The sequence below is a fragment of the Cololabis saira genome, chromosome 12 (assembly GCF_033807715.1).
Source record: "Cololabis saira isolate AMF1-May2022 chromosome 12, fColSai1.1, whole genome shotgun sequence".
Taxonomy (NCBI): Eukaryota; Metazoa; Chordata; class Actinopteri; order Beloniformes; family Belonidae; genus Cololabis; species Cololabis saira.
In genome coordinates, this window is record NC_084598.1 from 26,086,010 (window position 1) to 26,202,821 (window position 116,812).

At 40.1% G+C, this 116,812-nt stretch overlaps 6 protein-coding genes and 1 long non-coding RNA gene across 9 annotated transcripts; 3 read left to right on the top strand and 4 right to left on the bottom strand.

Annotated features, from left to right (window-relative positions):
• Nucleotides 1-3,857: 3,857 nt before the first annotated feature.
• Nucleotides 3,858-9,768, bottom strand: LOC133456493 (probable E3 ubiquitin-protein ligase DTX3). 2 transcript variants are annotated; one of them, XM_061734974.1, is made up of 3 exons: nt 9,410-9,768; nt 5,799-6,016; nt 3,858-5,219 (listed from the first exon to the last, which is right to left on the bottom strand). In XM_061734974.1, exons 1-3 carry the CDS (start codon nt 9,707-9,709, stop codon nt 5,141-5,143), a joined length of 597 nt encoding a protein of 198 aa, XP_061590958.1. In that variant the 5' UTR covers nt 9,710-9,768; the 3' UTR covers nt 3,858-5,140. The 2 variants fall into 2 exon arrangements, with proteins under 2 accessions (XP_061590958.1, XP_061590957.1); XM_061734973.1 differs by having other exon boundaries at nt 3,858-5,268.
• A 5,663-nt stretch (nt 9,769-15,431) lies between these two features.
• dtx3 (deltex E3 ubiquitin ligase 3) lies at nt 15,432-20,617 on the bottom strand. The gene is made up of 5 exons (XM_061736225.1): nt 20,391-20,617; nt 20,147-20,186; nt 18,871-19,673; nt 17,588-17,805; nt 15,432-17,353 (listed from the first exon to the last, which is right to left on the bottom strand). The coding sequence occupies exons 2-5, from the start codon at nt 20,157-20,159 to the stop codon at nt 17,278-17,280; spliced, it is 1,110 nt and encodes a 369-aa protein (XP_061592209.1). The 5' UTR covers nt 20,160-20,186; nt 20,391-20,617; the 3' UTR covers nt 15,432-17,277.
• A 9,109-nt stretch (nt 20,618-29,726) lies between these two features.
• ptges3a (prostaglandin E synthase 3a (cytosolic)) lies at nt 29,727-33,688 on the top strand. Its single transcript, XM_061734975.1, has 8 exons — nt 29,727-29,884; nt 30,662-30,775; nt 30,930-30,999; nt 31,105-31,203; nt 31,618-31,707; nt 31,791-31,847; nt 32,032-32,059; nt 32,721-33,688. Coding segments are annotated over exons 1-8 (480 nt in total). The 5' UTR covers nt 29,727-29,882; the 3' UTR covers nt 32,741-33,688.
• A 4,676-nt stretch (nt 33,689-38,364) lies between these two features.
• Nucleotides 38,365-43,334, top strand: mipa (major intrinsic protein of lens fiber a). Its single transcript, XM_061736227.1, has 4 exons — nt 38,365-39,121; nt 39,424-39,588; nt 39,686-39,766; nt 39,869-43,334. The coding sequence occupies exons 1-4, from the start codon at nt 38,762-38,764 to the stop codon at nt 40,052-40,054; spliced, it is 792 nt and encodes a 263-aa protein (XP_061592211.1). The 5' UTR covers nt 38,365-38,761; the 3' UTR covers nt 40,055-43,334.
• On the bottom strand, nt 42,890-80,814 carry stat6 (signal transducer and activator of transcription 6, interleukin-4 induced). Its single transcript, XM_061736226.1, has 21 exons — nt 80,473-80,814; nt 68,368-68,513; nt 65,791-65,935; nt 61,895-61,975; nt 61,056-61,218; nt 57,372-57,472; nt 57,042-57,190; nt 55,395-55,511; nt 54,947-55,114; nt 52,389-52,476; nt 52,181-52,303; nt 51,889-51,981; nt 50,544-50,747; nt 50,373-50,467; nt 50,104-50,237; nt 48,350-48,499; nt 48,182-48,242; nt 48,005-48,070; nt 44,698-44,763; nt 44,262-44,351; nt 42,890-44,146 (listed from the first exon to the last, which is right to left on the bottom strand). Exons 2-21 carry the CDS (start codon nt 68,499-68,501, stop codon nt 44,089-44,091), a joined length of 2,286 nt encoding a protein of 761 aa, XP_061592210.1. The 5' UTR covers nt 68,502-68,513; nt 80,473-80,814; the 3' UTR covers nt 42,890-44,088.
• A 7,198-nt stretch (nt 80,815-88,012) lies between these two features.
• On the bottom strand, nt 88,013-104,490 carry fignl2 (fidgetin like 2). Of its 2 annotated transcripts, XM_061736228.1 has the most exons (3): nt 104,398-104,490; nt 102,841-102,981; nt 88,013-92,544 (listed from the first exon to the last, which is right to left on the bottom strand). In XM_061736228.1, exons 2-3 carry the CDS (start codon nt 102,863-102,865, stop codon nt 90,497-90,499), a joined length of 2,073 nt encoding a protein of 690 aa, XP_061592212.1. In that variant the 5' UTR covers nt 102,866-102,981; nt 104,398-104,490; the 3' UTR covers nt 88,013-90,496. The 2 variants fall into 2 exon arrangements, with proteins under 2 accessions (XP_061592212.1, XP_061592213.1); XM_061736229.1 differs by lacking the exon at nt 102,841-102,981 and having other exon boundaries at nt 104,398-104,454.
• On the top strand, nt 101,574-115,600 carry LOC133457224 (uncharacterized). Its single transcript, XR_009783848.1, has 3 exons — nt 101,574-101,709; nt 112,711-112,767; nt 115,462-115,600. It is a non-coding gene; the product is annotated as an uncharacterized LOC133457224 (long non-coding RNA).
• The last annotated feature ends 1,212 nt before the right edge of the window (nt 115,601-116,812 follow it).

A 116,812-nucleotide genomic window follows, 5' to 3' on the forward strand; every position in this document is an offset into this window, starting at 1 on the left:
TCATCAAAGAAAAAATAAAAATAAACTTGAGATCAACAATAAAACAATTATAAAAGAGTGTGTTACATCACTTATTGTTAGATAAAATCTTTGTGTGGTCAACAAACTTCTACCTTAAAGTGAACCTACAGTAGATGCAGCAGCCCACACTTTGGCAGAGCAACTCCAAACATGCAGTTATGTAAACACAAAGCTTTCATTGAGCAAGTCTATATATATGGTGTATATTCAATTTGTGGAGCCCAAGCAACCTGTGCACAGGATCGTGCCTTAGCCCACATGCTTCAAATAATCACGATGCTGCAATCTGGCTGTTCAGTGGAGAATAACAGGCTGCCCCTCACGCTTTCTACTGTGGTATGCAAATGTGATGAAATCCATATCCTTTTTTCATTTTCATTCCAAACAGTAGGTTCATATGATGACGATGATACCCATCAATTTGGAATGGTTATGACGCCTTTTTCCAATTTTGGAGTCACAAGCTAAAAACATTCAAGCCAGTCACCAGTCCGGAAGTGACATCTCTGACCGTAGAGACTTCAGCTAACATGTCAATTGCTGGAGGACACAAGAATACAATTAGAAAACAACTGAACAAATATGGCGTGTCCATGAGGGTTGATAACCGTCAAGCTCGTGGCAGGGAGGTGATGATTTATGCTTTTTGCAGCAACAGGACCTGGGCACCTTGCTGTCTTTGAGTCGACCGTGAACTTCCTCTGTATACAACATCTGTCTGGCGGCTAAAGCTTTGCCTTAATTGAGTTAAAGAATCAAAGGTGCTGTCAAAGTCCAGACCTCAGCATCATTCAAATGCTGTGGACCTTAAGAGAGCTGTGCATGAACAAATCCCAGAAATCTCCTGATTGAAAAAGGCTGTACTTTTATTTTCATGATGATCAGATACCTGTCTGACCGAAATGGAAAGGGATTCAAATTTAAGGGATTTAACTAACAAAAGTAACAATGCAAGTGATTCAATAACGGATGCCTCCAAAATCTGTATTCCATGAAGTCCACAGCATCAATAAACCAGCAGAAGCTTTTAGTACCCTTGGAAATATGTTATGCTAAGTGTCTACAAAGGCGCATGGGGGCTGCCTCTGCCAGCTTTGTCATCAACACTGTCTTCTTTTCCATTAATATTCTGTTTATGCTGTTATAGCTGTTATAGTCATTCAAAAGAAAGAAAGAGAGGCCTTCATAAGTTCAATGGAAATAAAAGGACAGAAACATCATACTAGTTGTCATAGCAGCCCGAGGTAATTGTTTTTACATGAGGTAAACTGTGAATAGATGGTCAAGGCTGACTCTGCAGATAGGAATGAATACAAATGAGTTTGGTAGTCTTTCATCCACCACAAAATAATCCAGCTCGTTTTTTCAGTTTTCTGTTTATGTTCAGTTGTGTTTCATTGTTTGCTGTACCCCCAGTTAATGCAGTTTTACATGAACATCAGTATGAGGTTGGTTATTATGCTACAAACACTGCTCCTGATTTCAGAGAAAATGACTAAAGACTAAAAATCTTTGTCATAGAGAACAGTAATCAGAGTTGTTATTCTCACATCGTGGATAAACTCAAATTTTGTTAATGAAGAACAGCTTGAGCACAGCTTTCATTCTGTGATGGTGACAACCCAGCCAAAGACCCCAGTACATGCCAGCTCTGACAGTGAAGTCAGTCAGTAAAGCTGTCAGCGTTACTTCCAAGAGGCAGAAGGACCATTCTGGTAAAATCAAGCAGACAAAGAGCAATAAAACCCCAGCTATGAATTTGTGAGATTTTGCCTTAGCAGCCAGACACACACACACACACTCATGTATTCGTTTGTGTATCCATACATACTGTATGCACAGATGTAGGCAAGGGCAAACAGACACAAGCTGCAGAAGCACAAGCACCCACACAACCACCTTCACTCTGTTCTTCAGCAAACATCCTCAGGCACAGCGAATGAGCATGTCAGAGGTGTGGGATGACATTCTGTCACACAAAGAGAGTGTGTGGAGTCAGATGCCTCTTCAGCGTCCTCCTGTACATTTTCCTAACACACAAACAAAGCCTCACATGTCATTGTTTGTCCTTAACATTTCAGGCAGAAATTTCAATTCGGAGAAGCCAGATTTTTGTTTTTATTTTCTGTTCATCTTTGTCAACTTTGACATTCAAAGGACAAACTGTAGATATAAAAACATGCATTCAAAGGTATGCAAAAGTAGGTTAACATCTGTAGGAGTTGATCCTCATTACAGTGACAGGAAAAGATGAGTGGCGTACCGTAGACAGGCGCCGAATCTGTTGTTGGGCGGCGTAAGCACCAGAGAATGAGAGGATGAGTAGGCAGGCAGGCAGTGTGCCAGGGTTCTCCCCACAGCCAGAGACGCTCTAATTAAGGAGCACAGTGGGGAGAGAGGGCAAGAACAACAGCTCCGCATTGCCACATAATGATTTTCCTATCATCTCTTGTACAGGAAACACTGTGCATCTTTTGTCTGATGGGTATACACATCTGTGTTTCTTGAGCAGCTAGTCTAGTCACACCCAGTCACCCACAGTCTAAACGATTTTTTCAGTGCGTTGCAGTGGCAGAATATTGAACCCATCCAGCTTTAACAGAATAAAGCTTTGCTTTAACAGAATAAAGCAAAACACATGATGGAATAAAAGCAGCAGCGGAAGTATATACCTCATTTTGACTGGGTATTAATGGATTTTATAAGGCGGCTTGTCGCTAAAAACTACATCACGGACATTTAAGCCGCTCACAATTCTGTTCTCTATAATCATTTATACATATTTATAGCTCTGGTTCCATGTCCTAATTTTTTTTTTATAGCCATATTTCCAAATAGACTGACAGAGAAGAAAATTGGTAAACAGTGCCCATTTTCATCCTTCCTTCTACCGTTTTACTATGCACCCCCTCTTTTTTTTCTTCAGTCACACACTGATTAGCATGCTGTGAACAATGTGGGGTTCAGTGTTACTCAAAGACTGTTCAACACATGGAGGGGCTGTTGATCGTTGAAACCGATCATTTTATCCTTTGAGCCAAAGTCTAGAGGAAAAATACCTGCAGTGAGAGGGCAAAACGTTGCTCATTTCTAAAATAAAATGTGAACTATAAACATGACGAATGTGAAAGCGCAAGCAAAAATCATGTTAGCCCATGTCATTTTGAGATTAATCAAGAATATAATTTGCATTTAAATAATTACGCCCCAGGAATTACAGTCAGGATGATGTCCTCTGGAAACATTCCACAAACGTTCACACAGAATATTTCATGTTCAAATGTAGGTTAAATCCACTGAAGTGAAAGCTAATTTTGTCAAAAACATGTTTCATTTCTGCTAAACATTACTGCAGATTCTGTTACTTTGCATCATTATCTCTGTCTGTTTAGCGGTCCCCGTTCACTTTTTGGGGTTTCTTATTTTGATCATAATGATAAATGCAAAGCAAATATGCCTTATATGAAGAAATTGATAATAACTGTAAAGTGGATATATTTTATAGATAAAGTATGTCAGAAAAGGGGGTTGGCAGTGGTGGAGCAGATGGGTCCTGGTCTGATTTCTGAGGGCAGCAGATGTTCCGAGCTCCTACAGGCCACAGAAGTGCCCAAAGACTCAAACACCAGAGTGATAAAGAGGCCAAGTCCAATAATTCAGCATTGTATGTGCAATCCTTTTGATAGGAGTTAAAGGTATTTTCTAAACCAATATCTCTGCTGTTTTACTGTCTTTAGAGGGATAATTCCATATCTAAGTTGTAAGTTAATGTGCCGGTTGAAGAGACCAAGGAAAAGCAAAAACATCTGCATGAAAATAATATTTCAATATCTTCAGGTTTATTTGTGCTTAATGATGGCTGAAAACACCTGTTACACATTCAATATATTCAGTCAAAGAATAATCACAGCATTACACTGAGCCTTGAATATTTGTATCTTCTCAGCATCTGTCACAACTCAGCTTTGGCAGCAGTCACACTGCCATCACAAATCCGAACATAAACTAATCAGCGCAGTTGAGCACAAGGTATCATCCTCTGTCACTCACACAGTGCAAGCTGCTGCTGCGAGAATGGACCCAAACACAGTAAAAATATCAAACTCGTCATCTATAGCAGACGCTACGCTCTTCTCACCGCCCTTAGACTATGAGCGTTTGGAGATGCTGTGGGACTGTGGGCCTGGGAGGATGATGGAGCTGCATACCAAGAAGACGTCATCAAACAGCCCTCTCTGGGGAGAGCATCACCCTCTAGTGGACCAGAATGTGAAAAGCCAGGACTGAAATGTAATACGTTTGGACGGTAGTGCTTGATTGATAACTAAAGAAAAAGTTTGAGCTTTCATGACCCTCGTTTTGTTTGATTAAGGCACTAAGTTTACTGATATCACATGAAGTCACAAACACAAAGTTATGTGCATCATGCTTAAGATTTTGATGTATCAGCTATATTTCTAAGCTGCAAGATCCAAGATCTGGAGATGTTAGCTAGCAGCCATGAAATTATGTAATAACATGTTTTGGGACTCCTTTAAAATGTGTATTTGTAACCGAAGGTGGCAAACTCTGTTCCTGCTCAAGGACACAATTAACATGCTTTAATATGTTTGTGGAGAGTGAGCTCTAAGGCACCGATAAATCTGCCACTTATTGCAGAAACATTGGTCACACGTGCAACACTTGCAATCTCTTCTCCAATATTGTCTGGAGAGTAACATTGATGCATGATATTATCAGAATTATCTTCTCATAATACACCACCTTAGACACCTCATTGCAGAACTCCAACCATTCATTCAGCTAAATGATGGGACACAATAACCTCATAACAGTCCTGACATCTGATTATCAGTATCAAAGCTCCTCCCACTTCCGGAGGCTTTGACAAGGAGCGTGTTCAAAGTATTTATCTTTACAGAGCCAGATTACAACTGAAAAGTCTTTGGGAGATTTTCAATGCCTCATTTCATTCAGTCATCTTGCTGACAAAAAAAAAAAATCCTTTAGTGCAGCGGTTTCAGATCCCTTCATTAGGACTGCAAAAAGTGCAAACTTGCAATAAGGAACTTTGTTACAGTACGTAGTATTAAATAGATCTAAAGGCTGTTTCAGTCTTTCAGTCATCCTCTGTCACTCCTTTGAGACGAAGCTCCTCTTGAACCCTGAACAGGTATTCTGGATCTGGATATCCAAAACTGTGTTGGAGAGAGAGAGGAGCAGAACCGCACAAGATGTGACGACTGACTCTCGGGGAATAACAAAAACACATATATTTGTTAGCTCAATGCACACTTGTCTTAAAAACGTTTAAATTCAATTCAATTCAATTTTTACATAGCGTCTATTACAATAGAAGTTGTCTCTAGGTGCTTTCCCAGAACAGGACCACGACCAATTATTACATAAACATAACAAACACTGGCAGGTAAAAACTCCCCTCGTGGGATAAAAACCCTAAATCCCTTAATAATAGCATCCATACTTCCAATGATGGTTACAATCATCCAGTCAAACATTTTGGTTCAATTGTGAACATCTTATCAATCATGGCATTTTATTAAAATATCAAAATAGTGTTCATTCTTGGTTTTCCTCTATATTTGTATTATGACCGTGTACTAAACTAAAATGTTTAACGAGAACAGCCATACAAAGCTGCAAGTATTATTCCAGGCTGATTATTGACATCTATTATCGCTTTTCTTGTTTATATCTACTATCGAAAGGTTTTAATAAACATAAGCATTTTTGAGGCCAAAATAACCCGTGCTTACCACTGTGGACCACCTCCAATGTTGGTCTTATGGTGAATGTCGTTCCAGGTGATGACGTTGTTGAGGCCTGTGGTGGCCGAGCGTCCGACAGTAAATACGAGCCTCCTGTCGAACGCTTTCTGAAGCAGCCTCAAGACTTTCTCTCCCTCTTCGCAGGCAGGCAGGAAAGCAGTACGAGAGGTGCTGCTGTACCTCACTCCAGGGTTCGGATGTTCAGGCTGAAATACAACAAACAAACAAAAAAATTATAATAATATTTGTACATACATACATACATATATATATATATATATATATATATATATATATATATATATATATATATATATATATATATATATATATATATATATATATATATATAATTACTAAAAAAAACTAAATGCTTGGATTATTTGCAACATTTATCAAAAGATAAAGTTAAGTATGTCAGCTGAAATAAGTATGAATTAAAGGGGACATATTATGAAAAACACGTTTTTTCTTGTTTTAACATATATAAAGTGGTCTCCCCTCACCCTGCCAGTAGAGGGGAGACGAAATCCCATACATTTCTGCAAGGTCTCTGACCCCCGCCCGACAGAATCCCCCAGTGTCACGTGATTTTTTTTGAGCCGATCAGAATCTGTGCCTAGGGTGACGTCACCCGAGGCACAGAGGTTCGGCCTCCGCTGCTGAAACCACGCCCACAACCAGCTCTCTCCGCCGGCTAGAGTTTCAGCCATTGTTTAGAAGCGGTGGCTGTTTGAACAGCGAGGGAGAGTAGAAATGAGATTTTGCATCGACATTTACCCTCATAAAAGGATCAGTTCCCACAGCACGGACCGGGCAACTGCACACGAGTCAGCGGTAAGTTCCTTTTTTTTTATGATATTTATATTTGTATGATCTTTGCATGGGCTAAGTATTTAGCTTAGCTCCGGAGCACCGGCGCCGCATACGAAGCTGCAGGAGCTGCTCACGGACCGGCCCGGCTCCAGTGTTCCCTAACGGAGCCACTCACTCGTTAGGTAAATTAGTAATACATTTTTTCTGTCTGGTTTCAGATCTTCCAAGCACCTGAAGCGACACCTTCAGAAAACGCACGGTCCTTCCTTGAGCCAGCAATAGTGCATAAATGTTATTTATATACAACTCATATTTTATTTTTTTAACAATAACGTTGCCATTTGTGAAAATTCAGTGTTGTGATTTATTTACAGTTAACATGATTCATCTGTCTTGTAACATAAATGATGAGAAATCTTCCTCTGTGAAGACGAGGTGACTAAAGGCTGATTTATGGTTCCGCGTTACACCAACGCAGAGCCTACGGCGTAGGGTACGCGTCGATTTAATGCAGAACCGTAAATCAGGCTTTAAGATCCGTTTAGAGCGTGTAACAGAATGAGAGCGTCCGACTATCAGGTAGAGCTGCGTGACATCGGACGCTCTCTGTCCACACTGAAACTGTTAAACTCGCGGCCAGTTAGGACAGTCTAATACAAAAAAAATAAAGCCATGGAATTGATTTCGTCGCAGAAGCTTCTCGCATGGGACACGTTTTGTGTACGCCGCAGCCGGCTGCTCTGGCCGGAGCGAGGCTTATTCTCCTCCCCTCCTACACGTCATTCAAGCAGCCAATCAGTGCAGAGCCTCATTATAATAGCCCCCCCCCGCCCTGAAAATGAAGCACAGAAAAAGGCTTTAGAAGCGAAAAAAATAAAAACATGGCCCAGAGACTGAATTTCTGATTTAGATTTAGATTTAGATTGTTTTTAAGACATTTAAGGCCTGTTTAAAATATACATTAAATGCCATAATATGTCCCCTTTAAAGCTGAATAATTTTTCTTTATGTCCTTCATCATAGTTTTGCTTGATTTCAGTTAGATGCAGCTGAAGGAGGTCAGTTTACACATTTTAATAATGGAACATGTAATTATGTATTACATGCAGAATCTGACTTGAAGTGGTCCCACTAAAATAAGCAATAGATTCTCTGAAAAAGATGGATGGATGGCAGTTGATGCTACTCCAGATTTGAGACCAAGACCATATGAACAACTCCACACTGTTACCATCTCAGATCCTTGTTTTTGAACTGTGCACAGATAACAATCCTGACTGCCCTTCACTTAAGTGGAGACAACAAAGCATCCCTTATTTCTAAAAGTGCCATTTTAATTTTCAGGACAATTTTCATGGCATCTTTTTTCCTGTATAAATGACGTGGTAGAGACATGGTGAATTGTATCTCTGTATTAAGCAACCAACTATGTCTAGTGATTTTTTCCTTATCAACAGAAGTTTCTTAAAATTCTTTGAATCTTTGCTGGAGTGGCAAAGGGGTAAAAAAAGCCCTTTCTGGAACAGTCTACCTGAAAAGACGGAGCAGACCGTCCTGCTGCAGGAATCTTAGGTCCTTCTTTTTGTGCTGTGAGATGTTGCATATATACTACAAAACTGTGCAATTTTCCCTTCAGTTGTCTGTTGGAAAGCAGAATCAGAACTAGTGACTTTTGTACCTCAGATGTTAAATAAATATTAAATAACTTGAAATTATTGCTCCGTTTGTTCAAAGTCACAACCATCTTACTTCAAAAGTCTCTCTTAGATGCCTTTTTTATGATTATGTTAATTATCTTTTGCAAATTATCTGTGAAATATTTATTTTTATTTTATTTTTTCGTTTTGCATTTCAAAATGTTCTAATATTGTATTGCCCTTAATCAAACCTTTTTGAAAGACATTGCCAGTATCAAAGACAAAATTGACATACATGTATGCATAATAGATTAAACAAAACATTCTCTCAGCTTCAGTATTTCATGTTATATTTGTACTTAGGAAGAGTTTAAATAATGTTTATGATTGTACATAATAGGCAGTGATCAAGAATTGTGCTCTGAACATTTCAGAGCCTAATTCTTTGTGTTCTTTTTAAACTTTTTCTGAGCTTTGCCTGATTTAATAATAATTAAATTTAATATTGAATATAGTCGCTGATTTTACCATTAGCCAAGACTTTGGCAGTGTTATTTATTCCTACTTCATAAGATGTATTATTATCAGTATATAGGCCAAAAGTTATGGATCGCTTAGCTACAACAAACAAGAATATGAGAGTACATTTATGCTGCTTAATTGTGTGTGTAAATACTAAAGCAAATAAGCTTTCACCAACTTACAAAAGTCAATATTACATAAAGGAAATAATTATGTATTTTTCTTGCAAGGAGCCACATTAGTCTTCCCCCCAGCTCTACCATGTTTCTATGGCAACAGAGGGATGGGGCCCATCAAAATAACCACCTGATTCCACACAACATTATAGGATTGGAGGCCAGAAACTAGTGTTTGGGTCACTTTTCTTCTTTTTTTTCTTAATATAAATTGTGATTCGGCAAGCAACGCTGTCCCCTGGTGGACGTATGTGCAGCACACAGACATGAACTGTGATGTGTACTAAAGGCTGATTTATGGTTCCGCGTTACATCAACGCAGAGCCTACGTCGTAGGGTACGCGGCGACGCGCACCGTACGGAGCGCGTCGCCGCGTACCCTACGGCGTAGGCTCTGCGTCGATTTAACGCGGGACCATAATTCAGGCTTAAAACAACCAGGTCTCACCCCTTGTATCCCAGCTGGGAAACTATAGGTAATGACGATGGAGCCGCAGTGCTCGTAGCCGGGCAGGCTCTGCCAGCCGCGGCTCACCGCCATCGTCCCTGTCGGCTGCGTCCCTGTGTAAACTCCGTGGAAGGTGTTGCATATCGGACAGGCAGGCTTCCGGCTGAAAACAGTGTCTATGCACTCTGTGCAGAAGGAATGGAGGCACCTCAGCGTTTTCTTCCCCTCAATTTTGTCCAAGCATATGGCGCAGTCCTCCTTGCTTTCAGCACAAAAGTGACCATCCGCTGCCTTTTCCATTATTTCCCGGTTTGTGACGAAAAGTATGAGGCCTTTCTGTGAATGGGTGTTCGTGGGCCGTGCTGTTACGCCTTATCTGTGACGTCAGAATAAAGGAAAAGGCGTGCAGTGTTTCTGCTGGTGATGCTCGTGCAGGTCTGACAACTCTCCCAACTTAAAACCATGTCCAAACATTAACCAGTTTCAAAACAAATGTAAAAAGCAATGTTATCCTGCAGATAACACTATTGGGTGAAGGGGTAGATTTGTTTATATTTATGTTCAGAAATGGGCAGCTAATTATTTGTATGCATGTGTATATATAGGTGTATATATATGTGTGTGTGTGTGTGTATATATACACACACACACACATATACAGTATATATATATATATATATATATATATATATGTGTGTGTGTGTGTGTGTGTGTGTGTGTGTGTGTGTGTGTGTGTGTGTGTGTGTAAGTAGATATATACATAGATATAGCGCAGGTGCAGTTAATAGAGACAGTAAAGTGTAAATAAGTATATCTATATAAATATTTATATGGGCATGTGTGTACAAATATATAGAAATATTCAACTATGTGTATGTATGTATAGGTATGTGTGTGAGTATAATTACAGTATATAATAATAATAATAATAATAATAATAATAATAATAATAATAATAATAATAATAATAATGTTATTTAGCAGTGTGAGTACAGTGTGTGAGTATTTATAAATACGGGTTAAATGATTAGTGAATGGGGGTAGGATTAAATAAGTTTACACTTCTTCCTACTCCTTTTTTGCACATGTAAATTAAGATATCAAGTGTTAAAGGATGAAATTCTTTGTTTTGTTGTTTTGTTTTCTTAAACTTCTCTTGAAGTGTTGTTTTTTACATGTACAAAAATAAAATAAATCAAATCAAATCAACTCCCTGAAAAATAAATAAGGGGCACCTCATCGGCAGGGCCGGCCAACCCGATTGCCTTCACCTCGCTCAGAGTAGAGCTGCACGACTGGCACTTCACTGTTCTATTAGGAATTATGTAAATACTATGCATGATAAACTCTCCTGGATGAAAGTAGAGAAGAGATTGGCATGCAGCCTTATTTTGTATTTGAATAATAGTTGTACTTTGCATAAACCCAGTAGCCTCTTTTCTCTATTAGTACCGATCAAGATCACGCATGATTATGATACCAGACAGGCCTTAAGCTGTCGTTTCAGACTACCTAGACCGAGGACAAATGCCCTGAAAAGAACTGTATTGTACAGAGCTATTGTATACTGGAATGGACTTCTGTACTGCCTCATACTCAAGTGTGAGAAATCAGGATTTAAAAGGGAATTGAAAAAAGCTGTTTTGAGTAAAGAAATCAGGGTTAAATTCAGTTGACTGATGTCTGTAAAGCTGCAGAGTGCCTTATTTTGTATTTTTAGTTTAAACTTGTACAGATATTATTATTATTATAGGAATAATTTAATTGCTTGTTTTTATTTTATTTTGTATTTTTTATGATTTTTATTTTGGGAACACTGTGTAGGAACTGTTATTTGTATTGCTTTTTAGGGACCTCAGGAAGAATAGTGACAACTAATGGGGATCCAATAAACAATAAACAATAAACCCTTCCTGGCGTGGGGAATTTTTTTAGCCCTTTTTTTGTGAGTGAAATTATTTTTTAACTGTTTGACTCGAACCTGAATTGAATTAGATGCATATTTTTGAATGCCATGAACACATGGAAAACAAATTATTATCCAGCAATTCACTTTAATGCAAAATAACAATATGAACTGAATAAAATAAGTATCTTTCTTAAATATAAACTTGTCCTGCTTAACTTAAAATTGTATAAATTAATATAAAACAATAGAAAGAAAGCAGAACATCAATTCTCCACACTCATACACCAGCCAGAGCACTGAGGTCGTCAAGTCAGTTGCTCTTAGACGTCCCAAAATCCAGGCTCAAAACAAAAGGTGGCCGAGCCTTTGCGGTGGCTGCCCCTAAGCTGTGGAATAGCTTGCCACTAAATATTAGATCTGCTCAGGTCCTAGAGGTTTTTAAGTCATCTTTGAAAACGTATTTCTTTTCATTGGCTTTTGGTGTACGGTAAATAGTGGCCTACATCTGTGGTTACTGTGAGAAGTGATTGTGCACTTTGTGTGTCTGTTGTTTGCTGTCTATTTTTTATTATTCAGATTTCATTGATCACCCTAGTACATTAGAACTTTATTCAAATGCAGGTCCCGAGAGCCAGAACTGAACTGGGTAAAAAGGCTTTCAAGTTTTCTGCCCCCTCAACCTGGAATGATGCGCAGAAGGACTTGAAATTGGTTGATCTAGTATCCTTGGGTGAATTCAAATCAATTTTAAAAGACAGAGAAATTAGCTTTCTCGGTTCTTGTGACTGCCCCGTTGTGTACATTTTACTATTGTTTTACTATTGTTTCCCCGGAATGTGTGACTGACTGTCTGTGTTTGTATGTATTGTTGTATTGTTTTTATGCTGCCATTTTGGCCAGGTCACTCTTGGAAAAGAGGTTTTAATCTCAATTAGTTTTTTTACCTGGTTAAATAAAGGATATATATTAGTGATTTCATTGTTTCTGCACTTTGTGCTGTATTTTCTTTTGGTATTGTTTCATTTTAATGTATACTGTATAGCACTTTGGTCGACCTCGGTTGTTTCTAAATGTGCTATATAAATAAAATTGACATTGACATTCTGTAATAGTGCACATTTTTAGTGCAATAACAAAAGTCCAAACAGAAAGTCTGTAGAAAACTTTTGAACGTATTTGTGCCTCAAAAAAGCCATGACTATACGCTACAGTTGTAGTAAAACAGAAAAAATAACGACTATCTTTATGACTATCTTTTAACTCTCACAGTAATATGGGATAAAGTGCGTCCCTTTTCAGCTCAATACAGGACTTTATATGTACTTAAGTTTCTAAATAAATGGGACGATTAAGTTTTTCAAGGGACGGTTGGCAACCCTATGCTCGTGCCATACCTGTCAAGTTTTGGATTGAAAAATACAGGAAATGTCCCGCCGCTGTCCCACCAGCCCAACCAGATCCAGTATTTTACATTTTAAAACAGATTTACAACAAATCTAAAATAACTACCTGTCAACAACTTACAAACTACAATTATGTGCTCAGAATCTGATAGTCCGACCTTTGTTGACATTAAAATGCTGTGGACATTCCTATGTATGTAATTCCTATGAGTCTAAATGAAAACACAAAGGGGAATTAAAGCACATTTATTTATTTTAAATATTTTTAGTTTATATACTCATTGGTTGTCTTCAAGTGAAACATTTACATTTTCTTTTAATTTGTCATTTTCACTCATGTGGCTCTCTGGCATTCACTGACGGATGACGTGTTTCTGAGCCTCTAGCTGAAATAACTTTCAGAACGCTTCAGTGAGCCCCATCCCGCTCCTCTTTAGGAAAGTAAATTCGGTTTCCCATTTTTAGAGGTATTTACATGAAGTCTAAGCTTCTTTGGCAGAAATCTCTCTGGTTACATCCATCCATCTCTGATTTGTTGTTCTAAGTTTGTTCCCGTTGTCACCACTAACCTCGCGAGAACTGCCACCCAGGCTACAGCAAGCAGCAGTTCTCGCGACATTAGTGACAATTCAGTTTGCAGTTTAAAAATTATTATATTATAATATGGGAAATTTAAAAGAAAATACTAATATGGGAGGACGGCAGGAAGGAGGGGTAAAATACGGTAGTTTCCCGACCAAAACGGGAGACTTGACAGGTATTGCTCTTGCTCGTGCATGTTTCAGGAAGTGGTGCACAAAGTATACATTTTCTGCATTTGGGTTCTACTACTCAGAATGTGGTATACTGTATTCAGTAATGGATCAATATTAATTAGTCTCTTATTCGTGTCCCAGGAACTAAACAACACTTTGTGAATTATAACCTCTTTTTTGACTTCAATTGATATTCTGAAGGGTTTTCCTTCATCAAGGAAATTATTCTTCAATCATCCACTTTTGCTGCCTTCTGTCTTCCAGGCCTTTTGATGCTGTAGAGCTAACTACTGATTTATTTTTAATGAAGTACCAGACTGTTGATTTGGCCACAGCTCTCTCATAGATTTGTTATTCATGTTTTAATCTAATGATGGCCTCCTTCACTTGCATTAAGATCTCTTTGGACTACATATTTGTTGCTCCAGTCAAACCTATTTCAGATGCCTTGGATCATTTCAGGTACTTTTGATCTGTTTCATTTATCTTGAAGTGACAATGATTGTACGGTACCACACCTGTCTGATTAACTTCTTTTCAGTCAGTTATCCAGACTCTGTAAGTCCCTGAAAAACGAGGTATTTTGCTTAAAATGTCTGTAATTCCTATATATGCCAATCTTTTGTGAATGCTCTTGAACTGAAGCGAAAAATGTCTCAGTCTTTTTTTGTCTCATTTTAAATCCAATGTGGTGATGAATAAATAGAGAATCACATCAACTCTGTTGTTCAAATACTTCTCTACCTAACTGTAAACTGTAAAACTAAAAACATATTAAGTATGCCCCACACCCATTGCAATGCTTTTAATTTATTTTCACAGAATCTTACAGTATTTTGGATTCGAGTGTTCGGAAGAAGAACAACAGTAGGTTTATGTGAAGCACGTTAACATGATACTGGTTCTGTATTCCCATATGACACTCATCAATTTAGGGAAATACAATTGCCAAGACTCAGTATGACAGCAGACTCAATCTTTGATCACTTTAACAGCATAGAACATGTTGTAAATGCAATAGTTGATGTGACAAGCGGGGCAGAGGTTGGATTAGAGGGGGACAGTGGTTGTGGTCTGTCAGAAGTTATTGGTTTTTCCATCATTTTGTGTTAATAAATTACATTTTCTGCCAATTGTTCACTGAAGGCACTAACAGTTACTTTTTATGCATAGATGTAAATTTAACGTTAATTTCAAATTATTATGAAAAACAGAATTCAAAATCTACAGTGATTTTACCCAAAAATCTTAAGTGATGGGATTTTTGAAAAATATCAAGTTCATGGAGGTTAAGTTGCTTTCACAAAACTGTAAGAGATTTAGCCTAATTTCCCTTGGTCATTTGTTTGTTTTTTCTTTTATGAGTCTCTAGGTCCCATCTGCCATGATCTCCATAGTTCTGTGAACTACAGCTGATGATATAAAATGAAAAAAAACTAATTTTTTTCTGCGTAAGAGCATCAGAGGACAGAATAATGCAGGTAACAACTCTATCCGTCACACTTAACTAATAGTGTCATTAATGATTATGTCCACATAATATATGTAATCATCATCAATCATCTGTATGAGAACAGCTGGGGAAAATACCATATTTACATATTGTTTTCTACAGTTTTCTAGAAATGATTAATAAAGATCCGAGCCTCTTAATGACAGCATTTTGTTTCTCCTGTCTTCCGTTGTGGATGTGGTTTACCTGCCGTGTGCAATTAATGAGTTTTATTTGATGAAAGAGTAAACTGAAACATTAAATTATTACTTAGCTTATTCTACAATTGCATGTAAAAAAAAACACAGATGATTTGTGAGACTGCTCATCAAAATGTCATTATCATGTCAAAGTACCAACCAGAACTAACTCGCCGTGAATCATCACTTGCTTTGACATTCTGCTGCATGTGATGCACCTTGTTTATTGAGGGCCCGTATGCAATATTCAACACAAACCCAAACATAACTCTTTATTCAAGTATTAAAATGTGAAGCACATTATTCTGAATATCAACAAAGTACGAATCAACACAATTAGAAAAGCAAAACTCGGTTTTCCTTCACAATCAATTAGTAATATGTGGAATCCCTCTGTCTGCCCTTCCTCCTGGCTCCTCCTCGGCCATGTAATGCATAGAAATGTTTGCACAGTAGCTTTAGTAAACTACAATCCTGTGTCCCAAAAAATATTTGAGTTGGTCCCTTAACTAAAATACAAAGACGTTGAAAATATAATAAAAGTATTTGATGCGTGGATATGACCATTCAAATCCATGGTGAATTTAGCCAAGCAGGTTTCTGGATTTTCAAAGCACTTTTTCCCCACGTACAGATTATCCGTTCTGAGGGTCTTTTTCAGCATTTGGAGAATAAGACTGTTTATGAGGGAGAGGGCAAATTCAATGACACATAAATACACATTTTTACAAACGGTGTGTTTCGTACTCCGTAGCAGACAGTACAGCTAAAACATAATAGTGTGTACCTATCAAATAACACTAAAATACACCCAAACAGCTTATCATTCATCAGAACCATCATGCTTGGTTTTTATTTTATCAAAAATGAATATAAGAAAGGCACAACAAAATTAGATCAGTATCCCACCCTAAATCAAATCAATTGTTCACGCAACATTTTTTTAATATTTCTTTTTTCCAAACTGCCTTTTAGTGGGTTTAAGCAAATTTCTAAACAGTTAGCTTATTTTAAATGAGAAGATTAAAAGGCAAATCTCCCAGTCTGACAGGGACTGAAGCATAGATAATTAAAGAGCCTTTGTGCCTTCGATTTGGTTTAAGTGGTTTATATGCCCTTCATAGTTGACATCGTCATAAATCTGGTAATCAAAGGAACACGTTACTAACTAGTGAGGAATTGGGTGTAACACCTCAGAGACATCTTGATATAACAGCAGTAACAAATGCAGAAAAACACAACAAGTGGGAATGCATGCCAAAAGGTGCTGCAATGAGACATCATTTAACATTCCACTCATCTAAGTAAAAACAGGGATGAAGGTCACACACAGATGAGTGTTTGAAGCAACTGACATCAACTTGTAGCCAGCTAATAGCTGATGGCTGCGCAAACCTGTTTGTCCCCAATTACCCTTTACATGGGAGGAAGCAAAAACCCTTCATACTACTACTACTGCGCCAAAAATCAAACTACCTTACCAAAGTGCCTGTGAGTGCTTTAGATTGCAATAACTTCAGAAAATGATTTCTGTTTATAGAAGCAGTGCTACTCTGTCGTATGAGCCAAGTACAATCCTTACAACAGGTAATTAATAACAATCAAACTTGTTCAACAAACATTGTTGAGGGATACAACCAAGGATGTGTGCTTTTAAGAATTAAAAGTAACCCCCAAAGTAAGAACTGAGGAAATAAACACTGTTGGAACATAAAGTCTAAAAAGATTAAACTTGGATTTCCTAAATAATATTAAAGTACCATGAACGCCATCACGCCACGATGCTCGTAGATGTGTGCATCAGTTGCCAGGCCCGTTGCCAGCAGAGGCAGTTTTGAGAATTTGTAATATAAGAATGCACTGCACTCAAAAGGGTTTTCTTCCAAATGTTGCACTGGGGGTAAGCTGAACCCTGCAGAAAATGAACAAACAGAAGAACAAGTAGTGGGGGGAGATATGGGCTCTGCTGCAGCATTAGATGCCTGTCTGGTGCGGTTTTCGTCTTCAGCCGTCGAGCATTCAGGGCACAACCTCTAGCTGAGTCATGCCCACAGCAAGGACGTTCACAAGGTCCTACAAAGTCCTGGAAGATCTGTCAATTTCAGGCTGTCAGTCCGCTGTGATGCCTTTTTCTCTGAGCTCCTCTGTCACTCGCACCAAGTAAGTGGGATCTGGGTACCCAAAGCTGAAAGGAGGAATAAAAAGCCATCAATACAATTGCGTGAGCTCAGACACCAACAGAACCACTGAGTAAAGGACATTGAGTGATTGCATTTCCATGAGAGTAACAACCACGACCTGTCAAGTCTTTATGGAGTTATTTTTTTCAGCTACCACATTTCAAAACGTTGATGAGAATATTACAAAATCAAATCAGTCAGCAAGAGGCATTCACCTCCAACTGACAGCTTACACATACCAGCGCGGACCACCCCATATTGAGGTTTTGTGATGAATGTCATTCCACGTGATGACGTTCTGCATGCCTGTAGTCATGGAGGTACCAATGGTGAAGATAAGGCGCTGTTCGAAGGCCCGGCGCAGCAGACCCAGCACACGGTTCCCCTCGGGGCTATCAGGGAGGTAGGCCACGCGGTCTGTTCCAGGGTATCGAACACCCGGGTTGGGGTGTTCTAACTGTTGGTTAAGAAAAACATTTTAGTTGCCTTATGTAGCTTTGTGTGCATTTTGGAGATGTCTGCAGAGATGCATGTTTTTGAGACTGCCCTGAAAAGGCAGCACATAATATAACAGGTTGACTTGCATTTCTGAAACCCTAAAGAGCAGGTTTTCCACTTCAGGGTTTGGCACAGAGCATTACAGGTAAGATACGTTTTGTTTTCCACCACAGGTGGTTCATCCTATAGAAGATATTTTACTGCTTGTAACAGTGCAGATGCAGCATAAACCAGAGAAGTGGAGGTTATGAAAGGAATGCCTTACTTGATGGTTGGTATGTGGTTGTAACAAGACACATGGATGAAGAAGCGAGCATGCCAGAGGAACTACGTTTGTGTTGCCACAGCCAGGTTTTGTAATTTTAATTTCACAAGTTTTATGTTTTAATCCTCTGCTGCTTACGTCAAAGGAATTACTTCAGTTAATGACAGGTTTCAGATGACTGTATATATGAGAAATCCACACCTGCTTGCTGTTGGTTTCCGGAGGGGAAACTTGACTCACTTCACTCAGACAGGTCCGTTTATTTGCACAGGGAGGTACAACACTGCATAACCTTTACCTAAGAGTTTTAGTGGCTTTGACTCAAATATAACAAAGAATGTCTGAAAACACTTCAGTAACTACTGTGTGGTTTGACTTCATCAAGCACACTTTACAGAAAAACATTTTTATTTTATTAAATAGGAAACTTCATTTTTGAGTAGTTTATCAAAGTTAGAAACAACAACATTACCAGATTAATTTTTCGAAATGCAGGTCATTTTTCATTTATTTCTATGAATTTTGATCAAAACACCCTTCCAAGGCAAACTTCACTTGGGGTTGATGGTTTGAGTTACTTTCTCGTGGCACATATTAGACAAACAAGGATTTTAAATCCTTGGGTTGAATTAACTCCACCACTCTTAAATGTATACATATTTGAGACTACTTAATAGATAATAGATGAGCCGAAATTAAATGTACCCATAGACAACTACTAAAAGTTACTGCAGTGTGCCATGCTCTTGTTGTACTCACCGTTTGTTGGCCTGGAGGGAAGCTGTAGATGATGCAGATACAGCCATAGCCTTCATGGCCAGGAAGCTCCAGATCGGGATCTCTCTCCACAATCATTGTACCGTTGGCAGGCTGGTTGCCGATTAGCTGGCCATACACTAGTCGACACACGGGACATGCTTTCTTCACCTTAAAGGCTTGATCCAGGCAAGAGCGACAGAAAGAATGGCCACATTTCTCCAGTGTTGTCTTCTCCACTATCTCCCCCATGCAGATAGAGCAAGTATTAGTGTCCTCCGCTTCACTGTGGGAAGCCATGCTAGAGACCAGGTCTTTCCTCTGGGCTGCCTCGTGCAGCATGGCACATGCCTCCTCATCAGCAGGCTTCCTGAACCTCTGCGGCTGTCTCTGGGAACGCCGAGGTTGTGGAGGCGGAGGCTGAAGCAGGCTCCCCTCTCCATTCTGCTCAAGGGCTCCCACACAAGGCAGAAGAGCCCTCTTCCTCTTGGGTCCCCCCTCCTGTTTGCTCATTTCTTTGCGGGCACAGCGGCATAAGTCAATGAAGGCTTTTCGTGTCTCACTGGAGACGGGTCCATCTATCACTCCAGCTCCAGGGCTCCTGGAGCCTTCCACCGGCTGCAGCCGAATGGCACAGCAGCCCCCCCTTTCTCCTCGCCTAATGATACCGGCGCTCATCCCCTGCCTGTGCTGGAAGTCAATGAGCCAGGGCCGCCCGGCTGCAACCAGGTAATCCCACACCGCCTGAGATACCAGCACCTCATCACTGCCCTGGCCAGCACGCACACTCATCTCATCAGAGGAAACTGCACAGACAGCCAAATAAAAGTCATCACAGTTCAACCAGGAGTATCCCAACAGTCATTTGCATGTACATAATTTTGCATGAATGTAAATCCACTTTAATAAGTTAGAGCCTATGATGCATCAGCCCATTTTTGTGTTGTTATATGCATTATAAAAGGATTCAGCTATATTTTACTGAGACACGGCTCAAATACAGTTATTTGTGATTTAGTGTCTTATGCAATAATGCAAATAAGAACATCATGAGATAGTTACTGTGTCTGCAGGACAAAATTAATTTGATATATTTACAGGGGCGGCTATTTGGTGTGACGAATCAAAGAAATATAGCCTACAACAGGCTGAGGACGAATCAGCTGTTTAGATGGACTGTAAACAAAGAAATCTAAACCCTCTCATAGGCGTTACAAATAAAAGCAATGACAAGCATGTACAAACACGAAAGTAGCACTTATTGAAGACGAAAGCCTACCTTGTGATCCCATAAATTCCTCAATTGCGATTAAAGCGTCCTGTTGACGAGAAAATGAGGATAAGACAAGCCGAGGCAATGGAGCAAACGCTGCCACAGTCGCGCGTTGATATTTACACAGAGCCATTCTCCGCCGCAGCGGAGGGGAAATTCAGGGAATTTGTAACATTAGTTTGGCATTTTTTTAAACACATTTCCCATTAAAATGGGCCCGATGCATGCACGTATTCCTTAAAAACCTCACCCTTCTCTGTAGCTCGTCGCAGCCTGTCAGGGAGGTCTCCAGCTGGATTAAAGAGCAGCGAGCTCCATCGGCGGAGGCCTTTATTTCTGACGTGCTGCTGCAGTTTATCGGCGGATAATGACTCTTTCGTGGTCAAGGCATGATATCCAAACGCATCCCCGACATTACGTCGTTGTATGTTTTCGTGAACGCTTTCCTGGCTCTTGCAAATGCCATTCAAGCCCTCTTCCTCCTCCTCCTCCTCCTCCCCCTCCTCCTCAGTCTCGTCCGTGTTCGCCTTCCGTCCTTGGGCTGGAGGCGTCACACAAAGTAAACAGCGTTAGTAGTTACTCTTCCTGCTCGCTGCGCAGTCAGATAAATCACACGTTTGCACTTTCAACCTCATGTTTTCGACTCCCTAATTTTTGCTAACTGTACGGGGGGCATTACACATGAATATATAGGGACTTTTTGGGACCCATGAGAATATCATCAGGAAGTTCGTCACTGAGTGACGTGATTGGCTCACATGGTGGTTCTGAGTTTCTTCATTGTCTGATGCCAATTGTGTATTTTGTAATGCTGAAGTGGAAACGATTAGGCACCTTTTCTTTGAATGTAATTTTTCCCAGATTTTTGGGAAAAAAATTGAAGCTTACATCACATCACATTCCAACATACCAATTAAATTGAATGCCAAAGATATACTGTTATATAATAAAGATAGGAAAATGCAACACTTAATTAATCTGATTATTCTAATTGCAAAATTCCACATACATAAAACCAAATTTTCCAAAGGTCGACCTTTCTTTCCTGTTTTTGAAATTGATTTCAATAACTACCTTGAATGTATTAAAAGAATTGATAATAAAAAATGTATACACACTGTTAACATAATTGAAGAAATATTTGGAGAAATATAATATATGTCCTGCCATTTTCTTTCTTTTTATTTAAATTCATTTATTTTATTATATTTATGTTACTTATGTAATGACTTATGCACTTCATCCACTTTATGTCTCATACTGTATTTGTTTATTTAATTCTTTGATGCCTGACTGTTTTGTATTGTCCACGGTCAATGTTCTGACTGTAATTGGAACTTTTAAATAAAGTTTTAAAAAAAAAAGAGTTTTTTCATTGTCCTTTTTTGTTAGTTTTTTTTAGTTACAATTGCGTTGTGAATCATGCTATTGTCACGATTATCCGCTTCAATGGCATAGTGCTAAAAGCCCCCCCCCCAAATAAATAAATACATATCCAGCCTACATCCTGGGAAAACCCACTCCAATATTGGAAAAGCCAGGATCAGTTTATGTGGGATTTTTTTCTCTTTTTGGGAGCTCCAGTGGAGGGTTTTATTTTAAAACCCAACACTAAAACACAAAGAAAATTAATTAAATAAATAAAGATGGAAAAATGGCATTAAAAACATAAGATAATTTAAAATCTGAATCAAATATCAGTCCAGCTTGCCTTTCATTTGGGGTAGCCACCTAGCCTGGAAAGCCATTATTTTCAACATCACCACAAAGAATAGGTCTGGTTATTCTGAATCCCTTTGATTTCCAGGAGTCGTGCCAATGGGCCAGTAGAAACTGCCTGTGGATGCCATTGGATAGGAAAACAACCAATCAACTTAACAAAACATGTGACAGCAGTCATTTGGGTTTTTTTGAGTGGTGGCCATTTGCTCCTGTTTAACCATGTTCCAATTCAGAGTCTGCATTCTTTCAAGGCTGCATTTGAAGGCCAGTTGCCTCACAGCATTTCTGCAAAGTCTGTCTGATTCAAAATGTTCCTTCAAATATGATCTACAAATGTGTCCCACCTGAAGGCTAGATCAAGTGGATCCTTTGCAGCATAACATTTCTCAAAATCCTTTGCATGGTTGGTGTTTGGTCAACAGATTGTAAATATGGTGGGCCAGAGCAATGATTATAGATTATAACCGGAATTAAATACCAGCAACAGGGATTGAGGTTTTCAATGTTTCCTAAATTCTATTAAACGGAACAACAAAATATGCAAATGAAAGTAGGATTTCTGGCTACATTTTTGGAGATGGATGAGAAATGGTTGATGACTGACAGGACCAGTGCTGGTGATTTAGACAAGAAATTATCCGAATGCTAGACACATTTCACATCATCAGTGGTTGGTTTGGCACTTTGTAGTCTACAAAGGATGTAGACCACCGCATTTTGTTGCGATTGGTTGGTATGTTCTGTACCAGTGGAGATGGTTGTGAATGGGTGGGGTTCATGAGAGAGAATTTCTGCGAATCGAACTGAACACATTTTACATTTAAAACTAATTTAATTTAATTAAACTCACAAAAACGTTTTCACATTAATTTAGACATCACTATGCAGCCAAGGGTTGTACAGTAAAATTAAAAAAGAAAAAGTTTCATGAAAATACAGTGTCAAGTTAGAAACAAAAAATTATTATTTTGATTTCAGTAATCCAGCCTGAGGGCTGAAACTGCTCCTAAATCTGCTAGTGTTGCTGTGGTTATTTGCTGCTACTTAAAGTTTTATATTATACTATTTATGTCCACTGTGTGGCGCTAGCAAGTTTAGTTGCCTTTTTAATTTGATAATATGTGAATTATTCTCTTGTATTTTGTGGTATCTCTTGTGTTCCATTGAATTTATAACGAATTTCCACGTGATTTGATCTGAGTTCAAGTAAATACCATCCTCACAGAGAGTTTAAACTATAAAAACTTATTTCCATCCTGCATGTCATCACTTTCTGTTACGACACCTCCTGTGGAGAAAGCTGGTCCATGTGTTACCTTTGGTCATCCAGCCATCCATCATCACCATCCATTCTCTCAAGTCATCCATCAAAGAAGATGTGAACCCCATCTTTAGCTCACAAGCAGGCTAAGTGGTATGTTTACTTTTGTTATGGCAAGTATTGTCATATGACTTTTTTTACATGTAACATTTGTATTGTCATTTATCTTTTAGTTCTACAGTGGTGTTGCCAGAATTTGATTTATTTTCACACTTGCAATAAACATCTGTAAAAGAGGACCTCGGACCTTTGTTTGACTAAGGGCAGCATAGTGGCTTTTTTTTACTAGATGGTAGCAAGATGAACTGTGTGTGGCTGTGGGGAGCAGATAAGTACAGAACATGATGATAAAACCATCTGCATCTCTACATTGTTGTTTACTTAAAGTATTCATTGCCAAAATGAAATATGTGATCAAAGCATAGCTTAACCCTGATAATCTTATTATAACACTTTTAGAATCATTTTGGTAGCCTGTTCATGTGTAATGAAATACAACCCAATGCTGCTATTTATTAATGAATCACTGAACTGTCTACAATAATCCAATAATACGTCAAAAGATGATTTATTTATCCAGAATGTTATTGATCAAAAAGTTTCAAACTCCTTTAAACTCTGAACCTTTAATTAAAACGTTGTAACTGCTACTGTTCTATGTCACATCTAAAAGTTTAAGATTTTAAGATATTTTAAGACAGAAATAAGGTAATTTAGTGTTTTTATCTTGAAAAATTAAATGAGTGAAGAATGTTTAAGCTTTACTACTCTGAAAAACTAACTACATGGGAGGTTATAGTTCCCTGAATAAACAGACAAACATGAACATGTGATCATAAGCCCTTTCAGACTATATGCATTCTACAAAGGCCAGTGCATTGTTGCAGTAATATTCCTTTTTGTTTGTATTTGAGCCATCTGTGTCACAGTCAGACTTTTGGTACACTTGTCATATTAGAAATAGCATAATTACAATCAGACCATTAGGTAACATTTTGTCACTTAGACCATGGTGAAAATGGAAATTGGGTGCCAGAATCACAATAATGCAATCAAATAATGGCTCATTATCGGGTAAAAATACTGACAGAAAAGACTCAGCTGCACAGCAAGCAATTGTTAATTTCCCATTCTAATTACAGAAGAGCTGCAGAAAGCTCATGAGGGCTATTAAGAATTCACTGATTCTTTCTTTTCTTTAACAATGAGTAATTAATTCTAAAACTACTAAGTGCAGTGTTTTTAAGGCACAAGTGGAATATTTTAAGGACAGGGCAGGGTTGGATGTGCTGTATTTATTTGAAAAAATATGATATTTTTATGTAGGTCATGTTGAATATCTTTTAAATACTGGATATCTGAAAAGGAGACTGCATCAGTCACTTACTTGCCCTTTGCATTTGTAGTTTTTTTCAACTTCTCCTTAAAACTAGAGTGAGTAGGTTTACATTAAAAATATGTGAATGAGCATAACTGGGAGTGAGCACTGATGGCCAGGCGTCAGTGCTGTCACTTGGAGTCTAACAATGTTGTCAGGTCAGCTCAGGTCACCAGTCCACCACAAGGCCACAAAGAATCAAATGAATCGCACACTCACACTATATTCTGTTTACAATTTAGGATTTGCCAGTCAATCTTATGCATATTTTTGAACAAAAAGGAGGAACTTGTTGCCTGTCAAGCGACCCTCATTCTCTTTGTGTTAAATCTGAATAACTGGCATGGTTCCTCTAGACTCCTCCTCAACTTTATTTCCTGGGGAAAGTACCAGTGGACAAGGGAGGAACTGTCTCTGGATAGACCTGTTTCAGGCACCAGACAGAAAGTATATCAGATAGTATTTGAAGCAAGAAGGTCGTGATGATGTTTTGGTAACTCAAATGTAGCATATTGAAAACCCAATATTCCAAAGAGTGAAAGCAACCTTAATGCCAACAGAGGTTCAAAATGTCCATAAAGAAATACAAAAGTACAAAATGAGCTTGGTAGCTATCACTGTTGCCTCAAAGCATTAAGGTTCCTGGTTAGAATCCTGACTGAGGCCTTCCTATGTGGAGTTTGCATGCACTTGTGTGAGTTTGCATGTGCTTGTGTGAGTTATCTCCAAGGGCCAACTATCCAACTTCTGTTGACGCCAACCCGGAAGGAACAAAAACTGCAGTTCCTCTACTTACCATTGGGGGGTGGCTCCAAAAGTAAGTCAATCTCCATTGGTCTCCATGTTAAAACGTCCAAATTTGCAGCAGAAATAAACATATACAGCCGGGTTCAAAAGCTACATTTCACATCCATAAAAACTGTGAGAGTCATGCTTTTTTTGTACCATGTCAAATAAATTTATATAAACCAATAAATATATTTATAATATGGGATATAGAGTTTTGATTGGCTCTTGACTTAGCCAACGGCTAGTCATCATTACTTCCTCATCAGCCATTGTCATACTACAATCCTTAGCGAAGCTAACCTGGGTAGCAACATCTGAAACACTGAAATAACAACTGAAAAAGGATATGCCGCTACAAATGTTTGCCAGGAGCCTTGTCTGCTGCTCCTCCAGAGTGGATTGGCTGAAGGAGCTCACCGCCACGATTAACTTTACCGCTGGATGATGAACGCGTGTTTAACGCATGTCAGGTGATATAAACACAAGGCTGGTTATTTGCCACCCTGTCCCTGAAGGTGAGTTGAGGGGACAAAAGGCAAGTCAGGAGATGTTATCCACATAACGTAAGATGTGTGGACGTGTAGAATTATGTATTGTCCCTATATCAGTAAGATTTATACGTCAGACAAGTTTAATTTTCAAAACGAGGATGGATGAACATCGGGATGAGCATTTTTTTGGCCAGGGTTTGCTTCTTGCAAAGCCCCAGTTTGTTATTTTTGTGGCTAGTTGTTCAAACAATGGACCATCCTTTATGGTTCCGGACATACGCCAGTTTCTAGCGTCTGAGGCTGAGTTGCTTGTGGATTTCCTTGTCTCCCCAGCTACTCATCTTGCAAATATAGGCCCTACCTGGTGATGTCCTGGTGATATTGTTATTCTCATCAGCTGTTTTCTTAATTTATTAAATAATAATAATACTTTTTTTTTACTCCCCTGGTGGGATGTACTCGAGTTACGTGATCCAAAAAATCCCGCCACCCCGCATTATTTCTGTTTACATTAGACCTGGTTAAGTGCGGGTGGACACGCCACCCCACGTCGTTCAAAGTAAAGAGGACAGGGACACGCTAGAGCCGCATTTTATCCGCCAGTGTAAAATGGGCTTTTGATTGACAAAAGGTGGACATGTTCCACTGGCTTTCTGGGCCTGTTTGTTCTGCCTGTTTGCAACATGGGACCATGCAGTATGAGGAAAAAGAGACTTTAAAACCACTCTTCAAAAAAAAACAAAAAACTATGAGTGTCAAGGATAGTCTGTTGAGTAATTCAGTCTATGGTTTTATAGCACTCCAGTTTCATCCCACAGTGCAAATGCATACATGTTAAGCTCACTGGTGATTAAAAATTAACATGGAGTGGATCTAAGTGGATGTGAGTGGTTGTCTATATATGGCCCTGTAATGGACTGGCAACCTGTCCAAGGTGTACCCCTGCCTTTAACCTGAAGAGAGCTCCAGCAGACTGTGACCTTGAATAGGAATAAATATGTATAGATGATGAATGGGTGGTTTTATGGTTGTTTTCAGTCATCTGGTCTCTGAGTATTATTAGGGGAGCAGTAGCATTGTGGCTGCTGAGGTGGGCTTGGATCTGGAGGGCACAAACTCAAGCCCCCAGATTGCAATTGGGCTGAAACACCTTGGGCCCCTGAGCAACCCTAACTGCTCCCTGGGTGCTGGAAAAAAGGCGGCCCACTGTTCATAGTTTAACTAGAACCACTATTTCTTTAATAAAAAAAAATAAATAAAAAAGTAGGGGAGCTTTTTACATGCGTAGGGCTGATTTATTTCACAATTAGGGTTGCCAACCGTCCCTTGAAAAACGGAATCATCCCGTATTTATGAACTAAAGTAGCCTATGCGTCCCGTATTAAGCTGAAAAGGGACGCACTTTGTCCCGTATTACTGTGAGAGTCAAAAAATAGTCATAAAATGCCAATGGAAAATGGCATTGAGCTGTTGAGTTCATAAGTTATTTTTTTTTCTGTTTTACTACAACTGTAGCCTACAGTCATGGCCTTTGAGGCACAAATATGTTTTACAAGTTTTCTACAGACTTTCTGTTTGCACTTTTGTTATTGCACTAATATGTGCACTATTACAGAATTGATTTTCTGCTTTCTTTCTATTGTTTGATATTAATTTACTGGTATACCATTTTAAGTTAAGTAGGACATGTTTCTGCTTAAGAAAGATACTTATTTTATTCAGTTAATTTTGTTATTTTCTATTAAAGTGAATTGCTTGAATTCTTTTCCATGTGTTCATGGCATTCACAAATATGCATCTAATTCAATTCAAGTTTGAGTCAAACAGTTAAAAAATCGTTTCACTCACAAAAAAAGGGGCTAAAAAAAATTCACCACGCCAGGAAAGGTGAAGGCAATCGGGTTGGCCGGCCCTGCAGATGAGGTGTCGCTTATTTATTTTTCAGGAAGAGTTGCCAACCCTATTCACAATCCAATTATGATTACTGTAATAAGATTTTGCATGCATAAATTAATCCAGTGATGCGCAAAGATATCCATTAATTGGTGATAAACTGCTGTCGTTTGGCATCAACTTGCCAAACGACACTGAACGACACTGGTGGTGTTTTATTTTATTCCTTTTTGTTTATTTTGTATATGTAGCACTTTGAGATTATTTTATGAAAAGTGCTTTACAAATAAAATTAATTATTATTATTTATTATTGGCGGTGGAAGGAGAACTGAAAAATGTGAAGGCATGGTTTGATATCAACAAGCTATCATTAAATCTAACTAAAACTAAGTTAATAATTTTTTGGCACTAGAAAAATAAATAATCAAATAACAATTAAAATTAGTGGTATGGAAATAGAAAGAGTATATACGAAAATAAGTTCCTGGGGGTAATAATTGATGATAAACTTAGCTGGAAATCACATATAAATAGTGTAAAATCAAAAATTTCTAAAACCCTAGCAATATTAAGTAAAACAAATGATATCTTCTGTCAAACAGCACAGTTTTTGATGTATAACTCACTCATAGTTCCATACATGACTTATTGTGTTGAGGTATGAGGTAACACCTATAAAACAAATGCAAACCCTATTTTCTTATTACAGAAAAGAGCTTTAAGGATAATTAGATCTGACTATTATGAACCAACAAATCTCTTTATTAAATATAATACTCTAAAATTATATGATATAGTAGAGCAGAAAAGTGTTTTATTTGCCTTTAAAGCCCAGCAGAAACTGATTCCAAACTGCATTCAGGATTTGTTCCAAATAAAAGAAACCCGCTATGACTTGAGGGGGAAAGGTCCGGGGATTAAAGTATAATCCGTTAATCAAACAGATTATACTTTAATCCCCGGACCAGGAAACTCATGTTTGAGATGACGACAGCAAGAACAAATATTAAAAAGAGATGTACATCAATTAAGGCAAGAGAAATATGGAATAGTTGTGACAACGACCTAAAAATGTGCAGTTCTATCTACAAGTTTAAGAAAATGTTTAAAGAAAATATTGTAAATAAATATAAAACACTATAACTATAAAGTATATTATCAAAAACATTCTAGAATGTGAAACGTCAATTTTATATATTGTCTTATTTATTTTTTTGTCTTCTGTATGCATTGTTTGTTTGTTTCCACATGCTAATGTTTCAGATGTAAACTGATCACAAGAGAAAAAGTGTAGGGCTTCAGCCTACACCTTTTTACGGAAGAGTATGCAGGAGAAAAATATTTGAGAGGGGAAGATTTTTTTTTATTGTGCACTTTGAGAAAAAAGTCGAAATGTCGAGAAAAAAGTCGAAATGTCGAGATTAATGTTGAAATACAATTTCGAAAAAAAAAGTCGAAGTGTCAAGAATAATGTTGAAATACAATTTCTAGAAAAAACTCGAAATGTTGAGATAAATGTTGAAATATAATTTCAAGAATAAAGTCGAAATTTCGTGAATAAAGTCAAAATTTCGTGAATAAAGTCGAAATTTCGAGAATAAAGTTGAAAGGTCGAGATTAATGTTGAAATAGAATTTCAACATTAACATTAACATTTCCCTAAAATGACTTTTTTCTCGAAATTGTACTTCAACATTATTCTCGACATTTCGACTTTTTTCTCGAAGTGCATAATGAAGAAAAAAACCTTCCTCCTCCAAAATATTATTTTTATTTTTCTCCTGTCTGGCCCTAATACTCTTCCGTACCTTTTCGGCAAAAGCAATGTTTATTTTACTTTTTTTCATTTAGTTTTTTTCGAAAATAACTTGTACAAGACCGAAATAAAGACAATTCATTCATGCATTCCTTCATTCATCAGACTGTAATAACTGTAAACAGCACTGTTCTAGAACGCTCTCACACGTGCTCTGAGCAGGCAGCCGTGACGTCACAGGAGAGCGTGGAAAACACGCGATGTTTGAAGAGACTTCTGTCGTAAACCCCATTTAACTGTTTAACTCTCACTCACCGGGCTTTATCGCTACATAACATTCATATTTATTTAGTGGGGCCGACGAAGATTTTTTTTACGTAAACGACGAAGATGTAAGTGTTGATCCTACTGTGCAGTCGCTAAGTCTTTATAAGTGATGGATAATGCGGATCAGAGCTAACACCAGCTAGCACACGAGTTAGCCTGAGCGCTGCAGCTTCACTATCGCTGCTGAAACACAAGGAGACGCGTGTCCTTATGAGACAAGCCTGCAATAACTTGTCATCAGCTTTATTTTGAAGTGTTATTCCATGTGCTTAGTCCCTGGGTTTGTCTGTGCGCAGCTCGGAGAGTTCAGATAGTTAGCCAGCTAATGACATGACTCGGGTAAAGTTAGCACTGGAAGTGCTAGGACTGGTGTCATGCTCTCAGGACTCCACATACATGACACCAAACCTCACGTTTGCTTTAAACGCAAGCCGTCCACATACTCTTATCAAGAAATGCTGGTTCATTTGTATATAATTGTATAGTTTGCCATTTTAGTAGCAGTACGTGACTCAGACGTGTGATCATAATACATGTTTGTACTGACAGCAGGTTGCACCAGGTGGATTAAAAGTCAAATTCTAACTGATTTCTTGAAGAAAGTAGTTTTGAGCAAAGATTTTAAGCATTTTTTTGTTAAGTTTCTATTTTAAATGAGCTACACACCCTGCAACACGACTCAAATGGACTCCACCCTGTCCACATGGGTGATCACTGCAGAGTGCTAATCTAATAATAACAAGTGGCATATTTTTAGAAGAACCCTCTGACAGAATAAAACATTAAATATGTTGCGCTGCCCTGGTGTTTATTAATTGAATCTTTCTGCTTCTGTCTATTAGGCAGCCTGCAACAGCTAAATGGTATGACAGACGAGACTCTGTTTTTGTAGAGTTCTGCGTGGAGGACAGTAAAGATGTGAAAATAAAATTCAACAAATCAAAATTTGATTTTAGGTAAGTTGTGGGAATCATATGAGGTAATACCCCTGAGGTTTGTTTTTCCTTAATCATTTGAAAGAAAAGAAAAATAACCTTAAGGTAACTTTTGTTGAATGATGCCACAGTTTGTGATTTGCAAAATTATGACTTCATTTTGTCTCATTTACAGCTGTGTCAGTGGAACAGATGATCTCAAACACCACAATGCAGTTGAGCTTTTTGGGGAAATTGACTCCAAAGTAAGTTTTTCAACTGAAGTCAGTTGGATTTTTTTTTAATTTTTCTTTGTTTTTCTGGATGTATTTGTTCCCTTAAAAGCCTTTATTAAATTCTTTCTGTAACAGGAATCCAAGCACAGGCGCACTGACAGGTCTGTGTTGTGCTGTTTACGAAAAGCCGAGGTTGGAAAGTCATGGCCAAGACTTACCAAAGACAAGGCAAAGGTAACTAACTTTGAAGCAAACTAATTGGTTCATACGTATATGGGGCTCAAGTTTTACAAGTACAAATATCGGAAAGCCTGTGCAACTATTTTAATCATCACCAGTCTAATGTAACATTTCAGTAACTTTTTGGATATATTATTTACCTTATATTGGACTGTTTGATTAAAACTATCACAATACCTTGTTGTGTCAATACTTATCTAATAAAAAATAAATAAATGAAGTGAGTTGCAATGTTGAATACATTTTTTAAATAATTTTGTTCATAAAGTTGGGAGAAGCAAAGCTTATTGAACCTACTTTAGTTTTAATAATGGTACAGTATTTATAAATGTATTTACTTAAATATTTACATATATATTGCACGCACACAATACCTCTTGTGAAACACTGGGCCCTTTTTTCTTTCAGTGCAAGTGGCTGAGTGTGGATTTCAATAATTGGAAAGACTGGGAAGACGATTCAGATGAAGACATGTCAAGTTTTGACAAATTTTCAGAGGCAAGTGTTGAACATTCTGAGCTTAAATTAAGGTTATGTTCAGAGAAATTGGCATGTTGATTGTTTGCTGCCCTCTCCTCCAGATGATGAACAGCATGGGCGGTGATGATCTACCCGATTTAGATGGAGCAGATGAAGAGGTAGAGTTTTACAATACAGCTCTTTGATTGCAATGTTTTTTTTGTAATCATATTTGATTATAAAACACAGGTTGTAGGATTCAGGATTCAGGGAAATTGGTGAAATTACCCAGGCAGTAAAAAGCAATTTATGATGAATTGTAATTGTTCACTGGGTTTGTTTTGTTTTTCTCCTCTTTTTCAGCATGATTCTGCAGACAGCGATGATGAAAGTAAGTCAGACTTTAAAATAAATGTGTGATTTGCAGTATGCAGTCACTTCCATGCTGTAGGTATACAGAAGAAAACAACTACTGCCATGAAGGGGCAAAGAAGGGGATGAAAAATACCCTTCTACCTTAGTTATTCCAGTTTTACCTCTGTCACCTCTTGTTTCTGTCTAAATAGAGGTGAAAAGGGCAACAATAACAAACTCTCCCAAACTGACAACTTGCCTTTAGGACATCATGTTTTTGCATTACAAGTTTCCGAAAGTGTTTGAATCAAATCTTGGTCACTTTTTTTGTAAACTATGACTAAAATGTAATGTTATTCAAGTATACGGGAACTATTTTGAATAGAAACATGGTGTTATTAGGCAGCCAAGAATACACCAATTTCTTAAAATTTATAGGAAAAACGATTCAAAATTCTACTATTATTCAAAACATTCCCAATATTTTGTTTTGTGAAAAAGCCATTCTAAATGTACAAACTGCACTGAAAATATTTGGAAGTGGTAACATTTTTCTCTGTACTAAAATGATACCTTATGTTGGTGTCTCACTCCTGTGTCTGCCATCAGTTATGACTCATTTTGACCCATAGGTCAATAATTTACCATTTAGATGTAACCACTTGCTCACATTAAGCGTTGAAATGTCTCTCTTTCAGAAATGCCGGACCTTGAGTAGACGCACATGGAGACATGTCAGTAGTTAAAGTGAATCTATCGAAGACGGAGACTAGACCTACGTTGGAGAAGAATTTTTCTACTCAGTTTCCAAAGCGACTCTCTTCAAGGGAGTGACAGAGAGTGACTATTTGATACAGAAATGCACAGACATCCATAGCAACATTCAGTGCTGTGCTTTGACGTTTTGTTCTGCATGGACAGTCATGTTCAAATGAAAATGTTATTGTTCCTTGACTTAATTGACTGTAATGGGATGTGCTGATGTCTTACACCTTATCTCTCCGTTTCCTTTGCAATGTTAGATTATGTATTAAACATTGTGATTTATCATAAGACAACAACAAAAAAGCTCAAAATGCATATTTTCCAACAAGGTAGTGTTTTTTTTAAATTGTTTTAAATTTATTTTATTTTTTAAATAACAGATTTCCACCTTTTAATGTTTGTATTGTAAATTACACTTATGTTAATTTAAAAGGCAAGAGTTCTGCTTTAAATGGTTTGTCCAGTGTAAACCAACATTTGCAAATATTTAACAATGATTTCTTTTTTTTTTTTTAAACAATGTTTCAGCATTTAAAATAAACACATGCTTGTGCAACTTGGTTTCTGTTGAGGTTGTGGTAGTGGAGTGATGATACATTATTTTCAGAGTACAGCTTTTGAGAAGGTGTATTCCCTCCCCCCTCTCTGTGGTACAATATGGAAAATCAAACAGTTGTAGGTTGATTTGGAAAAACCAAACAACTATTTCCATATCCCTACTGAAGTGATACATCCCACTTAGTCTGTGAATAATTACCCACACACCTTATAAATGTTTATGACATGCCACAAAGAATGCTTTGGGCGCTCTTGTTTTGACTTGTCAGACACCTCAGTGTTTGTCTAATGCAGCGAGACTATAAAAATACATTTCTAATAAACTTTAACCTTGGTTAAACTGCTCACTAGTTGTGTCCCTGCTTATACTGGCCACAGCTGTAATTAACTAAAGTAAGTTACGTAAGGGTGTAGAATCCTGCCACGTTAGTTTTCTCTGATAAGCTGCAATAATGATGTCAGAGGGAAATTTCACATTAAAAGCATGTAGCTTTTGAATACATTTAGTTATCTCAGGCTTTAGAATTTCAGTAACTTAAACCACACAAAAGAATTATTACACATTTGTGAAGACTAGACTTTGTTATCTCTACTACGCTGGAATCCTTACATGTGAATAGTTTTATGGGGAGTGGAGTAACAAGTTCAGTAGTGAGTAGCTATTTAGAGTGTACATGTGGCCAAATGAGTCATGTAGGAGCAGAGATAAAAGTGAGATGGCTCTAGATTAGAGGAAGTTTACATGAAAAAGTGGAGTGTCTCCATGTGGCCACTGTGTGGCGCTGCTGGCTTCACTGCGCTGTACTTCTGCCCAACTGTTGCTATGCTGTTTAACATGGGCTTCTCATCTCTGTACTTTCACACCAAGCCCAAAAAGGGAAACTGAAGCAAGAAATTCCCCTTTTGCTTTGTATACAAAGTGCAAATTAGCTGTCACGTTGCTGTGTGTGGTTTCTCAAACAGTGGCCAGTCCAGTTGAAACTTCTCACACAATAACAGAGGTAGTTGAAGTTAACTGATGCTGCCATGAAACTAATAATTAATAAATGGACTGCATTTATACAACTCCTACGTGCTACATCTACCCATTACTTTTCATACGGCTTAACAAAGACGCACATCTTCGATGACATACAAGAACAATTTAGAGTTAAATATCTTGCCCAAGAACAATTCTACATGTATGTGATGTTACCTGAATAAGATTACATTAAATTTAGGCTAGTTAAATACAGTACTGTGAGATTGTCTTAGGTAGGTTTGAATAAAAAAGCTTAATACAAAAAAAATGGTGCAACTACTCTGCCTTCAAAAAGCAGGATAAGTTCTTCAAGGCGCAGTTGAAGGAACTCAGGTAGGATGTTCCACACATCCTGTAGATCTAACCACAGATTTTCTGTGGATGGAGGCTACCTCACACTTTTCTGTCTCTTCATTTATTCTCAGACAGACTTGAAACTGAAATCGGCCTCCCCATCACATTCAGGACTCTATCCTTTTTTTTTTACGTTGAGATTTTTTTTAATTGACTTTAGCTGTATGTTGGGGTTGTTTTTCTGCTACAAAGTACATTTTGAGGCGGATGCCTGCCTGATGGTATTGCCTGATAGATATGACGTATTACCCACGATTGAAGACACCATGAATGACGAAATACTAGATTTCCAAATAAACCCCCAAATTTACAAAGAACCTGCACCATGCTTCATTATTGGCTGCAGACACTCATTATTGCACTGCTCTCCTTCCCAGAAAAATTATCTTCTGCTGAAGACAAATATTTCAAATTTAGATTCTGCTCCCACGTCAAACATTTTCATGAATTTAAAGCGGAGGTATGGCTTTTTTGCTGTAGTTCTTCTATCGAGACCACCCTGGCCAGACTTCTCCCAACAGCAGTTGAGTGTCCTGGGTTTTCTGCAAGTTTGGCCTTGCTGGACATGTTCTCATTTCAAAGGGAAGACAGCATAATGTATTTTTCATCTGCTGCAATTCATTGCCTGGTATAGATACAGGAACAGATAGAGGTTATAAACCAAATTATACAATGCAAAACAGTACAAAATGTGGTGCCTATGCATGGTCAGACTATGAAATGTATAAGCTAAATTACATATAAATAATGACTAAACTATCAACAGTGTAGGCGCTGGAAATGCACAGACTATCAAAAGTAAAGTTTTTTTTTTTGCTGCACACACTGAAGGACCTCATCTTCCTCAGGAAGTAGGGTTGATTCAGGCCCCTCATGAACACAGCACTGCCATAGTCTTCCAGTTCATGTCGATGTTTACACCCAGGTATCTGTCATTCTCAGCCCTCTCCACATCCTCACCTGAAATGAGGCTGCAACGCTGTCACTTTCTTCCAAAAGTCAGACACCATCTCTCTGGTCCAACAAAAAGTGATGACATCTGACCTACAAATGTGTCCACGAGTGCTCTGTGCTCCTTCCCCAGTCCCTCCCTTATCAACTCAAAATCTGCAGTCATATGAACATGTCTTAAGATTGTATGACGCTAAATTGTACTGGAAATCTGTGGTGTTTAAGTTGAACAGGAAAGGAGGCCGCACAAAAATCTGCGGTGCTCCTGTACCAATCACCACCACATCAGACAGAACACGGTTCAAACAAACCAATCCTGGCCTGCCCGTCTGACAGCCAGTGATCCAGGAGACAGGAGATACGCAGACTCCCATCAGCTGCAGCCTTCACCCAGTAACCCTGGCTGGATGATGTCTGGAGAAATCAAAGGATGGAATTTTCACAATACCTTCACCACTATCCACGGGTAAATGAGCTTGCTGCAGCTGACAGATGACAGCATCATCCATCCCCAGGAAGGCTGGTTGCAGAGTGTTTCAAGAATAGTCTCGACGAGTCTCACCAAGAGATCCCCATGACTAGGTAGAAGAGATGTGGTAGAAGAGATGGTGAATGGCTGTGTTAACAACCTGTTAAAGTAACGGTTCTCAGATAATTTGTTCTCTCCAGGCTGTCTGACGCCTGCCTGTTCCTCCATCTACACCCTTCAATCCAATCCACACCTCCCTGATGTTGTTGGAGTCTTCCTTTCAGTTTCCTCCTGTAGGAGTCCTTGCAATCCCTCCGCTGTATTATTTTTTATCATTGTGCTGATTTGCAAGGGGGGGGGGGGGGGGGGGGGGGGCACTGATGCTCATTGCTGCGTGTTTGGTTAATAACTGGTTAATGACACCCTGATCCTATAAATCCCATCACGTTACAAGTGTTTTTTACAGGAAGTGATTCTGTTTCTATTCCAAAAATTGGTGGCACCCAATATTAATTGGATTTGGTTTTTCCCTCTGTTCATGCACTTTGCATTTTTGTAAACTGATCAATAACCACGTAAATGTCATATTTTTGAAAGCATTCTTACTGTAGAGCGTTTCTTCACACCTCCTTAAAATGTTTGCATGCTACATATATGGTTGGAAAGAATTATCAAATGAATTTTGAAAAATTGCAATGGCTTATACTGAACCTCTACTCTTTTTCTCCTATATTTTGAATGTACATTTTCACCACCATATGGTCAGTGTAGGCAGCAGCATCTAATCCAGCGTGAGATGTTTAGGGGCTGCATGTTATGTTTGCGTCAGCAGTCTGGAGCTAGGGAGCAGCAAACCCCAATGCAAGCATCTTTTCAACACCCTCTTCTGTAAAACTAAACTGTGAGCTTATACCTACAATAGGTGGCTTATGGAGTCATGCAGAGGGCATAATATTCATTACAATAGAGATGCCCCAACTGGCAAGTAAATGAACTGCTAGAGTCACATCAAGGTTTATTTATTTCATTTTCAATGCTTTACTTTTTTATTCTGTTTTTTTTTTCTCTTTTTCTTTTCAAGCAACTGGTGCAACTTGTCCAGTTTTAGAAGTTTTACAAGTGACAATGAAAAAGTATGTTATTGGTATCTGTATGTTGCCTTGATTGCACGTACACAACTCTGGAACATCTTTAGTTTAACACAATAATAAAAAAAAATTGAAAAGGAAAAAGATTTAGCCTCTTTGACCAGTGCAAAAGTGAACACGCAGATTCAACAAGATAAACAGATCATAGAAACTAGCAGAAACGGTTACTGCCAGCGCTTTGTTTCCATGCATGAAAGGACCAAAACAGTAAGCTCAGCATAAACCTTTGAAAACATTGCGGCCATCCCTGTAGCTGCCCTGGTCAGCATGATGCTCCACTGCAGCTGCTCAATGCCAGGCCTGCTCTCCCCTCTTCCTCTGCAACCATGGATTTTCCACCGCTTTATTCAAGCTGAGCCTCAAAACCAATCCACCACGCACAATGTAAAACTGTGTCTAATCAGTTCTGCCGCTACAAACCCATTTTCTACCAATCCAAAGCACAAGAGGATGATTTGAGAAATTGCTCGAGCTGTGTGGCCCACAGATTTGAGTAAAATGTGAACTGTGCATTACAAGTACAAGGAACAAGACAAATTATGGCAAATAAATATGTTGACTATTGAAGCATATCAGCATATGTGCTTGTGAAAATATCAGTATGATTGATAACCAAGTTAAACATTTTACTGCACTTCAATCTTTTCATTGGTTGTGCCAAAAGGTTTTTTTTGTTTTTTTGTTTTTTTAATTTTCATAAATTTAAATCAGATTTGCTAAACCCCTTAAATGAGGGCTATCCTCAGAGGAAAAAGTTTAATATCAATATTTTGCAAAACAATAATGCTAAACTCTGTTTTCGTACGCAGGCCATACATTGAAGAGTGACCCTTGAAATTACTAAATGCAATATAAAAGGAACTTCCTTGCAGAACTGAGTTTACTTCGGGGTCACTTTTTTTCTAGATCTTTTACACTTTAAAAACTGTAAGTCTGGATTCTCAGAGGTTTTTAGAGGTCAAGGCAATAGAAGGGTTAAACGACTTTGTTTTTATTTGTAGTATTGTGCACTGACCCCTCCCCTGAGTGCGGTGGCACTGCAGCAGCCCCGAGCTGTTATAAAAAGGCCTCTGAGCTCCCCCTGCTCTGATAAAGAGGCTGAATGTCTGCAGGACATGCTTAACGTTTGTCCATCCATGTTCGTAGACTAGCAACCAGCAGGGTTGGCATATAGATGCACAGAGACTGGCGTACTGCTCCACTCAGGAGCTCTCTATGACAGAGGTCAGAATTAACAAGGAGGAGATTTACCTTACTCACAGTTACATGTTGAGCAGTTTATGTGTTGCAGCATTTAGCTTTAGAGAGGCAGTTTCTGTTTGAGGGTAGTTTTATTTCATTCACTTTCTCATTTTTCTATTTCAAAGACATTATTCTGGAGACACATCCTCTCCCTTTAGTTGATTAGTTAATTTTTCTGTTGATTTTTCATCCCTCCTCTATTTAGAAGTTGCTTTTTGAATTCGTGCCGCCATGTGGGAGTTCAGGTCAATGTCTTTCTGGCGAGCGGTGTTCGCTGAGTTCTATGGCACCATGTTCTTTGTATTCTTTGGGTTGGGGGCAGCCCTCCGCTGGACCACAGGGCCCCATAATGTTCTTCATGTTGCCTTCTGCTTTGGGCTGGCGGCTGCCACCTTAATCCAGTCCATCGGCCACATCAGCGGAGGACATATCAACCCTGCTGTTACATTTGCCTACCTGATCGGATCTCAGATGTCGCTGTTCCGGGCTTTCTTCTACATCGTGGCCCAGTGTCTCGGAGCACTGGCTGGCGCTGCTGTGCTTTACGGGGTCACACCCACCAACATGAGAGGAAACCTGGCTCTGAACACGGTAAGGGTACCTGAAACACTCACTAGTAGACATGCTGGCTTTTGCTGCGGTATTTCAAATGTTCCATTCTAACAAACTATGTTGACATTAGGATTATATGCTATGAATTATGCATTAAAGGGAAAATGTGTGTTAAATTTACCTTAAATTACTAAAGACAGGGGGGAAAAATAGGTATGCATCAATGAGACAAAAGCAATTATTTATTTTTAATTTGTGGGAAAAATTCAGGCCATGTGTGTGTGCGTGTTTTCAATTTTTGTGTGCATCATTGATTTCACTGCTCTTTCTTTCCTTCATAGCTGCAACCAGGCATCAGCCTGGGCATGGCCACAACGATGGAGATCTTCCTCACCCTCCAGCTTGTCATCTGCATCTTTGCTGTGACAGATGAGAGGCGCAACGGACGCTTGGGCTCTGCCGCTCTGGCCATTGGCTTCTCTGTCCTCATGGGCCATCTTCTCGGGGTAAGAGACGATCTAGGATGTAGATATTCGGATTTGTTCTTAAAAAATGTATTTGTTCATTTTAGAACTGAACTACTTGTTTGGTCTGATACTTTAGATGTACTACACTGGAGCAGGAATGAACCCTGCAAGGTCCTTTGCCCCAGCTGTCCTGGTCAGGAATTTTGTCAACCACTGGGTAAGATCTGTAATTATTTTTGCCCTCCGAATTAGAAAATAAAAATGTATGATTTGGCATCCTCATACTTAATAACACTCTACTCATCTTTGGCTCTTCCAGGTATACTGGGTTGGTCCCATGATTGGTGGTGCCCTGGGTGCCCTCCTGTACGACTTCATGCTGTTCCCACGTATGCGTGGTCTCTCTGAGAGGCTCGCCACACTGAAGGGAACCCGCCCCCCAGAGGCCGAGGGCCAACAGGAGACCAGGGGAGAGCCCATCGAGCTCAAAACACAGGCCCTATAAGCCTGGAGAAGAAGATTGGCTTTCTGACCCCCCATCCTGCACCTGTCATGCCTCACTCTGCACCCTCAGTTCCTGGTCCATCCTCAACCTACACACTGTTTTTGCACACATACCTCCTCCCCCGCCTCCACACATACTAGTGTAGATCCTGAACCCCCTTGTTATCATCATTCTGCATCCAGAACTGGACCAACTGGTTCACAGTGAAGGGGCACCCAAAGCCCTGAACATCTTTCCTCATCTCACCTCTACCCACCCTTCACTCTCCTCTTTCCCCTCGGAATACAGGACGAAGATGGAGGGTTAGAAGAAGACTTGCCACTGAAGGAAGCACCCAGTTTTGTGGTGTGGGGAGTCAGTCATTCCTGGCTGATCAGGTGGCTATAACTGCTCAGGACAGGGGCCGCTATTTCTCTCTTTACTTCCCTTTCTCTCTCTCTTTCTGTTTTTTTCTCCCTATTTTGTAGTCTGCTAGGAGTGAAGCTACATTAGAGCAGTGGACTTCTGCATGGTTTTCCATTTTGATCCAGTGTGATCTCGCCCTTTGTTTTGTTTCACGAGTCAGTACTGTATTTCACCAGTATTTATTTGGCTTTTTTTTTCTTTTTCTTTTTTTTTTTTCCAGTTGTACGTGTTGGTGCATGCTTGTGTGATAGAGTGAGCGCGAGAAAGACAGAGATCAGGTGTGCCTGCATGTATTTGTGCATGTGTATGCTTGTGTGCTTGTTTTAACAGATTGTTTTTTATTTACATATTTTCATTGCCACAATCCTTTGTCTGTGTTTTTGATTTTTTTTTTCTTTAGGGAAACATTTTCTTACCCTCACTGATACTGCAAAAGTTCAACACACAAGTTCAATAATTTCATGTTTAGAAAGATCCCCCTTTCATATAATAGGAAAATAACTTTGCATCAGAGTTATAGCTTAAAGTCAGATTTAAATGGTTTACATTTTGTGTTTTAACACATTATCATTCCTACCTCATCATATACAGGTGCTTGGTCAAGGGCCGCTCCAATGATGATAATTATCATTTATCCTTCTGCTGCCAGAAGGCAGGTCTTTCTAAGTAACTCCGTTATCAGCATCTAAACAGCCTTCTTTGTAGCATCATCCGCTAACACTCACCGCAGGATGGTCGAAGGGGCGAGGCGGTGGACGGTAGCCACATGACTCCCAAGCATGGGACTTTGTGTTGGAGACCGATTGTGGCTTATATTGTTTTCAATTCCTTCATTTTTGACTTCCCGGGCTATACTACTACTTTATCTACTTTGTTAAGTGTCAAAAGTAGCACTTGGTTATGGCTTTACTAGCCGTTTCCATGTTGCCACAGCAAAGCGTCCCAAAATGGCGCTTCGGGGTGGGCGGCCTTGCTGACTGAGAAACGACGCAGCTCCTGAGCAAACATCATCATGTGACGAGTTGGGATTGATATACAGTCGCTTTCACCTACTGTGAGGCCTACTCACATTAACAGTTATTTTAAAGTAAAACAAAACATCCAGCATTTTCTGAGCTCGGTCCTCATTCTGCAGAGTTTATAAAAGGAACATCTGTAGGCTTTCTTCACATTTCGATAACTTTGATAACATTATTTGTGTAGGGTTACATTTTAAGTGACGTTTTAATATAATCTTGTCCTCAAAGCTTTGGAACGGCGCTTATGGCAGATTCATGTACAGGTGTGTAGCTGATAGCTGGTTTGCTTTTACTTCTGCGTGCCTGACATGGGGGGAAAAAAACAAAGCAAGCAAATCTGATAAGCTGTCACAAAGAGCAAGCGTTTTCTAGTTGAATTGTGATGTTTGACATGGCTGAAGAGTCTCTGTACTTCAATTAAAAGTTCAAAATAAAAGCGTGCACGAGGTGTGGTGGCTTCTTGCTGGTGTTGGTGAACACCTGGTGCCTTCTTTGTTCCGCTCTGAGCTGGGTGGCTCTTTGGGAGTGAAACAGAAGTAGATGTACACCTTTATTTTCATGCAGCCGATAGAAGAGAGAATGACCTCTGAAGTTGAGATGGCCTTGTGTTCCCTCCCCTCTCCATCCCTCCTTCTTTCACCCTACCTCCTCCCTTTGTTTGCGAGGCAGCAACACTGTTCTGCTCTAAAGAGGGGACATCTGCAGCTGCTGGGATAGGGAGAAGGAGACAGCCTTTTACAAATTTCACCAGAGCAGTTTTTGAACCACATGTAAGCTGATTCTCTTTCTGCTTCCTTAAATAACTTTTTTTTTTCAGTGTGATTTCCCTGGCAGTGGTTGAGTAGAAATTACAATTTATTGACATGTTGAAATTAGAACTTGTTTTTTAATGGAAAAGCTTTGTGATGTACAGTGTAAAGTTTTCCTTTTTTTAATAAAATGTTGATTTTTGAAATTGGATGAAAAGTGGATGAATAGGAAGTGAAATATAAGATGTGAGCTACGCAACTACTCCTCTCTGGCTGAAGGATTAAGGAAGTGATGCCAATCATGCCAGTGTGCTTTCATGCAATGGACATCCTTTATTAACAGGCACACCTTCCAATCAAATTGTTAATTATTTATTATTTTATATGTAAAAAAAAGAAAAAAAAGAATTAATCTGTTTGCATTTTCTTTTTTTGGTCTGCATTCTTTCAGATTTGGACAGGACATTTGCCTATGCGCCACAGACAAATCCTGCATGCCATTTAACAAATACCACCTCTGACTCCTAAACTATTTACATAAACAAACCTTCAGCTTTCTTTTGTGGCGTGACAGATAGTTTAGTGTCCACATTTGGCAATCAGAGGTGGGATATCTGAAAAGACCAACAATTTTTTTAAAGAAATTCACACAAATACTTCAGCAATTTGAAAGAAACTGAAAGTTTATTTGTAACTAAAGTAACATTTTACATGGTTTGTAGTACTGTAGTTGCCTCTATGTGATCCGAAAATCCATCTGTAAAACATGAAAGATTATCCAAGTACGCATGCATGGAGCGTCCAACATGCTATATTATTCCATTCACACATTGAGGGTGGTGACAGGTGGTGCAAAGCTTACTTTAGAAACCTACTTTAGTTTAGGTGTTTAAATGAAAAATTTAAAAAACAAAAATAAAGAAATTCACAGTTAAATCAACATGGATCAATTTATTTATGAGTCACAATTTAGGATCAAGGTTTAAAAATGTACATTTGCCTGATTTCAGCACCAGTTTTATCATTTAAATCCCATACTTTTTTCTTTTTTTAAGATTTGTGTGAGTGTGAGTACATTAGAGCATTAAAATGAAAAAGAAAAACTTTCGTTTTATTACCGATTTAGATCAAGCTGCTAGAGCCCCAATATACATGTAATGGGATGAAAAACACACATGAGTTTGTCTTCAGTTGACAGTTAATATACATTTCCTTAAAACATTAATTAACTCTACAATCTGCTGCAATGTGAGCGGTATAATTATTAAGTTCACAGCAATGAATAAGATTGTTGTTTTATGCGTTATTAATCCTCATTATACCAAAGGATGCTTGCACCTTACTAATTTACCATGAATATTGAGTATTAATGAGGTTAAATACAGAACATGCTATAACTGAGGCCCCACCAAACTTTAAAGAAGATTATATAAAACAGGAAAATACAATAAAAAGAAACCCAACAAAAATATACAATAAGCACAGAAGACAATGCTTAGATATGGTATGACAGGTCACTGTACAGTAATTATCTTATTTACGTTGATATAAGCTAAGTAAACAAAAGAAGTTGACATGAATTAATCTGTCACCGCGTGAGACAGATCTGAAAGAAGTGCCCAATGACGTGGAGGGATTCTGTTGGGATTTAGCTTTACTTTGGCCTTTATTTTCTGTATTCAAGTAGCACCAGTTCCATGCACCAAGTCCAAGTTTTAAAAGGAGATTAAACTGTAGATGTTGCAAGTGCAAAGGAGAAACATCTGGACAAACAAAGCATTAGTCATATGTGATGAGCTGTGCTTCGTTCTCTACTCAAGGTCTGCTTTGTGCTACGAAAACACCATGTAGGAGAGTTTTTCTAAGCACTGAGAGCTTCAAAAAAGTCCAAGTCCATGTCCGTGGTGTTATTTGAAGGACTAGAAGGAAAACACATGCACAGTATGACCACAAAACAGTTTGAAAATATTTCAGGGAAAATTCCAAAGAACATGAATGATGAATTTCATGCAAAGGCATTAGGAAAAAACCTACTCGTGTTCAGGGAAGCCAGGAGAGTTAGCTGGATTATTCATCATTTGAGAGGGAATCTCCAATGAGCCGAACGGTCCCTGTATCTGAGACCTGAAAGACGTGACAGGGCTGTATCAGGACAATTACAGTCATTAAAACTGTTAAACCAGACTTAACACTATATCTTTGCAATCTGATGAGGCCTTTTATCAGAGTGGAGATATATACTTTGTCAATTGACTGCAGTTTGCACAGCATCAATAGAAGGGTCTATAAAGGGCTATAAAGTCTATAAGGTTTGTTCTGACGTAGCTCCATTGTCCCCTGTGCTAACATTGACTCCCATTTTGCTGCAAACACACATTCTCTCTTGCTAGAGAAAGTTAAGATTTTATGATCATTGCATGAAAGATAGAGTGAGTAGACGATATTGAAAAGTGGTGTCAGTAAGACGTACATGGAGAAATCACTTCCAGGGCTGTCGGGAAGAGGGGCCATGCCAGGAGTACGGCATGTGGCATCTCTGCATACAAGTGAAAAAAAGATCTCAGTTAGAAGAAAAAACCTGAGCTGTTGCAACATTGCCGTCACAGGCCATTGACAAACAGCAAAACACTGTAATACAGTATATAAAAGTGATTTTAACTAGAAGACCAGTAGTAATTCTTAAAGCCTGCTAAATATTATTACATATTTTATGAAGTATATACATACACAGTATGTGTTGTGATTATGTATACCAAAACGGGAAAGAGCAACCATGATTTTGGGTGTCGGGTGAGGGTTCAGTCCTCAGGTAAACTTTCAGTTTCTTGTGTTCACCTCAAAGCAGAGTACCTGTATCCACTGTAGTATTTATACACATGTAAAACTGCCTTTACACAAATACTCACATGTACTCAGTCTGCTGCTCTGGTGTGAAATCGTACTCTTTTTAGATATTCGATTAACTTTGCATTTAAATAGCTCTTTTTTGGAGTGAATTGATGGACATCTTTAATAGAAGAAAAAAGAGCCAGAATCTTTCGAAATTAGTTTGAGGCCATTCTGGATTTTTGGAAATTAAGAAAAAAATACTCACCAAGGCTAAAAAGTATGAATTCATCACATCTGATATTTGTTTTAATGGTCCTTAGCAAACTACAAATCAAAAAGAGGTTTCTGCCATGTTTCTGGGAGATTTCTGGTCGGGCTTAAACACTCTTCTGAGCTAAATTCATGGACTTCAACTAAGCTGTGGTTTTCTTAAAATGGACCCATCTTTCAATTATAGGCAAAATCTTTTTTTTTTTTATCGAAAAGGTCTGGGGGTGTTGTCTGGACTTGATTTTCACCTGCCTATTCAAAACCAGTTTTTTTATTTCTGTTCAGTCATTGTTCAGTGAGAAAAAAATTCAGCTATCAAAATCATAAATGAGGTTATGATGTAGAACTTCGACTCTGTCCTCCTTTCGGTAATGTTACACTACCAGCAAGACACCCCGAGAGTATGGTACTGCCACCACCATGTAAAGGGTGAAGTTGACTGCGCTTCAGATTACTGCGCAGTTAGCCAAGGTTATGCCTCTTACCAGCTAGATACCAGCCAAGATAATCCAGAAGAAGTAACTAAAAGACTTGATCAGTCATTGGTATCACAAAGCTGGCAAACATTGGATGAGATGGAAATTACCGTAATTTCGCGACCATTAGGCGCACATAAAATTATTTTTTTTTTTAAAGAATGTGCCTCGCGCCCAATGAAACCATGAGAACGGTAAAGGGAGAAGGGGGCGTGTGAAGCACCCGTGAGTTGCGGACGTGATAGAGACCATCCACAGACGTTAAAGGGGGGGGGGGTGAAGCACAGAGCGGGTGGAAGGAGCGTTTCAACGGCCACCATTCGACTGAAAGCAAAAAGAAATTAAAATTGAACATTTTCATGGAGGTCAGTCTTGGTGCTTTCGCTTCATGAAACGGTGCCAGTGCAGCAGCAGCGCCCGGCGGATTATATGGAAAAGATGGAGAGATTCCGCTCATTGTCCAGCCGATAACATCACCGACAAACGCATCCAACCCAGCCACATAACCAACATGGACGAGGTGCCGCTCACGTTCGACATCCCGGTGAATCACACGGTGGAGAGGACGGGGGTGCGCGTCGCTGCCGTACCCTACGCCGTAGGCTAGCGCGGTGGAGAGGACGGTAACAGCGCGGGGGGTATCCGCACAACGGGGTATGAAAAGTCGTCATTTACTGTTGTGCTTGCCTGCCATGCTGATGGACAGAAACTGCAGCCTATGGTCATTTTTAAAAGAAAAACTTTGCCTAAAGAGACTTTTCCAGCCGGAGTCATTATAAAGGCAAATGAAAAGGGCTGGCTGGATGAAGGGATGATGATCGAGTGGCTGAGGCAGGTCTATGTACGGCGACCCGGTGTTTTTTTCACACATCATGCGTGGGCTAACGTTTCTGCTGGGACTGTTGTTCGGGCTTTTGCAAAAGCCGGCATTTCCGGTCGGTGCGCCGTATGTATGTTTTAAATCCAAAAATGACACACAGAACTGAGGGTGCGCCTTTCCACACGGTGTGCCGAATGGTCGTGAAAATACCGTAATCAAATACTACTACTGCTACTACTAGTAATAATAACAGCAGGAAGTAGCATATAGCTGTCAGTATAGCATTATCCTTTAATTTAATGCAAATAACGGTGCAATTCTAAATTTTTTGTACATTTTATATTCAGTAAAAGGCAACTCAGCTAAATGTGTTCATAAATGGCAGTCCTTCATAGATTATTTTAACTTGTTGAAGACTCTACCCACAGACTGATCCCCCTTACCTTAATTTTCTTTTCATTTATTTTATTTATTATTATTATTATTATTATTATTAGTATTAGTATTTTTGTTGCATTTTATGCATTGCGTTTAATTCATTATTTCCATTTAATGGGATATCAGTGATAGGCATTTGCATTAACCACTGTTTTTGTTTTCTGTATGCCACTTTTGTTCATTCATTACTTTTCTCTATTGATCATTTGTTACTCATCTGTTTATTTATTATTTAACTGTACAGAGACTCTGTGCCTAAGTTAGGCCTCCCTCGTGAGGGGCCTGGTTAGGTTTTGTGTGTTGGCAAAAAGAAAAAAAATGGACAATGTATAATGTATAGTATGCATCTTTGATTATATGTATCCATATTATCATTATATGTTGTTTTTTCTAAAAAGATCAATAAAAAAAATTGCTACATTTTTTTAAGTAATTCCTAAACATTTGAGTATTTCAGATTCCCACTGAATGTTATATTAGTCTTGTAGATTTTATTTCGGGAAGTTGTTTAGAGCTTATGTATCTGATATGATAAGCTTGTGTCATGATGTCATCATTTACCCTGGTCTAAACCCAGTATAATCCTATTCGTGGCCACAGGGGTCTGCTGGAGTTTCCTCCAGCTGCTAGTGTGAAATATGCAGGGTTGATTACATTTATTAAACCTCACAACTTTATCTTACTACCTTCCCAAAATAATAAATAGAGCTTGCTGTATGGATTGGTATCACTAATCGTCATTAATGCTTTCCTTTCAAACACAGGCCTGTGGAATTAAAACCTTTTACATTCTGAATTCTGACATTTTCAACAAATGTAGTAATCTTTAAGGTTCCTGCGGAAATCCTCGATCGGCCAATCGCTGGTCTCTGGCTGATGCAGACCATTATAACACAATGATAGGAACACGGTCATTAGAGGACGGGGAATAGAATGACACTTACATTGTGAAGCCACCAAGACTATTGTCAGGAAGAGACGTCATATTGGCAGCTTGATTTGTAGCTTCTCTGCGAATACCAAAGCATGCACATATTTTTACGTTAGCAATTTTTTCAGTTCTTAAATTTACTTGAACTCCCACCAAAAATAAAGACAATTTGCCATAAATAGCTCCTTACGTGCCAACTTTCGCTGTGAGAGTCACAGGTATGTAGCCCCCAGCAGATGCATGTGGACACGCTTCAAACCAGAGGAAAGAAATAATTTAATTTCTTAACCAACAGTCACTTTAAACTTAAAGGCATGAACCTGACATTGTCTATGCTGGGAATTATGTAGAGCTTTACTTGAGTAATATTTTTTGAAAACATCTTGTTTGTGCAAGTTGGGATACAGATATGTTATCTCGTTGATATCCCTGATGCGGTCGCCGAGGGTACGAATCTCAAGGTCTCTCTTGGTGAAAGGCTGGATGTTCTGGATTCTTTGTCCCCCATCTAGGATAAAACAAAAAATATGTCTGAAATATCAGTGCAAAACTGTTTGGATGAGACAGAGAGCAAAGTAAATGGTTTTGAATTAGGGTACACACATATATATAAAAAAAAGGATAATTTATTAAACAAAGTTTTATTTTTATTACCATTTTAAAGTGTTATACTTGTTTCAGGAAGCATTTTGTTGGTTGAAAATTCCTACTATTTCATTAAATAAATAAGTGTTCTGAGATTAATCTGTGGGGGCAGGGGCATAGTGAAAAAAAAATAATTACAAAACACAGGAAGCAACTTGTCGCCCCTTCAACCGGACTTCTGCATGTTAACATACATTGTACTGTATGTCAATGCAGGCTACGGGGAGGTTGTGGTCCAGCTCCGACTGCTCCTTGCTCCCACTGTGCGTTCTGCTGAAGGCGAGACTCCGGAGGTTTGAAAAATTCACATCCTTCTTGCAAATTTTGCTCCACATTTAAAACCCTATTTATACCGCAATGTAATCAAGTCTTTAACACTCTGGGGTCCTGGATATAACTGGCCGTTTTTTGACTACTTTTGATTTTATCTCCATATTTCTCTTTAAAAGCTGTTGACCTTGCCGTGTTTGGTATTATGTTTTTTCAGCAAAACCCTCACACGTGTGAATTTACAGTTATCTTTTCATATTAACACATTGGACCGAAAATCACAAAAAAACATAAATCTGAGTAAAATTTTTTTTTTTACTGTGAATACAAACATGTTTAACTAACTATTTTTGTAAGTTACATTTTTATTCTAAAACACAGGCAAAGCTTATTACGTTTTTTTGGATTTCCCCCCAAAAAAGCAGGTATCAAAAGAACATGCCAGACAAATTGGTTGTTCCACTAGAAAAAATATTTCCAGTCCATAGCAAGACAGACATTCAGATGTGACGTCACAGTCCTCATCTGCAGGCTGTGTCTCGTCTGTCATCCACCTGGAGGCAGCGTTTAAAAACTCACTTGTCTTGTTTACTCCTGCAACTTTCTGCATTTGCTCAGCAACCAAATACTATGCGTTGCCTATTATGTTTTTGATTGGTTGATGTTATGCATTTTTTAGGAATAGGAAAGATGGTATCAGTTTTTTATTTTTTTCTTGCGTTTGCTGAGTATGGCCCAATTTACCATTTCTTGCTGCATCAAATACACATCTAAAGAGATGACAACGTCCAGTGAAGAGCATGGTGTACATAATTTGTAATAACTCTGGTTTTACTTAGCCTATTGACATGATTTAAAAACTGGTATATAGTTTAAAGACTACACGTTTGACACAATTTGAAAGAGATTAAGTGGGGCTGCGTCCCGCTCTTAGCTTATTGTAAATCAGTCATGTGATTTGGACACGCTGGTGCAGCCATCAACTCCAGGGAGTTAAAATATATATACAAGTATATTGTAGGTGTACTTCTTCACTGCAATACTTCATGTTAAAACATGTAAAAGGCATGAAGAAATTTCCTCTAGTTCATTCTAACACTGACTTTAACTTAATTGTACTTTTGTATCACCACAGACCAAGCAGGATAAGAATCTGAATAAAAAACATTGCAACCTCCCTGCTACACTAACACTTACTTCCAGCGGCAGTGACATAAGCGATGGTGATGCCTCCAATCTCAGAGTCACTGAAGCGGAGGAGGAATGTCCCATTGGGCCGGTCTTTAAGAATCAGGTGTAGATGTTGCTTTCCAATGAACCCAAATATCAGCCTTGTGAGACAAACATTGGAAACACTTGTCAGATTTCCGACATGTACATGAAAACTAAAGAAGAGTACCAACTTTATTAATGACTATTGGAGGCTGCTAACATTTCCTGTTGAAACAGTAGCGGGATCCTCTCACCCTTCACTCCAGTAGGTCTTCAGATGTTTTTTAGTCAGATCCATCACTCCTTCAAACCACTGCCAGAACGTGAATGTTCGACCGGGAAGAACCTCCTGTAAGGTTAAAGGCACCATTAGATTTGCATGACTGTCTGCTTGCCTGTTCAAGACAACACACGCTGTCACGTGCCTTATTAAACTGTGACCATGAAACCATCATGTTGCTGAAGTCCTCCGTAAAGTCAGGTTTGTCAAATATCTTCTGGGCCAAGAAGAGTTGGTTGTACTGGTCTAGATTATGCTGCGTCTGGACCTCAGAGGTGAATTTACAGTTGAGAGTGTTGCACATCAACCTCCAGGGCACGCGGTCTGGCACCACAAAGGGAACTCGATCCTGTTGACAATAACAAATATGCTTACGTACAAGGACAATGATATTCAATGAGTGGAAAAGTATGACAAAAAGAGAAAAAAGTACTTGCTTCTGCTGGCTGAAAATTTTTTAATTTTAATTGTTCAGGTTTTTCCAGTGAGTACATGGACTGGAAAAACATGTGCTTCTATCCACTTGGTTTCTTATCTTTTCTATTTCTTAATAGTTGTAATCAACCAAACAACACACCTCACTCTCTCTCTTTCACACAAACATTTTGCATCTACGCATCTACGCTAAGCATTTGTCCAAATGGTCATACAAGCGTCTTTTACAGCCCCATTTCTTATTGAACATGTTAATTTTTGTGATCTTCCTAGGTAAAAATTAAAAAAAAAAACCCTTTTGGACTTTTAACCTATGCCTGAGTGTCCTTCACTCCTCGGTCCATCACAGCAGTGATTGCTCCCCTATGCAAGGAAGTGATTTTCATTCCAAGAGTTATTAACACTTCTGTGTATTGAGTTGGTATTTTCTTCCTTTCCTTCCTATTTCCTAACAACAATGGAGGAAATACAGCAATTATTCATCAAAGGAATGTGATAGGACATAAAAACAAGCACAAGTGTTGCGGCTTCTCTTTCCATCTTTTGTGAGCCGCTACTGAGTGAGTCAACACAGTCAAAAACAAAAGACAGATGCGGATCCAGCGTCTCTTCCAAGTTGATGGAATTTAATAATAGCGTACCATTTCGGCAGATTATACTGTTACAAAAAGTATCCATCAAAAGACAAAAAGCATCTTAGTATAATTCTGCGATCTGCCCTTTGCGGTCAAAAAACTGTCCCGCTTCCCACTCTCACTCTCTTCCCTTCAGCTGCAGGTGTCATTAATCACTAATCAAATCACTGCAGAAGCTCTGACATAAGAAAGGAGGGACGCGAAGACAAGGCAACAAACAAACAAAAAATGATTCCTTCTGAACTTATCTGTCCATAATACATACAACACAAACAACACCATGCCCCCACAAACCAATTAATATACACCTTCTTTCAATTAAAGGATTAAGTAAATAAAGTATATTTAGACTAACCAAGATTAATTTTGGCCTCAACAATAAGTAAAGAATGAAATAGAGAAATATAAATTGACATTTACCGGTTCAGAAAATGCACAGTCCCATATGATGGTGGCCAAAGCGTTGTTGTCTTGACTGCCATGAACAATGACAACCACCGGCTGAGAGATCATCTGTAATCAGTGACAGAGGTTTGTGGTTGTGTCTGAAGTCACATGTTTGAAACTCACTCTCCACCGTGGGAAGCATTTATGATGCACACTGACAAATTATAGATCAAGGTATCAGTCACAGCTGTATTAAATGTGAATTGCAAGAGGAATGTAGGATGTAGGATGTAATGAGCATAAAGAACAATGTGTAAGGCCAAACCTGTATCCTGTAAGGAGTGTCACACCCTGTGATGCTTATCTCTGCGGAAAAGAGGAGAGCAAATTTCTCCTCTGTCACAGACTCCGACCCTTTTCTGTCTGCTCTCTTTATTTTCTTGATGGACTGTTGAATCAAAATATGACTTTTAATTTCTTAACAAGGTTCAAATGTATCAAATTGGAGATGCTCAGTGACGACTAACACATACCATGTTTCTGAAGGTGGCACATGTGCTCTTGGTGGCTGTGTTGTGCTCCAAGATGGCTGAGTTGTTTATCAGTTCCCCAACGTTTTCACTGCAAGAAAAGTTTTAATCTCAGCTATAGCTTTTTTTAAAAGAAGTTTTAAACTTCATTCAAGGTTCTCCAAACAAAGTTAAAAATGAATTAACTGCCACCCACACTTTTTTTTTTTGCAATCTTACTGCAGATCGGCTTCTTCTTTCTCTTCCTCATTTTTGTCAAGATGGTAAAAGTCCCAAATGTGTGTATATATTTATTAACACGATAAAATGATTTATCTATTTTCAGACTTCAACAATGGGATAACCCAATCCCAATCTTCACCTCAGTTCAGTCATATTTGTCCTTGAAACCAGAGGAAGCTAACCAGTTGGCCAGTCTTCAAGCATGTCTTAAAGACATGAAGACCTGGACGACTCAAAACCTTGTCTGGCTAAATTCAGATGAAACTGAAGTTGTTGTATTTGGACCTGAAAGACACAGGAACACACTGTCTAGCTATATAACTACTCGCTATGGCATTACCTTGGCCTCTAGTGCTAAAGTTAGAAACCTGGGAATTATTTTTGACATTTGTAATATTGCTGAAATTAGGAACTTCCTGTCTCAAACTGACGCAAAAAACTGATCCATGCATTTTCTTTTAAAATTGTGATTCATTATTATTGGGGTGTCATAAACATTCTCTACAAAACTGCCAGCTTATCCTAAATGCTGAAGCCAGGATTCTGACGAGAACTAGCAGGAGAGATCATATATCTCCAGTTTTAGCTTCTTGTTATTGGCATCCTGTAACATCTAGAATAGAATTTAAAATTCTTCTCCTAACATATAAAACTCTTAATGACCGGACTCTTTAATTTATTTAAGAGCTCAAAGTTCCATGTTTTCCAAGCAGAGCACTTCACTCTCAGACAGCAGGTTTACTTGTGGTTCCTAGAGTTCCTAAAAGCAGAATGGGAGGTAAAACCTTCAGCTATCAGGCCCCTCTCCTCTGGAACCAGCTGCCAGTTTGTGGTTGGGAAACAGACACCCTCTCTACCTTTGAGATTAAGCTTAAGATCTTCCTTTTTGATCAAGTTTATTAGGGATAGGTCAAGTATCCCAGAAACATCTTTTAGTTTTGCTGTTATAAGCCTAGACTGCTGGGAGACCTCTCCCCAGCTGTTCTCATTCATAGCATTCGTTTCGATGTCTCACTTTGGGAGACATCGTATTACATACATACTGTATGTATTCCTCAATATACGTGAGGGGCATTTATCTCATTACTCCAATCCTGATTGGCTGGTGATCCCGGTGACGTGACACCATCCTATAAGTAGCCTGTGCTACGATGCAACGTCATTCAAAATAAGCACCTCTTCTCGTTTCGCCCGAGGCCAGTGAGACATCTCACTCATGCTACTCTGAGTAACCTAAAGTTCTTTTCTACTCAAACTCTAAACAAATGCGCTTTGTTATTAACTTGTGTTCCTTCTTCCCAGGAATAATGTATTCCTAAACAGATAAAAGTTTATCCCATTTGCCATGACTTGGCTCTAAATTGAATTCCGACTCAGCCCATCGGGAATTGTCTTTTAAGTTCCAGCTGTTACTCATGTGTTCCCAGCAACCTAGCTACAACCTCATTCATTTAAGAGTGCCGGGCAGCCATTCTCACAACGACTCTACAGAGAGCCTGCCCTTGCTGCTGAAAAAATCCTTAGGGAAACATTTAGCAGTGAGATAAAACACCAAATTTTTTTTAGCAGTACATGTTTCACATAATTCTAGTATCAAAGTCAAAATGAAAAAATTTTCAGTTTCAAAACTTATTATACTCCCTTTTCAATTATTTACATGGATTTCAGGAATGTCTTGTGTTTTTTGAGTTCAGGTTTTGTAATATACTTGAACAGTTAGCGTTTTACCCATATCTTCACAGTGGGGTCACAGGGATCACAGTGCTCTTAGTTTGGAGAAGTACTGTATGGAGGAATTCTGATGTGGGTCTAGCCTAACAACTCCTATCACCAACTAAAACAGCTCAAAACTCGTACATTATAGTCTTTTGAGTGAATGTTGCATTAGATACATTTTTCTATTCTATGTTACAACATGGGTCATAGTACTGTAACTAGAAAATAACACAAATCTCTATGGGATTTCTGAAGCATGAGTTGTTTTGGATGGTGAACATTCACTCGTCTCTAGCCCTCATTCTGCCTGGCTCTTAGTTAACTCCCCATTCAGAACTCCTCTCTGATGCTCCAAACTGAGAGAGCTGTGACCACGCACTGTGTCCGGGTGAAGTACACCAAGGTCTTGATTTTTCACTACCATATGAGTCATTTGAATCGTCCTTAATCCGGCATGTCCCCTTCGACCAATTTGCCTTTAAGACCCTGCAGGGTTTTTTAAACTTTTTATTATTACTTATATAAAACACAACTGATCCTTAATGCTTGCATCCATTAAAGGCTCTTTATATAAAAAAGAATGGTGTATTGCATAAACCTCTTTTATACTATGTAAAACTTACCTTGTTAGAGTGCCCAGGTTCTTGGCCTGCAGTTCGTTAATAATTTGCGCCTTTAGCACCACAGGCTTCCCAGGTGCTACTTTCTCCCCCAGCAGATATCTCACCGTTGTGGAGAACTTTGACTGAGTCTTAATGACCTGAGGGGGCTGCTTGTCCACAACAAGGGAACTGAAAGAGAATTAAATTATTCTCATGAGAGGTAAGGCTTTTGCCTTTTACAAATTGTATTCAATATTGGCTATTGTGTTTGATTTAAATTTGTTTATCTTTGCCTATATTCCTTCTTATGTAAAAAGGTTAAATATAAAGTGAATTCCAAATAGAATAGAATAGAATAAAATAGAATATAATAGAATGTACTTTTATTGTCATTGTATAAATCATTGTTCAACAATATCACCATGAAAAATGAAATGTGGTTTAGCAGCTCTGGTAGTGTCTGTGTTACCTTTCAATCAGACCCTGCAGAAGTTTTCCCAGCCTTTCCTGGAGGTCTGAGATCCGTTCTCCTATTAGCATCAACTCCTGTCTTAGATTTCCATTTATCCCGAGTAGCTGTTCACACCTAATAAAATGTACATTTATAATAAAGTAAAACCACAAATATCCAAGCAATCCATCTGCGATAAACTTAATCCTGTAGAGCCTATTTCAAAATATACAGTATTATAGATCCCTATATCCATATGACCAATATGGATACAGTCTTGCGTCCCTCTCTTTAACCAATGACAATGAGTTGTTTTGTAGAAGAAAACTATGAATTTTGCTTGCTTTAACTAAGATTCAAGCATGAACAGGCATGCGCAACAGAAAATACAAGGCTTGCTTTAATCGAAACATCAATATGCCACTAAATTTTTATGTGACAAATACTTGTACTTGAAAATATTGTAATGAAACTATAGGGTTCCTTCATCATTGAGAAAGGGTCCTTTCAACGGGATATTCAAGTGTGGACGAAAATATTCAGCATGCGTTTGAGATCAGTATCTTGAGGGAAATACCTTGATACTACCCATGAGTAGTGTCCGACCTTTACAAGTTACAATGACCTGGATGACTCTCAGTCATCCAGGTCATTGTAGCTCTCAAACTGGACTTCATTTTCTTTTGCACCAGACACATTGTAAAAGAATTCAGAAGAAATTGAAAGGAATATGACGTTTATGTTTTTCCCAGTCATTATTCGGTTTTCTTAGAATCCACCAGGAAGTCCAGAAAATAATGTAGGTCTGACATATCTGGACAATTCTTGTGCAACATCTCAAAGCATTTATTCCAGCTTGAAACATACCTGGGTCCCATTGGACATCAAGCTGGGAAAATGTTACATAAAAGTTCAAGAGGATTCCTCGAACACCATACAAGGGTCAAGTAACACTGATGCGAAATACATTTCTTTCTGTTGGGTTTTAGGTTTGGCTAACTTCCTTTTTTATTTTGAAAATCTGTTTCCTTGCTAGTTAAGTTTTTCTTTTCGTTAAATTAAAGGACTTTTGGTTCGAATCACTTGCTGGCTCAGATTCCTGCATTTGAGTCCTACAAACAAATCCCTGACAGAAATGTTTTAGAGCAGAGATGGGACCAATTCCATCCATGTTGGTAGTGGGGGCTAACACATAATTCATATCCGAATTGATATCAGAAATGTCAGCAGTGATGAAAAAGAATTACATTTAAATCCAAACAGACATACTCTTGCAGTAACCCTAACGGATTTATCCTTTTCAGAGAAAGCATTGTTGTTTAACTTATTTTAAGTTTAAGTTTCTACAGTTTTTGCACCAAACACAACAACAATAACATCAACAACTCTCCTTTGATCGATTATCAGAAGGAATATATCTGATCAGGTCAGAACTTTCTTTAGTGGGTGGGCTGACATTGTTGCATATTTTAGTCATGTTGGCATGTGACAGTGTAGCAATACAGTATTTTGAGTAAAAAGCCTTGGAAAGGTCAAGAACTCTGAATAGAAGGAAATGAACTAACCTGAGGCTCATCACTTAAAAACATATTTACGTAAGTGTAATATTGAAAATATTATGTGTAATCATTCTTTTCACTTGGATCAGAGAGAGCTGCACCTCACCAGGTCTGAAGGGGGTTAAGGTTGTCGTCAAAAGGATGCCCTATGATTGCCTTGTGCTGCTCCCACCTCCACGCCTTCAGTCTGTTAATGTATCTGGTCTGACAGTTGTCCAGACAGTCCACACACTCCCTGAGCACCTGGAAACGCTTCTGCAACACCAGCATACATGTTTATTGAGCAAATACGTACACTATTTTTCCACAGTGCTTTTCATATTTATTGGTTTAATTTATTCAGAAATCTAATAAAAAAATAAGAATGATAATAATAATCTAACTTCCCCTTAAGGCACCAGGAATGCTGGCACTGTCACGTAAGTTACTGGCTCACCGTGGACAAAGCCTGCAAGTTGAACTCCAGATTTTGGATGTTCGTCTGGACTCTCTGGATGTCTGGCTTGGGTGAATCTAGTCCATTTGGTTGGAATGACCCTGTTGAACCAACAAATATTATGGTATATGATGAATCCACTCCACAGAGATGTAGATTACTGCATTTCCTCAAATTATATAAAAATGTCCTCCGTGGCAAGTACTTGTACAGAGGATAACTTTGTTAAGAAAGCAAGTACCGAGTCATTTTTGTCAGAATGAGGACTATTTGGCAACACAGTGTCTTCCACTATGTTGTGTTTTCTGGTCATTATGGCCGTTACTATGTTTCGTTTTTCTTAGATCACATCCGATCACGCGAGATTTCGAGCTCTGAGGACAAGATTCTTGACCGACTGCGGGACAGAATCCCTGTGTGTGTGATGTGCTGAGATTATTGGAGAACACAGTGCAATAAATGCACTTTTTTTTAAAATCTTGATATGTGTGGCCACTACAGAGAAAAAAATCTTTATTTGTGTACCCCGCTTTACTGGTGATTACTAATTGGTCCTAGGAGTGAATGTGGGAGGTTGTTTTCTCTGTGTGTCCCTGAGATTGACTGCTGCGCTGCCCCAGGTGTGACTTTCCTTTCAACTATTACAAGATCTCTGTGACTTTGAACAGAAGTGGAGTGGATATAGGAAATGAGTGGATGATCACTATTTTATATGAAGGAACAGTGCAAATCCTACAATGGCTTCAAAAAACAAATGTGCTCAGATTAAGGTGGACATTTTATGCTTCGCTGACAAATTTACAGTGCTTTGATGATGAATTATCGTCTTGTGGCCTCCGTTTAAATGGAACTACAATTATCTCAGGAGCTGTGATCATTTCTAAAAATTACTGGGAACACAGAGATGGATCATTTAATCCTGTGAGAAGGCACATCTCAGTAATGCAGGGATATGCGGTCTATTAAAAATATCCTCTTGTCGTCATTTATACCTCTTTACCAGCATAATTATGGTAGCTGCGGTAGATATGGTGATATTACATGATGATTTTTGTCTATATTCCCTGCACAAAGCCTAATGACATTATATGTGTGATAAAAATAAAAAGAAATTGTCAGTATTAAGAGTCACAAGGGAACCTATAAAAAACAAGAAGCATAGATCCAGCAGAGGAGTGACGGTGAGATAGATAATATATGTAATCACTCTCTGCAAGAAACTTTATTTAAGTTAAAGTTAATAAGTTCAAAGCCTAGTCTTACTGCAAGAAGCCTTCAGGCTACAGCAAAAGCTCCAGTTATATGTACTGTTCAGTTGACTGTTACCATAACAACTGAAACATAGGCCTTTGTGTCATTTTCACATTTAGTGATTTCCATTGTGAGGAAAAATTTGACTGAATATGACTCTGCCAACTCTGCATGTTTTCAGACATGATTTTGATCTTTGTTGCTCCTGAATTAACTACAAGCTTTTGGAGTTATGCTGGCTGCAAAGCTAATAGAGCTACCAGAGATTACAATTAGATTGTGGCAAATGAGCATTATACGGCCACACAAAAATAAGATTAGGATATGAGTAGTTACACACCCATCCATTCATTATCTGTATCCATTTTTTTGCTATTTAGGTTCACAGGGATCTGCTGGAGCCCATCTCAGCGCTTCTCAGGTGACAGGCAGGGGTACACCCTGGACAGGTAACCAGTAGTCCTTATACAGTACATTGAAACTCAATTTCAAGGTTCACAAAACTGCAGGTGAGACACTTACTACCCATGAGGACTCACCCAACCATACTTCAAAAAATTGAGATCTCCCTTTAAATTTATATAAGACTAAAACTAACTGGGGTCCCAGACATCACAGTGGGTCGCGCGGTCGCACCATATGCAGAGGCTATTGCCCTTGTGCAGGCGGCGCAAGTTCCATCGCCCTATACTGTATGTCTTCATCCCTCTCTCTACCTGTTTCCTGTCTAGCCACTTTTGAAATAAAGGCCCCTGAAGCCCAAAATAATCTTTTAAAAAGGCGAAAATTAATGTGATATTCTATTAAGGTTTTTTGAACACTTTAGTGAGTCGTTTTTCCATAAATACCGTCGAGTGATAACACAAGACAAAAAAAGTTAAGCTGTCCAAGTAAGCAGAAAATGCACAAAAGCCTGTGGTATTTGTTTGTGACACTAGTGATAACTCTTTTATGTGAAAGGAATCATCCTTTCAAAGAATCACATTAAAGAGATGAATAAAAATAGCACGAGATATTAACAGAAAAATACATTAAAGTTGATATTAATTTGTAACATTCATTCATATCATCGTTGAATATTTTTTAGTTCTGAATTTAGCTAATTTGTGCGTTTTCAAAGTTTTCTAAAATACATAATAAAAAGGAGTGAAAACAAATTAAAAATAAAATGTTGGGCTCATAAATGAAAAGCAAAAAAAAAAATGAAACTGAGTTAACCTTCAGAAAGATTAACTTAAATAAATGAATTCCTTTTCCATAGGGAGTGGTAGTCTATTGGCTACAGAGGAGGGCTTAGGTCTGCAGGTCCCAGGTTCAAGCCCCAGAATGGCAACCAAAGATGAACCACCTTGGGCCCCTGAGCAAGGCCCCTAACCCTAATTGCTCCCCGTATGTTTGTTCTCTCAGGTTAAGTTGCTTTGGATGAAAGCGTCTGCTAAATGACAGAAGTATTATTATTTCAAGTCTGGGGTAAGTTAGCTAAATAAGCTAAAGTTTCATCTAATTTGAAATGAATAACACAGTCTGGTTCTTCTTATTTAATTCATTTGTATGAATTAAATAATAATAATAATTTGAATGTTGCGTGTAGTGTAATAATGGTCAAAGCAAGTAATAATCTACTACCAAAAAATATCAGAGGAATGTTCACAGAGAGAGAAAGTGGCTAATCTAAGGGGCAAACTAAATTTTAGAAAACATAAAGTACGAACAACAATGAAAAGCATGTGCATATCGAACTGTGGAGTGACTCTGTGGAAGGGTTTGGAGCAGGAAATGAAAAAAAGTACTAACATAAATCTGTTTAAAAAGAGATACAAAAAATGATTTATAAACAGGAAGAGGAAATGGGTTAACGAGGAGTGTGAGAAACAAATAAAATAGGGAAAAATGGTATATTATACTTGCTTAAGATATGTTTAGATATTTATGTGGATATTTATGTGGTATATATTATATGTTGAGAGGGATAGTTATAATTATGTAATATATGTTATATATTTATTAGGTATGTAGCATATATATATTTATAGGGATATTTAGGTAGTTTATATAGTTTATAATTATATAGATTTATAGAATATTTGTATTTTCTATATATTGACATAATTATGTAATATTTATATTTTCTATATACTTATATGGATAATTATTTAGTAATAGGCATGTTTTTGTTGTATTTATATAGACTATCTTTATATGGATATTGTGTAGATATAATAATAACAATAATGTAAATTCATAGGGTTATAAAGGGGTAGGAACTAGGAAAAAGTGTATACTTCTTCCTACTTATTTTTTTTTCGAACATATGTGAATATGAAAATGTTACTGTTTATTTTTTTAATTTTATTTTTATTTATATCTTTTTATATACATGTTCGAAATAAAATTCAAAAATTCAAATTCAATTCAAAACTTTGGTGTATTTACCTGGTAAACTCTCATAGTTCTGCCTCTCCCAGTTGAGCTCTTCTTGCAGCTGGTGCATTTTTTTTCGGATCTCCTGGAGCTCAAGGACCTTCAGTACCAGATGGTCAACTTCCTGCATGTTGACGTCTCTATTTTGTTGTGGTTGGCAGGGCTGAACGTTGCTCTATAGACACAAACAAATTCATTTGAAAGTGAATTGATGGAAACTGTGTCAAAATAGTTGTAATAGTTGTCTATACCTGATAACAGTTACAAGTGTAAGTAGGATAGCTATACCCGGATTGGATTTTAGCAGTTTTTTGTTTGTAATGCACCACTGAATATACTGTAGAAATAAAGTAGCCTATATACCGTGACTAGCTTTAATACATCAAAATAATCATTTTTTTCTAATTTTCTAAGAGAGTGAGTTCTGAACGGGATAGATTGAGATTCCTTTGTAACCAGTGTATAAATATTGATCCAAGTCTATTTTGAATTTTCCCAGACGATAGATTTCATTCTGGTCCTGTTACCTGTTGACAGCAGATTTTCACTAAAAACACATCTACTTACAAGTTTGAAAATCAAATTACAAATAAAACTTATTATTTTCTTTTTTTTTTTTAAATATGTGCAAAGCCTGCCTTTTAAGTGCGGCAAAAACACACATCCCATCTAAAAAAAGCCATTTACCATCTGGTAAATGGCTTTTACTTGAAACGCAGGGATTTATTTTGAAATTGCCAAATGCATTTCTGATTACCCCTACTTGTAAATCTGATTAGGGATTAGAACTTGATCTTCACCTTTCAGAGGGCTTTAGCCAAGTTAAATAATTTGTTGAAAAAAAATCTTACCGCAGTGATCAGAGCTCTCTCCTGCCTGAGAATGTCCCTGACCATGACTGCAAACTGTAGAGGCTGCTGCTGAAACATAACCTGCAAGAGCAAGAGAGTGAACTATCAGTTCCTAATAATAGACAGATCCACATCTTAGTATTGTTCAATTATAGTAACGAAACCTATTCTTACAGCCAAGAAAATGCAGAACTCATGACAAAAACAACATTGTCCATAACACAATACATAACCCTATTTTTTGTGACTGGTTTTGTCAGCACTTGCTGTGCATGAAAGTCGTGTGTGGTCGCTCAGGACGCCGGCATCGCGCTGCTTGCCAGCGCCTGTCGACACCTGCAGTGGGCGGGGCTTTCAAGCTGCGCTGCAGAACTGGAGCGAACAAAGTGCATAGGTGTGGCAGGGTGCAGGATTGGGGCAGGGTCTGCAGGGGAGAGAGGGAGTGCGGGGGAGTAGCGCACAGGTGACGCGGCTGGAATAGCTGACGGTACACAGGTGTGTCTAATCACTCTCTGTGTATTTCAGTATTGTGCGGGACCTGGAGACGGGAGAGGACGGAAGCAGAGCGGAGCGGAGGTGCAGCTCTGCTGACGGTGCTGATGCACGGAGAACCTCTGAAAAGAGACAAACTTTTGCTGGTAGAAAGAAATAAAAGATTTCTACCCAGATCCCGGTATCTGCTGTCTTGTGTGACCCCGTAGCAACGAGACGTGCAACAATAGGCTATAGCCTACACATATCGATATATAGCGAGCACATCTTCAGTTTCCTATTTCACCATGGATCACACTTTGGGAAGCCTTCTTTATATTTTCGGGCGTTATTTCCGCATAGATAAGAGTGAGTTTGATGCTCTCCTTAACAAGGTTGGTCCCCGGATCAACAGCAACCATTGGCGAGCCGTTGCTCCCGGTGAAGCTGCAGTCTGTCTGCGGTGAACACCACTGACACACCGGGTCGTAGCGGTTTTGGTCATATTGTTTAAACTGTGTTTTGTTATTAATAATCACTTTTTTTTTTTATTATTTTGCGTTGTATCGATGTAGCAAATAAAATAGTTTAGTTCGGACCATACAGCCCTCAACCATCAGTTACATGTTTCACATGAGCAGAGTTCAGGTAAAAACGGCAGTCAAATTAGCAAAAATGTCAGTTTGCTAGATAAAATATATTAATTCCTGATTAAATAGTGGGTTAGTGCACAGCTATACTCATGTATGCATGTGAATGAGTGCACGTTTGTGTGTACATGAAAGTACAATCTGCATTGAGGCTTCTTGCTTTGGGAATCCCGGTCTGTGATTGGACGCTGCCTCGGCGTCGCCTCTCCTCATTTGCATAAAGTTGAGATTCTCTCAACTTCAAATTGACGCTCTGGAAGCCTCCAACGTGCTGCTCCCAACGCCTCCAACGCCTCTGTGGCCTCCGACGCCTCTTGCAGCGCGCTTTCTTTTTTTTTGTCACTTTGTTTTTATTAGATTTTCAGTTTTTTTTTTACAACTGCACATTTTCACCAGATCACAAAAATTATCTGTATATTCACCGTGCAACAAAAAAACAAATAAAAATAAAAAATAGAAAAACAAACATAGACTTGTGGGTTAGCACATTAATAATCTATCCAATAAAAAGAAAAGAGGAGGAAAAAAAAAAAAAAAAAAAGAGGCCCGCATCCTTGCTTTCTGTAGATAAAATGTCCACTTTTGCCATCTCTTCTCAAATAGCCCTTCCCTCAAACTCAGGATATGGGCCAGTCTTTCCATAGTCGATATTTCTTTAATAATATCCAGCCACTGTTTAAAAGTAGGCGATTCAGGTTTATACCAAGCTCTAGTGATGGTTTTCCTAGCAGCTGTAAGGAGTGTCTTAACCAACCAGTGATCCTCTGCCTGCACTACCGTTGCAATATGACACAAATATAAGACAGTACATGTTAATGGAATCTCATATCCAAGTACTTTTGTCAAAACTGAATGTACATAATTCCAGAAAAATTCCAATTTTTCACAATTCCAAAAAATATGTGCATGATGTGCATTTAAAGTACCACATTGTCTCCAACAAGGATAAGATGTTAATGTTTTTTTACTTTGGATCTTAGGCGTTATAAAATACCGAATTACAATTAAACACTCTCCATTGGTGTGAGCTTGTGGAAGTATGTTGGAATATACACATGTCATACCATTCTTCTGATGAAATTTCCACATTCAATTCTTCTTCCCATTTTGATTTCACATATAATGTTGAATTCCCTTTGCATTCCATAAGACTCTCATAAAACCTGGAGATCACTTTGGTACATTTGATGTTAGGTTTATATGCACTCAGCATTACACTTATCACTGAATTCATCTCTTGGGAAGGCTCCATCTTCACTTCCTTGTTATAGTAATCTCTGAATTGTATATATCTAAACAAATCCCTGTTTTGAAGCCCAAACTTGTCTTTTAAAGTTTGGAAACTCTGTAACTCCTTATTTTCAATTACTGTACCTATTGCTGTAATACCTTTTATTGTCCACTGCTTAAATGTGGCATCATTTTCTCCGGGATTGAATTGAGTATCAAATGTAATCCATCTGAGTGCCTTCTGATCTTTTCTTAATTTAAATTTCCTAACAAAATCAAACCAAAACTCTAGTGTTTCAGAGGTTATTGGGTCTATTTTATCTTTGATAGAAGGAGGAATCCCCTTTTCGCCCAATACTGATTGGATCCGATAACCTTCCAAATATGTCTCAATTTCCTTCCATCTTGCAAAATAATTATCATTACACAAACAGAACAGGATTCGAAATTGGGCTGCATAAAAATACTCCTTTAAACTAGGGAGCGCCATTCCTCCTTTATGCTTAGGTAGCTGTAATGTTGTATATCTTGCAGCGCGCTTTCATAGAAAATGAATGGCAGTCCGTGACGCTTTTGGTGTGAGTTGCAGCCATTCTAGTCAATAAGAACAGTCCCTTCAGCACTGCCACAGCATAGTTTAGAAGCATCCCAGAAGCGACTGTTTGCTTTGGTCGATTCACACACAACAGATTGAGCAGGCAGAAAGTCAGACACAAGAATATATATGATCAATTTTCAACACCATAAGTTGGCTCAGACTCAGAAATCTACATTACATTAATCCGTTAAGGCTGTGGGTAAACCTTTTAGAGGGTCCTCATACAAGGTCAAGAGGAGAGGTTAATTCAAGAAGTCCAGAAAAACACATCTGGAAATACATCTTTAAAGGGGATCTATTATGAAAAACAAGTTTTCTCTTGCTTTAACATATATAAAGTGGTCTCCCCTCAGCCTGCCAACTCAGAGAAGGAGGAAAGCAACCAAATTCTGCAGTGTCTGTACAGCCGCCCGGATGAGCCATCCAGTGTGATGTGGCTTCTACGAGCCGTTCAGATTCTGCTCCCGTTGTTACGTAACGACGGGTGCGATTTACAAAGGTTGGCCTTCGATGCGTGAAACCACCGCCACAACTAACTCTGGTCGGAACAAGAACAACAACTCCGCCGGCCGGAGCTTCCGCCATTTTTTCGTAGCGGTGTATCATTCAGGCAGCCAATCAGCACAGAGCCTCATTATTATAGCCCCGCCCACTCAGAATCCCTCATAGATAATGAAGTTAGAGAATGGGAAGATAAAGACATGGCTCAGAGGCTGAATTTCTAATTTATTTAGCAAAAACAATCAAAAGCTTGTTTTTAAGACATTCAAGGCCTGTTTAAAATAGGTATTAGATGCCATAATAGGTCCCTTTAAAAGAGCAGATTACACCAGTCTCTCAAATTCTTCTAGCTGAACAGGCAGCTCTCAGAAGCACTGTGCTTCTGAAATTCTCCTGGTGGGAATGACGGGTATGACGGGCTTACATTAGGAGCAGTGTTCACCTACCATGTTCCTGTAGATCTGCGTCAGTTTCATCCTGTCCACCACATTGCCATTCTGCTGAGCAGTTGTGTGCAGCCGGCTGGTGATCTCGTCCAACAGAGCCTGAGCCTGGCACTCTTTCTCCACATTTTCCGGGGTGAAGTCTTCCCTTTGAGCACACATACATATAAATGCACGTATTTATATATTTTCCATTTTCACTTTAATGGATCTAAAACTGCAAGGGCACACTTAAAAAGCAGGATAAATATGCATAAACTGCAATTCCAAAAAAGTTGGAAGGCTTGAAGGTTAAATGCTGTGTGTTAAAATCAAGTGTTCTTTATTTTTCTACAATGATTATGGATTCTTCTTTCCCGGCCTCCGAACACTACACACTAACTCTGTGCATCTGTCATAAGAATGCATGGGAATGTGGTGTGCTGTGGCATTGTTTTTTTTTTTTGTATTATTTAGTTTTATTTACAAATGCACATAATAAACAAAACAAAGAAGAACTACATTGATTATATACATGCACTATAATCTGAATGCAGACTAGACTGTTGTACTTTGTCTTTTAAGTTGTGATTTAAATTGTGAAAATGACATTAACAAATAATAACTATGCTAAGAATGAGGTCTGGCATTGTCCTTCTGAATACCCACAAATGTCAAAGGAAAAAAATGTTCCCCGAAGGTGGCATTAATGGATATAAAATTCCATACATGTATGTACATGTCACCAATAGCATTGACACTGATGCACCCTCATATAATCACAAACACTGAGTTTTGGACCTTTCGCTGATAACAGTCTTGCTGGCCTTTTTCATTTATAGCATAGAAAATCTGACCTCTGTTTTTCTTCATGTTTTTAATCAAACATGAACACATCTGACCACCAAACATACCAAACATGTCCCCTTTCCTTCTGTTGAGCTGATTGTGAGACCTCAGGGTCAATTCATGGTGACATGGTGGTTTCAGTCATGATGCCGCCTGAGGACTCAATGATTTTGTGCAGCCAACAGTGGTTTTCTGACCTTAGGTTTTATACAATAAAAATTCTCTAGTATTTCTCAATGTTTTAACAATATTATGCACCGAAGATGTTGAAAGATGTTGAGGTTATTTGCATTGCTGCACTTAGCAAAGATTAGAAGCATCACCGGAATGATGCAAATTCACGCGTCTGTAACTTCTAGACTAGATTACTGTAATGTATTATTAGTAGGATGTCAAAGAAATTCACTGAATAGGCTCCAGCTGATCTGAAATGCAGCAGTGCGAATGCCGACAGGAATCAACAAGAGAGACCACGTCTCTCCTGTGTTAACCTCCTTCCATCGGCTCCCCGTAAAATGTTGAATCAAATTCAAAAATGTATTACTTGGGTATAAAACCCAAAACGGCTCAGCGATATATTTATGATCTGATAGTACCTCATATTCTTAATAGCGCTCTCCCTTCTGAGAGTGCAGGTTTACCCGTAGTTCCTAGAGTATCCAAATGTAGATTTGGAGGATGGACCTTCTGCTATCAGGCACCATTCCTGTGGAACCAACTTCCCATTTGGGTTAAGGAGGCTGACACCACCTTCACCCCTAAAACCAAACTTAAAACGTTTGTGTTTAGTAAAGTCTATAGTTAGTATAAACTCTACTGTGTTAGGGCCAGTAGTAATAGCTGCAGCTACAAGGGAAGTCGAGAGCAGCTCGTCTTAAACATAGCTTCATCCTAGATATGCTGCTATAGACCTACCGGTACGCTGCAGGGGGACACCGGCATGATCCACTCTGCGGTGCCCCTCACCCCTTGTTCTCTCCTCTTCTTCTCTTTCCTTTCTTCAGATCAACCCTCAGTTATTAATTAGAAGTATCTCATAAGCATGATTGTTCTCCATTGTTCTTGTATTTTGTTGTGCTGGTCTACGTACCATATGTACATAGAACTCTTAGTTCTCCTGCTCACGGATAGTTAATACTATTATCTAGTCTTTTGTACCTTTGACAGTGTGTCTGTGTCTCTCCTCTCTCTGTTCTTCATCCTGTTCTTTCTATCTCCCTTTTTCCTGCTCTACCCAGCTGGCCTTCGGCAGGAGGGTCCCCCCCGATGATCCAGGTCCTGTTCAAGGTTTCTTCCCTCCTAAAGGAAAGTTTTTCCTCGCCACTGTTTGGCTTCAGGTTTTTCTCCCACTAGTTTTTACTAGAGTTTTTACCTGCCATCTTTTCTGTAACAATTGCTCGGGGGTCATGTTTTAGGTCTCTGGAAAGCATCTAAAGACAACTTGTATTGTAATAGATGCTATATCAATAAAATTGAATTAAAATTGAATTGCTCGTTTACAGTTTTACAGAATTGCATCTTTCTCTGCTTTTTTCCCAAGAGTTTTTCCAGGTGTGGCTGGCAACAATCTTTTAATAAAATAAAAGTGATCAGTAAAGACATTGGTAATCTTTTCAGTCATATAACGTTTTTGTTGCTCTTTAGTAAACTTAACAACTTCTCTGAAACTGGGGTTTGTCGTCAGGATATGTTGCAATAGTTTATGTTTTATCACATGAATACATGCAGGCATGTCTGTGTTTTGCATCATACCATCTCTGGTTCTCAATCCACTCAGCTTCGTAATGTCTGATTTCAATGGGGAAGGTGGAGGGGGGGTAGAGGGTGCTCACTGTATCATCAGGCAGGCACTGCAGAATTTGTGTCATGTGCATCCACTGGGCCATGATCAAGCAGGGCTGTAAAATAAACAGAGTACAGCAGAATAATAAATATAGCTATATCTGTTAATTGGCACAGTGAACCAAACAGATGATCAAAACAATGTGCAAAAACAGAAATCTGTAAAACACGTGCTCCACAGCTACAGAAACGCTGACTGATGTCTTAAATCTGGCAGCAGCCAGAAATACATCCCGTGAGCCTTATCAGCTTCCCATGCTGAGGAGTTAACATGGTGTAAACAAAACTACTGATATCTGTGCTTCATGGCTTCACTTAAAGACTGTGTTTTGGTTATAACTAAACCATTAACCCTTTCTCTGCTCCACCACATATGAGCTGGTGTGTGACTGTCTGTTTTACAGACTTTTCTTAAAATTTGAAGGTTAAATTAAAGCAAAATGGATAAATAAATATAATCCTCATGACATTGCACAACTTTAAGAGTTAGAATAGAATATATTAAAAATAATATATATTATGTAACCCGTCAAGAACTAACAAATAATGTTTAAGTCCAATTTTTGTCATCCCATTTGAAAAACATTCCCAATTCCTTACCAGGAAGGCTAAACTCCATTCATACCTCACACCAGTGTTTCCCAACCCTAGTCCTCGAGACACATTGTCCTACATGTTCTGCATCATCACACCTGATTCTAATTAATGGTCCTCCTTAGTTTGTCATCAAGGTTTGCACAACACTGTTGATACAGCCACTTGTATCGCGGTGTGCTGAAGCAGTCATCTAAAACATCTAAAACATGCAGGAGAGTGTGCCTCGAGGACCAGGGTTGGGAAACACTGCCTTACACATTGAAGCTCATTCAGAGCCACATTAAGAATTAACCATTTATGTTGAAGTGAAGCCAAGACAGGTGACTTTTTATCGGGGCATTATACAGTAGATGACCTATGAGAGGTCTGATTACGGCTCTTGTTCGCATGCATATAATATGATTAACTTATCTAGCACAATGATATATTGAACAGCTTTGTTTACCTGTACAGTCAGCATTTTATTCTGGCTCTTACCCTTCTGCATTGTTTACTTCAATAACTCCACCATGTTCATCGGTCTATCATCTCTTACGTGTCTCACCCACCAAACACACAGCTGTTCTTGAAATTCCACCGCCTCCCCCACATGTAGCTTCTGATGAGGGTCAAGTGAAGTTCATCAACCCCAATATCGCTACTTATGCCTGATTAATGGCAATTGATTGAAGGCTACATGTCAAAACTCACGTGTTTTCATCATTAAGAAAGGACATTAAGTCTTCATGATGAGAGTTGACTGTGGTGAATAACCAAAATGAGATTCCAGGAAGTAAATACTTCTAGAAAAGGAACAAATATTCCACATACTACACAACCAGTTGGCCATGGGATTATCCTAAACATTTAGTCAATTCAATGTTATGTTCTTGAAACAACCTTTTTTTTCCTAAGTATTTTCTTTTATCTTTTTAACACTATAATTTTGTCTTCTCACATTAATAACAATTACAGTAATAACTATGACAACAAATACGTAAACTCTTTAACAAGGTGTCTCTTTTTTCTTTTTGCGAAACATCTAAAATCAAACTAAATGAGAGACAGTGAGGTGAGCCCATCAAAACAAGCTATAGTAAATATAGATACTATGAACTTCATTGAACTGATGTAACATTTCGAAATTTAAGCTGCAATATCCAAAGCACTGAACACTGGTTGTGCACGGTTGGACATGTGTATGAGTGTGTCCGTGTATAACGTGGCTGGCGACTGAGCCCATCTTCTCCTTACAGTTTGAACGGTAAATATCCTTTGATACAGTACTTAGTCCATTTCATGCTTTCATGCTCCACTTCAACTTTCAGGCAATTAGAAGAAACCCAAGATGCCCTGATCCCTCTCTTATTTCATCATTCTCCATGTGACGGCTAGAATTGTATTACACGTTTTACTGGTCCTTACTTTAGTTTTGATAAGATCTGGAATGTGTTCACAGTAAACATATACATATATATATATATATATATATATATATATATATATATATATATATATATATATATATATATATATATATATATATATATATAATTCAATTCAATTCAATTCAATTCAATTTTATTTATATAGCGTCCAATACAACAAAAGTTGTCTCTAGACGGTTTCCAGAGACCCAGAACATGACCCCCGAGCAATTATTACATAAACAATGGCAGGTAAAAACTTCCCTAGTGGGAGAAAAAAACCTTAAGAAAAACAGTGGCAAGGAAAAACACCCCTTTAGGAGGGAAGAAACCTTGAGCAGGACCAGGCTCATAAGGGGGGACCCTCCTGCCGAGGGCCAGACTGGGGGTCAGGGACGGCAACAGCACAGCAGGCAGGTGGAAGAAGCAACGGGATGACCAGGAGTGGGCATCGTAGGTCAGCACGCAGCTCCCAAAGCTCTGGCCCAATCAGCAAGTCCCAGGTTGGGGTGCAGGGTCGGGGAAAGGTTGAAAAGGGGCAGGGCCAGGGAGAGGATATATACAGGGGTGCACACAAGACGGGACTCGAGGGCGGGTCTACTGCATGTTTTAGATGTTTCCCTGTCTTCAACACACCTGATTCTAATCACTGGTCGTCATCAACATGTCATCAAGGTCTACACAACTCTGTTGGTGACACAGCCTTGTCTATCAGGGTTGTGTTGAGGCAGGGAAACATCTAGAACGTGCAGTAGACTGGCCCTCGAGTCCCGGCTTGTGTGCACCCCTGTATATATATATATACATATACCGGTATATATATATATATATATATCTTCTATATATATATATATATATATATATATATATATATATATATATATATATATGATGAAAAACAGACATCGCTGGCCACTTTTTTGTAAACGTGTTTTACAGCCACAATGTTGCAGTCAGCAACCACAATGACTTAATTACAATGACAATGACAATGACAAGACCCAGTAAAGACACATCACTTCACTTCCAACTTACAAAAAAGTTTTTGTTTTGAATTGTATGGCTTGTATTGCTTTGGTTAATCTTGTTATGAGTTCAGGTGAGTTAAGTTTCACTTTGAAACAGTGTTATTTTGTTAAATTTTCAAGCAACAGTATCAACAAACAGAAGAAACTGAATCTGGATGTCATTCAACCAGCGCAAGTTGAGCAACAACCCATCTGGTAACAACCATATTGACGAAAGACATCCAAAATGACAACTCTTGCAGTAGAAAATTAGATGTGGCAGGGTGCGTGCCACGGGGGCCCGCCCGAAGGATGGAGAGACACAAAGCTTGTGCAGACCCGTTTCTTTATTCTGTTAAATCACCAACACCCCAACACAGTGCAGAAGCACACAGCATGACAGCAGCTCCTCCAACCCTTTTCTGCTCTCCAGCTCTGCGTTATAAAGGCAGGCCGGGTGGAGGCGTGGCAGCCACTCAGGTGGATGGGACACAGGTGCGTGTCCCGTCAACCTCTCCACCCGGCCACACACCCCCAACGCCAATCTCGAGCCGGGGTCCGTCCGGAACGAGCCTACTCCCCCCCCCGCCCCCTCGGAGCGGGAGAGGAAGCCCGGAATCCTCCGGGCCTTCCTGGTCGGGGGGTCGTCCCCGGCGTCGGCCTGACCAGCGCAACGGTCGGGGGGGTCGCCCCCGGCGTCGGCCCGCCCGCCGTGGAAGAGGCTCTCGGGGCCGGGCCCATGGTGGCCTCGGGCCACACGGTGCGTCCACGACCGCGTCCTTCACGGCGCAGCCCCGTCCTGGAGCTGGTGCGTCCCGGACCACGCCCTCCTTGGTGACGCAGCCCTGCGCCGGCTGCTGGTCCGCCTCCAGGACCGCCACTTCCCCCACACCTTGCTCTGGCCGCAGGTCCGGCCCCGTCTCCGCGGGACCCGCGGGACCCGCGGGACCCGCCGTCGCTGGCGGCTGCGCCTCCGCAGCCGCCTCCCCAGCCAACTCCGCCTCCCCCTCCGTCTCCGCCGCTGACTCCATCCCAGGAGCCGTCGTCTGGTGGCCCGCAGCTTCTGCCTCGCGGCCCCTAAGCTCCGCCACCAGCACTGCCGCGGCGAACCTCAGACGGGGTGCAGGGATGGGTCGCTCCGTCGGTCCCGCCGTCTCGGGAGCCGTCGCCTGGCGGCCCGCAGCTCCTGCCTCCCGGCCGCTTAGCTGCGGCGCTGGCATCTCCTCCCGCGCTGCTGGCGCCAGGGTGGGTTTCCCCGCGGCCATGAGCGCCTCCATTGCGGCCAGCTGCCGCTCGCCCTGGTCGCGGAACATGGCCGTCATGCCCGCCATGGCCTGGGCGAGCGCGTCCAGGGCCCGCTCCATGCCTCTCTCGTCCACCTTCGAAGGCCCCACGTTGGGCGCCAGATGTGGCAGGGTGCGTGCCACGGGGGCCCGCCCGAAGGATGGAGAGACACGAAGCTTGTGCAGACCCGTTTCTTTATTCTGTTAAATCACCAACACCCCAACACAGTGCAGAAGCACACAGCATGACAGCAGCTCCTCCAACCCTTTTCTGCTCTCCAGCTCTGCGTTATAAAGGCAGGCCGGGTGGAGGCGTGGCAGCCACTCAGGTGGATGGGACACAGGTGCGTGTCCCGTCAACCTCTCCACCCGGCCACATTAGACTTGGACTTAGACAAACTTTTGTCATTCAGTATGCAGCAAGTGTATACAGAACGAAATTACGATTGCATAGGCCTAATTTTTTTTCAGTTTCATGGAGTCCAAAAAAGTATGTGCATAAATGTATATGCAAAAAAATCTGCAGGCAAAGTGGATTGAAAATACATGGTTTTTGACAGGAGCAGTTCGGATCTACCACCCTTTTAGGTGATTTGCATTTTGCGAGTAAGCACCAAAGATTAATGATAATTTCGCAGGCAATGTTTAATTTCACATTTTTGGCTTAATACTATTTTAAATGAAGTTCTAATATGTAGTACTATACATCCACAGATTTCACAGAAATAGAGCCCCTCACAGAAAAGAGGTAGTTATAAAAACACAATGTTGATAAAGTACATGAATAAATAATTAATTAGTATAAATAATATGAATGATAATAAGAACGTATTCTGGCACACAATTTGAAGCTGGTTAGGTCAATCTGTCAGCACCACTGAAGATGGCCTCAGCTGCCTTCTGATTGACCTCCAACTTCGAAGTGATTTTTTTTAAACTCACTTTGAAATTTCTTTCAAAGTGAGTCCCAATGATTGATTGACTGACTCATTTATTTGTCATATATAAATATGCCTATTGTTCTTGCTGTGGACGGCCCCAAAATACAATGAAGCAATTATTCCATCCATTTTCCTGGTCTTACTAAGTGAAGCTAATCTTCTAGGATAAGTGCATGAGCAGTGGCACTATTTGGATAATAAATCAGAGCAGCATCAAGAGTTCCCCTATGATTTCTCCTCCATATAGTACTGTTGGATTCCATCAAGAAAAGTACTTGAACCTCGTTTCACACTTCTCTCACAACGCAGTCCTGTCAATGCTTGTATGGATTTGGCCTTGAGAGATAATACAAACACAGAGGTGGTATGGAGCAGGACTCATTTTTACTTAATATTTTCTTACTAGCCTGATGAAAAGCCAAATCTGCTATCGATCAACTTGAAGGAAACTGAAAGGGAGCAAAAAGAAGCTGCTAAGTCTTGTCTCTTTAATGAGTTCCAAACTGAATGGATTCAGAAAGAACACGCTGAACTACAAATTAGGAATACAAAAAGTCCAACAGCAGTGATAAAGAAAACCTCCCTTCAGTAAGAAATGTTGGTTTTGTAAGTGTACTGACTGGCACTAAAAAGTTAATACAGGCTACAGCTAATGGAAAAAATGTATTGGTGTGTCCGAAATGCCATACTAAACAGTATATACTCAAATAGTATACTTAAGTTCGGCACACTTTTGAGTAAATATCAGTACTAGTATGCATTAATTCGGACGTACTACTCAGAGTGCACACGCCACTTCCTGCCATTGGGAGGGGGAGTTGTTACCATGGTAACAACTCCTGTCACAGCAGCAGTAACAGCGCAACGCTCCGCTCTTTCCCGTTTATCCTGGCTGAAACAAGATGACATTATATAATATTATCATATATGAATATTATAATATTAATATTATATAATAATATTATTATACTTAATATTATACTTATGACATATACGCATCTGCGCAGCACTTAGCAACCAAACACCGCTGTATTGCATTGTGGGAAGTTTCTGCTTAGCTAGTGTCCATCAATCCATACTAATACATTTCTCCAGAATGAGTATGGATAGCGAATAGTACGTACTAATGTTTCGGACGCACTAAAAAATCTCACATACTGTTTTTGCATACTAATTAGGGTGGTAGGATGGAATTTCGGACGCAGCTCATGTGTAGAGCCCCATGGTATCCGCGATCACAGAATCGAGGATGGAATCGCAGAATTGGAGATCAATAACGAAATTCACTTTAAATGGGCAATATAGCAGAACTGAATGGCAATTTGCGTAAAAGTTTTGGGGTTTTTTTCTGGACCAAAGGAAATTTTCTTTTGAGAATCTGCTCCAAGGGGGGTCACTAAAAGCTGGGGACACTGTGCGCTTCTCTGCCCCTTCCCTCCCCCATTTCCCTCATTGACAAAGCAAACATGTCAAAGCGTGAGAAACCGGAGCCTTAACCTGAGAAACCTAAGAAAGAGTCTACAAAACCACCAGCTTATTCCCAGGTACAGGGCAGAGCAGCTCTCCCAGGATTATTATGTGTCTGGCGATTCAATGTTCTGCAAGTTTTGTCAGCACACAGTTGACTGGACACGAAAGTATATGTGCAACGATCACTTATGGCACTTTCGCACTAGGACTTACTTGGCCCGACTCGGCTCGGCGCGGCTTTACACGGCTCCACATGTGTGTTTTCGCACTGCCAGGGGAGAAGTGGGGGGGTTGTGGTGAAGCGGCTGTGACGTACTCGATTGCGCAGCACCTTTGTTTGTGTCGGCGCAGATGAGAAATCAGCTGGAGCCGGGAGCGGCTGAGAAAAAAACAGCCCGTCTACATCGCTTTTTTAATTTTTTCTCGACAGCCACCAGGTTTATGAACATCTGCACCTCAGAGTTGGATCACCAAACAGACGTTTTGCGCTTTATAATAAAATCGCCGCGAGCCGCGGGTCGCTCTCGCGCTGACTCCCGCTTCCTGATTCAAACGTTTGACGGCCCAGCCCCCCGACCAATCAGAGGCGCGGAGGGTGGTGACGTCCCCGCCCCCCGGCCAATCAGAGGCGTGGAGGGTGGTGACCTCAGAAATAGTCCCTGCTCAGCCCGCTATAGAACCTCACTGAAATGGTTACAGAAAAAAGTATCGGCTTGGAGCGCCTCTACCCGTCTCAGCCCTAATGCAAAAGCGCAAAACGGGTAGAACCGAGCTAAGGTGATACTAGTGCAAAAGCGGCATTACAGAGTGAAAAGCATAAAAGTAAAAACACAAAGAGGCTGATGATCATGTACTTCAACATGAGAGACACACATGGACACACACACATTCATACACACCCAACTGTGCACAACCAGTTTTCAGTGCTTCAGTGTTCAAAAGATACCACGGGGGTAAGGGAACCCTCTTGCCCCGACGGGACATTCTTTTCTGGATATGCAATGGATTCTTACAAAAACTGGAAGCCTTTGTGTCTCAAAATTTTGTCTGTTGAGGATGTTGAAGACGCCTTCATAATTGGAATTATGATAGCAGGATTTCTCCTGATCGTCCTCTTGACCGGAGGAGGGGGATTACTTGTGTATCGACAAACGCGTAAAACGTTGACAGCTGTTTTGGCTCTCTCAAAGCTGCCGGACGTGGCTGAAGGGTCAAGCAAAGCGACCAATGCACAGACTCTGACGCTGGTAGAGCAGGGCCGTAAGCTAGATGCGATTCAGCGGCGGTGTTTGAGCTCATTGGCAAGATTGAAAACACCTTGGAGAAGTTGGAAGCTCGGCTTGGCGGGAAGTGATCACAAATTCGTCTGATTGGAGTTGCTATTGATGATCCAGAGACTGAAAGGCAGACTTCCAACTTACTAACAGGTTGTTAACTAATTTCAATTTCTTATTCTTCTGTTTATTTATTCTCAATTTATACAACAACATCTACCAACATTTTGGGGTAAACAAATTCAATCCAACACTTAAAAGAGCTTATCCAAAGATAAATCTATTAGAGTCAACAACCAGCTGCCTTTGTTATTTTCCATTGTTTAATTACATCCCTGTACGTGTTTAATAATAGATCTCAGAAACAAAACTGGAACCAACTAAAACAGAAGAAGGACGTTTACACTCTTAAGAAATCTGGAAATAGGAATCAGTTAAAAACAATACAGGTGTTCATCTTTAGTGAGGGTGTGTATTCCCTTTCCTCCTACACAGCAGAAGCATGCCCTTTATCTCTCTATTTCCTTGCCAGTGTGAGCGAGTTAAAGGCTTGATGACTGTACTAGGATTTGAGTCACCATATGAGAGTGTAAAAAGTAGCAGAAACGTAAGATGTTAGGGACACTGGCTAAAATTAGGAAAAAGTAGGGGAAATGCAAATAAGCAACTACCATCATACATATAGTACATGTCATAATAGTGCTTATTATGGAAGCAACCTTTATTTATAGAAAAGGCCAAATAGATATTGTTTTCCTTCCATCCATCCAACAAACTAAATGTTGTGTGTTCTTTGTCATATTGTCTAAACATATCATTTTTAGGACACAGCCTTCCACCGAGTCACCCCGCCAATTCAATCAGTCCGATCTGGGTGGTGATGTAGCAGGTTTATAGATCAAAATGTCTTTAATGAAAATACATTAGCTTTAACATAATAAAGAAAAACAAGGTCTACATTTAACCTCTGTTCAGCATGCAGTGCTGACGAGTTTTTATTTTCTTCATAATGAGTTGTTTTGGGGGCAGCACGGTGGCTTAGTGCTTAGCACTGTTGCCTCACAGCAAGAAGGTTCCCGGTTCGACTCCCTGGCCCGGCGGGGTCTTTCTGTGTGGAGTTTGCATGTTCTCCCCGTGCTTGCGTGGGTTCCCTCCGGGTACTCCGGCTTCCTCCCACAGTCCAAAAACATGCATACTAGGTTAGTTGATGTTTCTTAATTGCTTGTAGGTGTGAGTGTGCATGGTTGTTTGTGTATCTATGTGGCCCTGCAATGGACTGGTGACCTGTCCAGGGTGAACCCCTGCCTCTCACCTGTAATGAGCTGGGATAGGCTCCAGCAGACCCCCATGACCATGTGAAGGATAAACGGGTATAGAAGATGGATGGATGAATTGTTTTGAGTTCTCAAATAGGTTTTCTCACAATGTTACGTATATTTCGTAACATTGTCAAATAATGCATGCATTGAAATATTAAAATAAAGTTTAAGTTGTGCTGAACATAAACCAAAATGTCTGTTGTGCATTTGTGGTGGACAAAACTGCTTCTCTGTCCTCGCAAGAAACATCACCTGCATGAAATATCCAACCTTTCCATTTTCATCCTTCTCCCCCGACGAATCAATCGGCTAAATGTTGAATGAAATATTTATCAAAGATTTATTTTTAATTTCAAGTTGGCAAAAAGATTATAATCTGGGAATTTCATTATTTAGCTACCGGTATGTTAAAGCACATCATTATTTTATTAATGCGCTTTTTATGTGGCTTTGTTTTTAAGAGGTTGTCTTTCTGATTTCTCTCTGTTATTGTAAAGCACTTTGTGATTTTTATCTAGGAAAAGTGCTCTTTAAATAAGTTACTCACTTTCTTATATAAATGAGACCTCGGATTATGATGCAATCAGAAAAGAAATGTCCAGGCCTTATAAACAGCTATTACTCAAAAAATAAAAAACAAATAAATACGGAAAGGTTACGAGGGAAGGAGTTATATAACCCTTTTCAAACATTAAATCTACAGCATTGGGTCTATTAAAGCCCCATACATTTGTTTATTTCCCACAAAGCCTCATTCAGACAGGCCTGTAAAATTCTTTTAAGTGTATATCATTTCCACATTGCTGCTATTTTTGACTTTCTGATAATGACCAACCAATCAGTCTGGGAGCTTGAGGGTTTCACGCTGTGTTTATCCTGGTCCTACAACTATGGTCCTCCGGACAGAGCAGGAGTGCTCTGGTGTTTCTCCAGGGATCTGCTGGAGACCCTCTCCCAGCCCGGAGGGCTCCAATTACCCCTGACACAGCTGGTTTAGACATATACATATATATAAATATATATGAACCTAGTATTCAAGTGGAAACTGGATTTGCCATCAGTGTGTAGGACTCCTACCGAGTGAGGAACAGCATTTGTGAATATTAAACTTTATGTTGTGATTGCCTTTGATTTCAAAAGAGATAGTACAGACAGACTTCCGCCTTCCTCTTTCATGTAATGTGAGAAGAATAGTTGTGGTGAGAGCTGAGTGAGTCTTTCTAGGACTAATGTTTATCAAAGCAGATCGGTAAAATTGTGCACTATTGAGGCTGAGTGCATTTTCTGTGCAGACCAAGTCCAGTTGTTTCCCAGAAGTGTTTCTTCACTACATTTTACTGCTACCAGCATGTTTCTATAACGTTGAGGTCCGTTACATTGTGTAAACACACACACACACCCACACACCCACCAGGGGCGTCAATTGGGTATGGCAGCCGCCACACCTTGGCTTCAAGGGAAAATGTAAATGTTTGTTTTTTAAATACATTTATGGAATTACTCTGTGTCTATTTGTATTGATTATTCTATTACTTAATACATATAGAATAACTACAAATGCAAATCAGAACAACATGATCGATTTCACTAGTTATTATACACTGCAAAAACTCAAAATCTTAACAAGAATATTTGTCTTATTTCTAGTTAAAATATCTAATTTTTAGTAAAAAAAAATCTCATTACATTTAAGACAAGACTCAAAAACAACAATTTTCACCGGTTTCAAGTAGATTTTCACTTAAAATAAGTGGAAAAATCTGCCAGTGGAACAAGATTTTTTTGCTTGTAATAAGAAGATAAATCTTGTCCCACTGGCAGATTTTTCTACTTATTTCAAGTGAAAATTTACTTGAAACAGGTGAAAATGGTCAAATAACAAGTTATTTTTCTGGTGATGAGTCTTGTTTTAAGTGTAATGAGATTTTTTGACTAAAAATGAGACATTTTAACTAGAAATAACACAAATATTCCTGGTAAGATTTTGAGTTTTTGCAGTGAGCGAGACTGCATTTGAAAAAGTTCCAATTTTCTTGACCACACAGATAAGCTACATAGCACACACACACACACACACACACACACACACACACACACACACACACACACACACACACACACACACACACACACACACACACACACACACACACACACACACTCTACATGCTAAGGGCCTAGTGCCTCTGGTGGACATGCTGTGACTTGCTGCCTTCACAGTGTTGACTTTGTCCGATGTTTACAGTTGTCAAAGAGTTTTATAGCTCAAATTCTGCTGAGTGCACAACTTCACAAAAGTTCATCTTTGTTCACCTGAGAATACAATAGTATGACAAGGTGGGGGAGTGAAGTATATGAATACTAACATCTAATTCGACCCCGTGTCAACGCCACGCTGTTTGGTATTTCGTGAAAGACAAAAGTAAAACGTGGAAAAACAAACAAGAAACGTTTAATGGGCATATTTTGAAAGCATTTCTTCCACGTTTTCGTGTACTCCGTAATAGTGTTAAACGAAATGGCAGTGTTTTTTATAAGTGTTGAAAGAGGGGAGGGACAACACTATAATGTCGAGGAATATAAGAGAGTTTGAGTCCGACATTGATGAAGTTCCCAGCCCTGCTGTTATAACCAAAGCAGGGCAAAGTCAGCATCCCTCATTACGTTTCATTCTCACTTAATAACAGCGCAATAAAACAAACTAAATAATAAACCTACCTTCCGTGAAACGCAGATTTCAAAACATCTGAAAAACACCGTGGTCCCGTTGTCTCTTCGTCCTCGTCTGTCTCAGAAGTTGAACATGTTACTGCACCTTTCCAGCCTCGATGGGACACTTCAGTCTAATCCCCCGCAGCTGGACAATCATGGATTAATGATCATTGATTTGATGGAGGGAAAAAAAACACGCTTCAAGTGGCTTCACGGCGGAGAACAGCGAGTTTCAGCAAGGTAAAAAAAAAAAAAGTAGGCTCGGCTCACTTCCCTGTCGGGCTCGTGGGCTGCGCTTTATTTCCTGACTTCATGTTCAAGTTCACACATGACTCGGGTATAGTGAGTATAGGCTGATTTATGGTCCGCGTTACACCAACGCAGAGCCTACGGCGTAGGGTACGCGGCGACGCCCACCGTGAGGTGCGCGTAGCCGCGTACCCTACGCCGTTAAGCCGGAGATATACTCTACGCACGTAACCTGCGTAGCCTGCGTAGCCTGCTTTGTGTCTGTTCATGCTCCACTGCGTACGTCGCGTAACACCCGAGTAGAGCCTGTCATACCGATGGTGACCGATAGGGGGCAGTAAGCAGAGCAACAGTTGGAAAAGCTACTTATATTAAGTAGCAGAAGTAGTAGCAGCAGCAGCGGTAGCAGATTAGAAAAACGAACACTTTTACAGGACAATATTGGATGATGTAGGAGATTATAACATCGTGTGAATGTGTATGAGTGTGTATGAATGTTTGTGGTGGTCGGAGGGGCCGTTTGGCGCGATATGGCAGCCACGCTCCCGTCAGTCTGCAGGGCAGCTGAGCTGCGGCTACAGACGGAGCTACCACCGGGGAGAATGTGTGTGAATGAATAATGATCTCTGTAAAGCTCTGGGTGCCTAGAAGGAAGCTAAAGAAAACCATAACATTATTATTATTATTATTACTCTTTTTTTAATGTGTATTACTTATTTATATTACTGTTTTACCCCCTTCCCTGTGTGTGTGTGTGTGTGTGTGTGTACTTCTGCTACGTGAGTTTCCCCGTTGAGGGAGTAATAATAAAGGACTATTTTATCTTATCTTATTATTATTGCTTATTATCAAAAGTGGATAGTCTTTCCAGACTAATTTATCCAGCATTCTCCTCACCCATCTCAACAAGAATGACGAAACAATAAATCCAGTTAATTTTAGGTTCATATGGAGAAGTAGATGTCAATATATAAGAAAGATTAACATGGTCAAAAAATGTATTGTTCCTAATATGATTCCAAGTCATTCAATAGTATTTTTATTGAAAAACAGAGTATTTAAAATAAAATAAGTCCCGTCAATTGACTCCTGGCTCCCGGCTCCGCTTCCTCCCGGCTCCGGGAGGCACCGAGGCTCGGCGCGTACCTCCGCCGGGGGTCGGTCGCCGGGGGTCGGTCGCCGGGGCTCGGCGGCCGGGGCTCGCCATCCGCGGTACTCCCGGGGACTCTAGTCCCGCAGCACCAGTGAGTATTTTGACCGGAGAGATTATAAAATACCGGACTTCGGCATATTTTACCGGACAACGGAAACCCTGGGGGGAAGTTAAATATTGCATAAATATATGCACGGGGAACTTTCTCCAGGGGAGAGCAGCATAGTCGTGCCAGCTGGGATCAGACCGGGAACAGCGATACTAGCGGCCAGAGCGAGAACTGCAGGTCGCGTACGCGTTCAGTGTCTTTTTGAGAACGTGCACGTCGACGCGTCAAATGTACGCAGGATACGCAGGATACGCGAGACGTGACGTCACGCGTATCCTGCGTCTCGCGTACGCGTTCTGAACTGCAAGTATAAACGCGGCTTTAGGGGCTGCGTCGATTTAACGCGGAACCATAACAGGAGGCGTTGTGAGGGCTGGATGTGGCTCCTCTGGTCTTGGTCTGCGTCACTGTTGTCATTAGTCTCAGAGTAATCAATCACCGTGCAATAATTATTATAATAATAACCACACTCATATGCTGTAACAATGCACCTTTCAATTTTGTCTAGCTCATACTGCTGCACCTTTCACTTGAAACAATTTGTAGGCTATGTTAATAATGCTGCGTTCCATTTACCTCGGAAGTCGGAACTCTGAACTGGGAATTACGTCACAGCCGAGTTATCAGCGTTCCAGTTACAAAGTAGGTAAACAAGTTTGTAGTTCGCATATACCACATGAAAAATGTTACTATGTTATTACACTATAGCAGCATATATATGCCGAACAATACTTGTATACGACTGATTTAGTGTGACCAAAACTAGAATGAAGTGCTACGATTTTTTACAGAGCTCTCTTCTACTTTTTACAACCGGGGCAGCCATCTCTGAATGTGAACTCGGGGGTGGTGAAGACTCTCCCACTTTCCCAGTGGGAAATCCCACTTCGAGGGGCATTCCAGTTGAAAATTCCGACTTGGAACTGGGAAATCCCCACTTCCGAGGACAAATGGAACGCGGCATAAGAGCTGTCATTTGTTTATTTACTGTACAGTGCGCGGAAATAACCGAGTCAAATTCCCTGTCTTGTTTGACCTGACTTGGCCAAATAAACATGATTCTGATTCTGATTACAATGAGGTTTTGAAGGTTATGACAGAAGACGTACAGCAATGTAAAGTTCCTAAGCGTGTATACCAGCCCTTGAAACAGAAACGATTCAGGAGGAATTGTGAACAGAAAGAGTCGTAGGCGGAGTAATGATGAGTCATTTGAGCGCATGCTGCAACTTCCAGTAAGACCCGTGATACCATATCTGCAGCTCGCAGTGCTCTTCCCAACTGTAAACACTTACGGGAGGCTCAACGGGCTCCTGCAACACCGCATTATTTGATTGTAGCCCACTCTGTAAACTCTGCTCGTTGACTTTTTCTTTTCTTTTCTTTTCTTGGCAGTTATTGCAACTCCGACACGTCCCTGATGGCGTTGCAGCTGCGTCTCTGTGAAAACATGTCTCTGGTATGCTCTGTAAAATAAACCAAAACCAAAGAAACACTAGAAGGAAAACAACAACAACATATTTGGTTCATGTAATACTTATGCGATAATACTTATAGTCAGTTCTTATAGTCACTTATAATTGAAGTATTGTTGTTTTTTTTAATATATATACATATACAATTAGGTCTTTGTACACACACACACACACACACATATATATATATATATATATATATATATATATATATATATATATATATATATATATACATATGTATGTATGTATATATCGATATACATATGTGTGTGTGTGTGTGTGTGTGTGTGTGTGTGTGTGTGTGTGTGTGTGTGTGTGTGTGTGTGTGTGTGTGTGTGTGTGTGTGTGTGTGTGTGTGTGTAGCTTATGAAGTATTATTCAGAACTTTATTCTATCCTGTCTTGATTGGGGACTGTCTTCAGTGTTTTTCACCTAATATTTCCCACTGTAGAAGTTTGGACTACTAGACTGTCTTACCGTACACTCACCAATATACAGGATGACAGGGTCCTGAGTGTTCTAGTCGATTCACTGATTCAGGCATTGCTAAACTGAACTGTGGGTTCTTCTGTGCATGGCGGAGGGAGCATTGCCTCCATCAAAAGTTGGGGAATTTTCCATTTTCGACACTTCAACACTGAGCATGCTGTGTAATGTTTTATATGAATTCACATGTTGGTGACAATGTGTCCCTTTAAGCAAATATAGCTATCTTTATCAAAAAAATAAGATTAAAACATGTATTCAAACAGTGTCTTTATAAACTACCTGCATACTGAATGTCAAAACCATGTTTTATAAAAAAAAAAACTTTAACTAGTAAATTAAAGCTGTCATCTTGATAAAATGGGGCGTGAGGTCAAGGGAATAATGTTTTCCTTTGGAAAGTACTAAAAGAAGATATAACTAGAATTACTAGAATTAATAGATAGTATTAGTAGCATTATAATACCCCAGTTTTGCAGCTTGGTGCTGTACTTAAGTAGGTACATTTTTTTGATTATACCTTGTCAATAACACCAAAATAAACTATTGTTATCCTTTTTAGGTCTTACATTTGACCCGCATAAAAGCTCAGTCATTCATACTCTGCTTCAACCACCAGCATCCTCTGGTTATCATGCACTAAAATTAACTGTATTTAGTTAGTCTTCAGTATTTGTGACATACAGTATTTTTCTTTGTTGGCCACCAGGGGTCACTATCGTATAATATATACAACTTGCTGAGCCTTTACCTGGATTGCTCCGTTGTCTGAGGTTTCATAATTGTAAAATTTGTTTTTATTTTGTGGTTGTGGAAAACTATGCTGTGATAATAGCAGTTTAAATATTTGGCAGTCTCATTTTCATTATTGCTTTTGGCTATTTTTAAAATCCACTCCTAACTTCTTAAGACTCTAAGCACTACAATAATAGTGGTAATTCAATTGGCATAACTTTGTCTCAGTTGAATTGTGCAACACGATTAACCCATAATCCATTAAATGTTTTAGCTGAATGTTGTTTATTTGTTGCGATTTTTTACATATTTTTAGATGTGTTCACTATTTCTTGGATTGGACATGAGAGGCACATACCTGCACAAAAAATATCCCTGTCTCCAACATGTTCGGGGATCTGTTTAAAATTAAGTACCATCATCGCAATGCAACATGTGATAATGTACAGACTACCCATCATGAAGTAAATCAGACTTTGAAGAAGAATTTTTGTTAACCCTTTGATCTCTTTCGGTCAACATCTGTGTCTGCTGCTGCTCTCCCTGTGACGCCTCTGTTTTAATTACTCTCAGGCATCTGTTTATTCTCCTGTATATCTATTTACTATTTATTTATTTTGTGATCACATTTTAGTCATCTGAGAGGGGGGCAGGCCAAGGTATTCTACAAGGACATTCCACCTGTCAGATCCAATTTCCTGACAGTTTTGATGGACTAAAGCAGAAACAATGAAGCTGCTAAGGTTTGATCATTTCCTTTCATGCAGCCTAAGCAGTTGCAATTGTGTCAGAGTTATCTTTTTCCACGAAGACATTGGATGACCTATTTATCTTTTATGTAGCTTTAAACTATGAAATGACTGGTTTGTTTACTCTGTAATCTCCTCTTAGCTCTTCTGACTCTTTTCTAAGCTGTTAAATGTTGCAAGCCTGACATTTCTGTACGAGTTGCATTTAAATATTCAGGTCAGTATTTGTGATTTTTCAGGGAAAGATAGCGATAATATTAAATTCTGAAGAGACATTTCAGTGGTGTGACTTTATCTCTATGCTCTTGCTGTGTCAAGGACAAGACTTTATGGGGGTGAATGTAAAACCTCTTAACAGAGAAATATAACGTCTCTTTAGAAATTTAAAATCAAGCTTTTAAGCTCTGTATTTGGTGCAGGTTTGACATTGAACTTTATCCGCATTTTTATGGCATTGTTCTTGCAGAATTACTGCTCTTTGTGTTGCTGTGTTACTATTTTCAGGGTGCTCTTAGGTAAAGGACCCTTGCTGAAGGCTTAAAACATCTGGAACCAATACAGATGTGCTGGCTATCTGTGGAACCAAGGGGCTTGGAGGTTGTGGGCCGAGTTAGGGGAGGGTGAGGGGCTGGGCTAGTTGCTACTTTGGCCCTGGGGGTCTGTGTGTCCCTGACTTCAAAATAGACTTGATTGCTAACAGCTGGCAGTCCTAACTCACCCAGTGTCAGAGCTCTCCTCTGATGTCAACCTTGTCAGAATCAAGGCCCACACAATGGAAGGCCAAAGGTAGAGATGAGGACTGTGTCGGTGTGAAATGAGATTCAGAGAGTGACCTTTTTCTTTATGAAGGTTGTTACCATAAATAACTTTCCAGTTTTTTTTCCAGGCCCCTCTGAATGAAGGGCTCTGAGTTGATGTGCTCCATGAGGATCAGATATTTAAGTTGAGTGTGTGCTGTCAGACGCTGCTTAAACTGAGTGCTGAATACTTTTATGAGGGGCATAAACAGCAAACCATTTGATATAATCGGGATAGTTAAAAACTGTTTACGAACCAGTAATCCTGTGTAAAAAATAATGATGATGGTAATAATAGTTTTTCTTTTAATCCAGCTAACCGCATTTATATTGATGCTAATAATATGTATATGATTTAATCAGATGTGGTTTCAATATTAGTTTGTTACCAGAGCTACTGCAGGGGAAAAAGTGTGGTCGAGGCGAGCTGGGTCCTGTTATTCAATGCCACCACATCCGTAAATAGGACAGCAACTCATTAGCATCTTTTATTATCCAATTACAAACCCTACTCACCTAATTACCTTCAATCAGCAGGGAGACAAAAATGATTGAGTTCCTGGAGGACAGGACTGACTTTGGGACAAAAAGGACAGCTGGGCTTTCTGTCACTTTTACTGGAGGAACAGTGACTCAGGAAACATAATATAGCTACGAGCACTGCTCCTAATGTGGATTTTTTTTTAACAAATGTATTTTGGGGCACTTAATAGTAGAAAACTGTATATATTAAGACTCCAATATTTACACTATAAATAATAAGTAGGATACATTTTACTTAATCTAATACCTGCAACTGTGATCTTGCAATAATAAACCTTTCTTTATGATCTGTTTTCACATTTCCTCATTGATTCTAACTAAACAAATACCAGTAGTATTGTTGTGTGGATCATGTTGAATTGTTGATGGCAAAATATAAGAAATAACTTTGAAACAGCAGTATATAGCAATCCACCTTCACCAGAGGATGAAGGGCAGCTGCTGCATGAGGTTGTGATTCAAACAGAGTTATGCATCATTATTAGAGGATTAATTACTCTTGTCATTTACGTCAGCCATTGATGTTACCAGCTCTGCTTTCAGCAATTCTTTGAGAAGTGGATACATTTTTGTGTTTCATCTAAACTTTCACTGCTTAGTTCAGATTTACTTTACAAGTCTTGTTAGATTTGAGTCTTTGAAACATGTTGGGAAAGCCAGAAATAGCACGGAGCAAGCTGCTGGGACGAGCTGTTGTTTACAGACAGTGACAGGGATGAAGGACCTCTGTGCTCTGCTGCTGAGCCGACAGCCTCGGGGGTGTGTTAGCACTGCTTCTGCTGCTGGTCTGGATGCAAGAATGTGCACAAAGACACACAGATGTAAAAACGCATACACATGCAGCCTGGCAAAATAATTTGCAGACAGATGCACAAAATAGTGTTTTCCTCTTGTGCTTTCGTCTCTGACTGCAAGGTTTGGTCTGTCTTTGATTCCTCACCAAAGGACCCCAACTAAAGCAACAATGCTAGTTTAAAGTTTAATACCAAACCAATGAAGGAGCTACTTGTTTCTTCAGTTTATGCAACTAAAACGTGATGATGTTATTTGATGATTTAATACCCGAAATCATCAGTTTAAGCAACTGTGCAGACTAAAAAGGGATCATTCAAGGCTGCAAATTCAGACTCCACTCTAATTTATGCTCTCTGGTAAATTGAAGTCTCTTGAAGGCTGAAATCAGAGGTGGGAGAAAAAAACAAACTACCCACAATGCAATATTGACAAATTCTGTTTAATATTGTGTGATACTCTTCTCTTAAAATACAGTCTTTTCTGAGGTAGACTATTACAGTTCAAGAACATTATTATCAATTTAAAAACAGACATCAAAAAAGACATGAAATAAATACTTTCATGTACAATATGCCGCAAAAATGAGGTAGAAATGGTTACAGAAAATGTACAATAGCCAAGAACAAAGTTGCCATGGTAACAGATCAAAACATACAAAATAAAAGCTTGTTTTGTCGGACAAACTGTCGAGAGGAGGAGTTGCAGGGAATCAAAATGCCGTAGCTCTAAGTCTTTATTATTATTTCATTTCTGTAATTACATGTGAGTAATTGGTGGCGTTATCTAAGTTACCCCGTGCCTAGAGGCAGAGGCCGTTCTGTAATTTGTAAATGTGTTTCCAATTTCTGAGACAGTGATCAGTATGCACAGTGGGGGTCACTGATTGATCTGGCTGTATGGCATGACTGAAGCCACCAGCTGGTGAGGGAAGGCTGCGCTGTGATATAGGATTGCCGGACATCAATCAGCCCACTTCCACTCCAGAGGAATCGGTATAAGGGAAGGGGAAAGGGGGGTGGGGAGAAGATGCAACGCCACATGGTAACTGAGGCTTGTGGCCAGGGGGCAATCCAATCTAATGAGATTGCATTGGAGAGAGAGAAAAAGAGAAAAAGAATGATGAGGGCAGGAGGAAGGGAGAGACAGATGGAAGAAAGGATGGTCGGAAATATTACATCATCCTGTGTATGCCTTCTTAGAACCATGGCAACAGTAACACATACGACCTCTGCCTGCAGACCAGTGACTAGGTTTTTCCAGCTTGTTAAAACAGAACTGAGGGAATGCTAGAAAAGGAGACGTGTTCCTGGATTGTCTACATGTTGGGTTTATCCACAATATGTACACATTAGCTGGGAATATTTAGATTCGGGCTATGCAAGTATATCGTTTTTTTCTTTGCACCAGTGGAAGGGTCTTTTTGGAAGCTGCTTTGTGCTAAAATGGTCAATGTGAGTGCACATGTATGATTGTGTGCATCATATATACATTTTCAAATCATAATTTTGCACCAGTAAAAACAATGGAGATATACAGAATGTGTAAACACTAGATAACACAATTCCAAGATTTGCAAGCAGTTTGTCCAACAAAAGAGGAATATTTTCTGTTTTCTACATCACATTTCTTGAAGAAAATCATCACTTCACCATAATCTACAATTAAAATAAAGGGTAAAAGAACTGAAAAAAAAAGTATTTATATATTCATATATAATAATACATGGATTTATGGCATCAAATATCCTTTGAAATACCTGAATTACATTCAATTTACTCTTTGTAGCATATTCAAGTTTCTCTCCCGAGGTACAAGCCCAGCTGCAGTGAGTATTACAAGACTGTCAGGTTTCTCCTCGTTGCTTTATCTCGCTCTGCCCCACCCTCTTCTAAGACCCTAAGATTACATACATTCTTTATTTCATATTTCTGAGGTAAAGAAATTCTTCCTGAGCATTTCAAACAAGACTACATACTATGAAAACAAGAGAAGTAAGTAAAATAGGAAAACAGACATGCTGCGGGAGAAGCTGTATGTGCAGGTGTTACTCTTAAAATAGGATTCGAAGGAAAACTGCCGTGGATGTGGAATGTGAATAACAAAACAGGTTATAAGCTTGGTGTGAGCACAAGGCCGTTTGTGAGTTAGATTAAAATGTATGAGAAGGAGCTCTATAATAGCTGAATGTAACAAAAAGTTTTCGATGAAACAACTGAACTCCAGGAAGAAGCAAGACTCACTTTTGAACATCATGCTTTTTTTTACTTTTTTAGAATAGTAAGGAGTAGGTGTTGCACAAGGTTTTGGTAAAAAGCTATCAAGAATATTAACATACTGTGATTTGGAGAAACACTCCAAATTTGAGAATTTTAACAGTACTTCTGATTATGTATTTGGCTTAACAAGTTTTTGGTCAAAAATTGCTGACATTGTGCTGATCCCAAGCCCTTTGCATTGAATGATTAGTGACAATCCAATGAATCGACATGAGGATAACATAGAAATGGACTGGTAATAAACAGGATCCTGAGAGTAGCAGCCAAGGGGGGTATTTTCCAAACCCTTGATTATCCATAATCTTGGACCACTTCACTTAGCAACAAATAATTGATTTAGTCCTCGACCAAGGATAATCAGGACCTCGGTCAGTATCCAAACAGCTATCTGATTTTCCCGTTGGCCTAACGACTAATACACTTCCTCCCTCAACAAGGCTTATTTACCTTTACTTTCTTTGGGAAAAATAAAATATAGTGGGTATTCTGAGCAAAACAAAACAAAACAAGTTTGTCAGCACTCCCCTCGTTGAGCTTCTCTGGCTCATTTGGCTGCATAATCTGTAATTAAAAGACAACAACAAAACATTCCCAAGGCTTTCTATTTCAAAGCAAAGACAGAGTTGTAGTGCAGTCCAAGTACTTTAGCTGGCTGCCCTCTCAGTGGCTATACATCTTGCTCCACTCTGTACAAGTGTCCAGTTCTTTCGTTGTGGCATCTGGCCGCACCTTGCAGAAGGCATTCTCAAAGTCTGTGAAGTCAGGGGGTTTGGGGGATGTGGCGAGACCGTGCATGCCTCGGGTTGAGGAGGTGGCTGAGGAGAGTGCTTGCTGGCTAAGCTGCAGCAGTTCCCACACAGAGAAGCCCTCTGTGCGCTGCAGCACAGTGCTCAGCTCCCTCTCGCTCAGGCTGCAGCCTTGCGGCGTCAGCGCCTGCAGCAGCACCTGACGGCGCATACCCGCATCTGGCAGGCCAACGTGATATCGCTTGGCGAAGCTCCGATGAATTGCATCTTGCAGTAGATCTGGCCTTCCAGTGGCACATACAAGAATAACCAGACCTGTAGTACCCACCTGGGCTTTATCCAGGGTAGTCAGCAGTAACTGCCTCAGCCCCTCCTCCTCCTCCATGGCCTCCACCTGACTAAGCAGCACCACTGAGGGTTGCCGTGCTGCTGCCACCTGTAGCAGAGAGTGCAGAATGTGTTCTGCCTCCATCTTCCCTTTAGAGGCCAGCATGGCTCCACTCAGACGGTAAAAGGAGGCCCCCAACTGTGAGGCCAGTGAACGAGTCAGTGTTGTCTTGCCCCCTCCTCTGGGGCCAAACAGCAGGACGGTTTTTGGTGGCCGCACCACTGGACTTGGCCTCAACACGGGCCACAGCAGATCCTCCTCAAGGGCAGCCTTGACATGAGTAAGCCCAACCAGTTCACTCCAGTTCAGTGCTGGGCTGCAGTCCAGCAACTCCCCATTGATAAGCTCGAGCAGTCGCGGGTCTGGGCTCTTCATCCTTTCAACAGTTGGAGTACATAGTGGAGGGCGTTTGATTGCCTGGGAGCGGTGCTGCTGCAGCTGGGTGAAGGCTTGCTCCGTCACGGCATTCTCCCCCGTCATACCTGTAGGAGGGCTGTAATCACCCCCTGCCCCAAACTGAGGGGACACCAGAGGCTGGGAGGAGGGCTTGCTTGGCTTGAAAGATTGAGGGTCTGTGCTGCCTGAACTGCTAAACCCATTTCCTCTGCACTCAGTTTTGTCATTGACACTGTAGGGAGAGTTTGCTCCAGCTTTCAAAGTGTCATAGCTATATTTCCTGTATCGAGACCTGTCCCCACTGTCATCCTCTTCTAAGCTCATCTCGAAGGCTTTTCTCTTCAATGTTTCTCCAGACTCAGATGCCCCAAGGTTGGCGCTCTGGTAACTGTAGCTGCCTCCTACAACTGTGGGCCGAGACGGGACAGGAGTAGGTGCTGGCAGACCTGAGGGGAGGTAAGTAGTAGAGGAGTGGCTGTAGCTGGGGGCAAGACTGGTCTGAGGAGGGTATGTGTTGGGTGGGTAGTTATAGACTGGTGTGGTAGGGCTGTAACTGGGCACCAGAGTGGGTGTGGATTGGAGAGTGTGGAGGGAGGCAGGGGGAAGTGCTGCACTGGGTTGTGGGCAGAACCCTGACGAAAGGTAGGTGCCACTGTAGCTTGCGGGATAATCACCGGAACCACTGCAAGAGCTGCTGCCACTGTAGCCAGAGTCTGAGAGGTTACTGTTCACTACTGACACACTGTTAACCCCTGGAGGGCCTGCGGATGTGGCTACAGTCTTGGAGCCTGAAAGGCTTTCGTGGCCTCCAGGGGGAACCAAGGTATAGGAGGCATCAGTGCTGTGCGTCAGAGGCCATGGCTCCAGTTCAGTCTTCTGGCCGTTGAGGCCTCCAAAGGCCCCTGGCTCTGGATAGGCGCCCACAGTAGGAGGCCGGTCATATGGTGAGTCCAGCACACCAGCATACTTCTCAGCATAGCGCTTCAACAGGTTGGAGGCTGTGAGGGCAGAGATGTCATCATTGGCCCAGGCGTAGTTGTAGGAACTGCGGCCGCGGCCAGAGTAGAATTCTGACTTGTGGGCTGGAGAAGAGGTGGTAGAGGAGACATCCAGGTGCTGCTCAGGCCACTGGCTGAGGGACTGGGCATGCTCTGGATTCCAGTGCATCTTTAACAGACCTAGCAAAAGAAGCACGTAGGAAAAATCAAGTTATTTTATTATTACAACAGCTATGGCAGAAAATATATAGTATTAACGAGTCCTGTGACACTCCAGTAGCATATTAAACTATTTTCAGATATACCATCTTTTAATTTATAAATTATTTAAATTGCCCCTTCAATTTTTCATCCATTTCGGTAATCTACTAAATCCACCTTTCAACCAAAAAAAAAAAGAAACAGATGGCAATCAGCTTAATATGTAGAGAAGTAAATTAAACAGACATTAAGACACTATTTAATGAGTGGTCACAATCTTTCCCCTCCAAGTAGTCACTGAAAAGAAAGGATCCTTCCTGTGTTTGAAAGGAATCTTTTTTTTCTTCAGTGTTACAGTCAAGCTCAGCAACAGAAGGGGGTCAAATTTCCCAAATAAGGAGAGGAGGGTAAAGAGGAAGTAGCTGAGCAAAAAGAAAGAAACTTCATGGAGAAAGAGAATAAGAACAGATCGGTCGGATGCATGTGTTTATTTGTAGTTTACCAGCGTATGTTAGCGTAGCGATAAGGTCTCTTTACCATTCCCTCCACTAGCAGCATCTGCAGGTCTCCCAGAGGAGCTATTGTTATCTCCCTGCGCATGTTTCTCTGAACGTCTGCTCCCTCAGCCCTGCACCCCCACCTAACACCCACCCACCGTACACCAGAGCTGTGAAGGCCCAATGGCCTGCTGGACACATGGAGGGAGGGAGAAGTAAACGAGGGTGTGTTTCTGTATTTGTGTATTTGTGTGTATGTGGACAGTGGTGTGGAGAGAGTGAGAAAGAAAGGGGGGTGGGATTGAAAAAGCAGCATAATGAGCTATTCATCAGCACAGTCTCCTATGGAACATGAGGAAAGGGGAATATCTGTTCCTCTGGCTGCCTTAATCACTGGTCTGATTGATCATCACCAAATGATCAGGAAATAAGGAATCCAAAAATAAATAAATGTTCCATAAATCCTGTTTTTCCCTCCAATTCGCCTCATGCAAAGGTCAGACTTTCCAGCAAAGACTAATACAGAGAATAGTTGAAAAATCTTTGTCAAATGTATAATGTATGTCCCAGTATTCCTTTTTCACTATATTAAAATTATAGAGTCATCTATTTCATGCAGGGTAGCACTGCGTCTTGCTGAAGCATTAGCTTGACATTCCACACATAGCTTGGCATTATTGAACTGTCACGATTTACCCCGAGGTGAAGGCTACTTCAGCAAGAAACAGGGAGGTAAAAAGGAATATGGAGAAAGCCGTCATTGCTGCCTTTCCTTCAGCAGACGTCTGATGATTCATTATTCATGGTTGTCTGTGCGTGTGGAGCCAGGATTCTTATTGCCATTTAAATCAAGTCTCAATATCCACAGCCTAAGATTCTGCTGGGCTTCTCATGCTCGGTAGCTCTTTCCCAAACTTTGTCCTCTTTCTTTCCAAACGTCCCCATGTGTGTTTTCAGATTATGTCTGTTGTTTATTCAGTCAGATGAAACCAGCAGACCAGATGGCCATTGGATTATCATGTCCTTCATATTAAAATGCACTGCTTTAAATTCCCAATGTCCAAACCAGTTCAAGTACTTCCCTAAGCTTTAGCCAACCCACACAGCCACACACCCACTGCAGCAAATGGTGACTTTCTCATACCATTTTCACTTGTATTTTCACAGGCATGCAGGAGACATTAGCTTGTCCACACCCAGATGACCGCATTTTTTTTTTTTTTTTTTTTTTTTAGCAGCCTGACTTGCCGGTCTTTGTCCGGGCTGCAGAAACCATACATGTCCTGCAGGCCCTTTCCATCTGCAGCCCAAACCAGTTTGTGAGCAACGCCAATAATGGGGCCTGTGTGTGACAGAGATGGATGAGAGCCCAGGGGAGCTCATAAAACCTGCAGTGGGGAGGGAGGGATGGATGAAGGCAGGGATGGAGGGAGGGGAAAGAGTGGACAGCAGGCACCCCGTCCTTTCTAAGCGGACTGAAGCAGACATTAGAGGACTCAGTGAGGCAGGTTAACTGCTGTCCACTCCATCATCAGCCCAGCAATAGCACAGAGCGGTACTCTACCTGCATGAACAGCATAATGACCGGCTACGCATACCTGAAGAACCTGAAATGCACTGTTAAATCTGAGTGTTATTACCCTTGTTATCTTTTTCTTTAAAAGTGCATATATACGGTTATTTCTGTGTTTATTTCCAGACAGATAATAAATAATAAGGCACCGTTCACCTCCCATGAAAACAGCAGCACTGCAGCATAGTTCAGCCCTTCCCATGTTATTAGATATTGCCTTCTGTTGGTTAGTTTTTAAGGCAGTAGCACTTTGCAATAAACTGAGCAAGCTGTTATCTACAGTTCTGCCTAAATCAGAGTCATCGTGCAGATTAATTCACTGGAGGGACGGGAAGAAAGCTAAGATTAGAAGCAGGAAATCAGGACAATGTGGGCAAGCGGTGGATAGCAGTAAAACCGTTAGATTAACCTTGATATACTGTATGTTTCAATCTAAATCTAGATTTTACTATGGACCACAGATAAAAAAAAGATGATAAAATAGATGAAAAAATAATATTTGTACACCTTTCAGATACAACACTTTGACATTGTGACTGACGGTCTTAGAAAGGAGATTGATAATATGATATGTGTGCACATTTAACTTCTTAACATTTAATGGTGACACAATTGTCCTGTACACAAAATGTGCTAAACAATTAAACCTGCCTTGCCTTCTGCTGCTTTTTGTGTGTGTATGGGTTTGTGCATTTGTCCTCGGCCCCGGGAGAGACAGATGTTCTTCTGCTGACCGCCTTACTGTCTGTGCGGCCATTGTAGTGGACGACCATCCAGCAGACGTGCGCGGATCGGACAATCCAGTTGGCTCTGAGACAAAGCCTAAAGGATCCTATTGTCAGGGGCCTGTCTAATTATGGAAATCTTATTAATCTATTCAGCAGCAGTCCACTGGCATCTTTTGTGTTAGCCTGGGATTTATTGAGGGACCTGTGTGAGCTGCATCCTATTGTGGGACTAGGAGAGCATGATGAAGACAGTGGCACGGCTCCCATCAGCAGCTTTACTTTGAAGAGGCCCTAAATTTAAAATGAGTCCACGTATGACTCAGAGATCATTATGAATTCTGCCTTCATGTGCGAAGCTCTGCTGCATACAACAGTCACCGAATCTCCTGTTAAATGGTGAAACCCAAGCAGCATTTGGTCAACAAGGCTGGTATTATTCCTGACTCTGTTGTGGTTTTCTATAAAAGAAATATCAGCGGGAGAGGTGAAACGCTATCTTGGCAGGAAGCCCTGAGATGGAGGGCTCCTGTGCCCTTTCACAGCTCCCTTGAGGTTGCTTCCCCTTCTCCCTTCCCGGCACTTTTGTTTTCCCTGCCCCTAGGAACAAAACGGACACCGCTGCAACAAGCCTTCTGGGACAGTGCGCTATTAAACTGTGCCAATTGTGAAGGGGTCGCTTGTAAACAAGACCACTTTGGATCAATCCAATCGAGGTTTATTCAGGGCTGAGCTCCTCCCCCATTCATGATAAAAGAATAACAAAAACTGCCAACACGTCCACTCGCTCATAAACCTCCACACAGAGGCACAAATCAGCAACATGCCTTAAAAATAAGATTTACATGGACTTGAAAATCTTTTAAAAATGTCTCCACAACAGCTGGGGCAATCAGGATACCGGTTCTGAAATTACAACTCTAAAAAATAAGACATGAAATCGCTCCCAATTTAAAATATATAAATATATCTATATATATATATCTATATATATAGATATATGTAGATATATGTAGATATATATATATATATATATATATATATATATATATATATATATATTGCAAATTACTTAAATTATATTTTGTGTGGTGCAAATATGCAGCCAAATGTGGCTGTCTGAATGTCTTGGGCTCTAAAAGGGTAATTTTGTTACAAAGAAATAAAGAATTAAAGTGTTGAGTTGTATGAATCGTGCTCCGGCTCTTGTGGTACTCACTTAGAAATTCTGTTTAGGAAACATCTCAGAAACATAAGAAACATGCTGAAAAGGGTTGCAGTTACAACACAAATCATGCAGACACAGGTACGAAGGTCAGAAACGGAGTGAAGGCCAGGCAAATACAACAACCCCTTTTACGCCTATAGATCACAAAACGGAGTCATGTCATGTCACAACAAAAACTAATTAGAGACTGGATGCTTGATGGTCATAAATTCATGGAGAAAATCCTTAGAAATACACAAATTGTGTATTTTGATGTATTTTAGATCTGTTGTGAATCTTATGAAATCTTATGAAGTAGTAAGAAGAAAAATGTTGATATACAGATTGAATTTTTGACGCAATCACAAAATGATATATGCGTAGTAGTTTACATGATCACATTAGTTTTGTTTCCAATTGCAGCTCTACTGCAAAAGATGGAAGGCATGTAAGGGTGATTTATTCATGTTTTCATGCGGTAAGCAGGAAGTGTGTTGCCTTGAGCAGTTTTTCAGGTTTTACCGTGTAGTGGTGTCACTGTGGTGTTAGTGGTGTGTTAAACATCCTGTAACACATACTTCTACACGGATCAGTAAACACACACTTGCTAAGTACAGCATGTTGCTCACACGTGAGCATGGTATCCAAACTTTGTTGAGTAATATGAGGTATAATAACATGATTTTATTATAATATGAGATGAAGTTTGCTCCCACATGTTGGTGGAGCTACTTGTCAATTAGCTTTCCTCTGCTGCGAAAAGAAAGATCTGCTTTGTGGTAAAATGGCACTTAAGTGTTAAAAATAGTTAAGATTGTCCGTCATCTGTGCTTTTCACCCATGCATCTTCATTCTCTATTGGGGTTTTTTTGTTGTTGTTTTCTGTACTTTCTCCTCTTTGTGATGACATGTGTCAGTCTGGTGCCCTCTTCCTCTAACTTTCAACCTGACAAATGTTGTGTTATCATTTCTGATTAATATGTTCCATTAGTTTTTTTTTATAATTAACTATATGCTACCATCCACTAACGGAGATGACAAAAAACAACTCCCAACAACACCCAGCTGAGCACACACACATTCATACAGACTGAAGATGTTTTGGATGGGAAGCTGACATTAGCGCTTGTAAATGTACACATGGAAAATTTCAACTTGATAATCTTTACTTTTAATCTATGAAATCGTTATAGGTCTGATAAAGTAGACAGCTGGATCTGGATGACTTGTCTTTTTAAGTGGCAGCTGGTGTTTATGGCAAATGCTGTATATACTATGTATCTGAGTCATAATCTTAGCACACAGGGTTTATTCTTCTATCTGTACTTATACCATGCTGTCAGGGATACCGGTACTTGAAAACCAGTTTTTTCTCTTAGCAGCCTCTCACTCTTCCCCTGACTTTTTTCCTATTTGAGACAGCTAGTTTTGGGTCTTCATGCTGTGTTAGCATGTGAAAGCATGTGGCTTAACCACTTTGCGCATAGTGACTGACTTGACTGTGAAAAATTAAAAAAAAGAGAGCTTGATGTACAATTGATTATTTCCTTCAGGATTCTTTTAAAGCTACCTTTCATTTGAGACAAAATAAAAGAATACTGTAAACAAGCAGAATTACAAATGATTAGTGTGCAAGGCAAAACACAACTCCCAACCTGTTATTTATGGTTGTTACCTTTATTTTGTCGTCTGAAGGCTCCTACGGCTTTTGTTATCAAGTCCACTGTGATTTATGGCACTAATATCAAACAGGACATTCTTCCCAGGGTATATGCTGCTGCATACTACAAGTCAGTAATAAAAAACAACACCAATTTGAGAGGCAGGTCACATTTTACAGCATAGCTTGTAGAAACAAGTAAAAAACAAAAGATCTATGGATGTTCTCTCACTTTGGTGTGAAATACTAATTTAATCAAATTTTTCAGTTTCGACCCTAACATACTGGAAAATTATTTTACATTTCTAAATGATATTTTGGACTTTGCAGGTCATATTATATTCAGTGTTAAGATTGCACACATTTTTATTACATTTTTAATCTGCTGAACGGAGTATATTGGGGTTTTGCCAAAAAGCTGCTAAAGGAAGCAGAAGGTCAGTCCTTGAGACGCTTGCCAAACTGCCTGAAGATAGAGCTAACGTGCAGACTTGACAACAGGAATCATCTTATATCAGCCATGTACAATTGGACATTACTGGGGAAAGATTGTTATAAATCTGCGCGTTAGTCACGGCCGTCCTATCGCTCAAAGGAAACACAATCCTGCACTCCCACCCTGCTTCTCCCTCACTCTGTTTCACCTGCTCTGTCTTTCATAGCCCCAAAAAGATGTAATAACAGAAGAGGGCTGGAGCTCTTGAGGGGAGTTTTCACACCTGCTGCCTAGAGAGTGAGCGCAGCTTTTTGCAAACACGCTTTGCCACTCCAGTCCCGGGAGGAATGAGCCAAACTCCTGCAGTGGCATTGAAAGATGTCTCCTCTATGTCCGTTTCTCTGTACCTTTGTCTCTCTACTGATAGAGCTATCTGTACTCCATGTATCACACTGACAGTTTGACTAAGTCTATTTTTTTTGTTGCTTTTTTTGTTTCATCCTCCTCTGGGTATGATTTAGGCCAGATGTCAGAGGATTTTTTTTGTTTTTTCCTGACAGTGGGTGGAGCTAATATTGTTTTTTTTTTTTTTGAAAAGATAACAATATGACAAAATTACTGTGATTTGAAAACAAAGTTTGAACGTTAACTGCCCTTGTATCATCTAAAAAAAAAAGCTATGGTCAGTTACCTGACCATAGCTCAAAAATCCATTAAAAAAAAGTATTTTCTTTGAATAATCAGTGGCAGACAATCATTGTGTGTCATTGACTCTTGTTATTTTGAATAGTAGATGGAGAACAGCCAAGTTACTTGATGGCATTTGTTAAATATTGATTAATTGACAAATGTGTTTAGAATTGATGATGATAGTGCAGCATAAAGCAATGTTCCCTGCGAGAGTGCTCCTTTTACAGCACTTTTGTCAACACTCCCCAAAACTAGAGAGCCTCGGGAATAATTGCTGGATGCGTCACTTCATGCTCGTAATTTTAGAAACAACTTCCCCATCCCCCAGCGCACATCCACAAATGGCAGAAGCCCCCCCTCCCCAACTTTCCTTCAAGAGAAACAGGGTCCCTATTTTCTGTGACTGCAGGCTGGCTTTTCGGTCATTGTGTCCACTAATATATCAAAGAACAGCTGTCCTAAGGCTCCGTGATGACCAATCGTCCCTTCCATCTGTCTCACCCAACAAATCTCTCTCTCTCTTTGGCTCTATCTTTTCCATCCAATCTTATTTTATCCCTCTTTCTCTGCTTCCCCACCGCCCTTTTTTCCATTACTCCCAGTAAACATGCTGCATTCTCCCCCTTTTTGTCCAAATCCCCCCCATCTCCACTGTGCTTCCAGCCTCTGCTCTCCAAACAAAAACATCTTTTTGGGGATTTGTTGTTTTCTGTTGGTGCATGTGCAAATTAGGGAAAGCTCAATATATTCAACCGCAAGTCTCTGGCACCACACTCCAAACACCTAATGGCATTAAAAGTATTTCTCAAGTGCAGGCATTTACAAATTAGCTGTTTGTGTGAGAATTGCATTGCACAGTCAAGCTGTGAGTTCTGCTGCCTCAGGAATCCAGTGAAGCGTTTCCATCCAAATGAGTCTCACCACCCTGCTTCTTAATTGGACCCGTAATGGGAGCGGAGGTCTTCTTAATGAGCTGATAAAGCTTTTGGGAGACTGGGCCCATGGACACACTGGGCTCCTTTCCTTGTGGACACATGCAAACATACACACATATGCACACAACCACACACACACTTGGGGCTAATTAGAGCCCATTCACACCCACACTAATGATCCCAGCTCTTATTCACACACACACTTTAGCGGGCTGTGTGTTTACTCAAGGACCTCACAGGGCCCTCCACCGGACCACTCGTATCACTCTGTCTACAATAGAACTGGTCGCTGCCACGGCCCTCCAGTCTGCTCCTTCAGGGGCCAGGATAAAACCTACTTCTTTCCCGCTATACAAACTGCTTCATGACTTGGCCGAGTCATTCATAAAGACACTCACACAAAACATAAAGACAGAGCCAGAGAGAGAAAGGAGAGGGGTCAGTCAGAGGAGAGCTATAAAAACTGCCAGATATGGACACTTGTGTGTAGTGCATTCTGTGTGCGTGTGTCTGTGTGTCTGTGTGCCGTTTTAAAAGAAAAGGTATCGTTACACCAGCGGGGCCCCCAGCAACAAGAGTTAGGGCACTCCTGGGTTGGCGGCCTGGGACTGATTTAAGAGTGTGTTTGAAGTGCAGATTACAGATTCTTTGCACCAAATCCCTCCAGGAGTATTCATGGCCCCTGGAATCTTTCTCAGGTTTCTCCTCAGGTCCGGCCGTAGCCGTTCACCCCAGCTTGAGGTGTTCTGGATTGGCCCGGAGATGAGGAGCAAGACCTCGTGAGAGAAAAAAGTCATTTTTCCATATCCGTGTCTCAATACAAATATAAGAATAACCCTGAGCCCAAAAACTATTGAGTGATTTTTGTTGTGTGTACCTGTTCTAACATTGTGTTATTATTCACTTATTCACTCGGACTGCATGGGCTGGGACAGAAATGCCAACAGCAGGAGTCACAGGTAGTGCTTATCAAGCAGGAATGCTCCACGTTCTCCGCAGAGGGGATTCCAACATGAAGGTGAGACTCTTCACATGTCCGGCACATACGCACAGTCTCACACAGTCGGACTGAACTCAGCAGGGTCATGACTGCAGTCTTTAACTGAAACACAGTGAGCTGCAGTGTCGCCGGCAAGCCCAGGGGTGAGTTTGTGTGTCGCTCTTCTGAGAGTAAACAGCGTGACCACCTAACACTGCTGTGTGCGCTGATACGATCCCTGTGTCTGCAAACACACACTCACTGGCTGTCGTGAAATGATGTCGTTCCTGCAGGACAGAGCTGCGCTGTACATGAGAAAAGCTCGTGAACAGAGAAAACCAGCACTGCGCACACAGATCATACAAGACAATCGCTCACAGAAGCTGGTTTGTAATGTTCTGAAAGATCTCCGTTAAGGAGCAGCAGCGTGCCATCTTTGAAGGTATGTTAACTATTCCAGCATTGGTTTGTGACATTCTTGGATGTGCTGTCCACTCCATCAGCAGCGGGTGGATTTAGTCAGCGTGGAGCAGCAGGGTACAGGGAGCTGCTGGAACCACTAGTTAAACAGGAAGCAACATTAAAGCTCCACCAGTGGATTCTGGACAACTAAACTGCATTTTTTTGCTATGAACAGTTTAATGATTAAAAAGATGATAATAATAACCATTTTGGGAGGACTGATATTAAACCAGGGGTCAGCTACTCATTCTGCCATTTCAAAGGTTTCATTTACAAAAAACTGTCAAACATCTACTTGTGATGTTTTAATCAAGTGATCTGAATTCACACGCCCACACACTTGCTTGTATTATAACTCATTTAAATGCTAATTGAACAATCTGAAGTTTTTACTTCTTTCTTCTGTTTTTAAGTAATATTTTTTAAATTAACCATTCTATTTATTTCTCCCCCTTTTCTTGTAACTGTCATGCCAATAATGCTCCTTTGAGGCGAGTTAAAGAGCTGGGAAAAAGGGGCTCTTGAGGCCGAGGCCACAGTAGCAGCCCCATGCTGGCTGGCAAACAATGCCGTTTTGGTGAACCACAGCACTAGAGTCCACTGAAACCTGGTGGGAGGGTGCACGGGGGGGGGGTCCGACACTGGACACATCAGTTATTAGGTCAGCGTTGTAGAGAGAAGAGAAGAAAAGAGAGGGAGAGTGGGAGGCAGCATGTGTGGTGATTAGTCCACCACCACTGTACTGGTAAAAATGACAGGATTGATGTGCATCTGCAGCTTAAACCGTCGTTCCTCCAAACTCACTCTGGCCCTTCTCTGCCCCCTCCCTCCCCTCCTGTATCCACCGCCTGCTGATGAAACATTCAGATGGGTCCGGTGTACAGGGTTTAGCGTTTCCTCAGTGCACGTCAAGGAAAAAAAAGTCACATTTCTAAAAGGTGGATTTTTCAGCCACTGGTCCATTTTACATTCTGTTTACAAATTACAAAACACGGTGCCCTCTCGTGCTTATTTTTGGAGGAGGGGCCCCATTGATTCAGCCAAAGTCCAACTAAGTCAAGTGAGGCTCTTCGGTGTGTAGGGTAAAAAGAAAGAAGAGAGCACTACTCACTATAGGGGACAATGGGACTCAGCATTCTGTGGAGCTGGTCTCAGTAAGGAGGAATGCTGTTTCATGAATGCCAGCTAAGCTTAGCGCCGCTCCGGCCGTAGTCCATCACTGGCATGAGCTCGCACTGACAACAGAACTGCCCTGAGAGAGAGAGAGAGAGAGACAGACAGACAGAAAGAAAGAGGTGAAGCAGTTACTCACTGCTGCACACTGTTTGGACAAACACACACAAGTCAACCAATCCTTTCAGATGGCAGTACACGTACAAATACACGGTGCAGAGCTGAACCTGAGTATCATAGAGTTACGCACCAACCTGAGAGCCCTATCAGTGTAACAAAAACACAATTCACCCTCACACACACACAAACACACACACACACACACACACACACACACACATTCTGCCAAATTCAAACACACACAAGGGCATTCATTAGAGGCAGGCATTAAGCTGATTGTGAAGCCGCGTCCAGCCTCTAAAGAGGGCTTTCTAAATCTGCCTCACAAAAAGACTCATGCATACCATTGCTCTGTGCGCTGGGGCAATAAAGACTGCATTCTTAGGACACCAAATACTTTTGGAGCTGTGTAAGCAAAATGTGGAGAAAAAAGTTTCACGTATCCATATGTCTAAATGAACTGACCTTTGACTCACTTGTATAATAACAGACTCATATTTTTTTAGTGAGCAAATGACTTAAACCAGCTGCGATTTATGTATTTACAAAGATAAGGAAGAATAAGATGGAGCAAAACTCTGTTCTGGTTTGAGCTGCAAATGTCCCACTTTAATCATGGACAGCTTAAAGGCAGTTTAATCTTCAGTTTCTATTGTTTTATTCTGATATCAACCGCTTCACTGTTTGAAATGCTAGCCTTTTAAAAGCAGCCAATCGGGTTGTTTTGTTAATCTGTATTCAAAAAAAAGAAAAGAAAAAAGAAAAGGGAAAAAAAACAAGCACGTTATTAAAATTGTCAACCAGTTTTCAAAATCTCTGAGCATATTTTCAGGCACACATGCACACAGATTTGCAACCCATCATTTGAGAATATATGAAATAACTTTTTGGTACCAGTATTTTACACAGTGGAGCTTTATTGTTATGGTAACAGACTCTCTGTCTGCTTACAACAACAAACCAGCTACGAATCTACATTCACTCATGCACCATTCACATGGAGACGACATTACGCAATGACCACACGGCTGTCTCTGGACAGCAACAGACTTCACACACAACGCCGTCTCCGGCTGTGACCTCCTGAGCGTTCACTGACAGTCAACTTTTAACACTCAGCCCAGAACAATAATAATCCACACTGTGGTGGCAAACCGCAGTTTCCAATTAAAACAAACTGAGCGCTGTGGGGAGAGTGTGGATTTGGAGGGTTTGGTTTTGCTTGGGGAAATGTCTAGTGGTCAGTGGCCAAAGAGGAGAGCTGCTTGAGCATGCTCAGCTCTGGTCCTCCATCAACTTCAGCAGAGCCAGGTCAAACGGCCGGCTATGACAGCAGATCAACACATAGATGCAGAGAGAAGACCAGTCGTCTTACCTATTCATGCCTGCATGTCCTCCATCAGATCTGAAAGCACTAGGATAATCCCCGGAGCAGACCAGACCTGTGTGTGCACTGCTATGCTTTTTTTCCACATATGGAACACGAGTCTGCTCTCTCTCTCCCTCCCTCCCTCTCTGTCTCTCTCTCTCTCTCTCTCTCTCTCTCGCTCCCTCCCTCTCCTTCCCTCTCTCTCTCTCTCTCTGTCTCTCTCTGGCCAGTGACAACAGAGTGAACACTCAACTCCCCTCCCCCATGAATCTCCCATCCCCCCTCTCCCTCCCCTTCTTCTCTCTCTTTATGCTAAAAGTATTTAAGTAGGAGGAAGAGGGAGAGAGAGAGAGAGAGAGAGAGAGAGAGAGAGAGAGAGAGAGAGAGAGAGAGAGAGAGAGAGAGAGAGAGAGAGAGAATAAGGGGAGGGCAGCGGGGTGGGTGGGTGGGGGACTGACCAATCATCCTCTGAAGGAGAGAGAAGAGGACACTCTTAAACTGAAGCCTGGACTCAGAGGACAGTGGACAGACTTTTGGGTTGGAGGGAAATGACCAGTGTAAGTTCGGTTTGGCCTGGGAGGATTAAGAAAGATAAACAGTGGGCAGACGGGTGGAAACACTCTGAGAGCAGTCTCTTGTTTCTTCTCTGACTGACTAAAACGGTGGATCAAATTGCTTTAAGAAAAGTTAAGGAACAAGTTGGAGAGCAGTTACATTACTTTAGTGATTACTCCAAGGAATGTTACATTACAGGTTACATGACCTTGTCCGCCCTGGACAGTCTTGTTAAAGATCCCCTTCAAAAATCCCAGTGTCTCCTAATTTCACTTCAAATCTTCTGTTTTTAAAACTAAGAGACACAGAAAAACAAATTTTTTAGCAAAAATCCACTCGGTTATAAAAGTCCTTTGAGGCAAGTCTTGGTTTTCATGTTGCTTCTACACAAAGCCTGCGTGATGTTAACTGTAGCACCTACTCCAGGTTTCCATGCGGCCGATTACATGCACAGCCAAATCCTGGATTAATCTCACATTCAGAAACATTCACAAAAGACACATAGAGCACAAAACTAGCAGAACATCACTCTTGTATTGTGCAGAGATTCTGCAATTTAGTCTGCTATTTGATGGGCAGCTAAATCTATGAAGTCACAGCTCAGCTAACAGGTCCAAACATCTCCATCCTGATGAATCAGCCACAAATTTGAAGTGAAAGCTCTGTTCTCGCATGACAAGATTGGAAAAATAAGACCACGATATGCTCAGACTTGAACTGAGTCACAAAAGGAAAAAAAAAGGTTGACGAACATTCTTGACACGCAAGGCAGTAAAAATAGCATCATGCTTGCGCAACATAATTTATTTGGATCAAGAAGTCATTACTTTCAGAAAAAACTGAGTTCAAACTGGATTAGGCTGGATGGGAATATGGTCAGGCCTCAAAGGACATGCATAAGGTGACCGCACGCTCCTCTGCCAGGCCCACAGCCAAGGTGGAGGTGGAAAAAAACAGTGCATTTTAATATGCAACAAGATTGACCTTGCAAGGCAGCTAAATTCTTCCAAAAATCACAAGACCACAATCTGAGACACAGCATCTTGCCAGGTTTCAAGTTGGGCTGATTGTTCAAACCAATCAGCATCGTGTATTGTGATGATTTTAGGCGTGACGACAGCTGTGTGGCAGCTTTTAAAGAGGATATAAAGGATGCTGCTATAGCTCCAGGACCGGGTATCCCTTTATTGAAAGAGGAGCAAAGTACTGAAAGCCTTCTCTGATTGAAAAGATGTTTTAACTTCTTCTGACTGGCTTGGGTTTGAAGTATCAACTGGCTTTTACCAATGTGATTAGATGAGGTTCGCTAATGACCTGCCAAGTATTTTATGACAGTGCCAGTTCTTTTTTTTCAACACCTTCAATTGACAACCTCCCTGATGGTTTTGTCTAAGAAACCATCTGGCTTGTCAGATAAGATCAAGATCACTTGTCTGAAAAATTGAGATATAAAGCATTGATTTTAACAGAGCTCGACATTCTTTCAGCTCCTCCCTTGTTATCTTCTAGCAAGGAAATTAAGATGTTTTTTAGACCAAATGTGTAAAAATGAGAAAATACGAATCAGAACCTGATTTTAATGATAAATACATTCACATTGGTGGAAGGATGTCAGAAACTCATTCATTTGGCTGCATCCTGCACAGAAAACGAGATATTGTGGTGTCATGCTGCATGCATGCTACTTCAGACTGAGTATCTGAATCTGCACACCATTTTAGCTGTGTATCACCCCAGCCGGCCCTCTGGTGGCCCCAGCTACAACCGTGTATTTCCCTACCAACTATTGTCAGGGGAAAAAACAAAGGCAATTTCTGTCTAATGTTGACGTGGTAATGATGCACCACCAAGTCTAACTGAATTCATGTAAAGACTGCTGGCACACATAAGTAAAAAAAACGGGATTTGAACACACATGCTGAAGGCTTTTCCAACCTACTTGGTCACCACTCAGACAATTGCCTTAATTTATTCTGTATTAGTTTAAGTATGTGCAGCATAAAGAGACAAGTAACAGAAGCCATACAGACCAGTCTGGTTATTTTAGCCATCTGAACAGACTTAGATTAGACTATCTATCATATTTCTGAACCAAATAGGCTGCATATGAGAGAAATTATCCATGAATATATCTGTGAGGGGGTGGTCGAACCTGTGCCGCCTGCAGGACGGCGATAGCCTTTTTTGCTGGTGTGTCTGCTCAACCAGCTGAACTAGCCCCTGCTGCCCTCCTTAAATAAAAATGATACAGTCTTTGACTGAAAAGGAGGAGCTGAACTACCCCCCTGTTATGTCATTATGTTTCTGAAGTGTTTTGAAGTTGTTTTTTTTCCTTCTTCTGTTTCGTGCTACACTGCTGAACAAGCAGACCTTGAACCCATCTGGAGCACGCCCAACTTATTTCTGTTACGGCATGTTAGCCATATTAGCTTGGTTTAACTCATGCTAACCTATGATGCTGACTAATGTTATCTTACAGTCATTCTGACCAGATCTGTCTATCCATCCTCATTTCTGATGTTGCCACCAAAACAACATTTGAAACAAGCAATGTTTGAGTCAAAGACTGTGATGGCAGCCTTGCAGTCCACTGGAGTGTTGTCACAGCTGGCTGCTAGCACCTTCAGCCAAGCAATGATGGAGGAGTGGCAGAGCTCTTGGCAGTCAGTTAATAAAAATAACAACGCATCAAAACATGTATCTTTCAAACCAGAAAGACTATTCAGTCTTTATTCACAGCTCAGAAGTAAATAAAGTGCCTAGTGCGAAGTAGGAAAAGTGATGCGAGTTAACCAATCAAAAGATTGTGCCCCTAATTATGCATAGCTACATTTGTGGCTTTTTTGTAACTTTTCTGATGTGGTAAATTATAATTCACCCCCTGTAAATCCGTCATAGATGACAGATTTATCGATGAAGACCAATACAGTTTTATGAACCAGGCTGTAAATCTTTATTTCTGCTGAAAATTTAGACATTTTAACACTCACTTTTGGAGCCAGCCCCCAGTGGCCAGTCGAGGAACTGCAATCAAACTCACTTCCTGGTTTGCCTGGATAGCAAAGCAGATACACAAAACAATGTTGAAAAAACTATAGAAAAGAGATGTGTACGTTCATACTGAACTAATGACTCTCTCTGCAGTGATGGGTCAGTAATGCTGTGGCTGGGATGTCAGAACTCCACTCAGAATAAATGCTTCAGAGAAGAAAGCTGACAGAATGTTTTGACTTTAGTCACCTTTGTCCTAACAATTGATTCGCAGGCAGTATGATTGTAGGTGTTTATTGTTGTGTTCAAGGAGAACACTAAGACATTTTTCAACTAAACTTGCTAACAATAGCGCTGATCTGTGATTGATGTGAAAAGTGTTTCCAAATTTATATAAATATATATATATATTTTAAAAATACAGTACAGTCCACAAATTAACACATTAACACAATGTAAACTAAAACCTAGCATAGAAGCTTTTCACATCACGGCAACGTAAATGGTACATTTTTTAAATTAAAGTGCATGATAGAATCAGCAGTTCAACTAAGCCCATGGATTGTGTTGTGCCTTCACTAATTTAATTGTGGGAACATATCTCTATGTGAGAAAAAAAACGTTTCCCATCACTGGTCTAGAAAGTCTGCTAAAAATAAATCTGACACAATCTGAGTCACAAGTTGGCGCCCTCCTCCTTCTTTGGGTGGAAGAAAGCCAAGTTTGAGGAGTTAACTCCAAATTACCTGGTTGATTAACTTTGAATATTCCTATGAATTTGTGTTTTTACAGCAAAAACTTTAAAACGATAGACTTACTTGCCCTAATAAGTCTTTTTTTTTATAATGATTCAAATAAGTATTTTGTTACACTTTTAGCACTAAAATGTAATCACTTCTCTGTGATGATGGAGAATTTAATGATAAATATCACACAATCAATAAAGAATGAAATTCAGCCTTTGTGAATGTTTTTGTTGATTAAATTTGAAGTAAAACTTATCAAACACATCAAAATCTAAAGCGGATCATACAGTACTTTTACATAGCATAATAAAAATTGGTGTTAACTGTATCTAATGTATTAGATATCATCACTTTTAAATTTTTGGCTTCCAACCCACCTCACGATCAACTCCTCTTTTCAGTTTCATTTAGTGGCTGTTGACACACAGCTGTCAGGCTGTTTTTAGCACCACGTTGAGAGCCCAGTCATCTCCTCCTGTTTCATGGAGCCAGTAATCGAGTCAAACATCGCTCTTGTGCTGCCACACAAGGATACCGCTCACATACACACACTCCACCCCAAATATACATGGAGCAGTTAGCGCACAGAGTCAGCAGGTTGGCTGGAAATAGAGTGATCGTATGTTCGGTGTCCAGAGCATCCCACACACTCCTTCATGTGACACCGCTACAGAAAACCGTTTACCAAGTGGCATGCTGACATGTGAAGAATTATTATTATCGCAAGCATTAATACTATATCGCTTAACCGTAAAAGTATTCTATCGAGGCACGTGATTGCAGCAAAAAAAAAGACAAAAAAGTGGAATATGGAGTCTGTCCAGCATAGTTAATTAAACTTTCACCCAACTTCCTGGTTTTGTGCAGAGATGCACCCCATATTCTTGTATCCATTGTTTGTTTTAAAACCCATGTAATCACCTGACCAGTGAAATTTCCAGACCTGTTATATTTACATGTATTAAATTTAGTGTGTCGTCTCAGTTTTCTTAAGTTAACAATTGGAAAAAAAAATGTAAAAAAAAAAGACAAAAGTGTAAATTGCCCCTTAAACACACAATCTCTTAAAAGTCTTAAGTTGTAGCATGTCATGTGGTTGCAAGTATTTAAGGAGATGCTCCAGTGGTCAGCGACATGGCTTAAATCAGTAAGGAAGGGTAATAAACCCACTGAAGGAAACACCACAACTCATTAGTGTGGATAAAAACTTAACACACTCAGTGAGTTTCTGCTCAGAACCACAATTAGACTCCTTGATGTTTTTCCTAATATGGCATCCTCAATAGATTTGCTAATGGTGTGTGTGTGTGTGTGTGTGTGTGTGTGTGTGTGTGTGTGTGTGTGTGTGTGTGTGTGTGTGTGTGTGTGTGTGTGTGTGTGTGTGTGTGTGTGTGTGTGTGTGTGTGTGCGGGGGGTGTTACGGTTGAGTAGGGATGTTGAAAGCAGACAACTGGCGCTCTCTCTATCACTCTATTGCCTTATTAGTGCTGAGGCAGCAGTGCACGGACACAGGCAGCATGCTGAGCCCAGCACTACTGCAGTACAAAGACTTCAGGGCCTCAGGACTCAAAGTGAGCCAAAAACGGAGGAAAAATGAGACTCAAAGAGATGAGAATGATTGAGTGCTACCTGCGTGGACTACTTATATCACAAGTGAGCTTGATGGGTTTTAATCTCATCCTGAAAATAAATTAAGATACTTTTACACACCTGGCACAGCTCAGGCTTCTCCAAGTCTCTAAGGATATTCGGTGGATGCTAAGACGCATGGGGCTGAGGGGTTGCATAAGTGTCTCATGCTCGACTGTTAATGCAGTGATATAAGAGACTGACAGAAGAGCCATGATGGCTGAAAATATCTCCTGAATGGAGAAGGATACAGGTCAGCTCAGTCGTGTTTGTCATACTGCAGTGCATGTCAGCCCAACACCTAGATTCAGGGTTTCTTTACCCAACAATGAACCTTTGTATGGAGATCAGCCTTTTTTCAATGAGCCAAACTGATGAATCAGACTCATACTGTATGTAATTGGATTAAATGAAAATCAGCATGCGAAGTAGCAACCCAGGGTGATTACCTGAGCATGGGAGCATGTATTATATACTGTATATCCTGAGCAGGAGCATTATGAGTCAAGCTATGGGTCTTCTGTGGAAATACAGGATGTGAGAATTACAATTAATAACATGTAACATCTAAAGAAAATCTATGTGGGGCTATCTTTCATTTGCAAAGTCATGCTTGGGTGATGAACAAGGTATATTAGATATGTCATGTCAAAGTAGGATTTTGCAGAAATATGTTTAGAGAATTAAATATGTTTAGTTGTACTTTTAAGGCCAAAATAAACGTTTTAGTTTTGACTGGATGAAGTTCTCATCTTCTTGGTGGACTCCCTTTTGCTATTGTATCGTCACCACATCTCACATTTCGTTGTGCAGTGGAAAGGAAAACATCAGATAGAGAAGTCCTTTTAAACAGCTGCATCCAACCTTTGCAATGAAGGCTCACAATGTCTTCAGTCAGCATCTATGGTGTCCACTAGAGACATTTAATCTTCAAATATTTTTCCCCTCCAAACTAAGAAGAATTAATCTGGCAGATTCAGGCTGGAAGGCCAGAGAGAAGGAACTTCGTATCCTTTCTTTTACGAACCCTTTTCTAACAAAGTTAGTCAGTCAGCTCTTGCAATGCGGACCCCAAATGATAAAACACTTGAGTTTTCACATCTAAGCTCTGATCTCGTCAATTCTTATTGATTTTGAGTTATGGGACTCAAAATGCTACTCAGGACGGCTGCCTGTACTAGCTCCCAGCGGTTGCCTCATTTTTAGTGTCTTTAAACCTCCTTTGTGTCCTGATGTAAAGTCTCTGTGAAGTGCATTTAGGACACCAGGGGAGTGTTTAATGTTTGCAGTGTGTGTTGCAGATGCTCTTGAAAGATTTGAGCCCATTGTTAAAAAAAAAACTATGCTCATCTGAGAATTGAACCAAAGCAACTGAGAAAAACAACGGCTGAGATTGTGTTTTCATCTCCTCGTGTACACACTTCAGCTGACACTGCAGATACCTGGGGCCCTCAGGAATATGTGACAACTAAACATCTAAACTTGAACATATCAGCGTAGCAGTGCAACACAAAAACATTCCAGGCACATTTTTCAAATTCTTTTCTGTTGATTATTCCACCCTGAGACAGTACCATGGGTTTAACTTTGAGAAATTAATAAGATGTAGAAAAAAAAACAAAAAAACATGAATTTGAATGTGCCCCCTAACTTGCATATTCAAATATGTGTACATAACTTATCACTTTTATGTAGTCACATTTATTCCACAAATGTGCATGTGTTTGCACATGTGGCTGTGTGGGATCTACTTGTGATAATCAGTTCCAGGCTTCAAGACTGACCGGTACCATATCGTTAGCGCTGAAGAGCGATTGCTCTGCAGACTTAGAAACTCAACCCCACACCCAGTTGTCTGGAAGAGGCTGAACAGTGGAGGAAGGGTTCAAATGTGTGGTTGTGTGTGTGTGTGTGTGTGTAAGAAAGAGACAGGCAGGAAGGTGGGGTGTGGGTCAGTGGGATTATTAGTGGGAGGTTCAGCTGTTTATTATTCCAATTCTATCTCTAACAGCTGAAAATTGGAGAATTAGGCGGCAGCCCTGAGCAACCTGGGGATCAATGCAGAGGGGTTAAACCCTGTGGCTTCACCACTCACACTGACAGCACTCTGAAATACTGACACAGCACAAACAACACACACGACGCAAACCACGGAGGTCATTCAAAAAACTTAAGAGACACATCAGATTTACCGCTCTGAAGTGATAAGACACTCAGAGACTTTGCAGGTCGATGAGTAGCTTCACACTTCAGACACGATTGGGCCTTTGAAAAACATTAGGATATGAAAGTGGCTGCTGAAAACTCGAAACTTTGAGGAGAAAGCCATGTGTCTGCAAAGCCGAAAAAGCTAACTAAAGTCCTCCAATTTTGTATTTGTATTTGTCTTTTCTTTAAGTGCTGACCATGCCACGCAAGCAGAGAACAAGCTGGAAGAAAATGGGTTGACTTACCGGTACATCTTTAAACATGTTCAAACACTGACTTTCTGTGTCTAAATATATCTTGTGCACATATGGACTGTCTCTGTCACAAACACGACTGGCATGAACCTGTAGTGTCAGGAGGTCTGTGGTCACATCCACGCATGCTGTTAATATGGAGAGGGACATGCGACACCAAGAACTGGGAAACCTGACCTTTCCACATCATTCAGGCATGCGGTCTGATGGCATGGAAACACAACTATGAACATATGGAGGTCAGGTTGTTGAATTAGATTTTAAATTAACGTCTAGCTGTTTCAGATTACAATCTGAGCCGGGCCGTCACCTTTGGGTGTTTGTGGTATCGGCACTGTTTTCAGGAAGTAGATATGAGGTAGACAAAACAGGGAGGAAGCACTGATGGGATTTAATCCTCATTCGGATAAATATCTCGATTACATCAGCTTTGTGAGCTTTTGAAGTGTTTTGCTAATTTAGAAATTAAATTGCTTGAAATCACAGGTAATGAAAAATAACCATAGCTGTGGGATTATTCCTGAATATTAACACTTGGTTCCAACATATTAAAACATGTATGTTGTATGCATGTGCCTGCATCCGTCCAGTTTTAATCTGTAACTAAAGACAATGAAAACTGCACTGTTAGTGTGACTGCATGTCAACCTGGACCTGCAGGAACCAGTTCTGGGGACGATATTAGACTTTCATCAACAGCCTCTTGAGATTACCTGAAACCTTCAGAGTGGGGTTTGCAATTCTGAACATTTCTGATAAGTTATGTTTTACCACCGATTTTGTTTGCTTCTTTACTTTTGCACTCATGCATACGACAATCAACTAAGAAAAGGCCTAGGTGTACTGAAGCTGTGGTGGTCAAGCAAACGCCAGAATAAAAATGGAGAGAGAGAGACAATAAAGCAGCGGTATCTAAAATATATACAGTATATATATATATATATATATATGTATATTGTTTCAGACTAGTTTAACTACAAAATACAGACACAGACACATCCTCAACCTGTAGAAATATGTTACATTGAGAGATTTTAGTCCAAACCAAAGTACACCGCCTAACACCTCCTGGTTTGAAAGCTTGCAGGCTGTTGTGTGATCAGTGCAGCAGCCTCGACCCTAAACACCAATGCAGAGTAAGGTTTACCACTTCACTAGACTTAATTTGTCTAATTAACCCTGTTCATTAGACCTTTAGAGGAAATGAAAAGGACCCAAGACAAAAATAGTCTTTTAGGTCTGAGAAAAGCCCCAGGGCATGTGGAGCTGTCGGCCAAAACGTCTGCAAGCTGGCATTTGTGCAGTCGGTAATTTAAGCACAGTTTTTGCCTTGGCTCTCCAAAAACAGGATTTTAACCAAATAAAATAATCATGAACATCTCTAATGAGATATACCACAGGCACATTTTCATTATGTCCTACAAAGGAGGTCAAGATGATCAAAAATTATAACTAATGTAAAACATAGCCTTGCTTACTGAGGCAAGTTGTAACTTAATGTTATACATCACTGACATTAATTTGCAAAAATGCTTACTTAATGAAGCTGATTTTCTTAAAGAATGGCATACACTTATTCACTGATTACATCAGCTTTAAATAGCATTAATGGATTTATTATTTTAAATATCTTCCAGTGGATTTCACTGCTTTGGCAGAAGACTACACAGTGCGGTTTCAGCCAGCTCAGTCACGATCACAATACAATAGCAGGCTGATACTAAAAACGGAGAAAAAAAACTCAACCGGCTTCAGTAGTGCGAGCAAGCAAATTCATCACATTACTTACAGAGGTGTCACCGCGCGTTGGTACAGTTAGGTGCTATTTATCATAAGCTAACTAACCTGAGAACAGCTCAACATAAATAATACTCAGATGGCCCAAGGTCAATCAAAAACCTGTCATTCCAGCGACAGTCTCTATACATAACTGGGGAAAACTTCTAACTTGTGTTTTATGAGATGTCATGATGATACAAACTGATCGAACTACGTCAACCTGGCCCCTTGAGCGGTTCAACTACGTGTGGATATTAGATCTCCTTTATTCATGACTCATTGACCATCTTTTCAAACTAAAAGCTGTGGAGAGATCATGTTCGTGACAGAAAAAGACGAGTAGAAAACAGATTAAAATTGATTTCATTTAGAGAAGACAATTCATATATGGAGTGCATGCATGAGAAAAATCAATGTGTACCATGCAAATTCTCTGAGTGTGATTGCATCCAATGACACCACAACATAGGTAGGGGAAATGATGTAGGGAATATGGCTTTTACAGACAAAATTAATGTTATTGAGCATATTAAAAAAGGCATGTTTGACAGTAATGAATAGGTAATAAATGCAGTACACAAGCTGAACTTAGAATGCACAGAGAAACAAACAGACTTTAGAGAGCTCACATACGGACACATCTTTCCACTTAAAGGAAGGCATCAGCTGAATTAAATTGGCAAAATTAGGTAAAATGTAGTCTGTCTATTTAAATTCTGTGATGAGTCTTTTCAGCTCAGAACCTGTCAACAGACTTGCAAATTAGTTGCCCTGCAATGTGATTGTCACAGACTCTAATAGATGTTTTTGCCCTATCGGGCTTTCTATTTTCTATTTTCCATCAACAAAGGTTGGTAGGGAACTAATGGCTATTCTCCAAACCTTTTTTTTTTTTTTTTTTTTACCAGGAACTAAATCGTGCCCAGTGTTCAGAGAAACAAGGGCTACAGAGCAGGGTACAGCTCACTGGGGTGCCCAGCCTGGAGGAGAAGACCTGGATAAAGCAGGAGGCTGCTAAAAGCTGTCTGTTGTCCACCTAATCCAAGCCATGGCCCCATCTCCATTGACAACACAAACCTAAACAATGGTCTCTTTCAAGATCTGCTTTCTTCACTGACACACTGACGTAAGAACAATGGAAGAAGAGACTCTGGGGACCGAACGAAACCTGGACCATGATCGCATGTGTGGTTTCCCTGTTATTGACACAGGAAGAGAATGCACCTGTAGATAAATAACTGAAAATACCGACACATGAGTTCCAACATTAATGCCTTCACTGATGAATGCAAAAGAAAGAAACAGAATTCAGGTAATTATTTCAGACCAACGAACTGGAGTTCAGCATGTGATGTGCTATATTATTATATTTCTTCCCTGAGATCACTTTTTCCTTCGATCACTTTTTCCCACCTTCCATTTTCCTTTCCTGTGAACACATTTGCTGACCAACAGAAAAAGGAAGATGAATGCTTTCATTTCAGTCCCCACCCCCCCCCCTTCTCATCTTCTTCAATCCAGATTTCACATTAAACCTGTAATAGCATACAACCCTGCAAGGCACAATTCTCATTCAGCGTGGCCATGTTATATGAATGAGATTTGGCGAAATGCCAATATTTATGCACATACATTCACATTTTGAGCCTTTTTCATCATCACATCTACTTCAGTACTAAAAAAATAGCAGCTGTCATTTCATACATGAAATTAGACGTGGAGCCCACAAATGCTTGCATTTGCAACACCAATAACAACAAAGGTACAGGTACATCATCATTGCCCGGTCCTGACTGATTTCTGGTTGCCAAAATATCAAAAAGTCAGCTTTTGTATATAATACAGCCTTAGTATAATATTTATATCTCCACTGCATACAGCGGCATTATTTAGCCAGCTGGCTGCACAGCTAAAGGTACTTTAATTTATCTTCTATTATTTTTGGAAGGTCACCTGTCACAGTATGAACTAGGTTGTGATGGTTTGGCATCCCCAAGAGGTCTAGAGGAGGAAAAAAAAGGAGGTGTCTCTGAAGGACACTTTCCCTCTTCTCCTGTGCTCTAATTCAATAGTTTTGACAGGCTAGTAGTGTCCCAGTGTCTGCCAGCACGGTAATCTCTGTGTAATTGAGTTCCCAATCAGTCATCCATCAATAATGCATCTGGTTCCACGAGAGGAAGACAAGACAACAGTGTTCCAGCTCTCTGCGCGGTCGAAGGAGACAGGATTCCTCTCAGACCGGCCACAGAGATCTATTAC

Bases quoted from the DNA above. Each gene is read 5' to 3' on its own strand.
- LOC133456493 (XM_061734973.1), bottom strand. From the start codon at position 9,709: ATGGAAAAGGCAGCGGATGGTCACTTTTGTGCTGAAAGCAAGGAGGAC. The intron at 6,017-9,409 runs GTGAGACCTGGT...GTTGTATTTCAG, and splicing joins TCCCAGCTGGGATACAAGGG to CCTGAACATCCGAACCCTGG. The intron at 5,269-5,798 runs GTAAGCACGGGT...ATTCCCCGAGAG, and splicing joins ATTGGAGGTGGTCCACAGTG to TCAGTCGTCACATCTTGTGC.
- dtx3 (XM_061736225.1), bottom strand. The intron at 17,806-18,870 runs GTGAGTACAACA...CTTAACCAACAG, and splicing joins TCCCTCCAGGCCAACAAACG to TTAGAACACCCCAACCCGGG. The intron at 17,354-17,587 runs GTATGTGTAAGC...TCCTCCTTTCAG, and splicing joins ATATGGGGTGGTCCGCGCTG to CTTTGGGTACCCAGATCCCA.
- ptges3a (XM_061734975.1), top strand. The intron at 31,708-31,790 runs GCAAGTGTTGAA...CCTCTCCTCCAG, and splicing joins GTTTTGACAAATTTTCAGAG to ATGATGAACAGCATGGGCGG. The intron at 31,848-32,031 runs GTAGAGTTTTAC...CCTCTTTTTCAG, and splicing joins TAGATGGAGCAGATGAAGAG to CATGATTCTGCAGACAGCGA.
- mipa (XM_061736227.1), top strand. From the start codon at position 38,762: ATGTGGGAGTTCAGGTCAATGTCTTTCTGGCGAGCGGTGTTCGCTGAG. The intron at 39,122-39,423 runs GTAAGGGTACCT...TTTCCTTCATAG, and splicing joins GAAACCTGGCTCTGAACACG to CTGCAACCAGGCATCAGCCT. The intron at 39,767-39,868 runs GTAAGATCTGTA...TGGCTCTTCCAG, and splicing joins GGAATTTTGTCAACCACTGG to GTATACTGGGTTGGTCCCAT.
- stat6 (XM_061736226.1), bottom strand. From the start codon at position 68,501: ATGGCCCAGTGGATGCACATGACACAAATTCTGCAGTGCCTGCCTGAT. The intron at 50,238-50,372 runs GTGAGAGGATCC...TTGTCTCACAAG, and splicing joins AAGACCTACTGGAGTGAAGG to GCTGATATTTGGGTTCATTG. The intron at 48,500-50,103 runs GTAAGTGTTAGT...GTTTTATCCTAG, and splicing joins TTATGTCACTGCCGCTGGAA to ATGGGGGACAAAGAATCCAG.
- fignl2 (XM_061736228.1), bottom strand. From the start codon at position 102,865: ATGCTGAGTCCCATTGTCCCCTATA. The intron at 92,545-102,840 runs GTGAGTAGTGCT...TTCTTTTGCTAG, and splicing joins GAGTCCCATTGTCCCCTATA to GTCTGTTAAAGATGCACTGG.